This window comes from Hakea prostrata, chromosome 4 (genome assembly GCF_041222555.1).
Source record: "Hakea prostrata isolate BN-2017 chromosome 4, UWA_Hpros_2, whole genome shotgun sequence".
In the NCBI taxonomy this organism is placed as follows: Eukaryota; Viridiplantae; Streptophyta; class Magnoliopsida; order Proteales; family Proteaceae; genus Hakea; species Hakea prostrata.
Genome location: NC_142603.1, coordinates 23,575,502 through 23,719,680, shown reverse-complemented (window position 1 = coordinate 23,719,680; position 144,179 = coordinate 23,575,502). Strand labels below are relative to the sequence as shown.

The 144,179-nt window shown below is 37.9% G+C and overlaps 2 protein-coding genes across 5 annotated transcripts in view; both read right to left on the bottom strand.

Annotated features, from left to right (window-relative positions):
- Window positions 1-25,478, bottom strand: part of LOC149018558 (histidine kinase 5-like) — a 38,625-nt gene extending 13,147 nt beyond the window's left edge. Inside the window, exons 1-11 of one of the 4 annotated variants that reach the window (XM_089152759.1) lie at window positions 25,057-25,478; window positions 24,811-24,945; window positions 22,434-23,392; window positions 21,204-21,260; window positions 20,662-20,889; window positions 18,009-18,102; window positions 17,700-17,906; window positions 16,359-16,489; window positions 7,539-7,588; window positions 1,962-2,302; window positions 1,678-1,781 (exon numbers count right to left, since the gene is read on the bottom strand). In XM_089152759.1, the coding sequence (XP_089008885.1) occupies window positions 1,678-1,781; window positions 1,962-2,302; window positions 7,539-7,588; window positions 16,359-16,489; window positions 17,700-17,906; window positions 18,009-18,102; window positions 20,662-20,889; window positions 21,204-21,260; window positions 22,434-23,162 (1,941 nt within the window). In that variant the 5' untranslated portion in view covers window positions 23,163-23,392; window positions 24,811-24,945; window positions 25,057-25,478. The remainder of the gene's footprint in view (window positions 1-1,677; window positions 1,782-1,961; window positions 2,303-7,538; window positions 7,589-16,358; window positions 16,490-17,699; window positions 17,907-18,008; window positions 18,103-20,661; window positions 20,890-21,203; window positions 21,261-22,433; window positions 23,393-24,810; window positions 24,946-25,056) is intronic. The other 3 variants (XM_089152756.1, XM_089152757.1, XM_089152758.1) reach the window with 3 other exon arrangements.
- A 26,171-nt stretch (window positions 25,479-51,649) lies between these two features.
- Window positions 51,650-128,221, bottom strand: LOC149018557 (diacylglycerol kinase 7-like). Its single transcript, XM_089152755.1, has 12 exons — window positions 127,600-128,221; window positions 124,860-124,982; window positions 102,578-102,715; window positions 102,416-102,501; window positions 99,422-99,509; window positions 92,379-92,454; window positions 80,895-80,977; window positions 70,518-70,588; window positions 60,041-60,118; window positions 56,312-56,399; window positions 53,679-53,795; window positions 51,650-52,102 (listed from the first exon to the last, which is right to left on the bottom strand). Exons 1-12 carry the CDS (start codon window positions 127,927-127,929, stop codon window positions 51,944-51,946), a joined length of 1,437 nt encoding a protein of 478 aa, XP_089008881.1. The 5' UTR covers window positions 127,930-128,221; the 3' UTR covers window positions 51,650-51,943.
- Window positions 128,222-144,179: the final 15,958 nt, after the last annotated feature.

Genomic DNA, 144,179 nt, shown 5'->3' with positions numbered 1-144,179 from the left:
TTGCGAAGGGGTTTACCCAGACCTATGGGGTTGATTATCAAGAGACTTTTGCCCTTGTTGCAAAACTGAACACTGTCAGAGTTTTGTTATCTGTAACTATGAACAAAGACTGGAACTTGCACCAACTAGATGTAAAGAATGCCTTCTTACATGGGGAGTTAGACAAAGAAGTCTATATAGAAATCCCACATGGTTTCTCCAATGAGAATATTGTAGGCAAAGTTTGTTAGTTGAAGAGGTCAATTTACGGGTTAAAACAGTCTCCTAGATGCTGGTTTGGACACCTCCTAAAGGCAATGACTTCTATTGGGTACAAGCAAAGCATGATCATCATACACTACTTGTCAAGAAGTCATGTACTAATATCACACTTCTCATTGTTTATGTGGACATTATTGTCATCACAGGGAATGATGGTGAGGAAATTCTAAGGTTGAAGGACTTTCTTCGCAAAGAGTTTGAGTTAAAGATCTAGGGAAGTTACAGTACTTCTTAGGGATTGAGGTGGCTCGATTAAAAAAAGGTATATCCTATCCCAAAGAAAGTAGTCCTAGATTTATTATTAGAAGTGGGAATGTTGGGCTGTAAAGCAGTTGATACCCCTATTGAAGCTGGAGCTAAAATTAAGGAAAAAGAGGGAGAACCAGTGGACAAAGGAAGATACCAAAGGCTGGTTGGGAAGCTTATTTACTTGTCCCACACTAAGCCAGACATCACTTATGCTGTGGGGAAAGTGAGCTAGTTCATGCATGATCCATATTCAACTCATATGAAGGTTGTTAGCAGAATACTGCAGTATTTGAAGGGAACTCCTAGAAAAGGAATACTTTTGTCACCCATTGATAATCTAAGAGTAAAAGCATACATTGATGCAGATTGGGCTGGATCCCTGACAGGAAGTCAATTTCAGGGAAGTGTACCTTTGGTGGAGGTAGTCTAGTTACTTGGAGAAGTAAGAAACATAATGTGGTAGCTTTATCCAGTACCAAAGCTGAATATAGAGCTATGGTTTGTGGAGTTTGTGAGCTACTATAGTTGAAAGGCTTGCTAGAAGATATTGGAGTCCAAGTTCCAAACCTTATGACGCTATATTGTGACAACAAGGTTGCCATTAGTATTGCGAACAATCTTGTGCAACATGATCGAAATTAAGCACATCGAAATTGATAGGTTTTTTGTCAAAGGAAAGCTGGAACATATGGCTCATCTACATGCCTTTTGTGAGGTCTGGAGACCAAGTGGCAGATACTTTCACTAAGGGTTTGAAGGAAGGAGATTTCATTCCTATTGTAGGCAAGTTGGGCATGATTAATATCTATGCCTCAACTTGAGGGGGAGTGTCGGTTGAGTTCTACTAGGAGTTCAATTCCATTAGAGTTTTTGTTCTTGTAATTTTCTATTTCTTGTTACCCAAGCAAGGGTATTTATGTAATAATGTTTTTTCCACTTTATTATAAATAGAGGGCTTGAGATCACACTAATCTATTAAAGCCATTCCACCATAATCGATAGTCTCAACAATTTCTAAGCCTTTTTTGCATGGTTATTGAAACAAATGCACCAACATTGCATCATGTCTTCTCCCCTATCTTTTCTAGCCCTTCTTTACAGCAATAAAAAATTTCCGAGAAAACCGCAACAAAATTGTAATTCAATATAAAAACTATTTAATTGTACCAGTTGTTTGCAGATTGCAAGGCCAAGGCCTGTACCACCATACTTTCGAGCATGATCTGCACTGACTTGCATGTATTTTTTGAAAAGAGTAGGTAATGCTTTTTCTGTCATACAGAAAAAACATAAATCAAAATACTAATCAGAAGACATCTAATAAAAACAAAGTGCTAATTGAAATGACAATCTGCAGCATAAGATGAAAAAAATGGAGAGGAATTGATGGATTATGCATCCACTGAACCTTCTTATTATTTAAGCCACACATGAAACCTTAAAGGACATACCTGGTATCCCAATCCCTGTGTCATGAACATCGCATCTAATCCATACTGTTGTCTCGTGCAAGTGAGGTTGGTTTTGTACATTCCTATCTGTGGGAACAGATTTGTTAGACATGGTATTAGGTCCATCATTGAAGGTACCATCTTGCTCAAGACCTTCCCTATGAGCCTGACAGCATGAACTTTTCTCGTTACTGATGCTTTGAGGTGGTGAACGGTAAGGCGAAGAAGGCTCCTCTTCTTTAGGCTTTTGCAGGTTTCCATCTCCATGGCCAGAATATGGGTTTGATACAACATAAAGGTTTATTCCAACCTTCCCTTCATGAGTAAACTTGATCGCATTGCTGCACAAAGCAGAAACTAGTGAATTTGAAGCCAAAACAATAGGTACATCTCATAGGTATCAAATTAAGAATTTCTTATAGTTTCATTTAACAATTTTTTTCTTGCTATATCCCTATAACAGAGAGGCAACACTATTTTTATTCGTCCATCATTCCTGTAGGAATCATTACTGATGTTGTAAACCAGCAGCAGAATGAATCTGCAGGTTTTGAACTACACCATTTTATGTTGTCTGTAACTTGTATCAAACATTTTTATTTAGATACTATGGCAAATGTGTCCACAAATTAGAGGCTCAAGTTAGCGCTAGTGCTAACTTGAGAAAGGCAGTCTCCTTGTTTGTCTCCTATTGTAATTGGACTCTATTTGGATCTCTATAAATAAAGGGTCTTACCAGTGGAGGCTTACAAGTTAACAAATAGCTTCCAAGGAGTTTTCAGCACTTCTTCTCTTCTGCCTCCTTTCTTCTTCTTTCTTTCTTCCCAACTCTCTGGTTCTCTGCCACTTTACATGTTACCAAAGCTTTAGGTCCTCCATCCTTTTCATTTTAAAGCCCTATTGGTTCAGAGCTTGCAATACCTGGAGAGACTATCACTGCTGTTTGAAGGAAGTTCTAGGCTTCGAATAAGGGGGCGTGGGCAGCATGTTATGCTGTAACTTTTTCAGTTGAAGATCTGATGCAATAAGAACTTCCTAAACTTCTGGTTTTCTGAAGAATATTTGACGCAACTTCTGTTCTGGAGCTTTTGAGAAGCTGGTACCCTGCTGCTGTTTGTTACTGAAGTAGCTTTTCTGGGAGAATCGGATGATAATTCTGCCAGCTTTCTTGCTGTTAGAAGTATTTTTTACCAAGAAGTTGTGCTGACTTATCAGTGGTTTGGCTGGTTTGAGAACTGCCTAGTATTGCTGGAACTTATTCTGGTTCTGATTTCTAAAGTATTGATTCTGATTTTTGTCGGGTTCGGTCTTACTTTGGATGGTGTTCTGGTGTGACATCTGGCTCTTGATTCTGAAGGTATTTATGATTCTGCAACTATTCTCACTGATCCGTTTAGAGTCTGAACTTTTCAAGTTTGGTGATTGCTTGTGTCAAGAGTTTGCACGTTGCAACAGCAGACCTTATTTGAGTAGTTTTATTATTAGTGTCTAGACTATTTTCTTGCTGAAAATCTGTTGATAGCAGCGTATATTGATAAGCTAATAATGAAACCAAAAATATGACTAAGGTTTTGTCCTCTCCTTCCCCCCATGTTACCAAGCATAAACATGAAAGGGCCACTAGCTTCCATCAGTGGAAGAAAATTGTTTGAGTAGTAATAATTGGAAGATGGCAACAAGCCATTTGACCAAAAAGCCTGATTCTACAGACCCTAACTGGGAAACCGTAGATTCCCGTATCTTGGGAAAAATGCTGAATTCTACAGAAAAACAAATTGTGGACTTTGTTACCCATATTGATACTGTTGAGGAGCTATGAGTGCATTTGACTGTGATATATTTTGGTCAAAGCAATCTCTCCGCATATATGAGCTGTCCTAAGAGTTTACAGAGTTGATTGGAAGGGCGTCCTTTGGCCCAATATTTTGTGGATTTCAAAAGGATGTATAAAGAGCTTAATTCCATACTCCCCCATTACTTGTACTGAGATGAACAACTTGCTGTTATGAGTTTTTTAGGACTTGGGAAGGAGTTTGATACAGTAAGATTCCAAATCATCGGTGCTAACAAACTATGCTATTTATCTAACACTTTTTTGTGGGTTGTCCGGGTTTCTAAGGAGAACTCTCATGGTACTACACCTAGTGACACATCTGCTCTTGCCTCTTTTGCCAATAATCAAGGATTCAGTTCTGGAAATACTCGTGGTCGTGGTGCTACTACTGAAGAAAACCCCTACCACATCTCAGGAGTCTACACACACATCAGGACCGGTTAAGAGTTGCCATCACTTTGGTCAGCCAGGGCACATTTAAAAGATTTCGTTGGAGTAACATGGCAAACCTCTTCAAGTTGCCAATACTGCTACTGCAGTAGGGACCACTTCTACACCTCCAGTCTGAAGATAAAAGTAAGAAGATGTTTGGCAGAATTTCACTCACTTCAACCAAGTTCCAGGCAGCCCAATCCCAGCCATCTACAGCTACGTTGTACAGACAAGTAATGCAGCAACCTGCCTCTCATCCACTTTTCGGCCTAGGATCATTGATTCTGGTGCCTCCAATCACAGGATTGGCACCCTAGATATCCTTTCCTCTTTTGTTTATCCACTTCCATAGTCACCCTAGCGAATGGTTTACCTCATCTCTAACCTTATGCTAAGATCTTTATTTGCCAGACTTCCCGTTTAATTTATCGCTATTCATAAACTTACCACTGAAGTTAATTAACCTATTACCTCATTTCTTGGCCTTTACCCTTTTCAGGATCTGATGATGAAGAAGACACTGGGTAACGGTCGTGAGTCCGGGAAGCTGTATCTATTAGACAAGTCCGCTTCTATAACATGTTATAGCCTCTTCCTTACCACACCAAATCTATTGTCAGCTCGGACATCTTTCTATGTAGAGTTTGAAATTATAACATAATCATTTTTAGCATCTTTCTAAGTTACCTTATGAATCATGTCTGTTTAGGAAGCTTTACCATGTGAGCTATCCTCCTCGAATTGGTCTTCTGACCCTTTTGCTTTGGCTTCTTTCTGATGTTTGGGACCCTTGCCCTACTATTTCTACTTTGGGTTTCCAATATTTTATTATTTTTGCAGATGGCTATTCCAGAGTTACCCAAATTTATTTAATGAAAATCATTATGAGTTCTTTGATATGTTTTGTAATATTATTTTAGAAATTCATACTCTGATTGGTGGTAACCTTGTATCCTGGAAGAGTAAGAAATAGACTGTTGTGGCTAGGTCAAGCATAGAATCTGAGTATAGGGCTATGGCATAGGTCAGTAGTGAGTTGATATAGATTAAGCAAGCGTTGAAAGAGCCAGGCGTTGGTGATGATTCGTCTATGACAATATCATCTGATAATTAGGTGCATATCCGAATTGCAACAAATCCTGTGTTCATGAACATGCAAAACATATTGAAGTGGACTTCCACTTTGTTCTAACATTCTAACAAGGATTAATTTCTCCAAAGCATGTTTGTACAGGAAAACAGTTGGCTGATTTGCTCACAAAGTCATTAGGAGCTGCCAAGGTTGATCATTTTTGTAACTAGTCGGGCATGTTTTATCTATATCCTTCCAGCTCAACTAGAAGGGCAAAAGTATCCACAAAATTAATGCTAACTTGAGAAAGGCAGTCTCCTTGATATATTGGTTTCCATTTTCTGTTTCTTGTTTCCTGTTGTAATTGGACTCTTTTGTGGTTCTATAAATAAAAGGTCTTACATGTGGAGGCTTACAAGTTAACAAAAGACTCCAAGGAGTTTTCTGCACCACTTCTTCTCTTCTGCCTCCTTTCTTTCTTCTCTTCTCCTCTCTGGTTCTTCAGCCACTTTACAGATATTATTATTGAATATAGGTGCATAGTGCTAGTGTTGTCATTATTGTTGTCACACCCGGGAGCAGATCATGCAAAAGTTTGGCTGGAATACTGTGTTAGAACAGAGCAGTCAAGAGATTTTAGCTGGGGTGACATGGGAGAAGACATGGTTGAGCCTGGTTGATAAATGAGATAAATTGTAAATTGTAATCTAATTCATAGGAGGTGAGCATATGGTCAACTTCAGCTAGGTTAAGACCAGGCAAACTGTGTACAAGTGCAGTTGATTGAGAAGTATTTTGGGCAATGTCGACGGCATCAGTTATATTGTGAAATGAACAAAAGAGGAGAAGGGAAAGAAGAGGAAAAACATAAAGCTAGGTTTTTGCAGTGGAAGCATTGAAGGCTCGAGAGACGTGATGGCTTTCGTTCAAGATTCTTCTCCAGTGAATGTACAACCAACAGGATGACCAGAGCCATGCTGAAGAGAGATTTCCTGGAGCTTGCAGTAGCTGAGGTGGAATAGTTTGAGCTTGACGTCTAAGCAGACTGTCCACAATATGAATGAAAAAAGAAGAACAATAGTGGTGGGTTAAAATCCGAGAAAATCTTTCGAACAGTTGATGTTGTGCTATTGCAACTTACTGGCTGTGGGTTGGGATGTAAATGGATAACTGAAAACTGAATTTGTGTCCATTTAGGAGAACCTGAATCTTTCCGTAAAATAGTAGGATATGGATATGGAAATGCCCCTTATCCACCCAATCGATTATCCCATTATCTTGTTCATTTTTTTTTTTGGGGTGAGTTTATAAGATTATGAGATAAGATTATGTTTTCATTCAAAAAAGAAGAAGACAATGTGATTGTTTTTCTAGAGTCTCTATTAGAATAAATAAATAGGAAATGAATAGTAAAGTACATAAGAAAATCACTGACTAAGAAGCATGGTTGTCAAGGAGACAAGGGGAGGCTAGGCGATAGAGGGCAATGAAAACCAAGGCGACACCAAGCAAGGTGACAATGCATCGCCTAGGTGACACCAGATTGCCTTGACCCATAGATGCCTAGGTGGACGCTTTGACAACCATGCCAAGAAGAGTAGAAGAAAGGGAACTTGCATTACCCTCATGTCTCAACCATAATCCTCATGAATGAAACAGTAAAGATGTCAATGGGTTGTCTGAAGTTTCTTTGTCAACCTGCACTTATATCCAATGAGGATAGCTAGTATTTAAAAAATAATCATCCGAAACCTTACTTTTTTTCTGAAAACTAATAGGATATTATCTTAATCACTCCGAATATAATCAGTTGCGGGCATCCCAAGTTTTGGTTTCAAACCTTGGAAACAGCCTCCCCTGCAAAGCAGCAGTCAAAGCTGCATACACTTGCCCCTCCCAGACTTCACAGTAGCAGGGACATTGTGTAATAGAATGCTCTGTATTGTGGTTTAATCCATTCTCAACCCCAGGATTAAATCCACGACATATGCGCTTATTATGCCAAAGAACAATGTTGGTCAAGAAAAGATATGCAATTATGCCTAGATAAGAGTGCAACATATGTCAGTTTGTATACTAGAGGAAAAAGAAACTGGTTGCCTTCTTCACTCAAAAACCACATAGAAAGTTAATTTCCCACAACTCATTTAAACATCCAACAATTAAATTTCTTGTAAAAAAAGACAGACAATACAACAAATAATTTATCAAGAATCAAGAGCTCTGTTGAAGCTCATACCAGATCAAATTAGTGAGAATTTGCCGAATCCTTAAAACATCACCTATCACCTAAAATTTGGACAGAATATTTAATGTGTCAGAAAACAAAAACTTTTGACTATGAGTTAAGACACAAATTTATACAACTACAAAAACAAAAACAAAAAAATTTGCTCCAATTGAGGATCACATGCTTAGCTTAAACAACCTTTTACCAGGGGAAGGGTGTCTTTAAATGGAGGCACAGCAACCAGCACGATTAGAAGGTTTGTAAGTTAGGGAAAATAAAATAAAAAATAAAAAAATCCCTAATTATTTAAATATGCAATCAAAAAATGAAAATAAAATAGGACAATTTGGAGCACATCATCTATGTTCTTGAAGAAAGGGGTAATAATGACAAAAGTTCTGTCCCCCTCTCATAAAAAGGAATCAAAATGTCAAAAGAGGCACCTATTGGACACTTTGTAACTCATCCCCACCTTAATCAATCATGCATGAAAACATCCCACCTTTTATCCATAAGTCATGCTGTTTATATGTAAGCCAACTAGTGCGCATAATAATTGATGGAGTTGAAGAACGCTTTCTTCATCTTTTTCCCTTTCAACTAAAGCCATTTAGTTTATGCATATAAGGGTTCCAGAAAAGAATAAAGTGCATGCTGTTAAACTAGTAAATTCCTCTTCCCCCCACAATTTGTAGGACTTACGATCATTCTGTCTCAAATCTAGAAGTTCAATATTCGAATTGAACAGAAGTCAAGCCTCACCCAGGTTATTTGGAGTGGGATTAATGGTATTGTTGAAAGAAGTGAGTGAATCTTGACTTATGCCAGTGTGACATAGTAGGCCTTTATATATATAGAATAATGTAAAAGAAAGAATACAAGAGTACCTGATGTGGGAGTGGGACTAAAATAACACAAGCATACTAACTGATACAATTACCCTTCTCACTTAGACTCTTGATTCACAACACTCCCCCTCAAGTTGGTGCATAGATGTCTATCATGCCCAACTTGCTAATAATGCTACTGAACAACTTTACACTCAAACTCTTTTGGAACACGACAGCACGCTGATTATCAGATGTGACAAAGGAAATCTGAATCAACCAGACTCAACCTTCTCTTTGATAAAATATCTGTCAATCTTAACATGTTTAGTCCTGTCACGCTGAACTGGATTATGAGCTATATTGATTGATGATTTGCTGTCAAAGTACAGCCGTTAGAGTTCTTATAGATTTGTCTCAAGTTCCTGAAGAAGACCCTTCAACCATATTACTTCACAAATGCCTTAATCCAAAGCCCTAAACTTTGCTTCAGCACTAGACCGTGCAACTACAGCCTATTTCTTGCCCCTCCATGACACTAGATTACCCCTTACATATGCACAATAACTAGAGGCAGATCTCCTATCGTTTGGACTTCCTGCCCAATCTACATTTTTTATGCTTCAACTCTAGGATGCCCATGGGAAGAGACTAAGATGCCTTTTCCTAGGGATGCCTTCAAGTACCTCAAGATGTGATACACAGAATCAAAATGTAAAGAGTAAGGATCATGCATGAATTGACCGACCAGGCTAATTGCAAAAGTGATATCCGGCTAGTGTGTGTCAGATGGATCAACTTCCCAACTAGTTTCTGATAGCTAATCTTATCAATTGGTTCTCCTTCCTTTGCCTTCAAGTGATGATTGGGCTCCACTGAGGTCTCAGCAGGTCTACACCTTAACATCCCAGTCTCTTTTAGTAGGTCCAAAGTGTATTTTCTCTAAAGAGAGAGACCATTAGCTGAGTATGCCAGCTCTAACCAGAGAAAATATCTAAGTTTGTCTGTGCCTTTTATCTCAAATTCTGTCCCCAAAAAAGTCTTCCGGGCTGTAATTTTTTCCTCACTACTTCCTATGATAACAATATCATCCACATAAACCAGAAGTATTGTAGTATAAGAAACATCCTGCTTAACAAATAGAGTATGGTCTGCATTACTCTGCCTATAGCGATAGGAGGTCATAGCCTTATAAAACCTTCCATCCCATGCCTTAGGGGACTATTTTAGTTCATACAAGGCTCTTCTTAATTTGCACACTTTCCTATGAGTTTTAGGGCTAGAATAGCCTGGAGGCACATCCATATATACTTCCTCCTGAAGCTCTCCGTCTAAGAAAGCATTATTCACATCCAATTGCTGAAGATTCCACCCTTGTTTCACAGCACATGAGAGAACAGCCCGAACTATGTTCATTTTGGCAACAAGCGCAAATGTCTCCTGATACTCATTACCATAGGTTTGAGTGAAGCCTTTGGCAACCTGGCTTTCCTTACATCTTCCTATGGTTCCATCTACTCTATGTTTCATAACAACCACCCACTTGCATCCAACAATTTGTTTTCCTACATGCAAAGACACCAACTCCCACATTTTGTTTTTTTCCAAGGCTTGCATTTCTTCATCCATAGCTTTCTTCCAGTTTGAGTGAGATATTGCCTCATACCATGAGTTAGGAATAAAGGTGGAGAACAAAGAGGAAATAAAGCTCTGAAATTATGGGGATAGGGGACTAATATGAGACACGGTTACAAAATAGGATGTTTAGTGCAAGTACGTGGCTGCTTTCTCAAAGCAATAGGTAGATCAAGTTCGAAGACAGACTCACCAGGAGGAGCGGATTCTTCACGATTAAGAGTCGGTGCTTCCAACTGGCGTGGCTCAGAAGGGGATATTTTCTGTTTCATTTGGTAGGTCTTCAAAGGTTTAGTCTCCACCTGCACATCATCCACCAGTTGTTCCTATCCGATCACTTCATCTTCCAAAGGAAAATATAACAAAGGAGACTCAATGGTAGGAATCTCAAGAGGAATCTTAAGGAACACTGGAGGTTCTTCATTTACACTTTCCCCTGGAAGAAGAGGAGGAGAAAAGAAAGGAATTGTTCTTGAAAAACCATATCTATAGATTCAAAAAAATAACCACACTCAGGATGGTAACACTTATACCCTTTTTGAGTAGGAGGATAACCCAAAAATATACATTGTAATCCAAGATCTAACTTACCATGACTATGATGGTTGCGAACAAAAACAACACACCCAAAGACATTAGGGGGAACTATAAAGTTGGTTGTCCCTAAAAGAACCTCAAGTGGACAACGTTGATCTAAGACTCAGGAAGGCATCCTGTTAATAAGATTGGTGGCGTTTTGAACTACATCCTCACAAAAACGAGGAGGCACATGCATAGTGAACATAAAGGATAGTGTTACCTCAAGAAGATGTCCATTCTTGCTCTCAGCCACCCCATTTTGAGGAGGGGTATCAACACAACTAGTTTAATGTATAATCCCATGTCAGCAAAATAAGAGGGAAAAACCCCAACTATGTATTCAGTCCCGATATCAATCCTCAAGATTTTTACAATAGCCCCAAACTGAGTCCTAACCATATTATGGAAATTCCAAAAATAGGAAAACACGTCGCTTTTTTTGTGAAGAAGATACACTCATATAGTTCTAGCGTAATAGTCAATAAAGGAAACAAACCATCGATGACCAGATATACACAGTCTGAGACGGACCCCACACATCAGTATGTATAATAGAAAAAGGAATATTACTATGATTATCAGAAATAGGATTAACAAGTCTAGTTTGTTAGGCCAAAATGCAAGCATCACAATGAAAATCATTCAAATTACATGTTTAACCAAGTCAGGAAATAACCTTGACAAAACTAATAAAAGAATGTGGCCAAGCCGATTATGCCACTATAATAAAAACACTAATGCATGAAAGGACGATGTAGATGCCATAGAAAAAGCTGATGGAGATCCGTCCAATAAGTAAAGCCCCCCCCCCTTTTTGTTTACCACTACTGATCTTACGCCCCTTTTCTAGGTCCTTAAAAACACAATGAGAAGGAAAGAAAGTTATTTTGCAATTCATATCATGTGCAAGACTACTAATAGACAAAAGGTTAGCCAAAAATTTGTGAACGTGCAAAACGGAAGAAAGGGTAAGTATATGAGAACAGATAATGGAACCTGTTTCGGAGATGGGAGAAAGACCCATCAATTGTTTGAACATCTTGGGCAAAAGAATCAAGTGAATAAGAATGAAAAAAAGAGGATGAGCTTATCATGTGGTCAGTTGCCTTAGAATCAATTTTCCAGGAGGGATAGATAGAGTTAACACTATGACACCGAAAATATCTGTGGAATGCAGGGAATCAATAATGGATGTGACGGCAGAGGCAACACTAGCATTGGGAATATGTCCAGAAGAGGATACATCAATCCTGAACATCAACCAACAAAGTTATTGGAGCTCATCTGTGGAAAGAGGTGTTGGAGTACTTGGGGTGTATGAAATAGCCTCATTTGCAGATGCTAGCTTGTTGCCTCTGGTTCCATTCCTACCTCTCCTACAAGAATTTACTGGACGTCCATGCAACTTCCAACACTCCTCCTTTGTCTGGCGTTCTTTCCCATAATATTCACACTTTACCGAAGGCCGAGAATCACCAGAACCAAAATTGTTATTACCAAAACCAGCAGCTAATGCTGACCTATTAGGAGTCTATGTATACCATAGTTGTCCACCGACTGTCCTCTGTATCAACATGGCATAGGCTTGCTCCAGAGAAGGAAAGGCTCTGAGGAAAGAATATGTGCCTGAATCTCATACTCAATATTTAGGCCTGCCAGAAAGTCAAACTCAGAGCTTGTCTTCCCACTTCTGATAAGAAGCTACATCCGCAACAGTGTATGGAGTAAATCGACTAAAGAAATCCAATGTCTAATAATACCCTCTAAGTGTATTGTAATATTAAAACAAGGTTAGCTACTTCAGTTACAACTAATGAATCTTCCTTCAAATCTTAAACCACTGTGCATCATTGCCTACTTTAGAATATGTATCTTGGGCAACTCTCCAAATAGTAGCAGCATCTGGATAAAGAAGATGAAAACTCTCTACTATGCTTGGTTAAATGGAATTAAAAATAAATCCTATAACCAAATACTTGTCTATATACCACTTAGTATATTGTGGACCAGGAGTAGAAAGTTTGGTAGAAGTTCCATCGAGATGGCCAGTAAGACCAAGAGCACCAATTGCAAGAGAAATGGAATGAGACCAGCGAAGATAATTGGTCCCATTAAGCTTGACAGTGGTCATCTGAAGAGGGGGAAAATCACGATCCCGAGGAATAGAAAAATCCTTGGATGTACCTGAAGAGTTGGGTGTAGTTGGGTCAGCCGTCACAGGAACAAGGGATTAATTAAGGATGAAGGGAAAATATTTTCAGTAGGAGGAAAAAACACTCGCCACCTCAAATAGGTCATTTTCTTTATAACATAGAACACATGGGGCTGGTTTTTTTTTTTTTTTCTTTCTTTTTTTAGTTTTGATTTGGTTGGGTTCCGGTTTGGTTCAATAGGACCAAGTTTTGGGTTATGGTTAAGAACAACATTGTTCTAGTTCAATGGGTTTCTTCTTCCTTCAACGGAGAAAACATAAGGTAATTGCACAACAAAGGTTACAAGTGGCAGACAATGGAAGAAGATGGCAATGCAAAATTGTTTCATGCGATGGAGGGAGGAAAAAAAAAGAATGAAAAAAGTGTTCAATAGTTCTACGAAAGCAATTGAGGTTACAGGTGATGGTGTTTCAAGTACAGGTTGCAGGCGATCGGTCTGGGGTTGAGTCGTAGGTGGGTTGCAATGGGTCTGATGGTGTTATAGGTTGCAGGCAATGCAGAGGTGGATGGGTTTTGGTTGCGATGGAAAGAAAGAAGGTGAGGATGAAGGCGTCGTAGCTTATAGATGCTTCTGCAGGTTGTAACGATGGAGAAAGACGAAGAACAGACAGCTTCGATAGACTAGAAAGGCTTGGCGACACTAGTGGAATAGTGATGGTGGTGCTACGAAGGTTTTTTCTTTCCTCCTTCGATCAGAGTTGCAGGCTTTGCTTGATGTAGGAGAAACCCTAGAAACTAGGGGACCTACAAAGTGGGCTACTAGACTCTTAGAATTAGACACCTATTCTTGACAGATAGTAAAGAAAGGAATTTGCAGCACTTGAGTTCTGATTAATCATGCATGTAAGACTGTTAAAGTAGAGAAACAAACACAATAAGTCCTACTAGTAAGCACAACTAAACAAGAATCAATAAGGAAACAAGGGGATGGGGATCTTGGCACCATAACACTAAATTGAATGCAGGGGTATTAAGAAACTTAAAGAAAATAGAGCTGTCCTAATCAATATCAGATTTCTAACAAGGAATTCAACAATTAACCATGTAAAGGGAGTCTTAGTGTTGTAAACAAAACTACTGCCAAAAAATAAATAAGAAATATTTAGGGAGAGATAAAGTTACCTGTTGATCCTGGCTGCAAAACAGGGGTTAGAAAGTATTTAGGAATAGAAATAAGAAAAAGAAAAAAATATTTTGAGGTAGTGGTGAATCCTAGGAAAGGAAAAAAAGATATTTTGAAATAATGGTGTACCTAGGAAAGAGAGTAGGTGATAAGAGAAAGGGAGAGAAAGAAAAGAAACAAAGAGAATGGAAGGGAGACTAACAAAAGAAAACTAGACTACCGTATAAGGGAAAGAGGGAAGAAAAAAGGAAAAAAAAAACAAAAGATTTTTTTGCAAGAAAAAAAAAAACAGAACAACCGTGGGGTTTGGGGAAGAAGAAGAAGATTTCCAGGAAAGAAACTAGGTCTTTTTTGAGAAAAAAAAAAAAAAAGAGTAGATCTTTGTAGAGGAGAGCAAGGGGAATTTTTCTAGTGGGAAACAAGGGTGAAAGGAGGAAAGAGAGAGAAGTGTTGGTTCCGCCGGAGAGAGAGAGAGAGAGAGAGAGAGAGAAAGCAACGTGAGCTCTTTTCTTTAATTCTTTCATTCATTCATTGATTGCCAAAAACGAATTCCATACAAGGTTTAAATAAAAAAAAATTGAACCCTCACAACCCTATATGTTTAATTTCCAAAATAACCCCAATTAAGTTGTAAATATAACCCAAACCCAAAATAATTCAAAATTGGGCCAAAATAGACTCTAGGCCCAGCCCATAAAGACTCAAACATGAAATTAAAATATTTCAATAGTAAACTACTACCCAACCCACTAAGACTAAGGAAAATAACATGACAAACTGCCTATGAGCAGTGTTTTTCATTGAACCATAGGATCCTAGCAATCCGATAACCTCCGAACTCATCATCCATCCACATATATGTTGTCGTGGGATGATCTCTACGCCAGCGTCGCCAGTAAACTTGGAACTGCTCACTGATGTCCTCATCACTGCTCCTGCGATGGTTCCCCCCTCTTTTTTTTTTTGGTGGTTCACACAAAGGGATGGTGGTGCTCAAAGATGGATCAGACCAAGGTCTGATACCATGCTAAAAGAAGTGAGTGAATTCTGACTTATGCCAATGTGACATAGCAAGCCTTTTATTTATAATAATAATGTAAAAGAAAGAATACAAGAGTACCAGAAGTGGAACTAAAATAATAAAAGCATACTAACTGATAAAACTATCCTTCTCACTTAACCTCTTGACTTACAACAAGTATTAACACCATTAACTAAGAAAGATTATTCCATGGCACGAGAACTTGAGAAATCTTGGTGAGATCTCACAGGATATCTCACTTTTATGATTTGGCAAGACGAGATGCCAAGGAAGTTCGAATAACTTGGTTGATATCTCAGTAGAGTCAAGATTTCAATTTCAATGCTACTTGAACTGGCACCTTATATAAAAAGTCTCAAACTCAATTGAGTTAAGATATCTTGACTCAATCTTGCTAATATAGAGGAGTTTTTCCAGGTTCTTCAAAGCTTTGTGCAGCTCAAATCTTCCATTACATCAGATTCTTGGTCAAAGAACTGCTGGAGGTGGTTACTAGCACTTCTACCCCATATTTACAAGGATTCCATTCATTTTCAAGCTAACCTACAAGCAAGGCAATCATATGCTCCCAAATCTAAATTTTTTCAAGAACTTTTGTGCAAATGTTTTTGTATGCTACTGAAGCTAATCTAACTTGAATTATGGACATGTGTTATGTTTATGTGTATGGTATGCAAAGACTTCTTTGGACATTAATGTATGAGTTCACAACTTTGTATGAGTATATTATGTATACACTAGGCCATTTTAGAGTTTTACTTCAATTTTTTAAGTTGGTTCAGAAATGAAACTTTCATTTTCACTACTTCTTTTTTTCCATAAATCTGAGGTCACCACTGCAGGACAGCAAGCTTCAGCTTCAAGAGATACCTAATACTCAGATGGAGGTTTGAGGTCTCCCCCAACCCCCCCCCCCCCCCAATCCCAAACAAAAAAAAAGCCAATCCCATGTCTAACCAAGATCTTGGCTCAACACACTATTTTGACTGGGAAAGATTCCCCTTCAAGTTCAAGTTCTTGAACCATGGCTAAATCAAGATATCATCTACACATTAGATCATCACATTCATTCTTCATACAGGACCAAGACAGAGTAGAATCGCAGCAGTCCCCTCACCATTATTTTTGAAACAATACAGGGATACAGGGACTTGGAATCTCTAGTCATGTTGAAACACTAGACATGAATGGCTCATAGTTGCACTGTGATATAAGACTCTCTCTGTTACTGTAAATTCCACATATTTCTACCCTTCATTTGGGATTTCATGAGATATCCACACACTAAAATCACTATGTAGGGGACAAAGTTCAATTACCTACATGAGCAGACAATATAATTGGGACTTACCCATATCACTTGGAGTTGGAGAGAGAGAGAGAGAGAAAGAGAGAAGGAAGATATCTTACTTCGACAGGAACATCATCTGCTACATGTCCTTCCAGGGTCAGCATCTTTTGCAATGATGCTGCTGCAGTCTGAAGTACATGTTTAACCACCTCTCTGGGCCGGAACTTTGTAGCTTCTAACTTCATCGCACCTAAAGAAATCAAAGACGACAAAAAATGATATCCAAATCCAAGTTTAAGAATATAATCAGCATTACCCCAAACCAGTGAGAAGCTCGAGATACCTTGAAATAAATGACATCTAAATCTTGTTTAGATCTACACAGCTCACTAGCAGCTCCTACTTATGACACCATAATCAAATCCAAGAACTAAATCTCGAATGCGAGCACTATCGAGACTTCTTTGTTTTTTTTGGGAGGGGGTGGGGAGGGGGAGGTAGACAAGCTTAGGATCAGCAATATTTTGTATTCAAAAATAAAAATGTAAACAATGCTGGATCAACATCCAGGCATACCCAGATGGCATGAGTAGAATACAACAATGAGAAGAGACCTCCACCTTTGGCCATGCCACCAATGAAGAACTCAACTTATGGAAGTCAACTCAAGGATCCACCTTTAGCATTACCATTAGCAGACACCTTAAGCTAACTAAAAGTGAAATAACCCTGATTCAGTCACTTAGATATCAATCTAAATCTTGGCCGATCCTAAGCTTGCCATTTAAGATTCTCAAGAATCCAATCGGGAATTAAGTACATCAACTAGGCCAGTGGGAACATGTGGCACTGTTGAATAAATGCATCTTCAGTCAAGTTTGCCTCTCTAAAAGCAGAAGATATTCTCTTGATTGTGGATACATATGGCCGCAAGGAGAGCCATTGTTGGAGAAAAGACACGAAATATTTTCTGATTCTATACAAAAAACCACTGCCTGGGAGTCACTTTTGATCCAGTTTGGAAAGTACATTTGACCTTACCATTGAATGATCAATAATAAAGAAAGCTATAACCTTAGCAGTAAAATTAAAAGCAATGCCAATATATGATGTGAAGCACCCATTAGGAGACCATTAGAGTCCCAAAAAGTTTCCCCTAGTAGAGGAGGATTTGGAACTCTTCTCACCTTCTAGGTTTATGGATTATTGAACTAAGACTGGAATAGGACCCCATTTCACATACTCAAACTGGACCCATAGATGGGATTTCATATTTCCATGTCTATAAATACATTTGCAAGACTAAGCACTCAATCCATTTTACTCCTGGCTTAAGTACAGTGAACTAAAGCTAAAACTAGTCAGGACAACGAGAATCTATACTGATACAAGCCCATATGCAATCATACAAATGGGTGATCCATAAAATGAGGCTTCCAAAATAAGATTATATCTCAGACCTGATTCAACTTTGGAAAGGTCAAGTATGTCATTAATAAGTTGCAAGACCAAATCCCCAGATGATATCATGACATCCAGTAATGATCTTTGTTCGTGATCCAACTTTGTGGTGGTAAGAATTTCAGCCATGCTAACAACACCAGAAAGAGGAGATCTTATCTCATGAGACATCGTTGCTAGCATTTGCTTTGCCCTCATTGTTTCCTCTGCAAGAAAGAAAAATCATGATAAGTAAGTATTCCTTGTTTCACTCAGAGTGCACCAACATGAAATTCAAGAGTACTCACAGATTAGTAAATAGATAGGACCTGTTATATGGATCGTTTTGTTGAGTTCTGTTTCTTTTGCTTTTTGAACAGCTAACTCTTCTCGAATTTTTGTCATTTTTTCTCTTTTTATCACCTGTCATGCATCAGCAACATAGCATGTCCCAGTTATTGTGGTGAGATATGATTGAATGAACATAAGGTTGCTTTTCATTAGATTGAACGACCATCAAGTTAATTACAATGAGATCTAATAAAAATAATTTGTTTTCATTAAGACTGGACAACCATATGTTTGTTTTCTACAGGAAGCAGTTAAAAGTAGAAAATACATATGATGTATCCAGTTAACAAAGGAATGAACCAACATTGAAGACATTAAGAAAGGATTCACAGAAGAAAAACCATTCTAAGTGAGAGGTCACTAACGTGGAACATCTTACACGAGACTTGCATCATATGCCTTTTCAATTACATCTAACTTTTACAGTCGAAAGGAGCTCATCTCCAAGGGAACTTTATATTTATAGGGCACAATGGGTAAACTATGATGGTTACTGCCCCCAGGTGATCAACTATAGCTAAAATTTGGAGCTCATCACCGAGGTGAAATTTCGAGACTCAGAAGGTGGATGGGTTTCTGCCACATGGCAAGCTACCATCACCAGGTGATCAGCTATAGCTGAAAGTAAATTTTCCCAATTATATGAATCTCAAACTTTTCCAAACTTCACCTTCCTTAAGGCATCTGTTTGATTGGACTGGACAGGAAATTTTTCAAACCAAAAAAAGAAAAAGAAACTTCTGGATATAATTTGTATTTTAGCTAAAAAAAAGAAATGGATGCAAAGTAAAGTGAAGTTTTAACAACCAAAATGGTATGATTGGAATCAATGATGTGGTCACATGGGGAAGTGATTACAAAACTTTCCTCGGGAATCTATACCACAAGGCTACTACATGTCAAACAATATAAAGCAACTGTAATTGAAAACATCAAAAGTTTGAAAACAGTGAGAGCTATCAATTTCTTTATCAGTTATCTGAATGCCTTGTATGGATTTCATTGCATAAAGAAATAAGCTCTTCTTGGGTTTTTCTTCTCTTTCGTGATTTCTGCCCCTTCTTTTTGTAGGTATCTACTCTACTGGGGGAAGGGAAGATGAGAACCAACCCAAGCCCAACACCTCCTGGTGGGGATGGCTTTACCACACCACCCCCTACCAAAACCAACTACTCTAGGAAGTTGTTCTCATTTCTACCCAGTTTTCTTTACGGTATCAAGATTCCTGTCAGACTGGAAGCTACTTCAAGGATCAGAACACAAACAAGTAGGATTGCAAACCCAACAAGGCAAGAAACTTATATATTAGGCCCAATTGGCCAGGATGCCTCATCTGGTTGTAGACCTAATTGGATCTGCTGTGGTGGCTTTTTCTCAATCTTATTTAATAATATATTTCTGTGTATCACAGGTTAGCCTATTTCAAATAATGCAGAAACAAATCAACCTGGAACTAATCTCCAGATCAGTGTCAAAAACCAGCCCACATTCATGTGGTTGTTGCAGTTGTTGAAAATAAAACAGATTGCTTGTATCTGATACTGGACATCAACCAACTATCCAAGAGGCCCAAGCACTCAAGAATCTAACTACAATGAGAATCTATTTCTCAAAATCTTTACGCCGAATTTTCTGGAGTAACTGAAAACTTTAAGTTTTCTTTTGTTCTCAACAGATTTTCCTACAGATTACTCAACATACTACACCAACAAGCAAAGTAAATTACAGCTACACCACCAAAAAAAGTATATATATATATATATATTTGGATGAATAGCCACACCACTACTTAGGTTGATTCACTGTTGAAGTGCCACAAAGGAACAGGAAGCAAAATTGTACAGTATCCCTCTATGTTACCTTCAAACACCACACTCCAACTCCCCCCCCCCCCCAAAAAAAAAGAGTAGCCAAAGTATCAAACTATAATGGAAGTTATAATCAGTAGCTATCATAAGTCGTGCACGAAAAACTCATCAAACTTTACCCATTGAATCTGTGCCCCAAGTCATCTCAAAAACTGTTTGAGAATAAGATAATGCTAACTGTAGACTCAACTGGGCTTTTGCGAGAGTAAGACAGCAGAATATTTGAAGGATGAATTCTTCATCTAAACATGTCAAAACTAAATTCAGAGTTGCCATCTTCTAGACTTTCTTGAATTTAGAGACAACTGGAATAACATGAATAGATTTTACTTCAGAAATGCAATCAGCTGTCAACTGGCTATAGGTTTTCACTGCCTTGTTATCAATATTCATTAACTTTTTTGAATTTCTTTCTTTTTTGCGTCTCTATGTGTGTCTGTGTGAGCCTGTGAGGTAGGGTGCTAAGAGACCCATAAGTATATGTATTAATGTATATTGATATTTTATTTCATCTTGCTCCTTCCTCACTATTCTAAGCGTTGAATATCTAATTCTGAAAAGTATCCCAAAAGATACAAGTAAAGTTGTACACTTGTACCAAAAAAAAAAACTTTACCATTTCGAAACCAAATTATCATGTAAGAGTTGCAAATCTGTATGTTAGAATACCATTATTGAAACCCAATAATAAATTACATAGACAAATACTGCCAGCAAAATGTTAGAGATCGCCAGGAAATATAAACCGCTGCAGAAAGTTTACCTGATCAGTGAGATCCATTCCCATATAATTCACACCAATTTTTTCTCCTGACTTGCTGAATACAGGTTCCACATACATCAAAAATGTCTTTAGACCAAATAATTCTGTATCAAATGTAAATTCCCGCTTTGCAGGAACACCACGTTCCAAGACTTCTCTCTTGAAGTCCTGAGCTTCCTTAACACCAGCTCCTGAAAATATCTCCAAATCCGTTTTCCCGATGATGTCCTGAACAAGATGCACAGATTTGAGGAAAACATCACTTCAGTGTATGCAAACAGAATTTATGGCTAATTACTTAGTATACATGGGAGATGTTGCCTCCTTTTTTCTTTTTTTCTTTTTCTTTTTTCTCTTTTTTTTTTTGTTGGTGGGAGGGGGGTGAAAATTTATTCCATTAAGGAGAGAATATGTTCTTCAGGTTACATGTCACAGTTGCTCAACTAAAAGAAATAATTGAGAACAAATATAAATTTTAATCAAATAAATACAGCTAAGCTTAAGTAAATTAAATTCATGATACAAGTTGGTGACAAAGTTACCTGCTCTTCTAAACTTGGAAAATGATTATAGATGAATCGATACCGCATGTCTTTGTCCTGTACAGAAGGCACGAAAACTTATCTTGTAATGTCACTACAGTGTCTCCTCAACAAAGAAAATCCAAAGGCAGAAAAGAATCCCTTTCCTATCAGGTATTTCAGTAGAACTAGAAATGATGAAACTTCCATCACCATTTAACAAATGGAAGTTGGATACTAATAATGATATACAGCTCCGCCAACACTACAGGACCACTAAACTTCTGTTTGGAAGTACAGCATTCAACTATAGAAGGTTCTCATGAAAATTGTCTATGTCAGCTGCATCTTATCACAAAATATCATGACATTAACATTCTCCACTGAAACAAAGAAAAGTGCATCTTCAGAGGTCAAACTGCTCTTAGAACAGCCTACAGAGTATGTAAAAAAAATTATATACTCATGAACTTTTAAAGAAGAAAATCCTTAGAGACCTGGGACAGGAAGAAGAAGATCTGACAACAAGGAGAAACCAAAAATATGTTTCAGGTGATAGTTGACAATTAAATCAACCTTGAAAGTAGAGACCATAGAGGAGTATGTCATGGTTCAGAAATCCTTACACATCCCACAGTTAAATGGATAATGATAATATGACTTGCAAAACATTAGATCAGCTACAGCAGCAGTAATATTGAAATAGAGAAGTGTGGTGGCAAATGCATGTAATGGTCATACTCAATGACAAACGCACATACACTTGCATAGGGAGAAAGAGATGATGGGCCTACACATGAAATAACTACGAAAGAATCCACAATTATTTTCCTTTATTTTTCACGTAATTTCCTTTTCTTTATATTTCCTTCACTCTTTGCTGGCTCACAATCTGGAAAAGAATTGAACGACAGAGTAGAAAATGACATGATGCCTGCTTTATGATAAAATTTTCATCAAAATAAATAGAGGGTTTTCATTTTATTGATGCTGGTGTATCAAGTATGCATTATGTCCCAGATCTCCATTTATGTTGATAAATGTCATTCAAAATTCTGTACTGCAAATAGGACTCAGAATAGTTTTTTCAATGACAACCGCGAAGCCAGAACAAGCTAAGAAAGGGAAATGGAGAAGACTATAACTCTTCCCTATCTACAGTCCAAATAATATGAAGAAATTATAATCATGTAGCTGATCCACTGAAGATTTAAAAAAAAAAAAAAAAATTTAAATCTAGAGTGAAAATACCTGATGGCCAATGACAACTGGTGCAGTCTGGAGGATAAAATGTAAGAAGTTATCTGCTCTTTTCAAAATCTGAGACAATTCTTCGACAGGTGAGGATTTATTTTGAAGATTTTTAATGTTTTCCTGCAACTTCTGCACAAGTGTCTGCTCCCGCTGGATACTTGCTTCCAGCAGTTTCTCTAGTTGCAAAGCCCGCTGCTTCCAGTACTTACAAGTATCAAACTCAGCATCAATTTCTAGGCTTTTATTCTGAACAAAATAATCATTCTTTTTCTTAGGCATATCTTCCAGTAGATTATAACCTTCATCCATAATGGAAATTGGACGCTTATCACCAGAAAACTTATCTTCCCCACACCGGATATCCTCAAGAATTTCTAATTTCTTGAGCTCCACTTCCTGTCTTTTTTTGTTTAGGATGTCCATCTCTTCCTTGAGAAGGCGGATGGCGTTAGCCTGCTTGTACTCCCAGTGCTTTACAAGGTATGACAACTGAGAGGAACCTTTCTCACTATAGTTGGTTAACTCCATGAGACGCTTGAAATCAACTATTGAAGGCTCCTCTATTAAATTAACCTCCTCCAACAGATCCCCCCCAGGCTTTTCCATATTGAACTGCTTTCCAACTTTACTTCCAAGATCCTCAGGCCACATCGAAGAAAGGACTTCTTCTTCCATGTCAATCTCCATGTCCATGTTGTCAGGATCAGTTCCCATCTCAGAATCCATGCTAAGAACTAAATATCACATCCAATGTATAACTCTATAAGAAAACTTGAGCTCTGTAAAGCTACAGAACACAGTATTGCAGCACTGACATCTAAAATCAGTTCAGTTACATTCATTCTTATTATGTCAGTTCCAATAGAAGAGTCAGCTGAAAGACACTTGTAGCATTAAAAATTGACTGGTTTTGATGTCCTTTTCACTGTCTTAAGCCCATCACTAGGTTACAAAATCTGTGCAAACATAAAAATCAAGATATATAAGTTTTTTTTCTTCATTTGAAGGGGGTGAAGGGGAGGGAGAACCATATGAATACATAAATGACATGAAATACAATAAATGACAATGAATAACTAGAAATAGAAAAGGAAATGCTGGGAAGATGCTGTCAACAGCAGTAAACAAACTAACAAGCAAGCCTGAGGTCTTAATTCTCCTTTTCTGCTTGAAGGCCTTGTTCTCTTGTTTCCTTTCGTTTAATATATTTTTTATTCATCCAAAAAAAATAAAAGCCTGAGGTCATAGGGAGATTCTTTCAATAACAAAGATACCAATCTTCGCCACATAAGAAACTCTTACACAGAGAGAGAGAGAGGGGGGGTGGGGGGGAAGGTCAAATAGAAAGAACTTCTACATATAGCACCTGAATGCCAGGGCAACTTTTCATTTTAATTTTTCTTTTCTTACACCGTCAATTATGCAGTTATCAACAAGTCGATCATCTCCCAAATTCAAATCTCCACATAAAAGATAAAATAGATATGTAGGAAGCCATTCCCTTGGCAGAATGGGAATTCGATCCCAACTAATCCACTATTTTCAAAGAACTCAGAGGGAAAGGATGGAGTGGGGGCAACATGAACTGGTTTCTGACATTTGATATGCATAAATGCTAGAAACAGTTTAAAAAAAAAAAAGTCTTCCACTAGGATTGATATTATTCCATCGAATCAGAAAGGAAAAATCATCAGAATAATATTTCTCATTAAAGAAATAATAATGTCAAGAACTCCAAGCTTCTAACCAGGTTCAGTATGGAATCAATAGTAGTTTGAAACAGATTTTAACCAACACACAATAGAGACCCAAAGTCAAAACAGTTAGTGTTAGTGGCACTAGAAAAGTTGTGAGGTTTTCCAATATTCGAAGTCATAAATGACCCTGTTTAAACTCGCCAAACAAGCACAGATAGGTTACCATAAAAAGAAAAAGCACTCAAGTGATAAACAAGGGATGAACGGTTCTTCCAGTTGTAACCAAAAACAGCATCTGCCTAAAGCAGTCTACTTGTAAGTGAAATCCAAAAAAAACAGAGACCAATTGGGCAAAGAATGTGAAAAATGCATCCAAGAATCAAAATCTATTTCCATCAATGTAAACATGAAAACGAAAAGACAGCAAGATTCATTGACTCAAGGCGATACAACACCCACCCAAAAACAACAATTCTTCCTTCAACCAAAACATCAAAGGCGATACAACACCCACCGCCAAGATGAGACTAAAAACTAAATTTCGCTTTCCTTCCACAAAAACATGCTGCATGCATTGCTAAAACTGAATTCAATCCGTATCTAAGAAAATTCTTAACATAAAAGTGAGAAAAAATTTCCAGGAAACAATTACAGAAGCATAATGCAATTAAGCTGACCTCCAGATCTAAATCACTTAAAGGACCCAGGAAGCTGATTTCTCTGGTCTCAGTTAAGTACGTCCCTGACCCAGGTTCAGATATTCTGATTAATTTCTCTCTCTTCTTTTGATCTTAATGCAGCAACAGAAGTCACTTGGAGTATTCAATAAAAGCAACACAAAGAAGTCCTCAGTTGCAGAAAAACAAAGGGGGTCAAAAAGGCAAAAACATGAGAGAGGAACATGTGAAGCGAAAAGGAATTACCAACGTGGGAGGAGACCACACCTCAACAAGAGAAGAACCCATGTGCTATTGAGGTCCAAAAATAAAATATTGTACTTCAGGAATGTGCCTTGAAGAGTTGTTTAATGGCGGTTTCTGGGTTCTCTCTCTCTCTCTCACAAAGATTCATCAAGCTCATTTGCTTGTCTCTGCTGATCGTCCCCTGGGTATTTGCTTCTGCTTTGAGGAGCCAATCAATCTTAGCTCAGGAGATCCTATCATACCCTCACTGTCTCTCCCTCTGAAGAAGAGAGAGAGAGACGAAAGGGGAAGAAGGAGAGACAGAGGTGTTGGATTTTGAGTTTTTAAATTAAAATAAAACTGCTACCCGCCCTTTCTCTGGTGATGTGTACAGGGCCAGCGCCAAATAACGTGCGAGTTAGAACCTCTTTTTTCTTTCTCTGTTTTTTTTTGGGTAAACGCAAGTTAGAGCTTAGAACCGTTAAAACTCTTCTATTTAATACAACAAATACATCACAGATCACACAGCTCATCCATTTAAGTCTCCTATGGTCGGTCCCTTTTAATTTTTGCAACAAGACAACAAATGAGTTGAATGCCATTGATTCTCTTACTTATCCACCACCAACTTTACTTATCCACCACCAACTTGAGTGGAGCTTTTGGAGAGTTTTCTATGAGAGAGTGTGATTTCTATGTCAGCACAAGAATCAACTAAAATACACCAAAAATGAGGATGTATTTTTTACCCTAATCTAATCTGGAAATTTAAATTTAAACCTAAATTCAAGTATTTAATTAACATGTCAAAAACTCTTAAGCTAATAGAATGAGTTGACTCAAGCTCGTTAAAACTCCGAAGCCGTTGATATGAGTTGAATCAGGCTCTTTATGCTCTGAAGCTAATGGAATGAGCTGGCCTCTAAGCCAATATCTTATGCATACGCCAATGTATGCCCCATCACGTACATAAACAGATATAATTAGGGTATCTGTGATTTACTCTTAGTAAACTAAAAGTTTTTTTGTTATGTTAGAGGGAAAACATAATGATCGAATGTACTTTGTTGATTTATGTGGCACTGATCGACGGTAATGGTTCTTCAAGAATCCATATACCCAAGGATCAAAATCGAAGAACAACTATAGGAGGATTGTTCAATCAATAATGACCGTCATCTCTTAGTAAAGAGGTTATCTGTTCATTCAACTCTATGGTATATATGATAATCGGGCACCCCTTTCTATAAAGCTATTAGTTTCAAAGTCTATGAGCAAGTGAGCATCATTCAAGGAGAGAACCCCCCCCCCCCTTTTTTTCTTTTTCATTTTTTTCCTTTTTCGGTAAATAATCCCTTTCCTTGTGTGAGAAGAATAATTGGTTATTTTCTCAATTTAGACACATGATTGGGACTTGGGATTAATTATTATTGCCAATTCAGTCAAATGCCTACTTTGTAATGACAGGCATGTTATGTATGTCTATGCATGATGCATGTATCAATATATTTCAGACACTATTATTATGTATTCTCTACATTCTAATGGGAAACACTCATTTAAGTTTTAAAATAAAATAATAATTAAAAATAGATGATTTCATTTTCATATCAATTTAGTGATGTGAGGAGACGTCACAGGATAACTAACTATCTTAAACTATAACAAAGTAAAAGGTAAAGGGTGTATTGGGTTTTAAATAATCTTCCATATCAGCTCAGACACTAATTTAATGGGTTTTAATTTTCTGTGCACCTTGTCTTTGAACTGATTTTTTTTTCCTGTTTAATTTGGCCTGTAATTGTACATGAATGCATCTTAAGCATTCCGATAAAATTCACTAAGGATGGTTAATTCCATATAAATTCCATATTTCATACATGCTCAAATACGTAAAAGATTTACAAGTCTCTTATTCTGAAAGTTGATATCTAGGACTAATTAATTGTTAATCTCTATTTTTTTCTCATCCACCAAAAGAATATCATTTACGAAGAGCAAACAAGATAAGACCTCATCTTAGAAGTACTTAGTTAAGGCGTCCATACACGATTGTTGAGGTGAAAATGTACTCTTAACTCCTTGGTTCGCTTCTGATCTGAGTTTAATTCCTGGTACCAAAACAAAGGTGAGAGTGGGCCACCTCTGGGGACGGGAAACCACCTCTAATGATTAAGTCAATTCAGGTAAGAAAACCAGAGATTCTTCCTTGAGGAATAAATGTTCAAAGGGATAAAAAAGAGAATGTTCTAAAGGAGTAAATACAAGAGAGTAATGGCTGGAGAATTCAAGTCTGCTTGGCTTACCGTTACTTGTGTGTCTAGAGGTTATTTTTGCAACTGGTCCATAGCTAAAATTATGGCTGATTCACCGTGGCCCTACGATCAGGATGACTTAAGTGAATGGCGGAGATGGCCTCTTGACAAGGCTTGCACATCAAATCGATACGCATGGTTCCCAAGACAGCTAGTGATCCCACGAGCGAATCAAGAGATCAGCGTTAAGTTGATCTTGATGTGACTCCATCCCACAATTGGGGGGACAAAATGGTGGTACACAGTACTCGAGGTAGGCTTGGAGCAAATGAGAAGCTTCTGGTCTATCCATGTGCATTTAATAAAACTCAATGCATTCGATGATGAATTAAATGCTAGGGTTTGACATCTAGCCAAGGATGAATTAATTTCTACCAGCGTTGTTTTTGCTGAAAAGTCATACGATGACAGTTGTGTGCCCTCATGATGTGTGATTCCTAACTTCTCCACTGACATCTGCTCTGAGAAGCGTCATGACTGAGACCCATCAGTTGGTCCACCTTGGACCAAACTTGAACCCTTGATTCGACTCAAGTGGTCTGCTCAGGCTCAGGGGTTTGGACCGTAATGTCCATAACATTAGCCCCCTATTCTTCATGATAAGTCTTGTCATGAAGATTACATTTGTGAGACTTAAAGCTTGGAACGTAAGGATCAGCCGGGAAGAGAAAGCGCCTTGCTGAGAAGTTATGAGATCTTGATAAGTACACGCCCGCAATCATTAACTGCTTTGACGACCACGTTGCCTAGTCACGTCGTCCGCAATGATGCACATGACACTCAAGGCGACTACTTTATCGCCATGGTCTGGATTGACATAATGTTTTTTAAGCTGAAACATCTGGTGCACGACGACCCTTGATTGAAAAGGATCCGGATTTTTTATTTTAACTCCCGAGTGGCTATAGAGGGATTAGCTTACACCTTCTTATCTCTTCCTTCCCACTACCTTTCGTGATCTCTCCGACCTTCACAATGTTTTGTTTGAATTGCATGTTGCTTCTCAGTAGAGACGTTTCTTCTCATTTGAATCATTGGGATAGCCCTCTTGTTGATCCATAAGTGGTGCTCAGAAACGCTTTGATCGATTCTAGACATATCCTCTGCTGATCAGGTGAACACATTAGCGTATTGAACCAAAAAGGAGGTAATTTCCTTCTTGAAGTCCTCTGATTGCTCTGAACCAATGTTGGTTTCTCGCTCTAGATATGCAAGGCTCAGAGGGACTTTATGCAACTTTTCGACCGGTTACCCTCGTTGCATTTGACTCTCATCCCTGTCGTCACGTACTTCGATAGTGAGAGTCACTCCTGCGAGTGGGGTTACCGGCTGCTTTCGGATGAAGTTGAGGTAACACGTCCTAGACTGTTTTTGGTCAGTCTTGTAGACTCCCACGCCATTGACTGTGGGAACTTCGTCATCATATGGCTGGAGCGCTTCTTGGTCGATCTTGAGCATGCGGAAAGCATCTAGAGACAAAATGTCTGCTGATGATCCAGTATCGACCAAGACTCTGTAAATCATATGGTTGGCCAACCTAACCTTGATCACGATGGCATCTTCATGCGGGGTATAAACGTCCGCTAGCTCCTTTCCGGCAAAAGTGATTGGCTCACTTTGCAAAGCGTGTCATTGCAGAGGGCTCAATGGCGCCTACGACACGTGCTTCTTGTTTATTTGCCTTATAGATCTGGGAGTGGGCCTTCCAAATATTGTATTGATTCTGGGAAGGTCCTCGTCCCTTTGTGCCATAGGGGCTTTCCCCTTAACTCTTATCTGTCTGGAGGTGTGCTACGCCTTATTGGAGAAGGTGAGGTCTCACGACGGTGAGTTGCCTTCACATGCTGACTCAGATGTCCTCTGGCGATCAACTTTTCAATCTCTACCTTCAACATGCAGCAGTCATTCGTATGATGCCCTTTGTCTTTGTGGTATTGATAGTATTTCGCCATGTCTGCCTTATTTTGGGGGCGTGCATGTAGTCTTCCAGGGGTTTTCAATAACCCTAATTCTCTTGAGTCTCGAATCTGCATGAGGACCACAGATCGTGACTTATTGAGGGGAGTGAATGCTTCCTCGTCCTCCTCTATCACTTGCTTGCCACGCCACTCTTGCCTGGACCTTGAGTCTCTTCTTGAAGAGCGTGGTCTAATGCTAGATTCAGGAAGCCTTTCGATGGTTGGCCTGTCTTGCTCTTTGTAGTGGCTTTGGTTTGCTTCGAGAACCTCTTCTACCGTAGCCATCTCATATCCCAAGTCTAACAACTCCGCCAAAGTCTTGGGCTTCTTTTCTACAATAGAGGTGATCAGCTTTTCACTGGTCACAGCTCTCTTGAAGTCAGTAAAAGCTACTTTGTCATCAAGATCCTTGATCATAATGGAGATGTTATTGAAGCAAGAGATGAACTCTTTGATGGACTCTGAACGTCCCTGCTTAAGAGCTAGCAGGTTGTCCTCTGTCTTGTCCTTCTTGATTCCACTTTTGAACTGGCCACGAAGGCATACCCCAGTTCCGTAATGTTGTGAATGGAATGTCTGGGCAACCTAGAAAACCATGTGGTGGTCGGTCTAATTAACGATGCTGGAAAGCATTTGCACTTGATGGGGTCTCCTCCCCCACACATAGTTATGATAGATGTGAAATGATTGATGTGTGCCATGGGATCTGTTGTCCCACTATAAGGTGTAAAGGTGGGAGTACGGAAACCCACCGGCAGAGGTGCCGCCATGATTTCTGACATGAACGGGTCCTGACTCAATACCAGTTGGACTTCGTTAGGGACCTTTCTGCCTAGTTGAAAGAGGCGTTTGTTCATATCCTAAATTTATCAGTATAGGCTTTCATCATGAACAGATGCTGAAGTCTTAGAGACCCTATCATCCTATAGGGGTCCCTTTGACTCAGCCACGTGTTCCTTCAACATCTTTTTGGGTTTTGCAGCCTGAGGTCGGTTTACAACAACCCTAAGAAAGGAGTGTCTGTCTGGATGGACTCCCAACCTGTCGAAAACATATTTATTTGCACCTCCCTCCATTGCCTTGGCCTTGCCTTTTTCCTTACGCCTTGTTCGTCTGGCATGAAGTGTATTCACTTCACCTCTTGGGCCCTGTCATCGAGATCGACAGGGGAGGGATTCATTGTTCTGAGTATAGCGGTAGCAGGAAAAGAGGGAGGCTGGAACTGGCCCCCTTGGCTCATCATCGAATGGAGGGAACTAATCATCTCGAACATTTTTTGTTGTATATCGGCCTACGTGGTAGGGTTGGGAGTTGATGTATGAGTTGTTCCCTGAGGGGGAAGGTCATCCGGTAACTCAGAAACAATTTCTTGACGCTCATGCTCCACAATGGCTTGTGAATCTTTTGAGGTTCCAACCTTTCGGCCAGCCCCCTTCTTCTTGTGACGGGACTTTTCCTGAGATTTGGAAACTTCATCGCCTGAGTTATCTCCAGCCATCTTTTGATTATCTGAAATATTCAAACAAAGGGAAAGCTATTCAACTTTTTGTTAGAGTTTCCCACAGACGGCGCCAAATGTTGAGGTGAAAATGTGCTCTTAGCTCCTTGGTTCTCTCCTGATCATAGTCTGATTCCTGGTACCAAAACAAAGGTGAGAGTGAGTGGGCCACCTCTGGGGATGGGAAGCCACCTCCAATGATTAAGTCAGTTTAGGTAGGAAAACCAGAGACTCCTCCTTGATGAATAAATGCTCAAGGGGATCAAGAAGAGAATGCTCTACAGGAGTAAATGCAGGAGAGTAATGGCTAGAGTATTCAAGTCTGCTTGGCTTACCGTTACTTGTGTGTCTAGAGGTTATTTATGCAGCTGGTCCATACCTAAAGTGATGGCTGATTCACCGTGGCCCTACGATCAAGATGACTTAAGTGAATGGCCGAGATGGCCTCTTGACAAGGCTTGCACAGCAAATCGATACGCATGGTTCCCAACACAGCTGGTGATCCCACGAGAGAATCAAGAGATCAACTACGTTGATCTTGATGTGACTCCATCCCTCAGTTGGGGGGACAAAACGGTGGTACGCAGTACTCGAGGCAGGCTTGGAATGAATGAGAAGCTTCTGGTCTATCCATGTGCTTTTAATGAAACTCGATGCATTCAATGCTTAATTACATGCTAGGGTTTGACATCTGAGCAAGAAGGCGCCAAATCTTCTGCCAGCGCTGTTCCTGCCGAAAAGTCATACGATGACAGTTGTGTGCCATCGTGATGTGTGATTCTTGACTTCTTAGCTGACATCTGCTTCGACAAGCGTCATGATTGAGACCCATCAGTTGGTTTACCTTGGACAAAGCTTGAACCCTTGATTCGACTCAAGTGGTCTGCTCCGACTCAGGGGTTTGGACCGTAATGCCCATAACAACGATAAATGCAAAGATAAAGTATTGAATTTGATAAAATAAAAAAAATAAGAAAATTTTGGGGGAGGGGGAGTTGAAGATTGATATTTGATGTAATCCAATTGTATTTGAAAACTACTTACACTAACCTCCTATGATGCTGCACCAAAAAAAAACCTACGATGTTTATATCAATGACCACATTATATGCATGCTATGCACACGTTCTTTTCGTATTGAAATCTTTTTTACTTTCTCAATATCTTTCTTTGAATCTCTTCAATTAATAGAGAGCTTCTATCATATATTTACCTGTGCTAAATGTGACTCGAATTTTGGCTCCTAACTTTGAAAATTGACTCACACCACTGTATTTTGGTGGGCAACTTAAATGACCAGCTCTGTAAGATCTGTGATGGAAGCAAGAGCCGATAATTGATGGGCTGACCCATTTACTTCACTAGAACTCTATAAATTTGTACTTTATATTATCTTATAGAGTCATTCACATATTTGAAGATTTTAGGATTAGTGTTTTGAGTGATGTTGTTTTGACGATTGGTTGAGAGATATCCTTTGTAATCTTCTTCTTAGCTACATATTGAAAGTTTTTCTTCTTCACTCGAAACGTAGCACGTTAAGTCAGTGTTGAACCATGTTAGATCTCTGTGTTGCTTTGATTTGTTTTCATTTATGTTCCTTAATGTTCATTGTAACAACCTGATTTAAAACCAAATCAATTTACCGTAATATGAGTTTCCTTTCTTGGACAACTCCTAATGTCCACTTGAGATAAGAATACCACTTGTCAAATGGAGACTTGAAGTTTCATAGTGACTCATCAATAACTTTAAATATGTCACCATTTATCTATTTGAGCTCATTTCTTCTAAATATTTTACTTTATTTATTTCTACGTGAAAGTATAGCTCTAGAATGCTAAAGCATAGAAGTTGACAAATCAGGTCCACTTGCTAATTTCCCAAAAATTAATTATTTTTAGTAAAAAAAATGAGACGTAGGTAGGACTTGAAAAGGCTGACAAGTTTTAGTGACGTTTTTTATAGTATTTAAAGGTAATATATAATTAGTATTGGAAGGTTGAACTAGGGAAGAACATCTCATTTCACTGTCATAACAAATAACCCAATAAATTATATGTGGATTGTCAACATTATACATCACTCATTCAATTATTTATTGTTTTGAATCAAACAATTATGGGGAGGGGGGAACCAAATTGCATATGCATTCCATGGATCTATCAATTATTGTGCTTAAACTCCCTATAATTTATTTTATTACAAAATGTCATTATATACTTAACACAATTAGTTTTAAGTGAAAATATATATATATATATATATATATATATATATATATATATATATATATATATATATATATATATATATATTTGTCCTTGTTGAATCTTCATATAAGCAAGGTTCAAAATCTAGTCTATCTCAACCTTGGCGAAATAAAACATGTTCCGTTGATCAAATCTCAACAAAATTTCGGTATTTTGGAGGAATTTCAGAAATTTCAATGAAATTTTGAAAATTTCAAGGGGTTGTAAAGTATAAATCATAATTCGTTTTTTTTTTTTTTTTTGGCTAAAATGTCATTTGAATTAATATAGAAAAAGAAGAAATTACAAATTATAATGTTTACACCATATCACTGTCACTCATCCTGCAACAACAGTTGCACCCAGTATTTCTAAATTCATCGGAACCTTGTAGCAGACACGGTGCATATTCAAAAGAAGGAGCACTAGGGACAAAACCAAAATTTTGATTTACCTGTTGCCTCCCATCTAAGAGCAAGTTGGATCAGCAGTGGCCATGGAGCATTTACACCCTAACATCGCTACCTGGCTACTAATTTTTGCTACTGAGTTATTATATCTATAACATGAGTTACTTTCCAATACACGCATTGCAAATATGGTAGAACACCTCTCAATCTTTGCTGAATCCACAATGGGAATTTTTTTGTTTTGGAGTAGCACCACTAGTTCCCTTGAATCACTTTCAACCAAACATTTTGGAATTGTCGTCGTTTCACCCATTCCAAGCCAAAGATGAAGGCTTCTATTTCAGCTTCAAATTGGTAAGCACCTACAAATTAACATGGAATGACTCGAGTACAACGGAAGCTTCATCACGAAAAATACCTATAGCCCTACATGCCCTAGGTCCTCCATTGAGCACCCACCTATATTCAATTTACCCATCCTCTAAATGGAGCAACCAATGTATTTCTTGTGGAATGGAAGACTAAGACATTTTCAGTAAGATCCTCATTTGTTTTGCTTGAACAATCACCTAAAACCACATCTTCCTCCCCTCAATAATGAACTCATGCTGCCCAAGATCATGAAAGACTTTGCGCATTTACCCACTTTGACACACAAACAATCCTCTTATACCCTATTTGGCTAGAGATAATAACAAATAAGAAAGACCTCGAAACCCATATAGAACTCAAAACAAGGGGTCTTCTTTTGTTACTCCTACATTGAAAGATACTCTTATAATGATTGTTTTGCTCTCCATTGTACACTGAATTGACTAGTAAAGATATTCCAGCATATGATAGCAAAAGGACACGTAAAAATATGTGGAAAATATCATTCATTGCCTTCAAACATGTGGCACATTTAGAGGCCAAGGGTACCCCTCTTTGCTGAACCAATTCATCCACCTACAATTTTTCATGGAGTAACAACCCCCATATTCTAACCCGGGATCCGTATTGCATGTCCAAGTACCCGAAGGTCCAGCCAGAATAAGTTGTGGAGTATCTAGCTTGAAGTCCATGATCCATACCCTGAGTCAATGGATCTGGATTCTGCTGATAAAGAACATGCCTTACTGGGAATCCAAAGAAGAACCCGTAGAAATCCTGATGGACTGGGAAAGTGGATCACCAGTCGAAGTTAACGTGTGATTGAAGATGTTCGGAATCAAGGTAAGAACACTCCCACATATTGTATAGGGTTAGTTTTGAGTTGGGGATCAACCCCTTGAGAAAAGCACCCAAGTACTGAAAAATACTAGAAGGCGGTTGCTTAAGGCGGTTGCTTAAGGTGGTTGATTGGCCAATCAACCGCCCCAAGTGACCGCCAGGTCTGCTTGCGAGATTTTGAACTCTAATTTGCCCTAGTCTTTTATATATAGCCAATCTCAACCTTTTTACTCATTATTATATTTGGTATTACGGCTGAGGACGGTTAGGAGGCAGAGAACACATGCTGAAAGGTGAGAGAAGCGTGGTTTGCGAAGAAGATCCAATCTTTTGTTAGCTTTGCAAATCTTGTGGAGGTAAGTCGATCCCACAACCTCTACATTCTTTCCTCATCTCTCTGAATGGTGTGGATCCATCATCTTTAATGGATTGTGTAGGTAAAACTCCATATCTCAATTCGATTAATTGAAGAGGGAAAGATCCTTACCGGATTCGCTTTCCCAAATATAGAATATCTGCAGTGGAAGTAATTTGGATCCACGTCCTCCTTCCTCACAATCCTGTCGCCAATTTGTCCTCAATCTCTAGGAAAGGGAATAGATTCCACAACCCAGATGCCTTTGTGATGGAAGAAAGCAGAGATCAAGAGAAGGGAGAAAATTCACACAAAACCTTCTAGAGAGAGAGAGAGAGAGAGAGAGAGAGAGAGAGGGAGCCTCTTTTCTAGAAAAACTCACATATGAATAATCTCGTACCTCTTTAGTGATGCGGTGGTTACAAATATATAACCCTATATTTTGTAACCGCCCTAATAGTGAATTTTCAATTTTGCCCTTGGGCATATAATTAAATTAATAATTATTAAATCCGAACAGATTGGTAGTGAGTTAATTGTAGTGGTTATATTACCCATCAGTGATCTTGATTAGATCATGTCCGAAAAAGGATCCTTGCATCCGAATAAAGGATAGATCTGATTGAAGGAGATGATGTGAATATTGAATCATTAGAATTTTAGGGTTTTGTTTCGTGCTTGTGTTGTAAGCTCCTTAAGGACGAAATTCGGATTTAGATCATCCCAAAATCATATTAAAATTGGGAGATCAAATGTCAAAATTTCAGACTTAGAAGTAGTCTGAGTAGTCTGGAATAGGGGTGGTCGCTTGACCAACCAACCGCCCCAAGCGACCGGCTGGTCACAATAGCTCTGTGAAGTTGGTTACTGCTCTGATTTGACTCTTGTACTTAATGTAACTTTGTAATCTATATTTAGGTGATCTCTGAGGCATATTGGAACTGTTCTGGGTGAGATCTAATTGTAATTTCTTTAGTTTTTAAGTATCTAGAAGTAAGGACACACTCTTATATATATATATATATATATATATATATATATATATATAATATATATATATGTGTGTGTGTGTGTGTGTGTGTGTGTGTGTGTGTGTGTGTGTGTGTGATGAACTATTTAATCTTTACATGCATCATTGTGCTTATAACTTGTTGTAATAGTATGATTTAATGATTAGTAGTTGAATATATAATGTCGATCATGTTTAGATGTATTTCAATTACTTTATGATGTTGAATGACCCATTATGCAATGATGAGTTATGATTTGTTGTAAATATGGTGGAGGGTGTCCGTACTGGGTATCCATTGCTTGGGATATCAAGGGCTGTGGTATGAGACATTGCCTACTGATGCCCCCAGCACTATCATAGTTGCTGGATGACATACCTAGGGATTCTAGATTGCATGGCTAGGTACCCATACATGTTACTACTCTTTCAGTAGGTGTATTGAAGCTGAATGACCCGTGATGACGGTGACGTGACTCTGTCTCATCCTATAGTGGTAGCCAGTCTGTGCGGAGATTCGATGGTCCACTGTTGGTCATACATTGGTAGGGTTGTATATGTTAGGGTTTGAGCTCATGATCATCCACATATTGTTGGCCGGAAGTCGTGAGGGGTCATGAGAGCATCCGCCCAACAATATGTGGGTGACCATAGGGTTAGGGAATGGAGTCCAATAGCGGTAGCCAGTTTGTGAGGGTTCTCATTTCTAGGTAGAGAAGGATACTTAACCAAGTTGGTTGGTGCCATATGAGAAGTATCTAGACTACATGTAGTATGTCACTATATGACCTTGCATTGGATTAGAAACCTCGACATGCGCTAGTACTCATGCCAATGGTCGTGGTGAGAGAGTGTGGACCTAAACCCCAGCCATGGTTGATTGACGAGGACTAAACCGCTTGCCCGGGATCCCAACAGAGGTAACTAGTCTGTGAGGGATCAGAGTGACTAGATCCACCCAGAGGAGGGCTGGTGTTATATCTTAAAGCATGTTTGCCATGTAGAGACTTGCATAGTTAGACTCATAGCTGCATCCATGTATTTGCATATCATTCTTTGTATATGTGCTTACCTTGATAGATTGTCGATATGTATGTGGGATGTGTTTCCTTATTGAGTTCATCAAAACTCATTCATTTCTTTGTATGTTAAATTATATTGTACAGATGGGTATATTGGACTAGAAGAAGTTCCGTATGACTGGAGCAACTCCTATGAAGAGGCTATGGTGGCGTCAATGGGAAGACGGAGATGTATGTCATGAAGCCTATTGCGGATGCATGGAGTGCGCTTATAGCACCCATTGATGGCAGAAGGAGACAGATAGCTCGAGACTTCAAGAAGTTGGTGGAGAAGAGTTGGATGGCTCCCCTCGTTGCTAGATTAGAAGAGAAGACCCTCACTCAGGAGAGAACTAAAAGAATAAATTGAACTAGTTTAATTTTGCTTCCGCTGAACTCAATAAATTTTGGAACTTGATTACTTTATTTCCTTTATCTTTGATTCTTCTCCTTGGAGTATTTGCACTCCTATAATCCATTTTATTTAATTATTCGAATTTATTCTTGCTTATGACTATTATTGCTTTAATTTATTATTATTGATGATAAAATCGTGGATCCTATGACGGATCACACCCACTGGTTGTTGGGCGGAACCAATACCGGCGGGTGGGGTGTGACACATGGTTCAAACGCTAAGAAAAAATTTGCTGCCAAGAAAAGAGTTTAAATTTCCAAACCATGAATGCCCATCCCACTTTGTTTGCTCTTTTTTTGCTTAAGGACCAAACTAATTTTATGGAGAAATCACCTAAGGTAGTTTCACTCCAAAAAAGCACACATCATTTTGACTTTGATCAAAAAGAGATATAGAGTGTTATAGGTCAAATACTTTTTTCAAAGGAGTTGACACCACATCGGGAGATATCCAATCACCATTACATATACATTCAGCTACTATTATGAAAAACAACCTTGTTGCATCACCTAAGGCATCATGCTTTGCAATAGAAAACCTCCCTATTCAATGGTTAGACCAAAATCCAACTTTTTTGCCATCACTATCCACTCATTGCTCCTCCTTCATAAATTTCTACACCTTTTTAGAACCACCTAGAAGGGAAAAAGGATGCAACATATATCCTAAATTCTCACCGGAGTCTAAGAAACAACCTCTCAAGAAGGAAGACCCACGGCTCTCCTTGTGTTTTATCATCCATGCTAATTTACAAAGGCAACAAAAGTTAACATCACGGAGATGACGGATGCCCAAACCACTTTATTTTTTGGCAATCACTGTACTGTAGCCCATTTAACTATTCATTATTATTATTGCTATAATTGATGATTCTATACTTCTTACCTGGATAAAAATTTTCATCCAAGCTTCTACTTGTTTGATGATACTTCTAGGCACCAATAAACTTAGAAGGGGGGAATTGGCATGCTAGAAATCACCGAACAAACAAGTTCCACTCTACCAATTTGGCTGAGGAGCTTTCTTTTCCACTCTTGAAGATGAGATTATTAACTAGAATAGATAGCAGCTTCAGCTCTAGTCACACTTACTCTACACACATCCACTCTAACATATTGGGTTGAAAAATAGATATAAGCATGCCCAAAATTTCAGCCACTGTGTTTTCAGTGAGGGACCATCTTCCCTAAAAATAGCTTTTCTCCAAGCTTATATGCTGCCCAGAGTGAGCTTGATACATATTCATAAATTGTTTAATATTTTTAAGTGGTAGGAATATTTTCAGATTGATCTTACCTTTTTGAAACACTTGTTGCACTTCTAAACTATTTTTGGAAGTAGTCCAATTAGTTTTGATGCCATTACCTTGGAGATAATTTTGATGGAAATCACCCACATAAATAGGTTGAAACTTCTCCAAAGAATCTACATTTGACACCTTGGGGATTAGAGTAACAAAATTATTGTTGATACCTTTAGGCATTCTTCCTTTGCGAAGAAAGATCTCACTACAGCATAGAGCTTTGTTTGAATCTCCTTCCATCGTGTTCTAAAAAACTATCCAAGAAAGCCATCAGGCCCTGGAGCACTATCAGGATCTAACTCCCAAATCATCTTCTTTTTCATCCTCATCTGGAATGTCCTTTAGGGTCCTCCTCAGTTAGCAGTCCTAGAATTGCACCTAAAAATCGGGTGATTTTGGTAGGAAATAGACTTGTAAAAATTTTCATGAAAAACCACAACATGCTCCTTCAAATCTTCCAAAGCCTGAGACAATGTCATAGTTTTTCAACTTTCGACTCCACACCCCATCCTTTTTTTTTGGGGGTTTTTTTTTTTTTTTGTTTTTTTTTTTCCCCCCGCAGGGCCATAATAGTTTTGACAATTTAGAAGTGGTAGGAATATTTTCAAATTGATCTTCCTTTGCTGGTGGGCGGAGCCGGTTGGGCCGGTCCGCGGGGGGGCCAAGAGCGTTGTCCCTCCAGGCCTCCGCCCCCCGGCCCGCCCCCCTTTTCTCCCGGGCCCCCCGCGCGGCCGGGGGGGGCTGTACCCCCCCCCCCCCCGAGATATGATATGGTTTATATACTCTTCTAATTTTAATGGAAAGATGAAAGAATTTAATATTCTATCACCTTCGTGAAGCCGTTGCACTTTTGTTTTTGCTGCAATAGGAACTCCTACATTTGAATTGCCTTAAGGAGTTTAGTTTTGGTAGCAATAACCTCTTGGTGGAAGAGATCATCTATCATCCCCTATACATCAATCATATCTTGTACTCACCTAGTTCAATTTCAACATTCTTGGCATTTGAAAAGAGGTTAGGAAATTCCTGTTATGCCAAACCCTTCAAGACCCCCTTTAATCTCTTCAGTTTTGAGCAAAAATAAATATAGATTCTCCTTAAACAGGTTCTCTTCAGGCATTGGCAATCACATTGGAAAAAGCAAGGACTAGAAATTCAAGAATTAAAAGGGACATTGTGGGGAAGCTCACCAATTTGAGAAGTGATGGTAATGGCATGACCATCAGATGCTTGGGCAGTCACCACTTGTTGTTGCACCTTCCCAAGAAATCTAACCACCTCTCATTATAGAAGTCTCTAACAAGTACATCCCACACATTCCTTTGACATTGATGATTGGACCAAGTGAATTTTCTTCCTATAGAAGGAACTTCTACAAGGCAACATATGTCAACCATTACCTAAAACTCAGCAGCAGATCCTGAGTTGAACCTACCTAGACCCCTTTTTTCTGGATCTCTCAAGGTTGCATTAAAATAACTAATCATTGCCCATGGAAAAGGATGAAGGGGGAACATGCAGGATCCAACCAGGGCTCTCTTCTATCTTATTTGAGGCATTTTCATGAAGAACTGTGAGTCCACATCTAGTGTTCTACTATCTAAAGTCTAAACTCAATAGAAAGATGTTGTTCAAAGGAGGCCACCACTATTGGATAATCCAAATAACGCTTCCAAAACAACCACAAATTTGGTTTATTAGTACTTCAATTATTATGGAAAAAATACCTACAAAATCTAAGTCTATTCCACAGTAAAACTAAGCACTTTGATACATCAATTTTTGGTTTTGCAATGCAAAAAAATCTGGTTGATGCATCAACAATAGCATCTTCGCCCTCTTACTGGCCTCTTTCCCTATGCATTTAATATTCCAAAAAATATATAGAGAGAGAGCATGGTAAACAATTTTTTTTTACTGACTACTTAATATTTGTTCTTGCATTTTAATGAAAGTTTTAATGTTTCATTGTATATCCATGTTTAGATTTTTGAGAATACATGATCTAGTTTCTTTTGTATAAAGTCAAGCATGTGTGAATCAAGAAGATCAATTTCTATTAAGTTTTAATAACAAAAAAAAAAATAAAGTTGTCATCAAGGAATGAAATCGATTATAGCGAAACCTCGATATGTCAGCAATATTTCACCAACAATTGGGGGGGGGGCAATCTTAGTCACTTTGGTAGTTGGTGCTTATTTTATCCAGAGCGTGATTCAAATCCTGTAGTTCACGCTTTACATTCTAGTGAAGTAGATTTATATATTATAATGTCTTTATTTGTTCTACAATATTATTATCACCAAATGTCGTATGATTTCTTACAAGCTCTATAGGTGGTAAGCTTATCACTCAACTCACTTCTCTTCAGTAATTTCAACAGCATAATTTCTCTCATGCCATTACTTTCCTTCAATTTCTACCTCTCACCATACTTTCCATTGGTCTCGCCTACAAGAGGAATTTGAGATCTCTTTGGATTTGGTGTTTTGCATCCAAGTGTTCTTCCAGCAAATCTCCTCAGTTTCAATCTTGATTTGAGATTCATTCCTCTCCATCACTTTGGTCTCTACAAGTTTTTGAGCATGGTTTGAAGTTCAAAGCTTTCTTCTCTTTTTTTGGAAGTTCCAACAATTCCCACTCTTCAAGCCTCGTTGACTAGCGATTTGGATTTCATAGAAGAAGCAACAACAACAGTAGCAGCAGAGCAGTAGAGAGCAACTCATACCATCGAAAAATATAGAGAAACAATGATTCTAGCAAACATTTCACCGATTTGATAAAAAATAGCCGATTTCTCGACGACTTTTGGTATCTTTTGTTTTGGGGAATGGTTTCGTGTCGCCGTATGACGAAACGGCAAAATATCGCCAAGTTTCAGTGATATTTTGCTGATTTTTCCTTCCTTGGTTGTCATTGGGTTTATTGGTCTCAAATTAGACTATACATAAAAAAGAAATTAGACAAATAAAAATGCCTAAAACCCACTGAAACACAAATGAAACTTCATGTCTCGGTTGTCTTGACCTTGTTGGTACAATGAGACTAGACGAGATTTTGAAAATTGCTTATAAGTGAGGAGAAAATTTGAAAAGTATTTAAAATCAATAGTTGTTGCTTTTCACCCTCCCATTTTCGTTTTTTTTTTCACTCTATTTTTTTCCCTTAAAAATGAAATCATGTTTCAAGGTAAAAGAGAGCAGTATAAGAATTTCAAAATATTGTAGATAGTAAATCATCACTTAATCCTATTATTTTAACAATAAAAATGTGATTAATATAAAATTTGAAATAAATGGAGCGTAAACGTAATAAAATAAATTTTCAGGGATGTGTATAAAATTTGCCACAGAAGAAAAGAACTTTATTGGTTGTGTAGCTTCTATGCATATATATATATACCTTAATCTATGATTTGCCTTGACTCATGAAATAAAATATTTCATACATATGAATACCCTTATGTACAATTTTATTGGTTCATGTTGATTAAGGACTAGACGACTAAGTAGTAAGAATTGTTTAATGTCTTAAGGAGACTAGACTTCAAGCAAAAATAAGTTTAGCTTGTACTGGGATTAGGTTTTAATCAAACTATAAATTATTATTTTTATGGTTAACTAATCATTCAATCAATTCTTGTTTAATAATGAAATATAAAAAAATTAGGAAGTTTGTGGTGACCATGATAGTAGAACCACCATATTTTCTTCTTTTCTTATCTATATATAGTATTTCAAAATTGTATTGACTATTGACCTGGGTACAACACAGTACTATCAATAAATTTTGATCCTGTGCTACCTAAAACCCCATCAACATCTTCTTCTTTTTTATTATTATTATTTTTCATTTTATTTTATTTTAAATGGTACTTTATAATAATTTATTGGAAATAGGGGTGGGTGGGGACTACTACATACACCACTAGGAAGGATCAAACATTGACCTCACCACTAGGACATGTTGGTCATTGCCAATTGAGTTAACTTTGATGGTAAAATCCTACGAACATTTGCCACTAATCATCAAGATCGCAATATGTATGTGGCAGAATGCAAGTACTATATATATATATATATATTTTTCGATTTAGTAAACCAACAATAACAGCAACCAATAAGCCTTTGCCTTGTTGGAAAAGTGATATCATAAGTTGTAACATTAGACAAGAAATAAAAAAGAAAAAAAAAAACTTAGTATAAGAATTTATTTGTTTCAAAAGGCATAAACAGTCTCTTTGTCGAAGAACATAAGTATGCACATCCATTTGGTGATACACAAACAATAATTGACAAAGTTGAGACGTTCCATGAGCATTTTTTAAGGTATTTAAATGTTTTGAATTGTGAACATTGGTTAAGAGTTTGTTTTCACCCAGAAGATTAATCAAGCTCTTCTATCACAAGGATGCATTCTAAAATATGGTAACACTTAGGGACCCAAAAGTTACATTCACCAATCCATTTTCAACAACATGGTTTATTTCTAAAATTAACGCTCACACTAAAACAAATAACCCCTCTCACCTATATATAGAAGAGTAATAGACGGTTTCATGCAGGCGAGTTGCAGCCTGCAATCCGATTGAGGACGGTTTTTGGGGTGCCCGCCCCCCCCCGGGCGCGGCCCTTTGTCCCGTCCATTGTACCACTTAGGGTTGTCTCCAAGAAACACTTATGTTTCCTTGAGGCTTGTTGTTAGCCCTTCAAATTAGCTTTCCAAAAGACACCTATTGGCTATTTATGTAATTATTAGGAAAAGTCCCAACTCTAGCAAAATGAAAATTTGAAATTTTCAAATAGAATCATTAAAAAACAGGCTCCAATCAAATGGGGTTGGCTACATGAATTCTTGTCTTCTAATCAACTCTCTTTGAAGTCATACTAGATACAAGGCTTGTTATGCATATCTTTTCTAAATACTTCTCTTAGGGTAATCTTAAGCCTGTCATCAGTTCTTTTATTTCATTCAATCTGGACTAAATCACTTCTTCGTATAAGGGCATTTAAAGGCCTCTAACGAATGTGGTCGTCCTACCTCAATTAATGCTCTCATAATTTATACATTTTTCGGAACTACTCCGAGACCAACTTTAATATAATCATTCATTATCTTATCCTTTCTGTTTTGCCATTCATCCAGCTTAGCATCGTTTATTTTTGCTATACTGAATTTATTTATATGATGTTTCTTAACAATGAAGCATTGTATACTCATAGTTGGATCGTACAATGGTTAGATCTTCAGTAAACCATTAAACTTCATGTTTATCTATTAACATATTTTATTGTTTATGTAGTATGATCGATCTCAATAATCAGTAGTAAAGCTTAAAGCATCAAGAGTCAAACTCAAAGCATCAAGAGAACAAACTCAGCATTAATAGTATAGTTAGGTGTTGTATTTTTTTTTTTTTTTTTTTTTTTTTTTTTTTTTTTTTTTTTTTTTTTCCATACATAAAATCCTCTTATTTTTTTTTTTTTTTTTTTTTTTTTTTTTCAACAAAAACCCCCTTTTTTTGAACCCCAAAAAGTCAAAGGTTATTCCTTTCCTTCTCCCTTTTTTCCCCCCTCTCTAAACCCCCACCTCTTTTCCACCCCCAAAAATAATAAGAAACTAAGAAAATGTATAGAAACAAGAAAATTTATTTCTTGCCAACATGACGGCCTTTTGTGTGTGTTTCCGTTGTCCTGCCATTTTTCCGCGTGGGCCCCCCCCCGGGGCCGGGTCCACCTCCGAAGGCTAAACGTGATGAACTTAACCACAAACTTTTTTAAAACCCCCGACCTAAAGAAAAAAAAAACGGGAAAGGTGATCTAGATAGCGACGCGATAGTTTAGGTCTATCGAGAACACAACCTCTCGGAGTATTCTCCTTGATTCGATTGACCCCCTCACCTTGTATAGTAGTGAGGTTCATATAGAGTGTACCTTCGAATCTCCTTCGTTGGTGCACTCTCCTTCTTCGGGTATTCCTTTGATCTCATTAGTAAGACCGGAGCGATAGACTTCCTAGTTTGGGCTAGTAGAGGACTCTGAGATAACCGTTAGGTTATGCGATGTATCCCTTTGATGATGATTATCCCCAAAAAATAACCCTAACCCATAGAAGATTAAGAATAATCTTCTCTAGAAACAAGAAAAATTATTTGTTGCCTAAACACAGAAACGGAATAGAGACTTTGCGCATAAACTCTCCATATCACCGTACAACCCCTTGCTCATTCTAAGTATCTTATTATTATTATTATTTTTTGATTTCCTAAATGAGGATAATATTGTCTTTTAGGTTCTTAATCTAAAAGTCCAATTGGAACAGTCTCTTAATGCCGTTAGAATTGAGAGGGACAATAATAATTTCATAAAAAGTACGGTACCTTTAACAATTAAACTATAGTACTAGGGGATGGTAGTAATTATCCCTTTAGTTTTTTTATAATATTTTTTGGTACTTCTTTTGCCGTCCAATTTGGGTTTAGTGCAAGTTGCAATATTACTCTAAACTAAGATGATTAATTATCTTTTAAACCTCCACCCACTATGCTTTGTTACTAATCTTCTAATCTCTTTAGTTAGTTTACTCAAATTGTTAAACTCGATAATACATCCACCAATTGAAAGCATGTTCGAAGCAATATACAATTAAAAGTTGAAAACAGGAAAATATATTCACCAATAAAACACCAATTTATTAGTTGTTAATCTATGAAAACTAAGAGTAGATTCAGATGCATTTGGATAAAAAACTAACCTTACTCATTAGTTAATTAATACATTTAAGACACCTATGTTTATATTAACTCAATTTTTAATTCTAGAATGTAACTTAGAATTAAAATATATTTTTTTGTTACACAATTTGCGGTTCTTTCCTTCCACCATGTGCATTGACATACTTTTTTCATTTTGTTTTGTAAGAGAAACTATTTGATTAATATGGCACATTACATTCAATTTTATTAGTAAGTAATCAAACCCTAATCTTAGCAGGGACTTACTTTGATTTTATAATGATTTTTGTGGTTTCTTCTTTAACCTTCTAGTTGATGCAGGTTTCCATTCACCATTAGTAGAGGGCATTTTTTTCTTCCTATTTGTCTTTTTCATGCATAGATCGATTAAAAACACCTTAGTAAGATAATAACAAAAGATGATGAACATACCTTGTTTAGGATCCTTTGGAGATGAAGCGTAGTAGAATCTCTTTATCTTTAGTCTCCTCTTTAGAACGAACTTGAACTTGAACTTGATTTTATGATCAACTTGATGCTGGACCTTCTCCTTTAGATTCTTTCATATTCACTGGCTTGATGGTATAACTCTAACTAACGCAGAAAATAATGTGATAAAAATTAGGGTTTAGAGGAGGGACCTAGTATCATTTATATTGGCAAACCCGTTAGATCGTCCATCAAGATCTAACGGTCTCTATTAGCCCACACTAGCCAGTCCATAAAAGAGTTTTAGTAACTTTATAGACCAATAAGAAAATCAAATCAAAGTGTAACACAATGAATGAAGCCCTTTTTATGTAGATTATTTAATTAATATTCTAACATTATATTGATAGTTAAGGTATATCAGTGCCAAAAAAACCTAATTAGGGCAAACATCATCAATCAGGGACAATGCAACCTATTTCGGTTCCGTTCATGATCAATCAAGGTGAGTTTGAGTTAAGAATTTTCAACTTTGTCAAGACAAGCATGGTCTGAGCTGAGCTAAAGGGTGCCAAGGTTTGAAAACCCTAACACAATCAACATTGTTTTAAATCTTTCAAACTTAGATTTGTAACTCAAAATTAGATATACTAATAAATTTTTTTGAGTCATCCTCTACTCTCTTTGGTTTTTTTTTGCGTAAAAGAAAATTCATTGCAACAAAGAGCTCATACACACATTGGCAATTGCATTGCACAATTGCACAAGCCATGGATTAGTCAATGGCCATTTAGACATGAGTTTCAATGATAAGGCCAGCCTTGACATAGAATCTGCTACTGAATTAGCACATTTAAAAACAAATAAAAAAATTACATTGAAGTTCTAAAATATCTACTTACCCTCTACTTTTAAGACAGAGACGCACCACATAAGCATGATCCAAGGAACGGATTTGACTTCAGCACCGTCTGGTCTCCAATTAAATTTGCCACGTGTCAACTTTAATTTTTGACCGCCCTTAAGTAGCATATAATTATATTAAGGATAAATTGATAGTAAAACAGAAGCAAGAAAACAAAATTTTGCTTCTGGTTCCGCCACCTGGAAAGTTCTGAACTTCTGATTTTGTTTTGACGCTTTACGATTAATTAATAATAAAATATTATTATTCTGGGGGCCCACATAACGAGCTGAGTGGGGACCACGTATTCCCATTGTGGTAAATTCCATTGCTCAGTGCAGCTAATGGATGAGGACCATGAGGTAGTAATCCATTAAATTCTCAAAAGATTCAACCTTTTCATGTTGATTCTATGACGTGGTATGTGGGGACCACTCCTCCAGAAAAACTGGAAGTCAACGTTTACTCCATTTTTTTTTAATTTCGGTATATTCTGGAATATTCCATGTTTCATCTTGCCAAATTAAAAATTGAAAAAACAGTTAAAAATATATGGACAAAGGGGGGTTTTTTTTGTTTTTGGGTTCAAAGGGGTTTTATTAAGCGGGTGATAGAATATTGATAGGCCTCAACAAGAGTCGAACGATCTCCTCATTAAGAGGTGTTGGTTTTAACAACTAGAACAGCTTTGCAATGGTTCAAAGTATTCTTCTATTCTATGTAAGGGAATAGTAGGTTTCCTTCTTACTTCCATGGATAAATGCATGAGACCAAAACATAAGAACTCTTGATAAAGGACAACTACTTAGAAATGCTATTGTTGGACCATGAGAGAACCAGTTTTTGATGGTTCTAGTAATAAAGGTAGGAGTGTGTTATCATCACAGTCATTTCTGAACCAGGAGAATAGTCATGGGGCCGTCTCTTGGACGGCCAAGGGGTTTTAGGCCAGCTCATCCTTTGCAACAGAAAGTAATTGATCTATGTGGCATAGGGCCCACGTGCTTAAACCAGATATCTGTATAAGGAATTAACTATGCCTAGCGTATAGCGTGATCGGAGATCTCCTTGAGCATTGAGGCGACAGGACATCTGAAGACTCTTACACGCTGCAAAACAGGGACGGCTGAAAGGACCATTGTCTCACAGGGCGGCCAGTAAGTCATCGTAAAGGGTAAGAGCCCGATATATATAATCCATCATGGCAGAATAACGAGGTAAGCTCTACACACTCCAGTCATCTTATTTCGGCTTTCTAACCCCTAAAAGAGCTTGATCTTCATCATCTCTTTGGGTCTGCACTCCTCTATGGGGTTCCTTATTTGCCAGCCTGGGTTAACTTGTTCGTCGGAGGTGGCTTCCCATCCTTAAAGGTGGCTCACTTTCACCTTGCTTTGGTCTCAGGAACAAGGAGCTGGATACGGAGCGAACCAAGGAGCTAAGACTATATTTCTTGCACCAACAGAGTGTTAATGGGCCGAGTTAGGTCTGAGTTGGACCACCCTAAACCTAATAATCTTATCTATGGAACCTAAACTTTACACCCAAGCACTACGGAAATTGCTTTAGTTTGTCAAGCGAAATTTCGGATCATCGGATCTCAAATTTCGGTCGAGATTTTGATCTCGACAATTGAATATCAATGGTCGAGATCTAAATCTCGACCAAGATTTTGATCCAGCAGCCAAGAATGTTTCGCTTGAGAGTCCTGTGCATTTAATGCGTAGGACTGAAGCAAGGTCCAAGCACTACCCAACCCTATCGGGCTTGAAAACTTTGAACCTACACCCTACCCTATCAAGATACTTTTAAACGAAACCCACACTGATTTACCTGGTAACCTAATACAATGTTGATTTTTAACTATTCTTTACTGATTAAACATAACTACATGATGTGGTCTCTTGAAAACAAAACAAGCATATTGAAGACCCCGTTTATCAAAGAATTGACTATTGATATACAGAGAAGAACAAGAGATCCTCATTGAGAACAACTTTTAAACATGGCATCTTACACAACCCAATGATTTGGGTGTGAGACTTTACCCTCTAATCCATTATTTCTTTTTCTAAGTGTCCTGACATTGTATAAAGTCATTTGGGAGTCACTAAGAGAAATCTTGGCTTACATCTCATTTACTTCCTCGAATTATATTTTAATATTACTACCAAAGTGGAATGCTAGATTAAATAGTAATTCAAACTCAATTTATTTTATATATAATTTTAATTAAATTAAATTAATATTGGGTTAGGAAGGTCAGGTTGGTTCGAGGACTAAACCCAAACATTATCCAACCCTGCTAGGGCAAGTATTTTGTAATCTAAACCAGCCCTTCGGGTTAAAAAGTTAGATACGGATCTCACATCCTTGTGGATTAGAGAAGAGAAGAGGGAAAAAAAGCGCACGCCAGCCATCCACACAAGAAAATCTGAAGCCTGTGACAACTAAAGTAGATGGATTGATATCATTCCATTGAATAAAACTACAATTCCTATTAGGTTTGCAAGTCATCACAAAGAATAGAAAACAACGACAAGTTTTGTCCCAACTAAATGAAATCAGTTACATGAATTCTTGCCTTTTAGCTTGCCCTATCTGAAGCTATACTAGATATAAGATCTAAGCTAAGTATGCATTTTTTTTCTCACCACTTCCCTTAAGATTTATCATATATGTCCCCCAATTCTTCTAATTCCTTCCAATCAAACTCTATTTGAACACGACTGTGCCACCTCAAATGATTCTCTATCACAAAGAGAATACAGATAAGCATAACACAAATGGGATTTCAATCTTTCTATAGGTAGTAGGATGGTCAATTTGCTCCTATCTTCTTGAGGTCATAATTGAAAAATTGACAAGTCAAAGACTTATAGCTTAAACCATGCTTGAAAACCTCAATATGGATAACTTGAGTTTAGTTGAAACCCTAATAATATAATGCCCCATTTTAGAAAGATCAGGACCACCTTAGATGCAGCTGACCAGATAGATTGGTTCAAGTGCAAGAACATCTGCCTAAGTTGAAAATGTCAAATAAAGCTCTCATGATTATATCATAATCCATAAGAGGTTAATTTAATTCTTACCAAAAAAAAAAAAAAAAGGGTTAATTTAATCTATAAATCTATAAAGAGATAAGAAGGAAATGTAGTATTGTGGAGGACATGACCCGAACGGAGCCATAACCATACTCTAATGCTGCTCTACCGAGAGAGTCACAGCCCCCCAAACCACAATAGGATTTCATATCTTCAATAATCAGATTACAAGATGTTCAGCCACATCCCTAGTAAAAGACATAACTAAATAGAAGGATACACATGCTAGTATCCTATGTGTGTATTGGTTTATAACCCAATGTTTACAAAAAAAAAAAGAAGAAGTCTATTGTCCAATTGAGTGGCAATAGATGTTGTATTATTTTTAATATAATAAATTAATAAAGGTTTGGGCTTAGACTCTAGGGCACTCATGATAGCGAGATAGAGAGACGTGGCCTTATCAGTGTTCTCTTATTGGAGAGTCGGAGAAGAATTCAAGTGTGTGAGGTACGTCCAGCTTGTCATCATAGAATTATCAGTTCAAAGACTTGTTTACTGTGTACTTCTGATTAGCCTTGATGGATTTCACTAAGTGGAGGTTCAAGTTTAAGTACACCTACTATTTAAGCATTTGGTTCCCAATTGCTGTTGTGTATTTATTTTCATTATATTGAAAATAGTGGGGGGGGGGGGGGGAGAATGTTGTATTATTTTTTAATATAATCAAGTAATAAATGTTTATTTTTATTGGATTTATAAGTGCGAAAAACTTTATTTTACGAAAGTGCTTTTTATATAGTCCCACATTGGAAACCAAAATGTCTAATAAGTACTGCCTATTAACTTTGATTTATAATAAGACACGCCAATGCGTGTGCAGTGTACTAGTGAGGACGGTGTACCGTCTAAGTGCGTACATGTGACGTGGGCTGTTTAGGTACTTTTGGCGCACACACTTAGCACACTTGCATCGTTTCAAGTGAGATCAGATTTGAACCGTGTATTTTGATCAACAACAGATCTAGGGTGATAGAAGTAGACCCAAAAATATCTATTAGATGGTTTAATTTGGATCCTTAAATCGTGCGGCTGAACGATCCGACGGCTCAGATTTGAACGTAGGCATTTGTATCCCTATAGAGAAGTGCACCCGTACGAACAAAGTCATGAACTGTTCAGTAAAAACACCTCAATGCCTATAAATACCCTCTATCTTCTCTAGATAAGAAAATTCCAAAGTTTTCTCTATTCGTTGGGTTTTATCTGTGCTTTGCAAAACTTGGGGGAAAACAACTTTGAGTTAGGCTTCTTTGTGTCATGGGAGACAAATTGCAGGTACCTCATAGCAATTTTAGTAATGGCAAATTAAGTTTTAAGGACAGCGACTATAGTAACACGCCTAGAAGTTTCTGCTTTCACACTGTGATTTCATGCACCTAACAATACTTTTACAATAGACAACCAGTCCAAGAGGAATCATCTCTGTAATATAAAGTCCATCATAATGCCAACCCATCACGAAATTCGTGGCTTGTCTTGGAAGAACTATGAGTTTCGGTCCCCTTTCTTGACCCAACTGATGTGGGAGTTTCGCCGCTGTGGGAATTTCACTTTGACTGACTGACTCTGCAGAAAGCAAATACCATGATTCTGTTATGTACCATTGTTTGATGTCTAGATGCGTGGATGCCAATGAGACAATGTGTGTTCCATCAATCTACCAGAAATTTTTAATGTATTCATACACTAGTAGACCATCTGTTAGTAGTGTTGCATTCTTTGTTAGAATATAAATAGAAATATAAAGAACTCACAGAATAAATAAAAAAGATAAATCAGAAATTAATACACCAGTAATTATTTGGGAAAGTAGCCACAAAGCAGCATAACATTAATTACAAGCCAAGGGAGATTTTAAATTTTACATGGTGGCCAAAACTAACTTTAATTTTGGACTACTACTGCATAGGTGAATCCAAAATAAACAGAGAGCCAGAAAATTCACTCTCCACTAATCATAAGTGATTGGTTAGGCACCCTCTTTATCTCCACAAATGTTGAATATTCTCTGTGCATTGGCTGTTTCCATGGCTCCCCGTCCATCTGCATGTAAGCACTTTTCCATTCCCCACCTCTAATTTCTAGCCGAAGAGCGGCGGCCTGAAAGATGACGAAATTCCAAAGAAGCAACATGACATCAGTAATATAACAATCCCTAAATCCAATTGCTAATCGAAGTCACAAATACAGTTATTGATTTAATCATCAACACTTAATGTACTGCAACATCAAGCACAACTTCTTGAAAGTTGTCATCACAAATAGTTTCCTATATATTGCCATGATAATCTTGCATTAAAACCATAAAGTATGTCAGATGCATCTTGACAACCATCTTTCTGATATTTGCATTTAAGAAAATAAAATAACCTTCAAAAAATTACTTTGGAAAGAACATAAAACAGGAAGTGCAAAGCAGAACTTTTTTTGCAGAGTCACAGCAAAACAAAAAAAGATGCATCCTTTTATCGTGGGCATGGTTGTAATGTCTAGACACAACACTGTTGTCACCCATGGCAACTTGAGCTTTTGGGATAAGCAGTTGTAACATGGAATAAGTGCTAGGAGGTCGGGTTTTTTATCCCTGGGAAGTGTGAGAGTACAGATGCCTCAACACATTCATATATCCATAGTTGCCACAATGCATAGGCGAGCAAGGCATCTGAGGGTGAGAAAATCAAGGAGGCGCCAAACAAAGTGGCATTTGTCGCTCAGACGCCTGGTGCCACCAAAGGACCCAGATGCCCAGGCGGTGGCTTGACAACTATGATTATGCCCTCCTATGTGCACTCGATGTCACATGCAAAGCTCTGTGAGTGTAAATGGGTGTTTTTTTTTTTTTTTTTTTTTTTTTTTTGGGGGGGGGGGGGGGAAGGAGGAGGGGAAGGGAGGAGCAACGGTGTTGTAATGTATTGATGTACATCGTTGTGGCCCTTACCATGACAGCTTGCGTTTTTGGAATTAAGTGGATGTAACAGGCACAACCTTTCTCGGGGGGGGGGTGGGGTGGTTTGCATAGATGACAAGCTTTGGTGCAGAAAAATGCAAGGAGTGCTCTTAGGAATATTAGGGTGGAACCAGTTAAAGGAATAACCAGAAGGCCAGACTGAATGCAGGGTCTGCTCTAACTTATTTCTATGAATGAATACAATTATGAATTCTGCCCCTAAGGATTGAAAATCTAGTAACCAACATGTCTACAGTAAATGATACAAGAAAGTTCAATATAAAAAACTTCTGTTTGTCCTCTTTAAAATTTTCATTTATTTAGTCTGTTCTTCCATTAATGAGCAAAGGTTAATTTTTTTCTTAATAAAATAAGATAACCATACCCTAGTATAAAATGCAATCCATTTACTGATTAAGGAAATCTATTCTCCTCCAAATATTAATACATAAAGGCATGACAGCTCGATAATTTTTATTCACTTATTAGAATTCATACAGGTTTGAATGGGTAATCAAATGTTTTCACACGAAGTAATGTGATGATAACAGAGAATAAAACAACTAATTGGCCCACTTTAAATCCCAATAGTTTATAAATAGCTACACTAGTTAAAAAGAGCATACATTAATATCTGAGTTTAAAATGCAAATTTATGTGCATCATGAAAGTCAAGTTTTCCATGTATCAGACCTAGAATAATCCAATACTAAGAGGCGATGGTGGTACCTGTGCAATATGTTTGGCAGAGATGAGCTCCACCATGACGAATGAAGCATGCCATCCTTGCTTTAGGCCAAAGATTTCAAGAAGGCCATCATCTGCATGGGCCTCAACAAAACCTCTCTGAAGAGATAATGAGAATTTGTCAATGACTATTCCACACAAATCAACATTGAGTAATAATTCCATGCTAAATTTCAGGCAGGTATCATTTGGGTGGGAGGAGGAGAGTTATGTCAGACATCACATACAACTAAAACTCAGCACTTTTTAACTAGTTACTTCTAATCTAGATTTTCTAAAACCTATAAAAATAAAAAAGAACTTGGGAAATTTTCTGACAGAAAAATACTTGTTTCTCCTTCCCACTTTGTCCTACAGTCATGAGCTTGTTTTTAACCCAAGAAACCATATACCTGGCCATCTTCCGCTAAATACGAGCTTGACTATAATCCAAGATATCATATACCTGGCTATCCTCCACCAAAACCTCAGGTAGTAACACATTCAAGGCCTGGCTTTTACAATTTCTGACCATTTTCAGATTTTCTTTTTTATTCTAGTGAAATCCAATCTTTCTTTGCGTCCATATCCCTAACCAGTTATGATGCAACAACTAAGAAAAGATAAAAAAAGACATTAGTGCATCATCAGTGCTTCCCAGACACGGATCAGTCCCTCATACAAAAACCAAGATCAAGTGTGGCTTTAGTACAAATAGCATTGAAACTTGGGGTGGTAAGAGTTAATAATAGGGAGATTCTCGAAAGTAATAATTGTAGATATCTAAGACCATTAAAGCCGAAAAGAAAGAAAGGAGAAAGAGGATATTGTACACAGAAGCAGAAAGTAATAATTGTAGATATCTAAGACCATCAAAACTAAAAAGAAAGAAATGAGAAAGAGGACATTGCACGTAGAAGCAGAGCATAGTGTATGAAGTGGAAGGAGCACCCGGAGAATTGTGTCTTTGACTCATTGTACTAACACTGAAAGGAAAATTTTATATTCCAGCTTACAAAACGAATGATGGCGTGGAGCTGGGGCAAAAAAAAAAAAAAAAAAAAAAAAAAAGAAACAAAAAAGTTATCAACAAAATTAGCATAGCTGAGATGGATGCATGGTTGTCAAAGCGTCCGCCTAGGCGGTAAGGCGGTTTTTCAACCACCTTGTTTTGACGCCCAATTTGCAAAGGAACTCCAAGGCCCAAAGTGACATCCCGTTGGCCATAGAATGTGAAGCATGAGCCATACTCAACATCAAGAATCAATGAATCAGTAAATGCCTAGGCGGACGTTTTGACAATCATGGTTTGATGAGATGAATTTATGTTTGTGTTCTTTTTTTGAATAATTTTTCATAATTATGATTCTTGAATGCTTTTTTTTGGATGAATGTGACCATTGCATATTTGTTTAGCTTATTATAGAAAGCAGTTGTAGTGAAAAGTAGTTTTAAAATAGTTGTATTGAAAATTTTTGACCCAATCGCTTTGGTCGCCTTGCCGCCTTGACAACCATGGATGGATGAATAGAAAAACTAGATAAATGAACATAATCCACCCCCCACCCAGAAAGGGGGTGGGGAGGGATTGTCACATTAGAGAGATGGTATATGATTAGTTGAGAGAGTTGTTTCACATTACAATTAAAGCCTCTGAATCCACAGCCTAGGGGGATTGCCATGATTCAGATTTGAGGAGCTAAAACTAAAAGATAAAGTGACAATCGTAGACATCCATAAGCATTGTATTAAGCATTGACATGCATCAGCCATATCAGTCAATATGGATTGAGATTGACCACTTTGATAGAACACAGAATCAGTTCATAAGAATATGACATAGAAGTGATAAGAACTGGTATGATACCACTCTAGAACGATATACTAACACACGGGCTTCTGAGACCCAGACATCCTAGTTTTAAAAGAATAACTTCTTCCTACCATGCACCAAAACCTAAGTGAATTCCGTCTAGCCTCAAAAAGGAATCAGGAGAAGTGATAAACAAGCAAGGAATTGCAATTTAGCTCATGTGAGTATTGATCATCAAAGCCAATGGTTTAAGTTGGTTTAAAAATTGATTCCCCCCCCCCCTTTTTTTCACATGAATCTTTGGTTTTGTAGTATCAAATATACACTGGAAAATTTGACCCATATTTGCACCATTTAAATGATTTTTTTATCTATAATGTATGCTAAGTACTACAATTAATAATTACGTGCTTTCAAGTTTGTTTATTATATTACCTGTAGAGTAGTAATATGCTTGCTTGGTTTAGACCTTATCCCACTATGCAAATATAGTCTTTTTCCTTTTCAAATCTTACTGCTGAATTGTCTCTTAATTTATTGGTAGATTTGACACTGCAGTTGTTAATGAAGATCTGAATTACATAGATCAATAGATGAGATGATGACACAAATAGCCTGATAATTAGTTAAAAATCAGTATTTATTGGTTATTTAGGGTGCAAAGTGCTAGCAAACATGTTCTGCATCATAAGCATGTGCATATATATCCAGCATCTCTTTTATATGTCTCAAAGAAGTCTCTTAAAACCAGCTTTTAAATAGGTTGCACACCTGATACCTGACACATTTTCCATAAGTCAGTCTTTTGTCCAAAGATGCATACCTTTTCCAAGTATTGTGCCGTTGGATTACCCCATGGATTCCTTCCACTCCCATAATTATGAAGATTGAGGGCAACTATTGACCGAACACTGAAAAGAAAAGAACTCTTAAGAAGTCAAAAATAAAAAATTGAAAAGAAAAAAAAACAATTCTTTGGCCAAAGCTGGAAAAAAAAAAAAAAAAAAAAAAGAGAGAGAGTTATAACAGCAGAAGTAACCAACAAGGATGAAAAGAGTTTCAATAAAAAGAAAAATAACAGATAATGCCAGCATGAGAAATATCACTATGGCAAGCATTTGGAATGCCATCATAATCTTTTGATGTATCATGTCTCTATGATAAACAAAAGACCCAAGAAACAAAATATTAAAGCTTCAGAAATACGTAATATATATGTGCATGCATGCCTCTAGTGAACTTAAAAGAAAGAAAAGGAGAGAAGGGGGAGGGGATCAAATCCAACTTTAATGTTTCGAATGATTAATTTGAACTATCCTTGATATGAAGGATACAAATATTCTTTAACAGAATTAGGGGATTTTTAGAAAAAAAGGTCCATAAGGAAGGGCACAAGGAGGATTGTTAGTTAGAATTTGGTATCCAACAATCACTGTCACTTGTCTTAGAGTGATTGTTTTACACAATGATAAACAACAGTAAGAAAGGGTGAAATGGGATTGCACCTCAAACAACGAACACCTAATGGGTAACAGAAGAGGATCCCAAACATCATACTGTATTAGGTGTCAGTTTTCACTTTTAACTCTTTCACTTCTAACAATGGGTCTTTTAAAAGCTTAACTCCAATTCAGCTCAATCACAGGAGCTGGAAAGAGAGACTGCAAATTAAAAGATTAGAGGGAAAGGTTTAAGGCTCTGGAAATCAGAAAACAGTTCAATCTCCCTTATTTCCTTTTGCAAATGGCATATCATATCCTAGATTATTGGATTGTCCTCATTCAAATCTCCAAATGTGCTCTCACTGAATTATAGGGCCCTTAAAATTTTAGAAATATGAATTGTGTATCAATTCTAACTTCTAAGAGTGCACCTGAAGATCCTATGTCAAATGTTCTAAAACAAAGAAAAAGACCGGGAAATATGGGAAAACCATGGCCAATTTCAGAGTTAAGAGTAGGGAATGCTAAATTTGCATGCTTATGTACTTTGTGATTCAAATTTGATAATAACAGAGATTTTGGGGAGGGTTAACAGGAACATTTGCATGACCAAGAAAATATTGGAAACTTCGAAAAGAAATTGAAAATATAAGAAAAGTGATGAAACCCTTATAATATCTTGAAAAATTAATACAAAGTTGCAAGAAATTAACAAGATAGTACTGGTTTAATGGTGCCAGTCACCCCCACACCCAGAGGTGCCCCTCAGCCTACGGCTGCCCAAAATCACTCATAACACATTCGATACCTCTCCACTCAATTGTCCCTCTATTTATTACCTTCAACTAACCCTAATTCTCTCTCCACCCTCCACATGGCCTCATCCTAGGGCCCTAACACTACCGGCCCCTCGAAAATCACCTTGTCCTCAAGGTGATGGAAAATTTGAGGTTGACTCTCCACATGTGTGCCAGCCATCCCTCGCGAGTCGTGTAAGGGCCGAAACAAAATTACCCCAAAAACACCATCAAAATGAATCTGATGGCGATGGATTTGCCGATGCAGTTTCGGCAAGTTCCAGTCTCAAGAAGTAGTTGGAGAAGCGGTGATCGAGCTAGCTATCGACGAAATCGGTCATTAATCGAAGCTACTATGAGACGCTTCACCAATTAAGATTTGCAGTAGTGGTTGTGCACCATTGGCGGTGAATTAGAGGATTATCAACCACACCTCCAAAGTTTTCGAAATCAGGTCCTTGTGCTGCCGCCTCATGAGCAACTCCCTGGTACTACCAATTGGTCTGGAAATTTCTGTCGCCGGCAACGAAATCGACGCCTAGCTCAACCACAAAAGTCACTCTCTTCCTCCACCTCCGCCTCCATCGTCAACAGCAAGTAAGGTTGAAGACGACGGTTTTCCCCTTTGTTGGTTTGGTCGAGCCGCTGGTTTGGTGAGACTATGGGTCAAATTGGTCTCCTGGTTGGGTTTTGGTCCATCTGAAATTTTTGGGTTCAAGGTAATGTTGAGGCTTGGGTTTTGGGTAAATAAAATGGACCAGGCCCATGAGAGATGGTTAAAAGGGGTAAGGTCCAAATACTTAAACCCATGGGTGAAGAGAAATGGGCTGATCATTGGTTTGATTGAAGGGATTGGGCTTTGGGCTATGAAACTGTAATGGGCCCAAAATAATTATGTTGAATGGGCTAGGCATAAACACTTAAAATCGTGGGTCAAGAAATATGGGTTGGATATTGAGTTAATGAAATACGATGGGTTTGGGTTTAATGATATTGGGCTTGACCTAAGGGAGTTTCTTTGGGGATCTAGCGGCCCAATCTTTGTATTGGGTTTGTTTGGGCCCTATGTTTGAGTCAAAGCATAACTGAATGTGGCCCAAATAATATAATCTTTGACTCATTTGGTTTGGACCAAACCCACGGACCGGTTCAATTTGAACCAAACCAACCCTAAAAACCCTCCAACTCCACCATCGTCTTCTCCATATTCGACGATTTGCTGCAACCCTAGCTGCCGACTGAAGTTTTCCGCCGGCCGCAACTGAGCTCTCCTTCAATTCAGCGGCAAGATTCCTCGCTGCCCCAAAGTTAATCCGGTAGGCATCGATACCCGAAACTCTCATTTGCTTCTTCTTTCTCCTCCCAGTTTGGCTTGGAACCACCGTGGTAAACAAGCAATTGTTTCCGGCGATTTCACTTGGCGGTCTTTCAATTGTTTTTGCCTGGTCTCCCATTTCCACCACTCGATTAGCACCCATTGTTTCTTCCTGGTTGTTGTCCAAAATCACACTGACCTTTATCATGTGGCCATCGAACTTAGTTTGTAGAACTTCTCTGAAACTTGCCCAATCAAACACCGGCCAAGACCTTGAGTAAACCCAATCCAATGCGACTTCTTCCAGATGCCGGAGAGCTATGCCCAATCGTTGGTCATCATCGATGTGGTGTTCCTAGCAAAACAAGAAGATCTGCAATAGCCAACTCTGCACATCCTCTTTGCCTGAAAACATGGGCAATACCATCGCTTCTTTGCCTGGAATCGAACTGCTCTGATACCAATTGATGAAACCCTTATAATATCTTGAAAAATTAATACAAGGTTGCAAGAAATTAACAAGATAGTACTGGTTTAATGGTGCCAGTCACCCCCACACCCAGAGGTGCCCCTCAGCCTACGGCTGGCCCAAAATCACTCATAACACATTCGATACCTCTCCACTCAATTGTCCCTCTATTTATTACCTTCAACTAACCCTAATTCTCTCTCTCTCCTTCCACATGGCCTCATCCTAGGGCCCTAACAAAAAGTAATAGCATTTTACGACAGGGAATGTCAACTAAAGCAAAGTTAAATAGTTAAAACCCAAATACATAAATGGCAGTCTCCTAATTAATTTCACATATTGAAGCATATTCTAGCACAATGGACACGAGAATTTTCTCCAACTTTATAAATAATACATAACTACAAAAAAACAACAGAAAAGGGGATACAAAAACATGAGGAATTAGAAATCAGAAATAGTTACTTGAATAAATGATATTCCTAATTTAACACATTTAAGCTGAAATTCTAAAATAATTGAGATCTACCCTGTAGGAACTCGAATCTGCTCCCATTCCGAACAGTTGACCTTTTTAATATACATACGAAGAATATTCTTGAGTCCCCTGCAAGTATTGATATTGCAAAATCATTATGACACAGATAAGACACATTTCATGTTTAAAGACCCATAAAGGCCAATGGATATTATTATGGAGCAACTAATGATTTACAGCAAAAGTTATTATGAAGGAAAAGTGAGAGAAAATGCATTTCAATCTAGTAAATTCATGTGATTTACATGCACAAGGGAAAAAATTAACAATATAAGTCTCTCCTTAGAACTTGTGAAAACTAACAAGCAGGTGTAATCCTAAAGTGCCAACTCTGATATGCTTAAAAGTAAAACAAAGGGCTTGCATGTTTAGTGTAGTCTGGGGAGGGTCAACTACATGCAGCCATACCCGTCTCTAGAGAGGCTGTTCCAGGACTTGAATTTATGACAAAAAATTCAACATTAGAGCACTTAACCAATGCGCTAAGCATGACTTTCACCAATTTTTATATACTTGCAGCAAATAATTTAAAGGGTGCCTCCAGGACTTGAATTTATGAGAAAAAAATTCAGCATGAGAGCACTAGACCAATGTGGTAAGCACGACTTTTGCCAATTCTTATACACTTGCAGCGAATAATTTAGATGCTGCCTCTTAGTAGTACAGATCGCAGCCTTAAGTGCATAGACAGCATAGTCATAAATTATCATGATGCATCTTGGCTGAGCCGGAAACCAAGGTCCTTATTATTATTTATCCACAATTCCTTGGGAAGTTAATAACATGAATTTGGTGCAATGGTTGGTGAACCACAAGTGAAGCATGAGACCAAGGTATTGAAACAGCCTTTCAGCCAAAAATTGTTGGGTAAGGCTGTGCAGGGAAAATGCCCCCCCCCCCCAAAAAAAAAACACTTTGCTTGTGTAGAAGCCTTCACACCAGGTTCGCCCTTTTTTCCCTTGGGAAGTTAATAATATGAAGTTGTGATTGTTGGTGAATACATTTTAAATTGTACAAATTATGAAGCCTATGCTTAGATGCCAACCACCACCAAAGTTGGCACCGTGACTAGACGATCCATATTGTTGGAGGGGTAAAAACAGGTTGACTCCAACAAGACGATCAAGGCACCTGGATGCCTAAGCGTCTTCTTGACAAGTCATCCACATAAGCGAGTTTCCATATGTATTGATGTGTGAAGGTGGATAGTCAAAACTTGTGATCGAATGTGCCATATGGAAGGATGATTTAGACAATTCAACTATTGAATAGGAAACGTTGGTATAGGTTGGTTGGTTCGGTTATAGTAGTAGTTTGGTTTTATTTATTCAGTTTGTCATTACTTATTTCCAATGTGAGGGTAATTATGTAATATTGTATTTTTCACATCATTATTGTTGAAGTATATGCAAGTTTTTGGTTGAATTATTGTTCATGTTACTGTTCACATGAATAGTATTTTGTTAGTGATGCTACTCTACTTTCTATTTCTAATATAGGAATCTTGCTACACAAGTTTTGGGAGTTTCTAGAAAGAATAGTTCTAATTTGGTGATAGTTTCTATTTTGTTGGTAGATTCTATTTTCGAAACTTTTTATTTAGGAGCTAGAAAGTTACTAAAGCTGTAATTTTTTGTTTCTTTTTTCTAGAAGAGAATTACTTGTCTCTCAAGTTGTATTAGATTCATTAGAAACTATAAATAAAAGGGCTCTGGGATTCTAGACTCTTTTAGCTAGAATCGCAAGCCTCTTCTTCTAGTTCTTCATCTATGCTCTCTTCTTCTTCTCTCTTTCCTCTGCTCAAGTTCAGTTGCTGTTTTGATTATTTAAAGCTTGTTTTCTAACATGGCATCAAAGCTGTTTTCTAATCAAAACCATGTTGTTCTCAATATTCTCTTTTGTTTTTCTGTTTTCCTTGGTGTGCAGCCACCTAATTCTATATATTATATACTATTAGATCAAGTATTCATGTGAACTGATCTCTTCTTTACCCATTACCTCACTCTTACAAGTTCCAAAACTTGGATTAAATACTATTTTCTACCTACCTTCATAACCTCTTTTTGCTGCACTTTCCAAACCTTTTTTTTTTCCTCCTTCTCCTATTCGGTCCCAAGTTGCAGATTTTTTTTTAATGCTCATTCTACTTCAAATTCTAGAAAATTGATTTGAGTGATATCTACCTCAGTTTAATGTCTTCACTTACAAGTGACTCAACCATGAGTATGGTTGAATCTAAAGGATCTCAAGGAGATCATGTAATCATTCAAATTACATCCATCAAGCTCAAAGGTAGTTCTAATTACTTGTTGTAGTCACAAGCGGTTTGAGTTTACATACTTGCAAAAGGTAAGCTTAAGTTTATTGAGGGTGAACCTCCTGTTGAGATTGACAAATCCTATTTTAGTTGGATCCAAGATGATGCAATCATCAAAATTTGGATGTGGAATAGTATGGAACCTGATATTGCAACGAATGTTATGTTCCATAAGCTTGGAAAGGGAATATGGGATGACTTGCAGGAGACCTATTCCCATGCTAAAAATATGACTTGGATTTTTCGTATTATAAAAAATTATTTCAATTTCAGCAAGCTGACAAGTCTCTGCAGGATTATTACAACTCCTTTAAAGGCATGATGAAAGAGTTAAATGTCTTTCAACCTCTCACCACAGATATAGAGAAGTTTAAGGCCCAATGGAATGAATTTTTTGTATCCAAGTTTCTTGCAGGATTGAACCCTGAACTGAAATCAGTCAAAGGACATCTTGTTGGTGAGCATGTCCCCAACCTTAGTGAAACATATTCTAGTCTTTAATTTATTGCCTTTCCTGAAGGGAGTTCCCCAGAAAAAAGTTCTAAAGGAGAAAATAGAGCCTTCGCTATCTCTCGTGGAAGGGGACGTGGTTGTGGTTTAGGGGGAGTTAGAAAATCTTCTGGAGGTACTCATTGCGGTAAAATAGGGCACTTAGTGGAAGCTTGTTGGGCCAAACATTGAAAGCCAGAGTGGGCCAAGCAACTTGTCAATCATGTCGTTTCTGATGGTGGTACTCATACTGTAGCAAACAACGATAGTGGTTTTGGATCTTTTTCAAGGGACTTGTCTAAGACTCTAAGAGATGATGTAAACCAAATCCTTCGCCGATTTTGCAAAATATTGAGACCAACGCTTCCACATCCACTGGTACTTCAGCTGCCACACTCTCATGCAAGCAACACAACAGTTCTCACTTCTACTTCCACCCCTTAGATCATCAATTCAGGGGCCTCTTCCCACATGACTGGTAAGTCATCACTTTTCAGCTCTTTTTCTAAATGTACCACTAAAAATTCAGTTGTCATAGCTAATGGTACTTCCACACCTATTCTAGGCTCTGGAAGTGTTTCTCCTACACCTTCTCTTACTTTGTCATCCATACTTCATGTTGCTAACTTTTCTTTTAACTTATTATATGTTAGTCAGTTAACTAAAGCATTAAACTGTTCTATGACTTTTACTCCCACTTCTTGTGTTTTCCAGAACCCTCACACAAGGAAGACGATTGGTGGAGGATGTGAAAGGAATGGACACTACTATTTGGACTATGCTGCCCCTATTGCGGCTCTCTCTGATGATGGTGTAGATGCTCTCCAGTGGCAGTGTCGTTTAGGCCATTTGTCATTTGCTAGATTGAAATTTTTATTTCCTTCTTTTAAGTCAATGTCTAGATTAAATTGTGAAGCATGTGAGTTAGGGAAGCATCATCGTGCCACCCATCCTCCATGTTGTATCCCTCATAGCAAGTCCTTATTTTCTCTTGTTCATTCTGATATTTGGGGTCCTTGCAAAATTAATAATAGGAATGGTTTTTTATATTTTGTCACTTTTGTGGACGATTTCTCCTTCTTACATGGTTGTATCTTCGGATAGAGTTCATAACTACATATAAAAGTTTTATTCATGAAATTCGGACTCAATTTTCTCTTCTTGTTAAAATTTTTCGTTTTACTTTAGAACATGTGTAACATGATATATCTAACGTTTGTGATTCTCTTAGAATGATTCATTAAGCCAATTGTTCATTCACTCCTCAACAAAATGGAGTGGCTAAACGCAAAAATTGTCACCTCTTGGAGGTTGCATGCGCTATTTGATTCAGATGAATGTTCCCAAGAGTTGTTGGTGTGATGCGGTTTTGACTGCTGGTCATTTAATTAATTGAATGCCTATGACTTTGCTTTCTAAAATATCCCCCTTTTTAGTTGTTTTTCCCAATATAGAACCATTTTTAGTTCCACCCAAAATTTTTGATTATATGTGTTTTGTTCACATACCACATCCTTTAGATAAACTTTCCCTTCATTCTGTTAAGTGTATTTTTCTTAGGTACTCATGAACTCAAAAAGGTTTTCGTTGTTATGATACGGTTCTTCGCAAACAATTTATAAGTGCGTATGTGATCTTTTTTGTAGACACTCCTTATTATTCTAGCCAATTTTTGTCTGTTGAAAACTGTGTATTAGATGATACTCCTATTCCCTCTTTAGTTCCTTCCACTAGCAGTGTTCCTCTACAGGTTTATCAGTGGAGACGTAAGTTGGCAGAACATACTGTGGATAATACAGTTCCTCCTAAAGATACCATCGGCTCTCCTTTAGTGGAGCCTAAAGTTGGCCCTACAGATGTTCCTTCTTCATCCTCTCCATTGGCGGATTCTTTTAGTGGAGATCCTACTCCGCCTTCAGATGACTTATGAATTGCTTTGAGGAAACATACTCGTACTTTATGCTCTAACATTGTTTATCCTATTTCCAATTTTGTCTCTGTCTCTCATCTCCCTCCTAGATTTTGTTGCTTTGCTTTGTCTCTGTCTGCCATTCATATTCCAACCCATCACACCGAGGCTTTTACAATTCTTGGCTGGAAAGCCACCATGGATGTGGCCAAAGACTTAGGTGATCTACAATATTTCTTGAGGATTGAAGTGATCTGCAGTGGGAGTAAGTTTGTCACAAAGGAAGTATGTGTTAGATCCTTGACTCAGACTGGCATGCTTGCTTCTAAACCTAGCAGCATTCCCATAGATCCTCAGTTGAAGATAGGACATGATGATGGTGACTTGTTAAAAGATGTCTATTGTTATAGAAGTCTTATTAGGAAACTTATTTATCTTACTGTTACTCGTCCTGATATTTCTTATTCTGTTGGTGTGTTGAGTCAGTTTATGCAGTCTCCTAGGAAGGCGCATTGGGATGTAGTAATGAGAGTACTTTGGTACCTTAAGAGTGTGCCAGGAAAAGGGCTCGTCTATCGACCAAATCAGACTGTGGACTTGCTTGCCTTTTCTGATGCAAATTGGACTGGATCCATCGTTGATCGCCAGTCAACTACAAGTTATTGTACTTTTCTTGGTGAAAATCTTGTGACTTGGAAGAGTAAGAAGTAGTCCACCATTGCCTGATCTAGAGCTTAAGTTGAGTACAGGGCTATGGCCCACACTGTTGCCGAATTGATGTGGCTTCGTTCATTGTTAGAGGCCCGCACCAATACAGGAGCTATCCTCACTACCACCTAATACCTTATGAATAAAATTCCTATTAAGATACTTGGCTTTAAGTGTCGTAATGAGATTCTCCAGAGAAACTCTTCATTTACTATTCCCCTAAAGTTTTTGAGATGTGTGTGTTATGCCAAAATTATAGCCCATCAGAGTAAACTGACATCCCGTGACCTACGCTGCATTTATTTAGGGTACTCTGCTAATCAAAAGGGGTACAAATGTTATCATCCTCCTTTTAGGAGAACAATAGTGTCCATGGATGTCATTTTTCATGAGTCTTGCCCTAACTATACACCTCTTTAAGGGGAGAGTCCAAGAGGAGAGGTGTTCTTTCCAACTATGGACTATCCTACCACACGTATAAACTCACACACATCCCCATAACACCACTTAGAAGTCCAAGAAGAGATCTCTAACTAAGGGGAGACTTTAGCCACCATACCTAAGGACTCTGATTCTCCCCCTCTTTTTTCTGAACCTTGTGAGGATCCTAGTTAGGGGGAGACCACTCTTATAAGGCACACTATTAAGGTCTTCCAAAACAAAATTGACCAGAATAAGGAGGTGTAGACTAATCAAAGGAAGAATCACAATCGGAAAAAGAAAGTGGAGAAAGTTGACATGTTACAACGTCAACCTCTTGCTCTAGATTTATATTATATTGTTTCTGCTGAGGTATCTGCTTCTGAACTTCTTATTGCTATTAGAAAAGGAGTTAGATATTGTACTTAGCATTGCATAGCTAAGTACGTTTCTTATGATTCTTTGATAGAGTCCTATGGTGCTTTTATATCCTCATTATCATCTGTAACTCTTCCAAAGAGTTGGCAGGAAGCCTATGCTAATAAAAAATGAACGACAGTAATGGTAGAGGAAATGCAGGCAATGAAGAAAAACGATACTTGGGAGTTGGTTACACTTCCTCCAGGAAAAAAGCCAGTGGGTTGTAAGTGGGTGTTTTTGGTCAAACAAAATATAGATTGTTCGATTAATAAGTTGAAGGCTAGACTAGTTGCAAAGGGGCTTACCCACACCTATGGGATTGATTATCAAGAAAGCTGTTGTTTGTGTTGCAAAACTAAACACTATTAGAGTTCTTTTGTTTGTAGTTGTAAACAGACTAGAACTTGCATCAGTTAGAGGTAAAGAATGCCTTCTTACATGGAGAGTTGAAGGAAGAAGTCTACATGGAGATTCCACATGGCTTCTTTGACACCTATACAACAGGGAAAATTTGTCGGTTGAAGAGGTCAATTTATTGGCTGAAGCAATCTCTTAGATGCTGGTTTGGATGTCTTCAGAAGGCAGTAACATCTTTTGGCTATAAACCAAGAAATGATGATCATACATTGTTTCTTAAGAAGTCAAGTACCAAAATCACTCTTCTCATTGTCTATGTAGATGAGATTGTCATCACAGGGGATGATGGTGAAGAAATACAGAGGCTAAAGGACTTTCTTGGAAAGGAGTTTGAGATTAAAGATCTAGGAAAGCTATAGCACTTCCTAGGAATTGACGTTGCTAGATCAAAGGAAGGTATCTACCTATCTCAAAGGAAGTATGTTCTTGACCTACTATCTAAAGTGGGAATGTTGGGGTGTAAGGCAATTGATACCCTTATTGAAGCAGGAACTAAAATCAAGGAAAAAGAGGTAGAACTAGTGGATAAAGGTAGATATCAAAGGCTGGTGGAGAAGCTTATCTACCTATCCCACACTAAGCTTGACATTTTATATGTTGTAAGCTTGGTAAGCCCGTTCATGCATGACCCATATTCAGCTCATATGAAGGTTGTTACTAGGATACTACTGTATTTGAAGGCAACTCCTGAAAAGAGATACTTTCGTCACCCACAAATAGCCTGAAGGTGGAAGCGTATATAGATGCTAATTAGGCTAGGTCTCCTAACAGGAAATCAATTTCAAGTTATTGTACCTTTGGTGGTGGTAATTTAGTGACTTGGAGGAGTAAGAAACAAAATATGGTAGCCTTATCTAGTACAAAGGCTAAATATAGAGTTATAGTTCGTGGAATGTGTGAGTGCTATGGTTAAAAGATCTGTTAGAAGACATTGGAGTTCAAGTCCCAAGCCCTATGATGTTGTATTGTGACAACAACGCAACTATCAATATAGCCAATAATTGTGTGCAATATGATCGGACTAAGCACATTAAGATTGATAGGTTTTTTGTCAAAGGAGAGTTGGAATAAGGGATGATCTGTATGCCTTTTGTGATGTCTGAATACCAAGTGGCTGACATTTTCACCAACGGTTTTTAAGGAAGGAGATTTTGTCCCTATTTTTTGCAAGTTGAACATGACTAACATTTATGCCTTAACTAGAGGGGGAGTGTTGGTTGGTTTAGCTATAGTAGTAGTTTGGTTTATTTATTCAGTTTTTTATTTCTTGTTTCCCAAGTAAGGGTAATTATGTAATATTGTCACATTAAATAAAGGGCTTGAGATCACATTGATCATTCAAGCCATTCTACCTAGATCGACTCTTTCAATAGTCTATATTGGATACATGTCATTTTCACAGGAAAACCCCGTCTAGAGGCTCTTAAGAGATATAAAGTGCCCTATCACAAAAGAATCAATTCAGTTCAGTTGTCGATAAAGTCTCAGAGATAAAATTAAGTTTTGAATTTTGTTTCCCTTGTGAAGAATCAATGTGGTGCTTCAAGACCAGATCAGAGGTTACTTGGTGCTTCAAGTCCAAGCAGCTCTAATCCTAGATGCCTCAAGTCTAGGAGGATCAAGGTCTATTGGTGTTTCACATCCAAGTAAACCAGGTTTTGGAATCAGCCTATCATCTCCATCAGCACCCGATACTTGGTTTACAGCACAGATAAGATCACCTCACACCATTCTTTTCCTTATCTTAATTTGCTACCATTCAAGGAAATACCCGACTAATTGTTTCATGCTTCCCATCCTTAACAGCCACAAACCCCCCCCCCTCGGTTAACCTTCCAAAACAGAGGAACCTGCAACTGCAGATCTTCATGGGCCATCAAGACTCAGATTTGGATCTCTCCCTTAAGATACCTCCCCCCTTCAATCCAAGTTACACCACCAGAGTCCCCCTCTAGACCCTTTGAAACTCAGTTCCTGGATTCTCTCAATTGAACCCTATTTGTTAGGAAACCTCATATCAGTCCATTAGGACCTGCAGACAAAAACCCCAAAGCCACACCTCAATTTGAGTTATAGAAAGCCCAGCAGAAACCTTCACAGTCCTTACCCAAAAATTCGCATATTTGGTTCAGTTTATTGGATTTTAACAGATAGCTGCATTTCTTGTTTCCTACAAGTAAGGCTGCAACAGACAACAAAAAGGTGAAGATGGTGATAAGAGGTCTATCCATCCGCCAGTGTACATTATTGCAGGCAATTTTGTCAAATGGAGGAGAGAGAAGCAATTGACTGTTGCTAGATCAAATCTTGAGGCTGAATTGCAGGCTTGCAGCTGAGTTGATGTGGTGGGAGTCACTCCTTCAGGAGTTGGGTTTTCTGGTAACCAAACCCAAGAAGATGTTCTGTGATAACTATGCTGCCATAGAGTATCTATATCATCAGTACTCTGATGTTTAGTGAAATAACCAATCACAGTGGAGTTTTGAAAAAGTTGATTATTTCACTGTTTGTTTCTTCAACAGACCAATCGGTTAACATTTTTACTAAGCCTTTACTTCCCAGCTTTCAAAAGGGCTGTTCCACAAGGTATGGGTGAGTTTTATGCTCCAGCTTGAGGGCAAGTGTTGAGAATTGAGATATTGGTCAGATGCTGGTTATGTGTTAAACATGATTAGAAGTGTGTCACTATTTTGGTTTGGCTTTGGAAATTAGAATTAGAGTATGTCTACATGTGTTGTTTGCTATTTAATTCAATTTATCTCTTTCCATATAATTAGTTCTATACTAAGGATTTTAATCTATTGTTTTTATTGGATGAATATTAACTATATTAAACAACCTGCAAAGAAAGCGGAGAAGGGGGGGTTTGGAGGAAGGAGCACAGCAGCTAAGAGCCGCGACTGACACAATAGAAGGATCTAATCCCCGGGTAACAACAAGACGCCTGTTCCTTGGGGACTCTGCAAGGAATAGGAACTTCTCTGCCACTCCCCCCTTCTCTTCTTCTCTTGTTCTAGGTCCTCATTATTGATCCCTGCTGCTGCAACAGTCGCAAATAAAAATGTATTGTATGCAACAATAGAGGTCATTAAGCTTGGACTGGGTGCATCATTCAGTTCTCCAACAATATAACTTTGAGAGGACAAATACACCAAATACCAAGTTTAGAATGCATAACTTGAACTGAAGTTCAGGTTGCATTGGGCCATTCAGAACTTTGGCTAAAAATGACCTACGCAGGAACTTCACCAGACTACAGGACGAATCAATATCAAGAGAGTGAGGAACAATCTTAAAGATTCGTCCACATAATTAGCAATTTCATCTATAAGAGTACGTAACAGAAATTTGTGAATCAGTTAAAATGTCTCTCTTTTCCTCTCTTCTTTTTTTTTTTTTTTCGATGAATAGAAAAACTGACTATTACACTGCAGAAAAGGAAAAAATAATACAGGGCCCAAGAAGATGACTGAGACAATACTTATACAATGAAGTGAAAAATCAAACAAGGCACATATCTTAGAACAGCAAACAAATTTGACAACCAATAACGGGAAAATATATTCTTTCAGCACCATGTCAATTCCAGATGAACAATGAGTTTATGCACATAACACGAATCAAAACAAGTGCCAAATGATCATCTACAAATGATTGAATGCGAAATCAAAATAGATGCATAGAATAAAAAGTTAACAGAAAACAATCTATTTCCCATCATACATCAAAAGCAGAGACATATTAGTACATGAAAAACAAAACCTAATTTAATGGAATAGTTTGCTAACCTTAAACTTGGATCACTGATGCAAGGTGTGCAGAACCAACCCTGGGTGCAACTATAGCTGGAATAGATCACCTGTCATAAGAGGGAGCTTATATGAAGTCTTTTCATGTACATAAGTACATTTAGCATAGTAAATATACACCATTTATAGACTTTTCCAAGATCACACAATGGTGGGAGCCTCGTGCACTGGGTGTACCCTTTTTTAAATTGATTGTAGATACAAATATAGAAACAAACACTACATATTATGCACTTAGCTGGCACACAATAAATAAACGGTAGAATTGTAATGGGATGAAAATCAAATCTGCAAAACTTTAGCACACTAGGCATGGTTTCTATTTAGTTTAACAGACAACAATATCAAACAGTACAAGAAAAGGATCATTTTTTTATGTTTTAAGGTACGATATATTGTAAGAGATGTACTACTACATTTTTCCTATGCGGATTTTGATGGCACTTTTGTCATTTGGGGTTATTTTAGTATAATATGGGGGTTGACTACATCAGGTGTAAGTTCCCTTTCTTCCAATAAGTTATTAGTTCTCCCTACCTTCTTTTGGGATGTGTAATAAATATTATCAAGCAACCCAGAAAGGGAGAAAGGAAAAAGGGGGAGTGAAGCAACAAGGGAGAGGAGAGGGCGCGGGGGGGGGGGGGGGTTGGAAGGCCACAGCTAAGAGCAACACGGCTGAGTCAAAAAAGAAGTCTAATCCTCAAGAATCTAATCCTCAAGTAACAACAATATGCCCGTCTCTTGGTGAATCTACAAGGGATTTGGGGAAAATAGAAGCTAGATTATGGCTGACATCCTTACATATTCCCTTCCAAATTGCATCAATGGAGTGAGATTCGGAGCCCCATCTGAAGGTTATGATCTAACTAACAGTGGTAGGTACAGCCACCGAATACTAGCTTGTTGATGGTATCAGCAACCATAGACTTGCCAAAACTGGAAATGACCCAAGCGCACTCAAGGTTGAACAATACCAGATGGAGGATGTGGCAAGGAACCAGATGGGTCTGGTAATGGGATAGGATCACAGGAGAAAAAAAGATGGGGGACAAGTTTCCGTATCAAAATTGCAGAGGGTGCAGAGGAGGGGGCTGGAAATGATCCAAGCGCACTCAAGGTCGAAGGGGTGAGGCCATCTACGACAGTATCAAATGGAGGATAGGGCAAGGAGCCAGATGGGTATGGTAATGGGATAGGATCATAGGAGAAAAAAAGGTGGGGGATGAGTTTCAGTATTGGAATTGCAGAGGGTGCAGAGGGGGCTTGAATGTGGTGATGGATGAGAAAGGATTGGGTGGGGAGGAAGGAGGTCAAGGCTCTTCAAATAGTGAAGAAATGTCTGGGGATATGGTCCTTAAAGCAGACAAGCTTGGACCAAGGAATGATGAGGGAGGGGGATCTAATGAAGTGCCAAACAGAGGAGGTGTATAAGATTCTGTTCCAGGAGGGGACCCAAGGGGGGCATCAAAGTGGGGAAGGTTAGGGAGGGTGGGGAGGGAGGAAAGGATGGGGAGAAACAAAGGAGGAAATTAATAGGGAAGTCCTAGGAAATGGAAGAATTAAAGGTTTGAGGGTGGCGCATCTTTTCAGATCCCGGAGGAGTAGGCAGGCGCGGGGGATGAACAAAAGAATGAGAACCCTCAAGAGATGCCAAGGGTTGAGCCAGAAGGAAGTGGAGGACCCAGCACCAACCTTGGTGGGGAAGGCAAAGAGAGCAAGGGATCATAGGGAAAGAAGCTTCTCCAAACCCAGGAGGAGTTGGAGGGCGGGAAATAGTACAAAGAGAGTCCTTGAGAAGATAATATGGACTCAATTGACCCAAATGGAATTATCAAGAACAAAATTTTCCATGGGAGTTAGAGAAGGCCAGCAAAGTTGTGGTCCTAGATATGGTGTAAAACAAGGCCACCCTCAGATTTGGATTTGTAGACATCAACGCATCTGGAGGAATTTGTGGGTTTCTTAGCCTTTCCAAAGGAAGCTACAGAGGAGGGATTTTATAGCATAAATGGTGGGTTTGGGGAGGGTAAAAATTCCACACCAGTAGATGTAGGAAGATTGGATGATAGGTTAAAATCAGTGAATCAGGAGAAACCTACTAACATAGTATAGAAGTCTTCCTTTCCAAAGCTGCAGCTTTTTCCTTATATGGTCCAACAAAGTGGCACAATGGTGTGTTGTGAGGCAAGCAAGGATGAGGAGAAGCAAAAGTTTTTAACTAGGATAGAACCACCATGGAACAAATTTCCACCGAAATGGTCGAAATTTCAACCTAAGTATGTGCATTTTTCAAAATCGAAACAAAACTAGCGAGATTTTGTTTCATTATAATGCTTTGCACGAAACAGTCTATATTTCAACCGAAACTAGTTGAAACAAGGTTTGGACCAGTTTCGGTTAATTATTCCTTATAAAATCCTCTATCTCATTTGAAACTTGAGAAGAATCGCAGATTTCGACCTTTCTGCATTGGTTTTACAACATAGGTATTGATCCATATTTGCTGGTTTTTCTTTTTTCCTTTTCCTCTATTATTTTTTTTTTTTTTTTGGGGGGGGGGGGGGATGATTTCTAACCCCTTTTCACCCTATTTCCACAACTCTTTTTCCTTCAAACAACTCTTTTGCTCTTCCTTTGCCTTCAAACACTCTTGAGCCACAACAATTATTCATGGGCCCAAGCCAAATTACAAAGGAAACTCCGACACCCAAAGTGATATAAGGCTTCAACAGGAACAAAGTGTGAAGTATGAGCCACACCCAACAGTTCCAACCTTCCCATGGCATAGCGGCGCCCTCGCCTGGCACCATTCCCGGACCTAGCAGCAGACGGCGGGCCAGGCCTTACTTCAAATGAGTCATCCATTGATCTAGTTGGTCATTGTAATTTGTTGATTTGTTGCATATGTAGCTATTCTATCAGACAAATCATGTATGCTGATGATTTTATGCATGTATGCAATATAGTTTGCAATTTTCGGAACTAGTCATTCGTTAGTGTAGTTGAATGATAACTTTCCAGTGGATTTTTTGATGAACTACCAGTTCTATTGTGTTTATTATGCTTTAAATAGGAATGAGGCAAGAAATCAGATGAAATGGAGGTCATATAAGCCCCGAAACCTAGGCTTGAAACCTTGCTCAAAAAGTAATAGGTTTTGACAAAAAGTTTTGTCGAAACCTCAAGGTTTGATTTTTTGGCCAGGTTGAAATTGGCCCTCAGAATTGAACCTTGATCCTTGGATAGAACCTGGGGAAAACACAATGACATAGAGAAAGGAGGCAATGACTTCATTGGAAGAGTTCAGATTTGATAAGATTAACTCTAAGGTCAATAAGGGAGTCTAAGAGGTGGAGAGAGAGGATATGATGGTGAAGATGGAATGGTTATCTGCTTTGCAGATCATCAGATTATCAGCAAAAGCGATGTGGGAGAGGTTGATAGATTTGCATTTTGTAATAGGGGAGATCAGATGCTGGTTAGTTTTAAACTGCAGGCTCCTGGAGAGGACCTCCAGATCAAAAGAGAAGAGGCAGGGGAGTGAAGGGTTCACCTCCCACCCCCCCCCCCAAAAAAAAAAAAAAACTGGGCCCAAAAATCATCCAAGAGGCCCAATCCAAAGTTGACTGAATGCCCCCAGGGGTATTTGGTCATTTCCCCCACTCTTTTAGGGCTCAAGAAGGTTCTAGTTGGAACCCCCTTGATCCAAGGGTCATGGATCTATCTTTAGTTTTTGGATTGAGTCCTCTAGGTTAGTTATTGAGCTATTGACAGTCAAAATTCTTAGACAAATTTAGAGAGTAACAATTGAAATCTATTTTAAATTAAGATTCCTTTTGGATAATTAGGTGTTATTTTCCAAGATGGTTTCTTTTATTAGTGGTTGAGTCTTAGGGGGGAATCTATTTTAAGGAGATTCCTTTAGATCTTTATTTATTCATTAGGATGCTTGAGATTATTTGAAAGAGGATCCTAATGTATAAAGGAAACCCACTTAGATTAGTGTCAAATAGCCTATTATTTCTTTGTAATTCTTAAGTCTAGACTAATAAATTTATAAAAGAATTGCAGCCAAGAAAGGTGCGGCAGGGTTCTATTTGGTAGGACCTCACCGTTATCTAGTTCTTTTGTTTCACCTGAGCCTCCCCTGCAATCCAGCAAGAAATTCCAGCAAGCATCCATCACAGAAATTCTGCAAACCAGCGAGTAATTCCCTTCCCCAACCCCAGCCCCCTTCTTCTTCTTCTTCTTCTCTTCTTCTCCTATCCTGCGCAACCCTCGTATTCCCCCTCCCCTGCTGTTGCATCAATGGCAGCATCTCCCCAGGCCTCTACAACACTGCCCAAGCCCTCCCCCACCTCTCCCCTACTTCTACGGTACCCTCACTCTTTTTCTCCCACTGACTCGCGGCAAGTCTGAAAACAGAAAAGAAGAAAAAGAAAAGAAAGTAAGAAAAGAGGGAAAAGAAAGAAAGAAAGAAAAGGAAGAAAAAGAAAGATCCAAAACATTGCCCAAGATCCATTCTCAAATCCAATTTTGTTTCGAACCCTAAATTTTCCCAAACAATCTTTCCATTTTGTTACCCAATTCCTACAACCCAAACCCCTCCAAACATCATCCCGAAACCTCCCCATTCCTAACCGCAGGTTTCCTAGGAACTCTTTGATACACCCCATTTCTCTTTGTTACATCCCATAATGATATTAGGTATTCTATTATCAACTAAAGTATCCCATCTTGGGTTTTGTTAAAACCCTAACCCATCCCATATTTATGTGTTAACCAAATTCTTCAACCTATTTACATTTTTGTTAACCCTTATTCTTACCCAAACCTTCCCATAATAATTTTAGGGACATCCTTGATACCTTAAATCATCCTAGTGACCTTTGGAGATTAGTTGTTGCAAGATTTTGGGCAAACCCTTTGGGGGAATTCTTCCAAGAAACCCTAAACCAAAAATTGGTTTCCATTAGAGAGAGGGGGCAACCCTAGCAGATCACTAGAGGAAAAGAAGTTGGAAGAGGAGCCATTGACCAGGACAGGGAAGAGGTGGAGATGCAGATGTGGATCTAGTATACAAACACCGAGAGAAATTGCATGGCAATCAACACATCGCATGTGAAGTCCTAGTGGTGGAAGTCAAAAGGCTTTGTGGAAGTCAATCTTGAGAAGGGACTTAGTGGAGAAGGAAGCGGCTCTTTTGTCAAATCCACGAACGATCTCAGCAAAGAGGAGGAGGATGTCTACTATGCTTCGACCGGCAATGAAGGCATATAAGTTTGGACTGACATGGTGGGGACCACAAGCTTGAGGGGTTGGCAATGATTTTGGTGATGAATTTGTAGCGGAGATTGCAAATGGAGATAGGTCGGAATAGATTTGTCTGCTATCCCACCGTATATCTATTACTGGCCATCGTTTTTTTGTTACTTTTATTGATTGTCATTCTCTCTCCACATGGATTTATCTTTTAAAACAAAAAAAAAAAGTTTTCCAATGTTTTCAAGATTTTCATAATATGGTTAAAACTCAATTCAATGCCACTGTGAAGGTCCTTCGCAGTGATAATGGAACCAAGTATAGTGAAAAAGAATTTTAGAGATACCTCTCTGATTCTGGCATAATACATCAGACTAGTTGTGTTGTTACTGTGGCCCAAAACGGAGTGGCCAAACGAAAGAATAGGCATCTTATAGAGATTGCTCGTTCTCTTCTAATTGCCATGCATGTCCCCGACCAATATCGGAGTGACGCAGTTCTCACTGCATCATACCTCATGAATAGGATGCCTAGTAGAATCCTTGACTTCAAATGCCCTAGTGAGGTCCTTCAAGGGACATCTTCCTCTATAGTTCCTCCAAGGATATTTGGTTGTGTGTTATGCCAGAACTTCAACCCACAAGAGTAAGTTGGAACCTCGTGGCCTCCACTGTATTTTTTGGGGCTATTCTGCTACTCAAAAGGGTTACAAATGTTATCATCCTCCTTTGAGAAAGACAATAGTGTCCATGGATGTCATCTTTAATGAGTTTACTCCTTAACATACACCTCTCCAAGGGAGACTCCAAGAGAAAAGGTGTTTTTTCCCACTTTGGATGTTCTTGTCACATATAGAGACCTACCAACCCTAATTCAGCCTCAGTTAGAGGTTCAGGAAGAGATTCCTGAACAGGGGGAGCATTCAGCCAGCATACATGTAGACACCCAGTTTTCTCTTTCCCCATTTGAACCTTGTGAGGATCCTATCCAGGGGGAGACCACTCCTGTAAGGCACACTATTGAGGTCTTTCAAAGGCAAATTGACCAAAGCAAGGATATGCAAACCTATCAGAGGAAAAAAAACCAACCGGCAACAACAGGTAGAGAAGATTGACATGTTACCACTTCAATCTCCTAATCCAGATTCAAGTCTTGGAAGTATCCCTAAGGTATCTTCTTCTGACCTCCCTATTGCTATTAGAAAAGGAATCAGATCATGTACTCAGCATCCTATAGCTAAATACGTTTTTTATGATTCTTTGTCTAACTCCTACCAAGCTTTCATATCTTCTTTCTCTACTACATATGTTCCAAAAACTTGGCAGGAAGCTTATGCTAATCAAAATTGGAAGGCAGCAATGGTGAAGGAAATGCAGGCTATGAAGAAGAATGGTACTTGGGAGTTGGTTGCTCTTCCTCTAGGGGAACAATCGGTAGGTTGTAAGTGAGTGTTTGTGGTAAAATAGAACATGGATGGTTCAGTTAACCAATTGAAGGCTAGGTTGGTTGCAAAAGGGTTCACTCAGACTTATGAAATTGATTATCAAGAGACCTTTGCTCCTATTGCAAAATTGAATACAATCAAGGTCTTGTTATCAGTAGTTGTGAATCAAGATTGGGATTTACATCAATTAGATGTAAATAATGCATTTTTGCAAAGAGAATTGAAAGAAGAGGTCTACATGGAAATCCCACATGGATTCTCTGACAGCAAAACAAAAGGGAAGGTTTGTCGGTTGAAGCGATCAATTTATGGGTTGAAGCAATATCCCCGATGTTGGTTTGGATGCCTCCAAAAAGCTATGACATCGATAGGTTACAAGCAAAGTAATGATGATCATACTCTCTTTGTGAAAAGGTCAAGAACTCACATCACGTTTCTTATAGTCTATGTAGATGACATTGTCGTCACTGGGAATGATGGGGCAGAAATACAAAAGCTGAAGAGCTTCCTCGCAAGGAATTTAAGGTTAAAGATCTAGGGAAACTCAAGTATTTCCTAGGAATTGAGGTCACTAGATCAGAAAAAGGCATCTATTTGTCCCAACGCAAGTATATCCTAGACTTACCTTTGGAAGTGGGAATGTTGGGATGTAAAGCCATGGATTCCACAATTGAAGCAGGCATTAAGCTTAAAGAGAAGAGGGAGTACCAGTAGATAAAGGGAGATATCAGAGGTTGGTTGGAAAACTAATTTATTAGTCTCACACCAGACTTGACATTGCTTTCTCAGTAAGAGTCTAGTGAGCCAGTATATGCATGACCCATACTCGACTCATATGAATGTTGCTATTAGAATACTTTAGTATTTGAAATCTACACCAGGAAAGAGAATACTTTTGTCAACCTCAGATAATTTGAAAGTGGAAGCTTATACAGATGTTGATTGGGCTCGTTCACTTGATAGAAAATCAATATCAAAATACTGTACATTTGTTGGGTGCAATCTAGTATCCTGGAGAAGCAAGAAGCAAAATGTGGTGTCATTGTCTAGTACAGAGGCCAAGTATAGATCCATGGTTTGAGGAGTATGTGAAATTTTATGGCTAAAGGGTCTATTAGAAGATATTGGGTTTCTTGTTACAAGTCCCATGATGGTATATTGTGACAATAAGGCTGCCATCAATATAGCCAATAATCCAGTGCAACATGATCGTACAAAACATATTGAGATAGAAAGATTTTTTGTCAAAGGAAAGTTGGAACAGAGTTAATATGCGCCTTTTGTCAGATCTGGAGATCAAGTAGATGACATCTTTACTAAAGGACTGAAGGAAGGAGATTTCTACCCTATTTTGAGCAAGTTGGGCATGATTAACATCTATGCCTCAACTTGAGAGGGAGTGTTGGTTGCTTCGGTTTATTTGTGGGTTGGTTTAATTATAAGTTGTGGTTCAAGTTATTATTATTCAGTTGGTTAGTAAGGGTAATTATGTAACTTTGTATATTTCACATTATTATAAATAGAAAGCTTAGGGGTCACATTGGTTACCTAAGGATTCAATTATTTCCACAAAAAACTGAGGTCTAAACAAAAAGGGATGAAGAGAAAGGGAAAGGGTGATGGGAAATGAGATGAGAAATGCAAAACGGAAAATAAGCAACAAAAAGAAAGATAAAAGCAAGAGGAAAGCGGCACAGCCCAGCGAGTTAGGAGAACCTCAGCTAAATGGAGTATGTAACATGGATTCTTACTCCCCAATAAGCACTTGGTAAGACATGGTACAAGTCCTAGACCCTAGTTATCAAGGCATTGTTAAAATAACACCATGACTTCTAGCTTTTTTATGGGGCAATGTAACACTATTTTGACATGGAAAAAATGAAGTGTTTTTTTTTGTGTTATGGGGATGCATGGATGCCTAAGACCCCATATCCACTTGGAAATCACTTTATGTTCATTTCCAGTCTTAGGTTAGTTTTTTAGGTTTTTAAATGATTGATAAAATATTCTAAAGCACAACATGTCAGTTGCTAGTTTACCATGTTTCCATGAAATGAGATGCATGGAATCAGTTTTACAAAAACATTAAAAATAAATAAATAAAAGACAAAATACTATTTCATCACACACTTTAGAGTTCGAAGACCTAAGTCTTAGGTCTTCCTTTTCTCATAAACAAAATTGAGCCATAGGCTATTGCTATGGACTTGGACTAAGAACTGTAGGAGATTTCTTCTTCCTTTTTCACTATATTCCCAAGGTACGACTGGTTGACTCAGTGTTTCATTGCTGATTTGGAAATCTAGCTGATGTAGATTAAAAGTCCACATATATATGTGATTGCTGTGAGAGGCAGCCTGGTCTGATGATGTGGCAATTTTCTTTTTCTTTTTTTTTTTTGGGAGGGGGGTTCAATAAAGCAAGAATGAAGAAGGTAAAAAGTTACAAACGCTCTCCGCATGAACCATTTCACAGACCATTATTTGGCCTAGTGGGAACATTCATAGTGAATTTGTGGGGCCCAAGATCAGATTACATTAAGATTTTATTCTTTGGAAGATTTAGAAGCTTAGTTTGGTTCTAATGAAGTTTCTGTTTTAGTCATTCCTGCATGTGGCTGAATTACAAAGCCTGCTACTTCCTAATTCTAGTTTATATGAATTTTCCATAAGATTCTATTATCACTGGTTACTAGGTTAATAGTTTCTTTTCAGTTTAGAGAGTCTATTTCATGTTAAGCTTTAGGAAAGCTATAAATAGACACTCTCATTCCAATGAAGAGAATACTTTTGGAGAAATGGATTTGTGGCCTAGTAGCATCAGTAAAATCCATGTTCAACAGATGAGACAGTTGTAAGTGATGCACCCCGAGTTGAGATAGTTCAACCCCTTACCACTACCTTCACCTTCTTATCCTTTTATGTTCTTCTTTCTTATGCGAAATACACACAAAAAAGGTTTTAATTTGTTATACTTTGTCTTCATTATTGTATTGATCCTGGTTGCAGTTGATCTCCCACTGGTTCTTGACTCTTGCATTACTAGCTCTCTTTCTTTTCTGATATTTCATCAACATAATTACTGCTGTTTCCCTATTTCTCTACATTACTTACATCATCTTTAGGTTTCTGTTTTGAAGTTTTGTTCCTCAAACTTCCTTGAGCCATTATCCATAAGAACAAGGGATTATATCTCCCCCACTAGCATCGAACTGTGAGAGGGCTTATCCCACTACCTGTTCAGCCAATTCATTATTACACAGGAACAACAGAGTCAAATAGTATAGAACACATCATAACTGCCTCCTCTGGAAAATCAAGATATATTTTCTCCAAACAGTGATCAGTTTTGCTTGAATTTAGAATGATGCCGCACAATGGAGTTCAATGGCCACTCCAATTTCAAGTTCCTCCTGCAATTCCTCTTCTTTACATATTCATTTTTCTTTTTCTTTTTGGAGGGGGAGTTTGGGGTGCTGGTGATGGGCAAGGGGAGAGAGGAATTTATATGCATAAGAAATATGGCCAATTCTAATCACATAATCTGAAACTGTCAAGTGAATTCCCATCCTGATTGGAATATGGAACATATAAGCCTTCAGATATCTGAAGCAAGGCAATATGAGGAAGCTAACAAACAAATATAGATACCTTATTTGCTACAGGACCATGTGCAAGATTTGGTTTTTCATTACGTAAATGGTGGAATCCATAAGCAACTTGGGCATCCATTCCTGTATTGCAGCAAGTTTTAAAACATGAATCTTCTAAAAAGGACCATAAGAAGGTAACAGTGAAATGAGGCAGTAAAATATAATATACAAAATGTTTATTGTCTCCAAGGGAAAATACTTGAAACTATTCAAACCACCACTGTAATCACAAAGTCAAGGAACTCCCGTTCACCCATGATCACAACGCCCTTAAATCAGTTTTACAAATAATGGCCACTATCAGCTAATCAAGCACGCAATATGTAGGATGCACCATCCCAATACTAAGACTCCAGGTAAGGGCAAACCTAGTCACATTGTTCAATCTTGCTACCAGAATGAAGATATCCATGCTCAGTGGTGTCTACAACAACTCAGCCATGTTCCAACTAAATAACATTGGCTACATGGAGCCTTGCCCTCCAATCAACTTTGGTCAAGGTCATACTTGACACCACGGTATGAAACCTTGATGAAATTTCGCTGAAATCTAGTATTTCAACCTAGCTGAAACAGAACAGCTGGTTGAATAAAAAAATGGACCAGAACTTGACCGAAGCAGCGTGTGAAATCAAACACCAAGAAATAATGAACAAAAACATAAATAAATCTAGACAACACAGAGATTACGTTCACATACCAACATGGTGCACTACATCCACAAGCAAAGACAAGGAACTTTCACTAAGTACGGAAGAAGACTGCAATGGAGATCTCTCAAAATACCAAAAAGAGAAGGCATTACAAACTCTGAACCAAAACCTTAAGTCAAAAATTGATCTCACAATGACTTTACAAGAGAATATGAAGTACATAAATAGCATTCCAGTCAATAAGAGCCCTATGCTTCCATGCTAGATTTCAGAAAACAAATCATTCAGGAGAATCAGGACACAACCAGAATATGTGGAAGAAGGTCAATCTTCAAACTGGATAAAAGAATTTGAGGCACACATAATACTGTAATTTTTTTCCATGGGTTTTGGTTGGCCATTATGAGGGGTCAAATGGCCAAAATAAGCTAAATACAGAAACAAAATGACTAAAACTTTGATGAAAGGTGCTTTTCTTTAGACTGAAATGAGCAAAATATTGAGCTGACCATAACTTTGATTAAATGAGAGAAAAGTTTAGGCAACATGGTTAATATTTATTCCCCTTCTGTATGGTCTTGGACATGTTGAAAGTAGAACTTCATTAAATTTTGGCAAAAGTTTGCATGTTGGATATAACTCTGCTTCTAACCCAAAGATGAGGTTTTTCTCAAAACTAGGTGTGGCCTTTTCTGATTCTGACTGATAATATCAGTTTTGGAGGAATCATGAGGAGGGTCACTGGAAGGGAGATCATTAATATTCTGATGGCTTGATATTTTTTATATGCTGGCATGCTAGGAAAGAAAAGAAAGCCCACACTTTCGAAGTCAAGGAAGACCAGAAATTTTTTTTTTTTTTTTTTTTTTTTGGTCAGAAGACCAGAAGATATGGTGCATGAGGATAATCTCTATGTGGTTTTTGGTTATTCCAGATTTAGGGGATCAACAGTCTTAGCATTTAGGATGACTGGGTGCTGTAAATGGGTATGTGGATTTTGATTGTCATAACTTTATGCTCATGAGCCAGGTTGGGCTCTTGAAGTGTAAAGATGGAGGGGATTGAAACTTGTGGATGGTCCTAATCTGGACCTTTGATAAGTGAACAGCACCTCATTGTACAGGCTGCCTGTTTTGATGGTTTTCACCTCTTTCAAGAAAGGGACCAATAGACTCACTCCCCTTCCCTGCACTTTTTCATTCGTCCCCCTTTTCTTGTCTTCCTTTCCTTCACCTAGAATAGTTTCTACCTCCACTTCTTTGCCTTTTTCTCTCATAATATACTTTCACATCAATTCAAACTATTTTCTGGTTGGCAACTGCATTATGTAGGCACAAGTGACCATTAAGACTTGAGGACTTAGGCATCCCACTAAGGTCCAGAGTCAACCAGCTGGACATTGTGCAACTGAGCAGTCACTTCAGGAGTACTCCACAAGCTCCCATGGTTCAAGATCTTGATCTTGAGGCCCATCTCCCTAGCTCAAAAAAGAGAGTTGTCTTGGGACAAGTTGGTGGAAGTTTTCCCCCAGCTCGAGGGGTATTAGTGACCTCGGGGCTGAATCTTGTTGTCCAGCCTATTTTACCCATTCAAAACACATTGGTGACCTTATATTTATTTAAACTTCATAGGGCCTGTTTGGATACTTGAGTCTGGAGATTTCAAAATTTTAGACATTTCAAATCTATAGATTTCAGATTTATGGAGTCATGGTTCTTAAAATTAACTGTTGGTTAGCCTAAATATTTGGAATGAAATCTGTAGATTTATCATGAAAAAACATCTATGGAGTCATGGTTCAAATGTTTAATGCTTTTATAGTAGGGCTGAAATCCAGAGATTTCACCTCATACCCATAAATCTACAGATTCACATTTAGTGTAAAAAGGTGAATCCCTAGATTACATGAATCCAGGGATTCACACAACCAAACAGGTATAAATCTCCCATTTGTGAATCTAGAAATTTGAAATTTCTGGATTCATGTAACAAAACAGGCCCTAAAGTTACCTATTGTACAGTGTACACATCATATACTGATATACTCATACATTAAAGCTTAATGTTCAAAATTCAAACAACTCTAATACATTCCACACGTTCATGGTCCAAATTACAAACTTCAGATCATAATCCAATCATCAAAAATTACAACTCAACAATCGAGACTTGAGATCCTATGTGCTAAGCACATTGCCTCATCTCACTAAATGGAAAAAGACAGATATCTTGTGAGATCTCAGTGAAATTTCAGGAGTTCTCTAACCATGCAAGCTTTAGAAGCCTCCCAACAAAATTTTGAACATAGCCCTGCTATCTTCAAACTACTCCAAAGGTTTAGATTGTCAACCTGTATGATATGATTAGTACTTAACCCCCTTTTCTTTCCCCCCCCCCCAAAAAAAAAGGGTCTTTGATAAGCCCCTGATATCAAGAGTCTATATTCGACAAGGAAAGCACTCCCAAGGAAACAATTGACAGTTTGAAGAGTGAAGAGAGTCATGTCATTTTCAGCAGAGTCCTATTGCATTCAGTGAATGGCAGATTTGAAGCATGAAGAGTCCTTCTGCGTTAAGGTTATTAGAATTAGATTTGGAGAGTCGAGAGTCATAATACATTCAGGTTAGAGTGAGTCATAATACATCCAGGTTAGAGTTACATTACAGTTAGGTTACTTTTGAAGAGTCCTACTCGAAGTAGGCTGATTTTGCTAATTAATTTGGTAGGAATGTAATTGCTATAAATAGGGGGGAGGAAGAGTAGAGACGGAGGAGATTGAGAAGTTTATGTGAGAGCCATTGCTCTTGGGTAGCCGTAGGAATCACCTACTACTTGTAGTATGTATTGTTTCTTATTCAACTTTTATTCAAAATCCCTTTTTTCTTCTTGAGTTATTCCACCTTGTTAAGTAGCCTCATTCAGGTACCTAACAAATTGGCATCAGAGCCATCGATTCCAGGGGAATGATCAAGAGTTGAATGGAGCAGAGGGTAGAGGAATTGGAAAGTATCATGAAAGAAATTCAAAGTCAAGTGGGACTCCTAGCACAAAACATAGAGAAAGGAGAAAAGGCAAATGACGAGTTCAAAGATGAGTTAAGGTTCATGCTATCGCAAGGAAAATCAGCAGAGATGCATACCTTAATGCCGGAGGTGACTAGAACCGATGGAGTTCCAGATTACAGCAAGCGTACGATCGAACCAGAGAAATCGAGAGACTTCCTTCCTAGACATCTTGAGATGCCAATTTTCACGGGGGAAGATCCGATGGGATGGATCGCACGGGCTGAAAGGTACTTTGATCTGTACAAACTCAGCAATGAAGAGAAACTCAGAACTGCAACTCTTTGTTTTGAAGATGCAGCACTAGGATGGATACGCTTCCGAGAACTGCAGCAGCCATTGTCATCATGGAGAAACTTGAAAGAATCGATGATCTATCGATTTAACTACGCACAACTGAAGACTCCCCAAGAAGCATTGATTAATCACAAGCAAAGTGGAACGTTTGCAGCATATAGAGAAGGGTTTGAGAAATTAGCAGCGGCAGCCGGAGCGGTAGATGGAGAATGGTTGAAGGGGGTGTTTTTCGCTGGTTTAAATGAAGAAGTAAGGGCTGAAGTTCGATTATTTGGCCTCACCAATTTGGGCCAAATAATGGACCTGGCCCAAGCCGTGGAGGACAAAAATGGAGTGGGGAAAAATAAGAAACCTTTTTTGGCCCAGCCCACTCAATCGGCCCAAAATTTAACCTCACGTTTTATTAACCTCAGCCCACCCAACACCAATATTAAAGGAACCAGTACGGTTCAGGGAACCGGAATGAACCAAAGCTTTAACGGTTCGGTTCGGCCAAACCAAAGAAGTGAACCCCCGTCTTCCTCTTCACAATCTCAACCTGCAACTACAGCTGCGACGGGGAGCTCGGACGCTCACGTTGGTTATCCCAAGAAGAAATCAAAGATAAAATGGACAAAGGGGTATGTTTCAGGTTTGATGGCCCATACTCCAAAGGCCATCAATGCCCTCTGAAGCAACTAAGGTTGCTGTTACTCCACGACGATGATAGTCCAGAAGTTGCAGCAGCGGAAGGAGCGATCAATGACGACGATATGGAGCCGGTGCTTGAGACGGAACTCTCGCATACCTCTTTGGTGGGGATCGATTCACCACACACACTGAAACTGACGGGACAAATAAATGGCTGTGAAGTCATCATTCTGATCGATTGTGGAGCAACGCACAATTTCGTAGCTCAAGAGTTGGTGGAGCCATTAGGATTGGAAATCCAGAAAACAAAATTTCAAGTTGCTTTGGGCGATGGGACGATTAGCAAAGGTACGGGGATTTGTCGACAGATTCCGATTCAGTTGGGCGGCGAGGTCTTTGTGCAAAATTTTTACCCTTTCAATTTGGGTAGCATTGATATAATCTTGGGCGTAGAATGGCTACAAACACTAGGGGAAGTACGCAGTAATTGGCGCTTGAGAACCATGAGCTTTGAGTGGCAGGGACGACCCGTGAAACTAAATGGGGATCCGACCTTGTTGCGATTAGAAACAACATTGAAGAGTGTGCTACAGTCGGTTCAAGCAGGCGGTGATGGATACTGGCTACAACCTCAGCATCCCGTCGGAGACGATATAGAGGTACAAGAGAGTACAGCAGTGTCACATTTATTAACTGATTTTGCTCAATTATTTGCTGAACCAACGGAACTGCCGCCAAGAAGGAAGGAAGACCACCGGATACGGTTAGTCGAGAGAAGTAACCCACCTAATATTCGACCCTATCGTTACCCACATTCTCAAAAGAACGAGGTCGAAGATTGGTACATGAAATGTTAACAGCAGGATTGGTACGACCTAGTGTGAGTCCTTACTCCAGTCCAGTATTGTTGGTTCAAAAGAAGGATGGCGGATGGCGTTTTGCGTGGACTATCGTGCCCTGAATAAACTCACAGTTCCTGACAAGTTTCCCATTCTTGCAATTGACGAACTGTTGGATGAGCTAGGCGGAGCCACAGTGTTTACCAAGCTTGATTTGAAAGCAGGATACCACCAGATTAGAATGACGGAAGGTGATGAAGAAAAGACGGCTTTTCGTACACATAATGGGCATTACGAGTTCATGGTGATGCCGTTTGGGCTCTTGAATGCTCCAGCCGCATTTCAATCACTTATGCATGAGGTATTTCGAGAACACTTGCGAAAATTTATTTTGGTGTATAGCAAGACCATGGAGGAACATGTGGGCCATTTGCGAACCACCTTTATACTCCTCACACAGCACCACCTCGTCGTCAACCGAAAAAAATGCATGTTTGGGGTTGCTACACTGGAGTATTTAGGGCATATCATATCTAAAGACGGAGTCATGGTGGACCCACGGAAGATTAAGTGCATGGTGGAGTGGCCCCAACCCGCCAATCTTAAAGCCTTGCGAGGGTTTTTAGGGTTAACCGGGTATTACCGCAGATTCGTCCGAAATTATGGTAAAATTGCCGCTCCGCTCACTAACTTATTAAAGAAAGATGCATTTCAGTGGGGCAACGACGGCGTTTAACGCCCTCAAGACAGCCATGACAACCATTCCAGTATTGGTGACGCCAGATTTCACGAAGGAGTTTTTGGTAAAGACTGATGCTTCAGATTTTGGGCTGGGTGCGGTTTTGATGCAAGAGGGCCATCCCATTGCCTACTAGAGCCAAGTGTTGTCCCCTCGCACACAAACCAAGTCTGCCTATGAGAAAGAACTAATGGCAATAGTACTTGCCATCCAGAAATGGCGTCATTACTTGATGGAGAGACATTTCAAAGTACGAACGGATCAGAAAAGTCTGAAATATTTGTTGGAACGGCGCATTGTGGCTACTGATCAACAAAAGTGGGTCTTGAAACTTTTGGGATTTGATTTTGAGATATTGTATCGTCCGGGCAGCAAAAACAAAGCCGCCGATGCTCTCTCGCGACGGTCGCAGGATGATAAGCAGCTTTACTCGATGACAACAGCTACTTAGCAGTAAAGTGAGGGACTAGATACAACGGTACACGCCTCGGACTGTTACCAGAAGATCGTTCAAGCCTTGCTGAAGGGATCCCAGGATACCCCGGCTACCAACTTCAAAAGGGCACCTTACTCTATAAGAATCGGTTAGTCATCCTTGATGGGTCACCATTACTTCCCAAATTACTTTCAGAGTATCATTCTACCCCATTCGGTGGTCATTTAGGGTTTTTGAGGACTTACAAGTGATTAGCAGCTATGGTATACTGGGTAGGAATGAAGGCTACTGTTCCGCGAATTTGTGGCTAGTTGTGATGCTTGTTAGTGCAGTAAATAGCAAGCCATGAAACCCGATGGACTCCTTCAACCATTGCCAATTCCAGATCGCATTTGGGAAGACATTAGCATGGATTTTATTCGTGGGTTACCCAGGACTAAGAGTGGAGATACCGTGCTTGTTGTAGTTGACCGGCTATCCAAGTACGCGCATTTCATTGCTCTTTCACACCCTTATTCCGCCAAGGATGTGGCTATCTTGTTCAGCAAGGAGGTTATCCACTTGCATGGGTTCCCTCGAACCATTGTCTCCGATCGAGATCGCGTCTTCCTTAGTAATTTTTGGATGGAGCTTTTCAAATTAGCGGGCACCAACCTCAAGTTCAGCAGTGCTTACCATCCTCAAACGGATGGTCAAACGGAGGTGGTAAATCGCAGCCTTGAAATTTACCTACGATGCTTTTGCGCTCGCCAACCGAAGGACTAGATTAATTGGTTGCCATGGCCGAATATATGTTCAATATGACGTTTCATTCAGCCACAAAAATGACTCCCTTTCAGGTTATGTATGGGCGAGACCCCCCCCCTCTCTTCTGTGTTGGGAGGATGGTCGATCTAAAGTGGATGAGGTTGATGTGTTCCTTCGAGAGCGCAATCGGGTGTTGGAGGATCTCAAAACAAATCTGCGGGTGGCCCAAGATAGGATGTGCATTTCCGCGGATTCAAAGCATAGGGAAGTGCATTATCAAGTGGGGGATGAAGTTTTTCTTAAGCTACAACCTTATCGCTTCCAGAAACTCACCAAACGGCCCAATGAGAAACTCAGCCATCGCTACTATGGGCCGTACCAGATCATTGAGCCAATGGGACCAGTTGCCTATCGTCTACGTTTACCTGATGATTCACAGATCCACCCGATGTTTCACGTTTCACAGTTGAAGCAGGCACTGGGGCAGCACATTACCCCACAGCCGCTTCCAACTTGTTTACAAGGAAACGGCGAGTTGCAGCTCACACCCGAAGCCTTGCTCAACATTCGTTTCTCAACTCAAGGGTTGCTGGAGGTTTTGATTCAATGGAAAAGACTGCCGCCTTGTGAAAATACTTGGGAATCTTATGCTGAAATGCAGTCCCACTTTCCAAATTTTCACCTTAAGGACAAGGTGAAACTTTTGGAGGGGAGTATTGATAAGCCCCTGATATCAAGAGTCTATATTCGACAAGGAAAGCACTCCCAAGGAAATGATTGACAGTTTGAAGAGTGAAGAGAGTCCTGTCGTTTTCAGCAGAGTCCTATTGCATTCAGCGACTGACAGATTTGAAGCATGAAGAGTCCTTCTGCGTTAAGGTTATTAGAATTAGATTTGGAGAGTCGAGAGTCATAATACATTCAGGTTAGAGTGAGTCATAATACATCCAGGTTAGAGTTACATTACAGTTAGGTTACTTTTGAAGAGTCCTACTCAAAGTAGGCTGATTTTGTTAATTAATTCGGTAGGAATGTAATTGCTATATATAGGGGGGGAGGAAGAGTAGAGACGGAGGAGATAGAGAAGTTTATGTGAGAGCCATTGCTCTTGGGTAGCCGTAGGAATCACCTACTGCTGGTAGTATGTATTGTTTCTTATTCAACTTTTTATTCAAAGTCCATTTTTTCTTCTTGAGTTATTCCACCTTGTTAAGTAGCCTCATTCAGGTACCTAACAGTCTTCATCAAGGGTCAAAAGCTCTTCTTGACTTGCCATCTCAAGATTCTCAAATTTTTTAGTTTTGAGATCTCAAAGAGATGGTGCTATCATTCTATGGGTCTTGGATTTGATCTTCTGGGGGTCAAATAGGCATGATTAGTTCTGAAACTTCAAGGAAAATTTTTTCTAATATCAGTAAACATATTTGAGCTTTCAAATTGGAAGAAAAAACACACACAAACACATATACAATTTAGTGATTTGAATTTGCACCTTGGTTGGCAATAAAGGCCGAACTCTTCTTATAGATTACCAAACGATTAGACACATATCAATGATACATTATGAAGCAACGTGATAAATCTCTTAAATCAACCAACCAATACGATACTGAAAATTCAATACTTAAAATCTATTACTCTTGACAAACTTTAATCAAGGGTTAAAGCACAGCTTATAGGTTTCCACCGCACGTCAATACATACTAGTCAAAAGATCCATTCTATACACATTATCTTTTTGAAGGATCAAACCTATGAAGTCATGCTCAAAACCTCTGCTCTAGATTATGGTGCAAGGTTCAGAGAAGGAACCCTCCAAACCATGTAGCCACTAATGCATTCTGCAAGAAAAACACTCTTGTTCCCATTCAAACATCTATAATTCAGCCTGAAACATGACATTTGAGAACACAATAATATTTATTTAAATACTTCAAGGGAAGAGGAGTCCAGGAGTGCAGCCTACACAAGGATTTCCTGGGAATAAATGGTGGTGTAGGCTACGTTCCCAGATGCTTCATGTTGAAGTATACGTAAATTTGGGAGCTTTACTGTTCACGTTACTGTTCACGTGAACAGTATTATGCTATTGTTTTGATTATATTTTCTATTTCTAATGTGGGAGTCTTGCTACATAAGTTTTGGGAGTTTTTAGAAAGCATAGTTTCTATTTTTTTGGTAGTTTCTATTTTCAGAACTTTCTATTTTAGGAGTCAGGAAGTTATTAAAGCTGTAATATTTTGTTTCCTTCTTCTAGAGGACAATTACTTGTCTCTCAAGTTGTATTAGATTCATTAGAAGCTATAAATAAAAGTGCTCTGTGATTCTAGACTTTTTAGCTAAGAATCACAGGTCTTTTCTACTGGTTCTTCATCTCTCTTCTCTTCTTCTTCTTCTCTCTTTTCTCTGTTCAAGTTCAATTGCTATTTTGATTGTTTAAAGCTTGTTTTCTAACACTTCATTTTCTCGTAAAACACAACACCGTTTATTTTCTAGCGTCCCACTCTGATCCATGATTGAGGCATCAAGGACATAACACATAGGAGCCTATTATAATTGCTGGATTTATGTGTCCAGTTAACCTAATTTATTTGTAATTGTCAGAGTTTTGGTTTAAAATATTCACGTGTGATATAAACATTTGAGCATCGTTATTTCATGAGTTTACACTTACAATATTAGTCATGACTAGGGGCGGCTGGAGGCCAGCTGGACAAACTCATCATATTTCATTGCATAGAGTATACCTAGACACGATGATGTCAGGGTACAAACATGAAATGAATCTACTTAAATTAGTACCAGATATAGGTTAAGTAATTTACATGTCTCCAAGGCCTAGTGCCTAACAGAATCTTGTCACCACATTATGAGCACATTCTTTGACACACTGACAACTGAGGTTCAAGAGAACCAAAGTCATTGTGAACATTTTGTGAGTGAAATAGTCACCTGAAATGTCTTCACTATCCTACTGGGAAGAACAAGTATGCATGCTTGGATCAAAATCTGGACACAGTGCCTTTTAAAAATTATTAGTAAAACTTATTCTCAGATAAAATAACGTTATATATATTTATACGTTAATTGCATTTTTGTAGATTCTAAAGATGCATACAGAGACTCATAAGCACAAGTACTATGGGTATAGGGAATTTAGAGTTAGGCAGTATTGGTTATACATTCCCTAGATTCCAAAATGATGATGTTTATTAGTGGAATGATGTTACACAACAATGAGTAATTATGCAACATATTTTGGGAATTTGCAAATCAGTATTAAAAAAAAATTGTTAGTCAAATAAAGGTACAATTTATTTAATCATCCATAAGATTTAATTACTTCCCCTTTAGGATACTGCTTCTTCACCAATTAGAAATGCAAGTAAACAAACTAATTTGAAGACGGTGTGTCAGACTCTCACTAGGCCTGGAGTTAAGTCATCAAGGCTCACCAATATATATAATGAAAATTGTGGATGGGGGCATTTTGAGGTTTTTTGGAACTCCACTCTACTTGGTGTTCTCTCTCCCCTCTATTGTGTGCTCAAAGTGTGTCAGCACTTAAACTTCCGGAAATCTGGTCTTGAGATTGAGAAAGATCTAAGGCTGGCTAAAGAACCAGGAATGCCCCAAAGAAGTTCCTGTCCATTCCACCTATTGTGTTCATTTGAGGAAGAACTGCCATCTTAGGAGTTATTCTTGAAGCTTTCTAGGCATACAAGTTATTGAATTCCTGTTCCTATTATTGAATTGAATTGGTAATTAGGGATGCAAAAGATGATGATTATATTCCGCAATTTTAATTCCAGAATGGATGTTACCCTCTTCCCAAGAGATCTCAAGAGAAGTTCTTGTTTTCACAAAATGGGTTTGTGATTGATGCAGGATTGATCCTATGCAACAGCCGGAGACATCAAATCAGGGTGACTGATCCAGGATCTCCTAAAATAACCCACACATCATGGTGATTCTTCCAACAAGGCACATGTAGAAAACTTCAAAACACTAAGTAAACATATGTAAAACCCTTCATATCAAAATAATTACAGCAGTCAAAGAAATAAAGAAAGACATACCTATGCTAAAATAATTATAAAATACGCCTTCAAAGCAAGTAGATTTTTCAGGCAACTCGCCGTCAACAACTAAATCCTGCCACAAACTCAATGCAGTCACAAATAATAACACAAGTAGAAAATTGGAAGTTGAGATGATAAACTTCAAGTAAAACTAAATATACAAGTACAGAATGAAAAACTGAAACCAAATATGGTAACTAGTGCCCCACACACATACAGAAAGAATGGGGGGGGGGACCAGTCAATGAAACCAACTTCCACTCACAAACCACATGTAAAGTCAGAAAACTGTTAATACATTTGTCACATGAAAAAATGACTTTTGATTGCATATTGTGTGTTCATGCTTCATTTAAGGAAAAAAATGGATTTTTTTTAGCCATTACCAAAAATAGAAAGAAAAAATTATCTATTACTTCTAAGCACCCACACGTCTAAGTAAAAAAACTTATAACTGTTTCAACACTGCTCACCCACGTCTGGCTAAGCTTGCTTCTTTTTTCTTTTCTTTTTATTTATTTATTTATTTATTTTTTTTTTTGGGGGGGGGGGTGCCATTAACACCCCAGGTTTCCCTCCTCTGCTCCCTTTCCTGACCTGGCTATTTGTCGTGGTCTTCCCTCTTCTCTTCATGAAGGTTTCAATCTTTGTTGTCACTCCCACTTTCACCGGTGGTTCAAAAACTGCCCCCAACAAACCTGTCCTAGTCCATGAAGCTAAGAAATGGGATAACTAACTTGTGACTCTGTGCATTTCATGTGTAATTGTTCCCCCTTTCTACTTGTAAAAATCCATTATGACAAAGCAATGAAAAGCATGTAGCAGATTTGAAACATACCTCCTAGTGACGTAACCCAACTCTAGGGTTAGGGTTTCTTGAAATAAATCCCTAGAGTTTAGGGTTAGCCCAGTTGCTTCTAGCAACTAATCACCAAAATCTATAGGTTGATCTAAGGTAACAAGGAATAGTTATGGAAAGAGATATGGGTTGCAAGGAGAAGTTAGGGTTTTACTAAATTCCGATGGGATGATTTTGGATCAACATGGTAGGGTAAGAATTATTTCAAACTAATGAGGGATAAAAAGGATCATTCCAAATTAGCTTGGGATGGGAAGATTGTGGGAATGATTCATGGGATGGATCAAAGATAAAGAAGAATTTAAGGTTTTGGGAATGGATCTTGGGTAGGTTTTTGAAGATCTTGGAGGATGAATCTTGGATCTTGGGCAATCTTTCTAATCTTTTTTTTCTTTCTTTTATTTTTTCTTTCTTTCTTCTTTCTTTTCTGTTTTTCAGATTGCTGCAGATTATTAAAGAGAGAGACAGAGAGAAAGAGAGCTGAGAGAGAAAAGGGGGAGGAAGGGGGTGCCACAAGGTAAAGGGGAGGTGGGGGAGGAGTCTGGGAGAGTTGCAGGGGGTAGTGGAGGGGATCTATGGGGCTGGCAAGGGTGGGGGAGGGTAATTAGGGGGCTGCAATGGGAGTGGGTGGCATTTCCTAGGCTGTGCAAAAGGCAGAAGGGGAGGGGAAGGGCTGCAATGGGGGCTGGAGCGTGCTGGACTTACTTGGTGGAGCTGCTGGTTCTTGAAGTTGAATGCTGCCATTGAAGGCAAGAAACTTCAAGAATCTGTGTGGCCCTCCCATGAAGGCCATAACCTACCATCCACAAGATATCTTCCGTCTTTATTCAATGCAAACTAAATTTACAATGAAGAGAATTGCTTATTTTTAGCCTTACATCAAGAGAGGAAGAATTTGACTCTAATTGGGAACTTTAAAAGTTAGCAAACCCCTTACAATTGAATAACAACCACATTAATAAAAAAACTCAACATAAAATAAAAAACCTAATTATCCATAAAGAGTCCTACTTAAAATAAAGACTCCGTATGACACTAGAACTCAATAACTAACTCAAACAAGGACTTCAAATAGAATTGGACTCAGAATAATAATTCTGAAAATAAAATCAGCAACCAATTAGGGGTGGAAAGAGGCCAATTTGCCCCCTTCAGGGTTCGGCCAGCCCTAGGTGTGCCAATTGGGTGGGTCCTTATTTACCACACCAGGTTTTCAGCCAGGGGGCCTTGTTCACATCACCACAATAGCTTCTTCATCTTTAAGTTCTCAGATGATGATTAATGAGCACATTTATGTGTGAAATCTTAGGGCATAAAGCATGCATTTTACACACTTAGAGTGGGGCTACCTTGGGTTTTATGTTGTTTTTGTAGATTTTAGGACTTTTCAAGATTTAAGCAAATATTTGGAGTTTTGGGTATGAAACATGCAATTTTACACATCAAGAAGTCCGTTCAACTTCTCAAGTGCGAAAATGGGCCTGATCTGGAGCATGATGGGCTAAAGATGTGATTATGGGCCAACTACAAAATATTTTAGAAATAAAGAAGTAAATTTTGATCTATGGCTGACATTAGAAATTATCAATCAAATCTACAGAGGTATTATTGAGAGAGTCCTAATGGAGAAAAGAGTCCTTGCATACTTCAATATCTTATTTCCTATTTGGGACTTGATCAAAAAAAGAATTATATTCAGAGAAGGAGAGGGAAAAATCCCGTTTTTGAATGTTTCTGTCCAATTTCGATGAAGACCTTCATCGAATGGTCATCTGATGTCCGATCAAGCTGATTTTTTGAAGAGAGCTTCACGACTTCTTGATCCTTAAATCCAACGGTGGAATTGTGCATTTGATCTCTCTAAGTCAGTCCGATTAGTACACCAAAACCCTAATTGGTTGAGTCAGATAGGAACTTTGAGTTTGATTCGAACGGCAGTGAAAGCCTTCTTTCGAAACCAAGTCGTAGTGACGAAAGGAAGGCGGATGCGAAAGTCAGATCAGCCCGCCGCTTATTTATCTCTTCCACTTTCAGATCGTGGAGCAACACCAAAAGGAGTTTTCCAGATCAGTTAGATGGGCCCCATTAAAAGGCACTGGGGCCTGGGGTTGACCGGCATTTTCTTCTTCTGAGTTTGATTCGAACTCTGCCAAGATTCATATCCCATGTAAACTCTATAAAAGGAGAGCATACTCCATCAAGGGAGAATGTGTTTTAGAGCTTAGGAGGAGCACACTTTCTTTTCTTTTTAGTTTATTTAGGCTTTCTTTAGTTTTCTTTGATTGCTTTTGTGAGATTCTAATTTCTAAATTGAATGTTTAGGTTTAATTTTTCTATGTAATGCAATTTCAAGTTCAAGTTTCAAGTTTTAGGATTCGTTTTTCTCTAAGTCTAGCAATTGCAGATCTATATCATTCTAGATCTGGTTGTTAAGGTTGGTTGAGATTTGAATCGTTCGTTCAATTCTTTTTTTTATTATTTGAAGTTCAAAGATGCAAGTAACCTTCTTCAATAATCTTCTCTCCCCCCCCCCCTCCATTCCCACTTCTATCTACCCTCCATATTCTTAATTTATGATTTACTTTCAGCATTTATTTACTCCCTTCCCCTACGTCCTTGATCAAAGATGCCTACAATAGTGCCTCCTTTTGGTTAAGGTTTTCTTTTTCCTTTTATATTGCTTTGTTATTTACTTTCTGCAATTTACTTTCAGCATTTATTTATTGTTCTCCCTTCCCCTGGGTCCTTGATCAAAGATGCCTATAGTCGTGCCTCTCTTTGGTTAAGGTTTCCTTTTTCCTTTTATATTGTTTGTTATTTTCAGCATTTATTTATTATTCTCACTTCCCCTGGGTTCTTGATTAGAGAGATGCCTCCAGTCGTGTCTCTCTTTGGTTAAGGTTTCCTTTTTCCTTTTATTGCTTTGTTATTTCTTTTCTCCATTTTTTTCTGCCTTTTATTTATCCGTTGGTTATATTTGTATTATCTTTTGTATCAATTGGATCGCATTAGATGTATGAACTAGAGGACTGCTCGTTTAGTTTAATTAATTAGTTAACAAATTTGAATCATTGCACTCTTGCATTATCATTAAGAGGTTAAATTCTAAAATCGCATATCTCCTTGAGATCGACCCAATAGCTACACGATACCGTGCGCTTGCGGTTATTTTTATTGTGCAAACAATGATAACAAGTGTTAAATCCTAGAAGGAAAGATTGGTAGCCATAGGAATTTGATATTTGTTTGGCAATATAATTGGTATCATCATGATCTCAAATCTCTTCCATTCTGAGACATAGAACAAAATTCGGTCAAAACTTGCGAAATTTCGACCAAAAATTCCCATTTTGGCAACCTTCAAACGAAAAACTAAGGAATGGAAAAAAAATCCCAAGTTTCGATCAAAACTGTCGAAATTTTGTCAAAACCTCCAAACCTGTCAAAACCTGATTCATAAGAAGAAAAAAATTCCCAAATTTCGTGGGAAACATGGGAAATTTCGTGGAAACCTGGGACTTTTTCCCGCAAGTTTCGTAGCTTTCAAAAATTTTCAATTTTTTGTTTCTTTCATGTTTCCCCAAATACCCCCTCCATCAAGACTTCCCTCTCCAAATCATGTATTCCCTTAAACTAGTTATCTTAGGCATATTGATGACCACACTTGTAAAGTTGCAGTTGTCGATTACCTTGACAACCATAGACATAAAATGTCATGGGATGTCTATGTTTGTTGGTTGAAGGAGAAGATGTTTACAGGCATAGTACTACTCAGCTCACAGGATGGATCCACCGAGGCACTCCTCTCAGCACTGAGTTGTACTTTCCTTATATTGTCAGTTACTTAGTATTTGATGTTTTGAAGTTAGAAATTATATATTGAATGTTATGTACTTAAGTTGTTAAGTTTATAGTTTACTTCTCGGACAACTCTACATTGATGTTATGTACATTGAATGACTTATCTACATTGACTTTTTTAGCAAAATGCATGTGTCAATGTGTTCTTTATACTCTAATTAGCTTAAATGCAGAGTCCCACCCTAAAATACTCCTTAAAACCTGTCAAAACTTGCACGAAAAAAATCCTAAGTTTCCTCGAAATTTCCCAGTTTCCCACCTAGGTTTCCCATTTTCACCTAGTCAAAACTTGAGTTTCCCTCCAATTTTTTTCTATGTTCTGGGCTAACTATTATAGGCTCAATTCTTCGCAAACCAATTTATTCTGATGGAAGGATGAAGTTGCAAGATCACTTGCACTGAGTTGATCCATGAAACTTCCAATGGATTATCTCCTTCCTACCTCCATCCTAGTTGTTGATGACGAAGGCTTCTGTTTCAACATGAGTTTTCATTTCAACTTGAACCCCCCCCCCTCCTTCAATGACTTTGTTGGTGTTTTTGAACATTTGACTGGACAATGCTCTTCCCATCACCATCCTCCACCTCACAATCATCCCTCCTCCACTTCAGAACCATCCCTAGATATTTTAGCTGAAGACATCATAGACTCTCACCCCCAAGCCACTTGAACAAGGTAATCTTCCTTTGGTCTCAACTCGAACATCCTTTCCCTATTACCTCTACCAGTTCCCACCACCACTGACTCAAGCCATCATTTTTCTCTCGAGATGCCAATCATGCCATCATTGTAACCTACTGAGAAAAAGCAACCGCTGCCATGCTTCCACCTCTACCTACCTTTGCCACCCATGAAACAGCTACTTTTTCTTGCCATTTAGTTCCCAGCTCCGGGACCAACAGTAACAATATGTTTATTGCTTTGGGAAATGACCCTATAGGCTGAGAACAGTCAACAATTACATACATATATATAGGCAAAGGTGTGGTTAGACCTTGCTGAGTTATTTAGTCAATATTCTGAATAATGATAAAAGCATTCTAGAATTCAGATTAGAAACTATGCTTTACAAATCAGCCACATGCATGAACGCTAAAATAGAAACTATTTTTTAGAAACTTAGGAGACAACTAAAATAGAAACTAAAAAGGTCTACAGTCTACTAAAGCCATGGACCTCACAAATCTAGAAGATGCATTTTCATAATAAAAGATTGGTTATGACATTATTCGTGTGAACTTAACGTGAACACTGTTTTGGCCCTGCTAAAAGTCCAACTAAGAAGCTAGTGGGTCCTAAGGCCCAAGGGGTTGGTTCAAAAGTGAACCAACCCTGTTCTTCTTAGCTCCTCTGCTGTATTTCTTGCCAAACAGCTTGGCATCTACATCAAAAGGAGGGCCAGATTCGAATTGCAAACTTGATTATTGTTCTATATCTACTTTCTTATTTTGGTTAAGATTGCAATCAAAGTCCTAATAAGAGGATTACTCCTTCCTACTCCTAATAGGTTTAGATTTCTATTCCTAGCCTAATAAGGAAACTATCTTCTACTCTACCCCTCTAACTACAGTTCTGGACAACTAGTCCAATATAATTATTCTTGTTTCTCTTATTTTATTTATACTTTCTTTCATCTCCTGATTCTCTAGAGTAATCTTACTGTTATTTGGTGCTTCGCAACATGGAGGGACTGATTTCTTCAACAGCAAGGTTTACATTGACTACCATTGGCACTGATTTACTCTCCAAATCGATGTTTCCAACTTCCAACATCAATAGCACTTCCTCGGACCATACAAAGAAATGCATCTGATATAAAACAGTACTAGTAGCATCCTTCAGTCTATCAAACTTCACACAAGAAAACCTGCAGTATTTAATCGACAAACCCATAAACATATATATCCCATAAAAAATGCCATACTACAAGCAGCCTATTCTTCTACACTGCTACCCTTGAATAACATCCTGAAGCCTCTTTCTATATTTTCTACGAAGAGTAAAATTAAATGAAAAGGGAATCCATATTCTGTCAGACATATATCAAATGAGACACAGCTAGTGCGTTGCAAAATCAGCCACTAATGATATAAAAAATCTCCTTCAAACAATAACCCCATTCAAATATGAAATATCTCGTTGAAATATTGATGCAAAAGTGACAAATGATGAAAGATGTTAGCACCAAAAGTAAAAGCTGCCCAATAAAAGTACAAAGTACATGTTAACAAAAGGATTACGGATGACAAACAGAAACAATGCACCCCACAGTAGCAGCCAACCAACTAGAAGATAAAAACTCAAAATTATGTTCTCAACCTGATCAAGGGAACATTCCTCTGTATACTTCAGAGAATATGGCAGCTCTATATGTTCTCCATCTGGCGTTGAGACCACAATTTGCCAACTGCATCAAGGTAGCAATAAATGTTCACAAGCAATGACAAGTTTCTCTCATACAGGGGGAAGCATAATAAATAAATTCCTATTGGACTTTATAAAAGTACAAAGTTGGTACAGATATCAGAATGTACATGATGAGTAAGACTATAAATTTCGGCACAGATGAAAATTTTGAAGAACCCTAGTTCCTAATTTAGACATATTAGATATTCAATTAAAATTTAAAATGGCTATATAAATCCTTGTGGCAACCTTATCAGATCTATAGGGACATTTGCATCCCATATACCACATCAGCAACAACTCAGCCTTATTCTAACCTTGTTATGAACCAAAATTTCGCGAGATTTCAGGTACCTTGAGGTAACTAGAACCAGATATAACTGCAAAATGAAGTTGAGTTAGTTGACTGAAATTTCAGTGAATATTTCGGTGAAATTTCAAGAATTTTGGAGGGCTCTTTGTAATTTCGACATAGAATATGCATAAACTCGTCGAAATTTCACGCGAGACACAAAAGCTCCCATTTTGGTTCCATTTTGAGACTTCAGTCCTTTTGACATTGTTCATGCTCAAACCAAGGGGGAAACTCAAGATCCTTGCCAGCAATGTGCTTAACATACGCGGGTTACCTTCAGTTTGCTGATGATGCCACATACATGGAGGTGGTTTTCATGTTCGGTTATTCTCAGAGCCGTGTCATGGGATGCTTATGAGGTACAATCTAAACAAAATGCCCATCGTGTCTGACAGACATACGGTGAGAGTGAGCAAGGCTGACTTCGCAGCTTCTATTAGCCTAGGACTTGAAAATTTTGTTCGGTTTTGTATTTCTTATGAGTTATGGCTTCTGAGTTGGTGTTTTGTAATTTGTAAATTGTAATTTAGATTTGACTACTTCATCATCATTGTTGACAGTCTACCAAAGCCATGGACCTCTACTTATGGTTGGCAGGTTCAAGACCGTTGTCATCATCACAACAGATCTCAAAAACCACTGACCAAGACACTGCAAATATTAGTTACTTGGTGAACGACTTCCATGAATCTGATGAAAAAACTGATTTGATGTTGGATTCATCAAAATTTTATGTTATCCATTCAAGATTAGGCTCCCAAATTTTAGTACATCATGCTGGCAGTAAATGAAGGTGATAATGGTTCTGATGTGGCTGAGAAACTCATAAGCATGTTAATAATTGAGATCTTCAAGGAAGAAGCTGTGCCAACATTCAAGAACCAGAGGATGAGTTCCTTCCAATCATGGTTCAAGTTTCGGTCAAAACTGACCGAGATCTCAGTAGATTCTTGGTTCCTGCGAAACTGAGACGATACATAGGGGGAAACGAAACTGGTTTTTAAGTAACTTACAGTCACTTGTCTTGACCAGAAATCAAGATATCTCGCTGGTTCTGAGAGTTAAGATTCTGGTTTCAACATACGCTCACCTATTTTGATGATTTTGTTGGATTTTTGCCAAAAAACAAGGATTTCTTCTACTTTAAGTTTATCTTTAACTCAAACAAGTGAGTTTGGAGGATGATTTAGCTATTAAATAAGAAAAGTAACTGTGTCCATCTCTTGACACTGTCGTATTAATATACATTAGAACTCCTCAAATTTGTCATTGATGTTCCTAAATTGGTACCCTAGTATTCTAAATTCTAGCAAACAATGGTAGATTAAGAATCATATCAATCATTTTTGATGATTTTTTAAGAAGTAGCTAATCCATTGTGTTTAGAAGCCTTCAAATGGCATGTATACCAAAATCATATGAAAGAACCATGAATTAGGCATCGCCACATGTCAAGATGGATGTGGAAAATTCCCTGGTTTCAACCAAGTTTCACGAGATCTCGTCCATATCTCAATTTCTGGCTGGTCGAAACCAGCCTCAAAACTGAGATTTTAAACCATGCTTCCAATTAGAGGGCACTGATGTAGGACAGAGATCAATTGCAAAAGTCAACCACTTCAACTTCAAGTACAAGAAGAGGAGTCCATAATAGTACAGATTTATTGCAAACCCAATTGGTTTACAGGATTAAAAGCAGCAATTGTTTCTTTCACTACAAGGGAAAATTCAGGCATACAAAGTGTGACCAGTTGAGTTTTTTAGTTGTGTAGAAAGATTCTTAAGCAACCTGTCTAACAAAACAAAACTTTTGCAATCCATGTTGAGAAATCTATAAAAAGACTGTTAGTTTGTAAGATGATCTATATTTTTAGGTGTTTAATAGTTCAGAATTTCAGTAAGCATTGTGTAAAGGTGTGCCTTGATATCCACGGGCACAAGTTCACTCAGGTTCCAAGGTGCCCAAGCCCATATGATGAAGAAAATACACCTTTAATATGGAGATGTTCAAGTAGTACTGAAGAATTTGTGGAACAGACGATATTATTTTGGTCTTCCAACTTAGTAGTAGCTTTAATCAGGGTTGATGGGTCTATAAATGTCATATTAGACTAAATTAACATTGTTGAAATTAATTGGCATTCCACCTCATTCACATTCTCTCCCCTTTACAGGGTTATATATTTACTGCTTGGTTCAGTTTAAAATCTAGAACCTTTACTTCAGATCTTCCTAGATTTCAGCCCTAGAAGTCAAAGGGATTGCAACAGCATTCAAATCCTTCACGCATCTGCTACATCATGACTATTTCTGACTCTTCAACTGTTCAACAAGCCTTCAGATTCCATCTTTAATCCTAGACTTGCATGAATCCCCTCAAGAAATTTAAGGAAGTCACATATTCTTGTATAAAATGGAGTAGTAGTAAGCACTTGCAAGATGCAATGCACTCCTCTTCAGGAATAGATGAGTAGAAAATCAATACAGAACTTCTACTCGCATGAAATTATGGTTATAATAAACTCAGTGAAAGAATACCACTCAGAACATACCTATCAAGACGGCAAACTGGACCTCTGACAGCTTTATACAGAGATTTCTTGACAGCAGCTTTCCATGCGAAAGGAAATGAACCACCCTGACATAAGCTAACAGGTTAAAAAATAGTAATGTAAATAAGCTAACGGGAAAATTCTTGCAACATAGATTCTTACCCAACCAAAACTTCTAGACAGGTCATTGCCTGTACCAAGTGGAATGATTCCAACTGGAGGAATTGGCAATCGATTCTCCTTATAAAGTTGAAAAAGACTTCCTAGAACCCAGCCCACTGTACCATCACCTCCTGCAACCTGCCCAGAACAGGCTCATGACTCTTTAGAAACCATTGTGGCATTAGTATACATAATTGTGAATACCAAAGGTATTAAACAAAGTAGACAATTTACATAATTGTGAATACCAAAAGGTATTAAACAAAGTACACATGAACCAAAAATAAACATGTCAATTGTCATAATAACCAATTCTAGATAGGCTCTCAAGTTAGTTTCCACTTCACCCTAAATCTAAAAGGAGGTTTCTCTAGCTGTTAGAGTAGGTTTCAAGGATTAAGGGAAACACATCACAAAACAGGCACCATGGGAAAAGTCCAATTTCAAAACTGGATAAATTGTTCTATGATGCTTTCATCCAGGAGCAGCATTTGTGGAAGGGAACCCAAAAAAACAGAGGCATCCAACTGCACAAGGCTCCTGCTACTGTAGGGTCTGGGGGCAGAAAATTTACACAGTGATACCCCCTGCTTCATTGTAGAGGCTGTATCCAGGTTTTGAGCACACAACTAACAGGTTGCACGGAGCACTTAAAAGAGAAAATGAAACTGAAACTGGTTCCCAGAGGGAAATAAAAATAAAGGTAAAAAAAATCACTAATCTGTCTTAAGTTATTAGCTCAAGAAAATCAGATAAAAAAACTTCAATGAGATCCCTAGAAACGTTAGTCAGACTAAAAGGCATGGTAAGACCAAGTGCACAAGCAAGCATAGTTGTTACAATATCTAAGCAACCTGATGAGCACATTTATGTGTGAAATCTTAGGGCATAAAGCATGCATTTTACACATTTAGAGTGGAGCTACCTTGGGTTTATGTTGTTTTTGCAGATTTTAGGACTTTTCAAGATTTAAGCAAATATTTGGAGTTTTGGGTATAACTCATACAATTTTACACGTCAAGAGCCCCGTTCAAATTCTCAAATGCGAAAATGGGCCTGATCTAGAGCATGATGGGTTAGAGATGTGATTATGAGCCAACTCCGAAATATTTAAGAGATAAAGAAGGCAAATTTGATCTACGGCTGAGATTACAAATTATCAATCAACTCTACAGAGATATTATTGAGAGAGTCCAAATGGAGAAAAAAGTCATTGCATACCTCAATATCTTATTTCCTAGTTGTGATTTGATTAAAGAAAGAAAAAGAAGAAAAAGAATTATATTCAGATAAGGAGAGGGAAAAATCCCGTTTTTGAAGGTCTCTGTTCAATTTCGATCAAGCCCTTCATCGAACAGTCATCCGATGTCCGATCGAGCTGATTTTTAGAGAAGAGCTTCACGACTTCTTGATCCTCAAATCCAACGGTGGAATTGTGCATTTGATCTCTCTAAGTCAGTCCAATTAGTACATCAAAACCCTAATTGGTTAAGTCAAATAGAAACCCTGAGTTTGATTCAAATTCTTTCAAGATTCATATCCCATTTAAACTCTATAAAATGAGAGCATACTCCATCAAGGGAGAAGGTGTTTTAGAGCTTAGTAGAAGCACTCTTTCTTCTCTCTTCAGTTTATTTAGGCTTTCTCTAGTTTTCTTTGCTTGCATTTGTGAAATTTAAATTTCTAGATTGAATGTTTAGGTTTAATTTTTCTATGTAATGCAATTCAAGTTCAAGTTTCAAGTTTTAAGATTCATTTTTCTCTGGGTCTAGCAATTGCAAATCAATATCATTCTAGATCTAAATCTGGTTGTTAGGGTTGGTTGAGATTCGAATCGTTTGTTCAATTCGCAAGTAACCTTCTTCAATAATCTTCTCTCCTCCCTCCATTCCCGCTTCTATCTACCCCTCCATATTCTTAATTTAGGATTTACTTTCAGCATTTATTTATTGTTCTCCCTTCCCCTGGGTCCTTGATCAGAGATGCCTACAGTCGTGCCTCTCTTTGGTTAATGTTTCTCTTTCCTTTTATTACTCTGTTATTTACTTTCTACAATTTACTTTCAGCATTTATTTATTGTTCTCCCTTCCCCTGAGTCCTTGATCAGAGATGCCTACAGTCATGCCTCTCTTTGGTTAAGGTTTCCCCTTCCTTTTCTTGCTTTAATTATTTCTTTTCTGCAATTTCTTTTTCTCTAATATCCGTTCCCCCGATCGGTGGACTGTAAGCTACGGGAAAGGGTCCACGGTCAAAGTCATTATAATTATATTCCCCTTCCCTAGATCCAGAGCTAACACTCAGATCACTTCCCTTTTATTTTATTTTTTTGTTTATTATTTGCATTTTTTTCTGCATTTATTAATTATGCGTTGATTATTTTTGCTTTAATTTTCATTTCAATTCAATCGCATTAGATGTATGGATTAGGACCGTTCGTTTAGTTTAATTAAGTAATTAACAAATTTTAAATCATTGCACTCTCGCATTATCATTAAGAAGTTATTTCTAAAGTGGCATATCTCCTTGAGATCGACCCGTTAGCTACACGATACCGTGCGCTTGCGGTTACTTTTAATTTCACAAACACAACCTATGGTGTTCGAGCGGGGCCTAGGTGCAACAACATCAACAACACAACCAACGTCCTACCTAGCGGACCAAGGCAACTACAAACCTAGGTGACTCGCTGACAACTTGATGCAAGAGCAGTTCATTGGACTAGGTGAAGTTATTTGAGAGCTCCAACCGAAAAGAAGGCCAAATTTTGGATTGGGGTTCTGTAGCATAAGTAATTTTTTTTTTTTAGAGAAAATTGCACCGACACCCCAAAATGGAGGCCTTAAAACACTGACACCCTATTTTATGTTTGAAAAACAAAGACACCCCAAAGTTGAATTTTCATTGGATACATTAGTCCATTTTGTTACTAAAATCCATTATACCACTGTTTACATTTTTTTAATTCCAAAAAATCCATTTTAATTATACGCTATTACCTAAATACCCTTATCAAAATCTGAGGGGGGAAAAACCAACAAACACAATCATCTTCATCGACAAATACCCGTCATCGGTGGGACAAAAACCCTATTCACATCTCACGCATACCAGGTCAAGGTTTTTACTCCCTTTGCGATTAGGGTGTAACGTTTTCTCCTTGAAATCAAGGCCCTCCTCTCACCACCATGAGTGATCAGATCTAGCACAATGTCGTGTTCACCAAAATCCTAACAATGCCATAATGTTGTTTGAGGCTTCATTGCCCACGGTGGGCACTTGGAAATTTCATCTTCCTACCCGACATTCTTCTCTGTTAGTGCTTTTCTACTAATCAACTCATCTTTCTTTATTTTAATTACCTATCAACTTGGTGTCTTCTTTGTAACAGTGGTGAATATTCTACTATTATCAACGCATGTGTGATCTCCCATTTAGGGAATTTCAGCATCTGGCATTCGATTCAGAAACCCCACCTGATATTGAGCTTCCTGAACTGGACTTAGACTCTTTCCAGTTTCCATCTTGTGAAGAAGGTGAATTTGATTGGAGCCAAGTCCTAGTGGGGAAAATGGTAACAAATAAATCTATAACCTCAACCACAATGGCTAGATCCCTCAAAGCTGCTTGGAATTTGCAAGAGGAACCTGTGCAGCAGATTGGTCAAAAATTATTTCTGATTCGGACCTGCAATGAAGCTATTGTTACCCATTCCCTGCAACAAGGACCTTGGTTACTAAACAACCATTTATTAGCCCTTTAGAGATGGAATCCAAATACTGTACCTCATCAACTGCAATTTAATTCTTTCGAGATTTGGGCAGATCTAATCTATCAACAAATTCATATTCTACTGAGATGGCTAAGCAACTTGCAAACAAAATCAGATTATTCAAGAGAGCAAAAATTCCATCAAAACTCAGTGACTTCAGCAGATCACTAGCAGTGAGAGTTCTTATGAGATTGGATGCTCCTATTCATCCAGGAATCAAAATCATCAGGCATTTTAGGGACAGTTCTGCATTTCTTCATTGTAAGCTGAGGAAACAAGTTAAGTATCTGCATGAGATATGGATGTTTTGATATGGGCGTGGTCAATAAGATCCAACAGGAGGAGGAAGCGAACTGGTGGCCGGAAGTTGCAAATAAAGACGATAGAGAAGGGTTTGGGGAGAGGAGAACTGGTGAAGAGTTTTTGGAAAAGGGTAGATGAAGTCTTTTCGCCCAGTTACATACAAGGGAATAGTGGTCTTTACGATTGTACCACTAACCATTCTAACAGAATAGGACTTGTGTGTTTTTCAAACATAAGATGGGTGTCAATGTTTTAAGGCCCCCATTTTGCGGTGCTGGCTCTTTTTCTTTTTTTTTAATCAGGGCAATATGTTTAAAAAATAAATAAATAAATAAACTTTTGGATGCCTGAGCACAATGACATATTTGATTCAGTTTACAGAAACTAAAAGATCTGGGGACAGCCCTTAAATGACCTTCGGAAAAGCGGTCAATAAAGACATGCATAGATTAGGCCATGTATCAAGTATTACCTCCAACGATGCTGACCGTGTTAGAGTGTAATTTCTGTCTTTTAATCTTTTACAACCCTAGTAAGGTATACGTAATTTCATTCCTAATCATTAGTGAAGTAATATATGTGGAATGGAAAATCACTCCAACAGACAACATTCTACCATTCTTCCCTTCTCTTCTCTTCACCCCCTCCATCTTCTTCTTCTTCTTCAACTCTTCCTCTTCATCTTTCTGATAGCTCTTCGCACTTGTTAACGCCCCAACTTGGTATTAGAGCAAGACTTGTTGGTTAGAGAGTAGAGCTCTTTTCTTGTTCCCTCATGTCTCTATCATTGGAACCCTAGGTTACAATAGGGTTCCAAGGGATTCTTATGCTTAGTGTTTGAAGAACATCAACAGGAGCATAAAGGTAGACCATGGGGACACCAAATAACCATTTCACGTGAAGGAATAGAGCTTCCAAAGTTTTTCCAAGTCTTCCCTGCTTCTGAGGCTTCCACTAGCCTAGGTAAATACTTTGTTGTTTCTCCTTCATTTTGTTAAGCTATGCAACTGAAGTTTGGCATGTTTTGGTTGCCCTAGTGTGCTCTAATTTCCCCCAGGGTGTTGCTGATGTGAACCAAATTCTAGGGTTTAGTTGTTGGAGTACTGCACTAGAATCAAGCTCATTCCAGGATCCTCTTCCCTTGGAATCAGCAGTCTTATGGGGCTGAAAATACCTTCGGTTGATGGTCTTTGGATGGATATAGGGATTGCAGGGGTTAGGCTAAGGTTAGGATTTATTCGGCCAGGCTTAGGGGTCAAGGGTTTTATGTTAACGATTTGACCTTGCTGCAATTGTAATTTCAGAATGGAATTTTATCACTTATGGTTTTGAAATTTTAGGGTTTCAGAGGAATTAGGGTTTATAGGGTTTTGTGAACTTGGGGATATGGGATTTCTTTGTAATATAGGTTGCGAAGGGATGATTTACCTAGGGGAAAGGTTAGGTAAACGTTTTCTAGATAGATATGTTTTATGGATTTCAAAGATACAAACCCATCCCATGAGAGATATGGGATAAATTCCTCGAGAGAAAACTTGGGTCTGAAGATGTCAAAATGGGTTGAAATTTGGAGGGTATATAGGTAATGATATAGGGGTATGATTCCCCAAGTTTGGTGGGGGGTTTGGATGGCTTAGCCCAAATAACCCACAAACAGAGAAATAGAACTTGGGGAAAAAATTAATATCTCAAGATCACTCACAATTATGACAATGGACTAGTTTGAATGGTAGGCTTCAGCAGGTAGATAATTCTCAAACAGCAACAGTTAATGCTGGTCTCCATATCAGGTTGAGTTCAAAGAAGAGAAGAATAGAAGAAATAGGAAAAATAAAAAGTAAAGGGACAAAGGTGGTTCAACTCTCTCAGCTAGGTTCCTCAACCCTATATATATATATATCCTTCTTGCTCTGCAAGTTACATAGAATATAGAAACTACCAGATTTGCTGAGCTAGCTAATATTCTCAGCACTAGAAAACTTAATAGGATTAAAATCACAATACAGTCTCTATAACTCAGCCACATGCATGAATACTAAAATAGAAACTAACCTTCAAAACTTAGGAACACTAAAATAGAAACTAAATAAAATCACATTAAATTATTCATGAATGATCTTCACATGATTTACTCTTGGGCCTCACAAAATCTTTAAATAATATTCCTTCAAGGCCAAAAAGGAGTTTAACACTGTTCAGGTTTGATGTAGGACCTATGGCCACCCCCATGAGACCCTACAGCCCAGCCCAGCAGTGTGGGTTAATTTTTCAACAGCAGGCCATTTTGGTTATTTGGGTACCCCTAGTCTAGTCCAAGTTGGTCTTGTTAGATGCAAAATCTTATTAAGAGTCTAGTCCTATTTTGTGTTGTTATTTAAATCTGTCCTTGTTAAGTAAGAGTCCTAGTCTAGTTAGGAGTCCAATTTAAAGTTGGATTCCTTTAGTCACCCAAATTTCGCTAGGAGTCTATTACTACTCATAGTGTGTAAATAATTTAAATCATTAGTCTTAATTGGAGTACGAGTCCTAAATATTTAGAATTTCTTATTTATGTTGCTTTCAAAGTTGAGTACAAGTATGATTCCTTCAATGTAGGCTATAATACAGCCCACTACATGTAAATAGAACAGTATATGATTGAATGAAAATTGATCAAGGGGTTGTATGGTAACGCTCCCAGCACATTTATTTTGTGCCATTTGCCCATTTTGGCACAAAAGTTGCCAAGATCTTGTATGGTAAACCAGTTTATAAAATATGTGTTGGTTCAACAAAAGGATTGGAGCTTCTTGGGCACAGGCACACATCCATGTGAAAATGCGGGGCACAAGGGAGCAGCTGACAGTGAAATGGGGAAATCAACGTACTTTTACATTCTATTAGCAAAAGGCCTAATCTTGCTTCCAAAATCACTCTCATCTCGCCCAACTCTCACTCTTTCCTTTGCAACTGAAAGTGTAAGCCCTAAAGCAAACAACTCTCTCGTCTCTCAACTTCACTCTCGCTATCTATCTCTCTACAACTGAAGCCGTAAGCTCCCTCTTTTGTTGAGTATGAATTTTACAAAGAAGTCTTTACCGATTTCAGGTTCGTTATCCACTCATTCGAGTTCTATTTTAATTTTCTTTGGGTGCTTGTTGAGATATTATATCATGGACTCGAATCATGTGATTGTTTTCATGTTTTGGACTTGAATCAATTGTTTTCATTTTAACTCTAGTTTCCACTTCTTCATCTTCATCAGCGACTCTCTAGTTTCCACTTCCTCTTTGTTCACCAGCGACTTGAGAAATTTATCTCATTATCCCATCTCTTAACTTGATCAATTGGCAGTTAATCTTGTGAAAATGATTCTTTCTTTCTTTTTTTTCTTTTTTTTCTCAAGTGGGATTGTTCATTGGTACTCTATTGGGACTGGGGTTTTTCAAATGATCGGTGGTTGATGGTGCTGTTAAATTAATCGGTTTGATGATGCTTTGCTTGTTTAGATTTTCTTTCTGGTATGGATTATACTTTTGAAACAAGAAAATAGAGACTGGTTTTGTATCCTCATGTCATGAAAAACCGTTAGTTTGTTGTTTCCCTTTTTCCTAAAATCTCTCTTTCTGTACTCTTTACCAAGCATTGGTTGCAAGTTTTGGGATTTGTTTACTGGTATGAATTTATTATAGTGACATTAAGCGAAACACTTCTCTACTGACTTTGTCAAAAGCCATATGACAAATAAGTAGATAAACTGACACTTCAAAATTCAGATGGGAGAAATTGTCTACTAAATTGCTTTTGTTAAGGATATCGTGCAGGTAAATTTGGTCGTGAATTGTAGATGGGGTGTTATTTGTAAAGAAAAATAACATAGAAGAGGGAGATTTGTGCTTTTGAGCTTATTGATAAGAAGAACAATGTTTTGAAGGTCACCATCTTCAAAATTAATCACTGAATGTGTGGTGAAACCGCAACATTAGGAAATTGAAATGAAAATTTTCTCTGTATTTTCCTATCTGGAGAAGAATTTGGTGTAGGGGGGAAGCTATTGAGACTTTTCATTCCTTTTTTTTTTTTTTTTTGCTTTCTTAAGAATCAAGTAAGTTTAATCTCATCAATGGCAACAGAACACTAATCCATCCCCTTGGTTTGCCTTGCTTGTACTACCTAGTTTGCAATTATCTTTGATTTGGTGGATTCCCTTGGATGGATTGTTTGGTCAGCATATCATAGATTTGTCTATATTGGTTGGATGATTTTCTTTGCTGCATCAAGTAGTTCCCCTCCATTTTCTCATAGAAGCTATATTCCTGGTTTGAAAAGCTTTTGGAATTCTATTGCAAGTCTACTTCTCAGTTTCTGAATTTCTAGAATTTCATTTCTTATCATGTTCATTTCTTTGACCAGATCATCATGGTCATTATTTTGAAATAGTGTCTTAGGTATAGGATCCTAGTAGTCTCCATTGTTCAGAATAATATTTCTTTGGGGGAGTTCCTGCATTTGCAGGAGTCTGCTTTAACAGTACCAAGAAGCAACTAAAAGCCACTATTAAAGTGGTTCCATCTATTCTCTTTCATTGTTTTATATAATATTTTGTGTCCTTTATGGTAGTTACTTCGGTTGATGAAAAGGTAAGCAAATAAGTGGAGTGACATTTTTGACAAAATTATTATTATTAGTTCAACACACTATGATACATGCAGCTCGTGGAATCTTTAAATGATTACTTTTTTGTATTCCTACAACTATGTGTTTTTGTAAGTTATGTTTTTGTAAACCTGGTGCAAAAGCTCGAAGTTATGTTTTTGTAAATCTTATTTCATTTTGTTCTATCTTTGTAGGTATTTTTGCTTCCCCAAATTTGTTTTCTTTTCTTACTGTTATGTATCTCTGGGAAAACTCTAGATTTATTTCCATAACTTGTAATGGTTGTAGTAGTTCATTTGAAATAGAACTGATTCATGAAGGGAAGGACCATTTCATTTGAACGGCATTTCATTTTCCTATCTTGTGCATTTATAATTTCAGTTTTTTGGAAGGATTGATTTCCTGCCTTTTATTTAACCAAACCATTTGCCGCTCTTGTAATGCTAGACCATAGTCTACAAGACTAACTTTGCAAACCCATTTTATAATTTAAATATCCACGTTGCCCCCAAGGAACAAATTTCGGTCAAAACCTGAATTTCGACCCAAGAAAAGGCCGAAATTTTTAGGTTTCAACCATGGTGCAAATTTCGGTCGGAACTTAGGTTTCAACCAAGGCAAAAACCGAAAATCTCCAGGTTTGACAGAAATTTTGGTCGAAACCTAGTATTTTTTTTTTTTAAATTTCGACCCTATGTTTCAGCCTTATATAACCTCCATTTCATCTAATTTCTTGCATCCTCCCCATTTAAAGCCCAATAAATACAATTGAACTAGTATATTGCAAAAAAAAAAACCACTAGAAATTTATCATTCAAGTATACTAACAAATGACTGGTTAAGACAAGTACAAAATGTATTGCATACAGGCATAGAATCATCAGCATACATGAATTGTTTGATAGAATGGTTACATACACAACAAGGCAACAAAATACAATAACCAACTAAATCAAGCGATGGTGTCCCACATATATTAAGTTTAAGCCCATATATCATGTATACATATGTATTTTTCAAAAAATACATAATTTAAAAAATAGCTTTTTAAATCAAAAAAATTATAAAAAAATAGTAACAAATAATAAAAAATAAGTTTAACAACATGCAATCATAGATCATAGTCCTAGACTAAATATATATTATTTTCAAGGCAATACAAGATTATTTAAGGCATGAACAAAACAAAAATAAAAAATGGGAAGTTTGGAACTGTTGGGTATGGCTCATGCTTCACATTTTATTGCCCGCCGGAGTTTCCTTTGTAGCTGTTGTGGCTTAAAGAGGTGTTTGGAGGCAAAAAAAGAGCAAAAGAGGTGTTTGAAGGTAAAGGATTTGAGGAAATAGGTGAAAATGGGATAGAAATCAATAAAAACCAAGGACAAACAAGTCGGAGTGTCGAAACTTGTGAAGTTTTGGTCAAAACCTGCAAATTTTCAATTGAAACCTATGATTTCAAAGAAATCTTAAAGGTTTCGTTTCAATTTCCAAAAATGCAATGATTTCAATCGAAATTTTGACCATTTCAATAAAAATTTATTCCATGGTTTCAATCAAAACATGACTTTCTCTTGAAGTTTTAAACTTCAGTTTCAAGCCTTATATGGCCTCAAAATGATCTAGATTCATTCCTCCAACCAATTTTAAGCATAATAAATGCAATGGAACTACTAGTTTAGCAACAAAATCGTTGAAAATTTAACATTCAAGTATATACTACCATATGAGAATAACAGAGAATATTACAAAGTACAAGTCTGCCTAATACGTGCCTAATAGATCAAGTGATGCTGTCTCACATTCATCAATTTGAAGCTCATACATGAGTGTATATATGGGTATTTTAGGAATATACATATTTTAAAAAATAATATTTAAATATAGAAAAATAAAAAAAATAGTAGCAATATCCAAAAAATAATATTAATTTCACATAATCATAGATCAACACTCTAGACTAAACATACTTAAATTTGAAAGCAATCTAAGTTGATTTGAGGCATAAACAAAACAAGAATTAAAAAATGGAGAACTTTGTTAATTCACCTTGTTTGATTCTCAAAAACCCAATAATGAAGGAGCAAGAGTGGAGTTGGAATGCATAGGAGTTGTTAAAATCAAGCTCAAATGAGGATAGAAACAAAAATAAATCAAAGAAGAAGTGTTAAGGGGTTGAAACATTGAGTAGCAGAACCTGGCGGAAGTAGCAAAATTTCGCAGGTTTCACTCGAAATGAGTAGGTTTTATAGTTGAGGACGTAATGTTTCAGTCGGTACCAAAATATCGTATCGTTCGACCGAAATTTCATTCTATTTCGGTCGTAACATATGACTTCAACGAAATATTTGAGATTTCATCTCGTTTTTCAAAATGACTTTGACCGAATTTTTAACTGTTTCGGTCAAAATTTATACCGTGTCTGCCCCAGCGATATCGAATGTCAACATCCAATGTGAATAATGTGAGAAGTTCTTACTTAAAGTATTGCAACTCAAATTGCAACTATGGGAACCTACTAGCAGTCAGGATTTCAGCGTCACCCGATATCCTAATAGATAATATCAAGGATGTACATCATTTCCGAGAGGATGTAGTTTCTTTCAATGGTGTGAACCAATAGGAGAAGTGACCCTCCCACTCCTTCACGTGGGATGGAACCAAGACAAGAGGACCCACTAATTAAGGAAGTGTTGAAATTCCAAAAGAAGGAAGTGAAATGTATGAAGAACTTACCGAAGGATGTAGTGTTAATTAAACATGTAGTGATAGGAGTATTTGTTTTATGTGGTGTAATTCTATTCATATTGGGTAGGTTTGCTTAGTTGTATTTTATTATATTGTTTTGGAGTGCTAACTGATATTATAGGTGCTTTCATTAATTATTTGAATGTCTTTATTATTTGTCAACACCTTAGTAGTTGTATTTTGATTATTATATTGTGAGTAACTGATACGATACATCATAATTATTTGTATAAATTAGTAGTTTCCCAAAAATGTCTTCATCACACACTCAAACTGCCACTTGGAGGCTTGGAGCAAAGAGCATACCAAACTCTTTGTGGAAATCATGGTTGAAGAGGTTAAGGCTGCGAATAGAACCACGTCCACATTCAATAAGGTAGGGTGGAAGAACATTTTGGAGAAATTTAGAAGCAAATCAAAGATAAAAATGAAGCAATTGACAAACAAGTTCAACAAGTTAAGGTAGTAGTATCCAGTTTCAAAAAATTACCATAAAATTTTTGGGATTTGGGTGGAACAGTATCACCAAAACTGCCATTGTTGATGATGAGTCATTATGGGAAATTTATATCAAGGTAATTTCGACTTCTTCTTTTAGGGGGACATTAGTGCTTTATTTGAAACAATATAATATGGATCATAGACTTATGTAATCGTTTGTGCAATGTTTATGACAGGCTAATCTAGGCTAGGTGAAGTTTAAGATGCAAGGCCTTCCGGCATGGGAAGACTCGTGTAAAATTTTTGGAGGTACATATCCTACCAGTGAAGAAGCGATAACTAATGATACTACGCTGCAGCCTACAATGGACTTGAGCAAGGATAATGACAAGTCTGTGAATGATTCTAGCTCAGATGAAGGTGACATTAACATCATTTCTGGATGTGGATCCTAAGGTGACCCGTACCACTCACATTGATACACCCAATGGACCCACCCCCCCCACTTAAAGGCATGAAAAGGCTCTAAATGCGAAGAGAAAGAAGAGAAAGAGCATAGGCCCAAAGTTCAGCAATGCAAGTTCAATTCAAACCTTCTCAAAATGTGCTTGATAAAGCATGACAAATATTCAAAGGAGACTACTCATTCAAGTGACAACAATGACTTCAGCATTGCTAAGGGTATAAATGTTCATGCAATAATGTCATTAGATAACCCAAAGCTAAGCAAGGCCATCTTATGTGTCAGGTTGGACCTAGGATGGAGAGAGGTGTTGATATCTGCCCTCCCCCATATCAATGCGGTTGCTCTTAATACAATGCTTGTAGCTATCCAGCCACCCAGTTGAATTCTCAGATTTGAATAGTTCGTTTGCTGATGATTTTTTTTGTTTTCAGATGAATTTTATTTGCTTTGTGGATGATATTAACAATTGGTGGAGTCATAGATGGATTTTTTTTTATATAAATAAAATAATAATAATAATAATAATAATAATAATAATAACAATAATAATAATATAATAAAAACTTATGTTCTGGATAATATGGATGATACTCATGTTATGATGTTTTCTACCTTGTTTGTTAAGGTGAATGTTATCTCTTTTTTCGATTTTGGATATGTATACTTTTTAGGGATTAGAGTCATGATATGGATACATTTAATGATTCAAACAAAGAGATTTTCGTGGAGTATCTAGGTTTGAAGATGCCGATGGGTCAAGCACAAGTGACCCATGTCCCTAAGCCAATACGAGATACCAAATTTACGGGACCGGAACATGTTAAAGAAATCTTAGATGGACATGTAGATCGCGTCTACGAGAGATTTAAGATGAAGCGACACATGTTTTATTACCTGGAGTCCAAAATGCGATATCGAGGGTGGTTAGAGGATACTAGGCACATTCGAGTAGACAAACAACTTGGGATCTTCTTGTGTTTACTTGGCAGTAACTTTAAGTATAGGAATATCGTAGAAGATTTTCAACGTTCACTAGAGACAATCACAAGAGTATTTAACAGGGTATTGGATGCTTACTTGATGTCAGCAGAGAGAACATAAGGCCTCCTAACCTTGTTGCACTTCCAATAGAGATCCTAACAAATCCAAAACACTTCCTTACTTCAAGGTATGATAGATGCTTTCATTATTGGGGTAGAATAGTAAGCATTTAAACTTTATGCTCATTATTAAGGTTTATTAACGGTTTTGAATATATTCATTGTATTAGGTTTGTATTGGTGCATACAATGGCACCCATGTGCATACAATGGTATCGGTTGAGGGACAAATACCATATCATGGAAGAAAAGGAATTACCACACAGAATGTCATGTGTGCTTGTTCCTTCAACATGAAATTCATGTTTGTCTATGCTGGCTAGGAGGGTTCTACAAATGATTGCAGAGTTTTTAAACAAGCAACGACAAACCCAGGTTTAAATTTTCCTCATCCTCCTGGTTAATTTAATACAATGATCTCATCAATTCTTTTTAACCCTTCATCAAATCTAAACAATAGGACTGACTTGTATTATTTTATATTGTCAAAGGTAAGTATTATACAATTGATTCTGGATACTCGACTATGACTAGATTCATGACACCATTCAAGGGTACTAGGTATCATTTACAAGATTTCAGGGGGATAGGTCGAGGGTCAAGGACCGCAGTTGAACTTTTCAACCACACATAGTTGTCACGGCGACGAGGCAATGCGAGGCGGTTTAGGCTAGTTAAGGCGATGAGTTGACAAGGCGCCCTTTAAGGCGCTTTTGAGGCGGTTGAGGCATTTTAAGTGAAATTTTTAGTGTACATCCCATACACTCTAATTCATTATAAATATATCATATCTTATATAATAAAAAAAAACTAATATTAGCCTACCTCAAGTCATCCAACAAACTACACCACACATAGTAGGTCCTAAATAAAAAGTCGTGAGAAGAAAGGAAGAGAAGAAGTCTCCTATCGCTGGCCGCTGCTTGCTGGAGTGTTGTCACAGGAATGGAAGAGATGAAGAGAGGGAGAGAGAAAGAGATTAGGGATTAGAGTGAGAGTGAGAGTGTGAGACTCGAGTCAAGAACTTATTCTCTTTCGATTTTGTTTTTTTTTTTTTATTTTAACATTTGATCACATGTAGCGTCATTATAAATATGCATATAGGTGCTGTTGAAGTATACGTAAATTTGTGATTTTACTGTTCACGTGAATAGTAAAAACAGCTCTTACTTTTTACGTTACTGTTCACGTGAACAGTATTATGCTATTGTTTTGATTATATTTTCTATTTCTAATGTGGGCATCTTGCTACATAAGTTTTGGGAGTTTTTAGAAAGCATAGTTTCTATTTTCAGAACTTTCTATTTTAGGAGTCAGGAAGTTACTAAAGCTATAATATTTTGTTTCCTTCTTCTAGAGGACAATTACTTGTCTCTCAAGTTGTAGTAGATTCATTAGAAGCTATAAATAAAAGTGCTCTGTGATTCTATAGACTCTTTAGCTAAGAATCACAGGTCTTTTCTACTGGTTCTTCATCTCTCTTCTCTTCTTCTTCTTCTCTCTTTTCTCTTTGTTTAAGTTCAACTGCTATTTTGATTGTTTAAAGCTTGTTTTCTAACATGGCATCAGAGCTTTTTTTAATCAAAATAGTGTTGTTCTCAATATTCTCTTCTGAAATTCTTTTTTTTTTTTTTCTTCTGTTTCCTTGGTGTGCAGCCACCTAATGCTGTATATTATGGACTATTAGATCAAATATTCATGTGAACTGATCTTCTCTACCTATTACCTTACTCTTACACGTTCCAGAACTTGAATACCTTTGTTACCTCTCTTTTTTTTCTCCTATTCTGTCCTAAGGTTGCAGAATTTTTTTTTTTTTTTTTGTGTTCTTTCTACTTCAAGTTTTGGAAAACTGATTTGAGTGATATTTACCTCAGTTTAATGTCTTCATTTACACGTGACTCAATCATGAGTACCGCTGAATCAAAAGGATCTCAAGGAGATCATGTAAACGTTCAAATTACATTTATCAAGCTCAAAGGTAGTTCTAATTACTTGTTGTGGTCACAAGCGGTTCGGGTGTACATACTTGCAAAAGGTAAGCTTAAGTTCATTGAGGATGAACCTCCTGCTAAGAGACTGAAAAATCTTATTTTAGTTGGATCCAAGATGATGCAATCATCAAAATTTGGATGTGGAATAGTATGGAACCTGATATTGCAGTGAATGTTATGTTCCATAAGATTGCAAAGGGAATATGGGATGATTTGCAAGAGACTCATTCCCAAGCTAAAAATATGACTCGGATTTTTAGTATTTATGAAAAGCTATTTCAATTTCAGCAAGCTGACAAGTCTCTGCAGGATTATTACAACTCCTTTAAAGGCATGATGGAGGAGTTGAAGTCTTTCAACCTCTCACCACTGATATAAAGAAGCTTTAGGCCCAATGGAATGAATTTTTTGTGTCTAAGTTTCTTGCAGGATTGAACCCTGAACTGAAATATGTCAAAGGACATCTTCTTGCTGGTGAGCATGTCCCTAATCTTAGTGAAGCATATTCTAGACTTCAACGTATTGCCTTGCCTGAAGGGAGTTCTCCAAAAAAAAAGTTCTATAGGAGAAAATTCAGCCTTCACTACCTCTTATGGAAGGGGACGTGGTCGTGGTTCAGGGGGAGTTAGTAGGTCTTCTAGAGGTCGTGGTGTTCAACTGTCTGATAAGACATCTCGACTTTGTACTCATTGCGGTAAAACAAGGCACTTAGTGGAAGCTTGTTGGGCCAAACATGTGTTGTGTTACTTGCATGAGAAAGTGTGGCAGCAGAAGTACTAGTGGATGTGGAAGCGCCAGTTTCAATATTTTGCAATCGGCGAAGGATTTGGCTTACATCATCTCTTAGTCTTAGACAAGTCCCTTGAAGAAGATCCAGAACCACTATCGTTGTTTGCTACAGTTATCGTACCACCATCAAAAACGGCATGATTGGCAAGGTGCTTGGCCCACTCTAGTTTTCAGATGACTTACCAATTGCTTTAAGGAAAGGTACTCGTACTTGCACTTTACACTCTAACATTGTTTATCCTGTTTCCAATTTTGTTTCTACCTCTCATCTCCCTCCTAACTTTCGTTGCCTTGCTTTGTCTATGTCTGCCGTTCATATTCCAACCCATCATATCGAAGCTCTTAAAATTCCTGGCTGGAAAGCTGCTATGGATGTGGAAATGGATGCTTTACATTCTCGTCATACATGGTCTTTAGTCAACTTACCTCCAGGGAAAGATGTGGTCCGCTGTCGGTGGGTGTATACTATTAAGTACCATTCTTATGGTACGGTTGAAAGGCTTAAGGCCCGCTTGGTGGCTAAGGGCTATACACAAACATATGGTGTAGATTATTTCGAGACTTTTTCTCCTGTGGCAAGACTTAATTCTGTCCGTGTCTTGATATCTTTGGCTATGAATTATGATTGGACTCTTTTTCAGCTTGACATAAAAAATGCATTCTTATATGGTGATCTTCATGAAGAAGTTTACATAGAGCAACCTCCAGGGTATGTTGCTTAGGGGGAGGACAGTGTTCGTGTTTGCAGGCTTCATAAAGCGATTTATGGACTAAAACAGTCTCCACAGGCTTGGTTTGAGAAATTTAGCAAGACTGTGGAGTCTTTTGGTTTTGTACAATGTTATTCTGATCACTCTATGTTTGTTAGACGGCAGGGTGATTGTGTTGTCATTATGGCGGTTTATGTTGATGATATTGTCCTTTCAGGCAATGATGTTGATGCAATCCATACAGTTAAGGCACACTTACAAAAATCTTTCCAAACCAAAGATTTAGGTGATCTACAATATTTCTTGGGGATTGAAGTGATCCGCAGTAAAAAAGGAGTAAGTTTGTCACAAAGAAAGTATGTGTTAGATCTTTTGACTGAGACTGGCATGCTTGCTTCTAAACCTAGCGACATTCCCATGGATCCTCAATTGAAGTTAGGACGTGATGATGGTGACTTGTTAGATGATGTCCATCGTTATAGGAGTCTTATTGGGAAACTTATTTATCTTACTGTTACTCGTCCTGATATTTCTTATTCTGTTGGTGTGTTGAGTCGGTTTATGCGGTCTCTAGGAAGGCTCATCGGGATGCAGCGATGAGGGTGCTTCGGTACCTCAAGAGTGCGCCCGGAAAAGGGCTCATCTATCGACCAAATCGGAGTATGGACTTGGTTACCTTTTCTGATGCAAATTGGGCTTGGATCCGTCATTGATCGCCGGTCAACCACAGGTTATTGTACTTTTCTTGGTGGAAATCTTGTGACTTGGAAGAGTAAGAAACAGTCCACCATTGCTCGATCTAGTGCTGAAGCTAAGTATAGGGCTATGGCCCACACCGCTGCTGAATTGATGTGGCTTCATTCATTATTAGAGGAAATAGGATTTCCAGTTTCTGCCCCTATGAAAATGTTTTGTGATAATCAGGCAGCCACTTACATTGCTAGTAATCCAGTGTTCCATGAGAGAACGAAGCATATAAAGGTAGATTGTCACTGTGCGTGATGCAGTGAAGAAGAAGCTTATAACAACTCCTTTTGTGAGCTCTACTGACCAACTAGCTGATTTGTTCACCAAAGCTCTGTTCAGACCAAGTTTTCAATCTATCTATTGCAAGCTAGGCATGGGAGATTTGTATGCTCCAGCTTGAGGGGGAGTGTTGAAGTATACGTAAATTTGTGATTTTACTGTTCACGTGAACAGTATTATGCTATTGTTTTGATTATATTTTCTATTTCTAATGTGGGAATCTTGCTACATATTTTTTGGGAGTTTTTAGAAAGCATAGTTTCTATTTTGGTGGTAGTTTCTATTTTCATACTTTCTATTTTAGGAGTCAAGAAGTTACTAAAGCTGTAATATTTTGTTTCCTTCTTCTAGAGGACAATTACTTGTCTCTCAAGTTGTATTAGATTCATTAAAAGCTATAAATAAAAGTGCTCTGTGATTCTAGACTCTTTAGCTAAGAATCACAGGTCTTTTCTACTGGTTCTTCATCTCTCTTCTCTTCTTCTTCTTCTCTCTTTTCTCTATTCAAGTTCACTTGATTGTTTAAAGCTTGTTTTCTAACAGGTGCAAACAATAGATACTTTACAATCGAAATCTAATAAGTAATTCAATATATGCCTTCGATTTGGCATCTTTCATGTGATTTAAAAAAGGGAAAAAAGAAGAAAAAAAAAGCGAACGCCTTGGGGTATAAGGCATCAGAGGCACCTGAGGTGATGCCTCATACCCCAAAGCGGTCGCCTTTTTGCCTGAAAATAAGGCGACAACGATTTGAGGCGCTCCGAAAGCGCTCGAACGCCTAGGTGACGCCTTAACAACTATGAAACCACAGGCACTCTTTGGTAAGGAACGTTATAGAATGGTGTTTAGGGTGCCTAAAGAGCAGGTTTCCAATTTTATCTAAAATGCGTCACGGGTTTACATTATATATCAAGCCAAAATTGTTATCGCTTGTTGTGTTATTCATAACTACATCCACGACAAGCTATTTGCTGACAAAATGTTTTAAGTGTACAGAGACCAAAATTGGATACCTGAAGAAGTCATCGGATCCTAATGTTCCCCCTGAAAACATTAACACTCAAAATGAAGCAAGACAAATGGAGGAGCAAAAGAAAACGATTGCAAATCAGTTGGCAACAACAACAAGATTGCCACTAATCACTAGAAGCATTATATCCCTGACTTTATTGTAAGCAACTGTGTATTAACTACTTGCATTTACCTTTATTTATTTATTTTTTAAAAAAAAAAAAGTGGCCACTTTGTACATACCATACAAGCTTTTGTGCCAATTTTTCCAGAGAAACGTGTCCATCCATGCCAAACCATACAAGATTTCAGTACCTATTATGTGCCCAAATTGGCATAGAAGCATAAAAAGCTCATTATGTGCCAATTTGGGCAAATTGGCACAAAATCATTGCCATACAACCCCTAAGTGAAGTTTGAAGGTTTCCAAGGGAGGAAACCCTGCAGCAGCCTGGTTTGTGGCTCTTCTTCATGTGAATTGTCTTCTTCAAGCTCTACATCAAGTAAGCAAAGCATCCCCACCCTCCCCTTTTCCCCCACCACAGCCCTTCTCTTTACCCCCCCCCCCTTCTTGCCTATGGCATCCTCCCTTCTCCCCCTAAAGCTAGTTCACATATCTCCTAATCTCCGCCATCAAATCCCATCCCCTTTTAGAAGATTCAGTTCCCTCCCCTCCCTGCATTTGATTCCCATCCCTTATCCTAATTACTCATCAAAACCCTAAGGTCCAAACCCCTTTCCCTTTCCCAACCCCTACCCCATCGCACCTCTCCTTTCCCCTCCCTTTTTCCCTTGTGGCACATCACCTTCCTCCTCAAAACCTAGCCCCTTTAGTTCCCATTCCTTCCACCAACTCCTTTATCTTTTTAGGATCAAAATTCCATTCCCTTGCTCAACTATCAACTTTAACCCCAACCCTAGTCACCCCTAAAAACCCTAGAACTAGAAACTCTAGATTTTCCCTAAATCCTAGACTTGGAGTTGAATCTGAACGTGGAATTAACCAGATTCAGAATTGTTTTTCTTCAACCCTAAATGACGCCTACATCCCCAACCACAGGGTTGTGAAAAAAATCGGGAAAATTACGTGATTAACTGCTTTTAGATTTCCTCTTACAAAAATAGTCACTCAATGTTTCACTTTACAAAATTAGCCAAAATTGAATTTACATTTACAAAACTAGCCAAAATATTAATTTTTCACATTTTTTGAACATTTTTACCCCTAAAACTGATCACATCGAGCGGATAAATCATTATTTTGTCCAAAAGGTGAAGTCATTATTTTTTCATACTCTTTGGACATTTTCACCCTTTTACTAGTATGGTTAATTTTAGGGGTAAACATGTCCAAAGAGGTGAAAAAGCACTATTTTGACTAGTTTTGTAAATGCAAACTCAGTTTTAGCTAATTTTGTAAAGTGAAACATTGAGTGACTATTTTTGTAAGGAGAAACCTAAAAATAGCTAATCATGTAACTTCCCAAAAAAACCTGATTTCACTGCTGAATTCATATAATTGATCCTGGTTATTGGCCCTCAATTTGGTGATTACATCAATGTCACTGTCCACATGAACAGTGTTTTGGCATCTTTCTGGTCCTTCTAGAAACCAAATGGACTGATTTGACTTGGCCCAATTGTCCCCTCCGCCTATATGGCATCAGCTAGATTAGCAGCTATTTATTATTGATGAACAGGGAGAGGCACAAGCACATCATGCCCAGATGAAAACCAGTTGGATTCTGCCCAGGTTACATCACGTGGCTTTAACCATCTTAACCATATCTTGATTTCTAGATGGTCAAAATCAACCTCAAAATCAAGAACTTGAGCCTCAGTTGAGACGTATTTTGGGTTTCGACAGCAAAGAACCTATGAAGCTCTACTGTTATAACAAAGCTACTACAAGTGTTGCTCACTATCTAGTTCAACATGACAACAAAGCACAGCAAAGTTGACCAGCGTTTCATCAAGGAGAATATTGATTTTAGCTGCATCTGTGACTCCACAACCAACAGAAACCTTCAAAAAAGGGCTTTCTTCCCTCCAGTTTGGTACCCTATTATGCAAGCTGGGAATGTTTAACATTTATTTACCAGCTTGAGGGGTAGTCTAGGAACAAGTATGTTGAATAGTTGCCTTACTTTGTATTTCTGTCTTTTACCTTTACCTCCATAGGGAAGTATAGGTTTCTTTCCTTATCATTAGTGAAGTAACATAGGTGTACTGGAGAATCACTCCAACACACAACATTCTGCCATTCTTCTCTTCTCTTCTCCTCTTCCTCTCCTCTATCTTCAAGTCTTCATCTTCATATTTCACATTGTTCTTTTTAGTTAACTTCCAACTAACTAGAAGAAAAGGATCCATGCAACCAACCTCATTTAGTTGGGATAAGTCTGAGCTGTTTATTTGTGTGTGTTTTTCTTGGATGAATTTTATTTGTGTTTATTTTAGGGTGATATGTATTCTTTTGAATATTTTTATTTAATCTTTTGTTTGATATGAGATACTAGTTTCATTACTGAAGTTCAATTGGATTCTTTTTGTTGAGTTAATTTCTAATTCTTTGTGGTGTTTTATTCAATAAATAGCTTGTAAAAATTGAATTTGTGTGATCTGAGCCTGTGTGGTTGCGTGCATCCAAATATTATTCACCCTTCTTCCATCATATCTAATCTTCCAGTAAGTTTCACTGTCTCAAATCTGAGGTTGACCACCTTAATCCTCTTTCTTTTATTGATGAAAGTGGAACTGGAAGTACCTCTGAGACAGGTGATACAAATACCCAAGTTTCAGCTCTCACCATAGGCGATACAAGTCTCCAAGTTTCAGCTCCTAAACGGACTTCTCTCTTGAGATTGCATCCAAATTTCAGATCTGAAGCTGCAGATAGCACCACTGACGTATTCAGAGTTAGAACTCTGTTAGTTGTGGATCCATGGAGCTATCAAGGCATGTATCTGAAGCTGCAGATGGCACCAGTGACATATTCAGAGATTTAGATCTCTGTTAGTTCTGGATCCATGGAGCTATCAGGGCATGTATTCTACGGAGCATCTAAGTACGTTCCAGGAGGCTTAGGGTTGAAGAACTTTCAATTGCAAGGTAGAAGATCAAACTGATTATTTGAGTCACAGATGCCTGGAGGTTAAAGACAACCCACATAGTGGTTGCTTTTCAAAATCTTATATTGTGCTCCCCCGATATTCATTCTCCTTCTATATTTACTCTCTTTTGTCCTTAAGCACTACATGGACATTAAGTATAGAGTAATCAAGCAAACATACCATAACCCTCAGCTTTTCACGAGTCTCTTTTGCACAACTGTCACCAAGAGCAGCCAGATTCTCTAAGCAAGCCAATCCATACTGCACAAAGTCATTTGGCTTTACAATTGAAAGATCAAAAACCTGCAGTACACATGATAATTAGCAACTCAGAGATCCATACTAGTAAGGCTAGGCTCCTAAATGAATATAAAGCCATGCATATTATGAAATATACAAACAGAACGGATCCATGAAAGACCAGCTTCTCTATGAACTAGTAAACGAATCATACCTTAACATCAACAATCTATCAAAACAGTGACAACCGAATGGTAGAATTGAGAACAGGTAAACTCTGCTAGGCATACTATGAAGAGGAAGAAGTCCTCGCTCCATAGATAACCAAATCGAAACAAACTTAAGAATATCCAACAGTAACAGAATTACCAATAAAAAAAATTATAGCCAATGACACTCCAATTCTTTACAAGGATTTTGGAAACATTTATTTGTCCATTAACAAAGTCAATGCATAACTAGAACTTACTAATACATTCTCTTAGGCCAAAGGTATTGTGTTCAGTCATGAACAAACCCATCAGATGGGAATATGAGACCCTCAAAATACCCAACTCCTGAAACAACACCCCCCCCCCCCCCCACAAAAATAAATAAAAACAACCAAAACCCCATAAAATTAATCTGATGAAGCTTCAATCCCTATTCTTTATTGCTAAGTTCAGACCATCAAAAAGTTCTAGAAGATAAATTCCAAAACAAAATCAATGCATAACTGAAGTTTAAATAAATCCTATGAGGCCAAATATTTGTGTACAGTTATGCACAGACCCATTGGATTACCTGCACCAAAACCACACTCCCCCCCCCCCCCACCAACAAAATATATATATATATATATTGATGATAATAAAAATTTGATAAAGCCTCAATTACCTTTGTGTGAACTTCAAAATTCAACGAGAAAATTCCAGATTGCATGAGCTTCAGGTTGAGAACCAATAAGAACTGAATTCATGTTGTAAAAAGTCTATGCAAGAGATAATCAGGACCAGAAGAAAACAGCAACACAACATGAAGAGAAACCCTATTTTTCATGTTTTCCTCGACCACGGTTCATAGGGTGCTGCACCACAAGGAGAAAACTCCCAAGGGAGCTTTCAATCCAGAGAAGTAAAGGTAGTTTCTGATTTAGATTGCTCTGATATCGTGTAATAATATCCCAAAGAGAAAACCAGCCAAAAAACAGAGAAGGAAGGAGAAAAACACAACCTCATGGAAGAAAAAGGTCTTTAATTGAAAGTCCTCTTCCAACACTTTAATTGTAGATATAATAGATTAATAGACAAGCAATTACAGAACTGCAAGACCTAGAAAATTCCCCGGTCCTTGCAGTAGTAGATGACTAATTGGACTAAGATGTAAAAGCATGGAACAACTAAAGCTGACATTCCGACATTACTTCTCCTGCAAACCACATACATATCTTTACAAAGTTGATATAGGAGATCAATTGGAGGCCATGACTTGGGAAAGCTGTAAACTGTTAGGCAACACCTAGGCACCTTGTTGGTATCACCTTGATAACCAAGTCGGCAAGTCCCTTCTACTGCCATGACAAGCATGACTAGTATGGTAGTAATCAGTGCCACCATAGTAACATGTACGGTCTCTGGTCCTTAATAGGATTCTCTTATCTTCATAAGAAAAGAGACAGAAAACAGATCAACACCCCCCCCCCCTTTTTTAAGAGATTCAAGAGGGAGAAGTCCCAACATCAGACCCGTGTATCATAGGAAGAGAATGGGAGAGGTCCCAACATCATACAGCACCTTACAAGCAGCAAGGAGCATGAAACATTGATTACCAACCACAAACGAACCGTAACTACTCAAAAGGTTAGTGATAAAATTCCAGCTAAATGCTGTTCTAGACCCACTACCACTAGACTTTGAGAAAGAGAGAGAGGGGGGGAAATCCCAACCCCCTCAAGAAAAAGGGAAAAGGAACTTTCTTGACATTGCATACTCAAACAAGTTCCGAGAAATGTGACGGTTAATTACCAAAAGCATGTAGATGGTGCCCACCAGACTACAAATTCAGGTAATACCAAACTGTAATGTTGAAACATTTTAAAATCGACCTACAATGTTTGTTTGGGGAAGGAGTACTCAAAAATTATTAATAGAAAATTCTCTTCCTGAGATTGAAACATCCACCATAATCCCTCTACGAGCTTTTAAGAGAAAATAGTAGCCCTTACAACAGTTCTCTAGATATCAAAACACCCAGTATGTCCAATATAGGAAAGTAAAACCGGGGTTGGATTCAAATGTGTATGTACCGGTAGAATACCATAACAAAGATATAGACCTCCTTTAACCAGCTCCACCACACAAAATATTATCCTCAAAACCACAGTAACATCAAAGTAGCTTCAGTACATAAGTTCCCTCACTTGAATATAACAATAAAGGACATCTCAAACTACAAAATCCCCAGAGCAAAGATCATATCAAACTAGTTCTTAACTGGCATTTAAACTTTACTAATACCTGGATACATAATAAACACCTCCTGATTACATTGACACTTCTTCGTGTTTCTCAGTGTAAACTAGTGAACTCCTTACAGCAACCGGACTTCTAAATTTATCAAACAATAGCTCAAGATGTACACCCACAAATCGATTCAAACTTCGAAAGAAAGACAGAAACTTGAAAGAATTTAAAGCCCTAACCTGTTCTTCGCCCATCAACTCCTGGAGCCTCCCCTTAAGAACCGGACCATGCCGACCACCACTCTTAGAATTAACAAACACAACCATTGGCGCCTCTGGAGCTGCTTCCACTTTCTCATCCGGTGCATGCTGTTCACCTGCATTAGGATTCTTGAATCGAATCGAATCACGAATAGCAAGACGAAGATACTCGGTGATTAAAATCTTTTTTTTAAGATCTTCCTTGTCGATACGCGTGCCTTTCAAGCCACATCCCTTCAATGAATCAACGAGTGATGATCGGGCTGCAATCCTAGTCGATTCACCATCTTTTGTTGATGGTGAATCCATCCTTCTCTTGTTACCAACCTCCAATCCCTTCACTACCGCTTCTTGAGCTGTTCAACAACCTTACAATGTTTCAATCCTTCTACTCTTATACAACCTTGATAAGTAATCAAAACCACCAAAATAACTAGCGTTGCAGAAATCGCTTATCAAGATTATAAACAACAAATGAGATTCCGAAACCGAAACAGAATCATTTAAAGGGATGCGTTTTTGTCTTTTTCTTTTGACTCAGGTAGTGGTGGTGGTGGTGGTGGTGGTGGAGCGTAGGGACAGAATGGCCTGGGTGGTCTCAGGCAAGGAAGCTTCCGGCGAATCTGACAGGTTTTATCCGGTTTCGCTATGGCCCAATTTACTAATATGCCCTTATTGGCGTGCTTGATTTACTAAAGTACCCTAACAGGATGAAGATCCTTACGACAGCAAGGTATCATAATTCCTAACTTACGCATGTGGGTACCTGTAACCTTTAATGCCAGGTAATGTACTCCTTGTAGCTTTTTGTATTAAAGGCTGCTTTTGGCTTTTGAGCCAAAAATGTGGTCCTTTCGTCGGCGGTCGATGCCGTTTGGTTACATCTTATTGGACGGCAGTTATTATTGTGCAAGTACGGTGTACAGGAAAACATTTTGACGGTAGAATTTTAAGAATGTAGATCATCATCCATCAAATCACCACAAATCCTGTGGGACCCATAGGTAAAAAATTAAAAATTCCATCACCCAACCCCTGGGTCTATGCATTTATGATGGTAAAGCTGTCGGTGCTTCCCTATGGGTAGCTGATCCGGACTCAACCCCACCAACTCTCTTTTGACCTAGAATTGAAAACCAAACTTCCCATGAAATTATTATTGTCCCTCACTTGTAATGGTGGTTTCACTATAACCCCAATTCTCTTTTGGACAAGAATTAAAAACCCAAATATTCATGAAATTGTTATTGTCTTTCATTGTAATGGACCAATGGTGATTCTTCTCCTTCTTCTTTTCTTTATATTTAAAAAAAAAAAAAAAAAAACAAATTACACGGCATCCACTATATTTGAGGCAAAACTCTTGATCACTCACTATTGTCTCATAAATTAAAGGGATAATTACTATTAGCTCCCTGTACTTTAATTATTTATTACTACTGTATCCCCTGTACTTTTCAAAATTACTAATCCAACCTTCAACTTTATCTATAATTACTATTGCCCCCCTACCGTTAAATTCCGTTAGTATACTGATGATATGACATCTTTATATGTTGCGTTTAGAACTTCTTCGAGAGTCGGATATTGAGATGACCACCTTAAGAGCTCTCCGACCAAGTTGGAATAACTGGGATGCCTGCACACACAAAGAAAGCAAGAACGGTCCGGCCTAGTTTTGGCCGGGGAACCACCTCCGACGCTCAAATCAGCCTAGGTAACAATAATGGTTCTTGAGAGAGTTCTCAAGAACGTAATGAGTAAGTACTCAGATGAAAGTTCTCGTTACCTTTCTCCATGTTGGAGGTAGGTTTATATAGAAGTTACCTGGAGGCGGCGATTCCTTAAATTCAGGATCGATAGTTGAGGAGTGAGTGGAGTAGTGGAATAACGGCTCCTTTTTTGTCACACCTGATAACGCCGTTATGCTGACTCACCTCCCCAATTCTCGGAATAGATATGTTGAGTGTTTATGCGTAACTAACTCTTCTTGACTTAGTCAAGAGAGTCTTCTGAGAAATGCTAGAGTTAGATATTTTTCCCAAGTGTGGCACTTCTCCAACGAATAAATGAACCTGCCCAAGGGGGAGGTGTCTCTCCCGAATGAGGCCCTCGGGACCTTCTTTAGGGATGAGGTGAGCCATCCCACATGGGAGGTGTCTCTCCCGAATGAAGCCCTCGGGACCTTCTTCAAGGAAGAAACCAGATAACAAAGAGGGGTGCATCCGTCCCGAGTGAGGCACTCGGGACCCTTTATGAGGGAAGAGATGCACCAGCCCGAGGGAGGTGCATCTCTCCCGAGGGGTGCATCTCTCCCGAGGGGGGGGGCCATCGGGACCTTAGTTCCCCACAACATTATATTTTCTCAAAAATCCCAAATTATCCTTATACTTATCTCTTTACTTATTTACCCTTTTGTCAAGTTACAGTAGTACCCTTAATTAACTATAGAAAAAAAAAACTATAATCCATTTTATTTTCAAAAAAAAAACTCAAATAGAAACCGAAGATGAAAGAAAATCGAATTCAACTCAAATTAGAAATTGAATATCACCTAAAATATTTTCAAAATAAATGAAGTTTAGTGAAGGTGGGAAACCAAATTGGATTTGGATTTTGTCCATTTCATTAATTCAAAATAAATGAAGTTTAATGAAGGTGGGAAACCAAATCCGATTTAGATTTTGCCCATTTCATTAATTCAAAATAAATGAAGTTTAATGAAGGTGGGAAACCAAATTCAATTTAGATTTTGCCCATTTCATTAATTCAAAATAAATGAAGCTTAGGGTAAAATTGACATTTAATCTGGTTTTTATAAATGGGGTAGCATCGTCTTTTGATTTTTTAATTTTAATGAAGGGCAAATTAGATATTACATATTCAAACTTAACGGCTACTTAACACCGTTATAAAGAAGGGGGCAACAGTAATTTCGTAAAGAACAGAGGTTTTATTATTAATAAAATCAAACTACAAGGGGGCAACAGTAATTATCCCTAAATTAAATCACCCACATATAAATTACAAATTGCCCAAATTTTCATTGTTGTTAAAATAGATTGTGAAATTATTCAAATGCCCTTACTTTTATTTAGAGCATTTAAAATTTATCATTATGTTTACCAAAAAAAATTTTTTATCATTATGGTATAATGATCAATCTACCCCCATTTTAATTCTCTCACAACTATCCAATCTGTTTACACCCAAGGACGGACCCAGGATTCAATATTGGGGGTCAAAGAATAAAAGCCAGATAACATTCCCGTTGGAGAAACACTAATGTTGTTTTGCCATACATAATGTGTGGGTCCTTATAAGATCCATTGAAGGTCTCACCTCTAAATTATTTTATTATATTAAGTAATAAGTCTACATATATTTTGTGAGACCCACACATTTAAAAAAATGTAAATTATTGATAATTATTTTTTTTTTTGACAAAATATAGGTAAATTAGAGCAACAATACAATATATATATGTTATAAAATAAAGAGAAAATAATTAGATACAAAGAAAAAACAAATGAGTTCAATCAACTAATTCATTCATTAGTGCATTAATATTTATAGTAAATGACACTACTCGTTATACAATATATGATTCTTACAATAATAATATTCTTGATATGATAATTCCGTGTTGAATATTTATATTGTGATGATTTGTCTATATTGTCGTGTTGGTTTATTGGTAACTCTTTGGGGTATGGCTCTTAATATTTTTTAACCTCCCCTTGTGTCTATGTTGTTTTACCTTCTGAACCGGTCTTGTGGTTTATCTTTTTTGTTTTCTTGCCTGGTTTTGGTTTTTTTGTGTTCTTTTTTTTCTTTTTTCTTTTTTTTTGGTGGTTTCTTGTTTTTGTTTTTTTTTTCTTTTTTTTTTCTTCTTTCTTGTGTTGATTCTACATTTTTTCTGTCTTTTCGTTCTTTTGTTTTTCATTTTTTTGTTTGTTTCTTTTAATACTTTGATGCTACTTCGTTGTTATTTCGATATCTTTGCCCTTGACTGTTGTTTGCGTTCTCTTTTTCTTGGGGTCATTCTTTCTTTATTTGGATCTACCATTGGTCTCTTGTGTATTTTATCTAGATTCTCTTATATTCTCTATATAAGTTGATTGATGTTATTTAATTCGTCATGCTCGGTTTCATCAGCCATTTCTTTTCAGTTTTAATTTCAACTTTCTTTAATTTTGCTTTTGACTCTTTAGGTTTCATGATATTTAAATCATCATCATATATACTTACTTTAGTCCATATCCTTTTGGCACTTATTTATCATTTTTATGCTTTTCATTTAGTAAATTCCACTAGGAATTACCATATTGCCTTGATAATCTTTGGCCTTATTGGCACTTCCTAGATCTTTATATCTTATCATTTTGAATCCTTCGGTTTTCATATATATTTTTACACTCGGTGGCATATATAGGCTTTAATTTCCATTGCGCATGTCATTTTCATATCTTGCCATTAATAGAATATGTGATTGCATCACACGACATGTTTCCATGTAATCTATGCCGGCATCTCTTCTTGTGCCATAACTCATGTTTATATTCCGATTTCATTCTTTTTCTCATTTCATTTTTTGAACTCATTGTACCCCTGCTTTATCCTTGGATGTTGGACTACATGTCCAACTTTATTTTGCGCATTCTTCGCTTGTTGCGTCTTTACATTTTGGCAATCATTTCTTGATTTATATTCATCACAAATTTATGTTAGATCTCGTCTTGATATATTATTTCAACATTGTTGTCCACTTTATCTTTTGGTTCATCTTTTCGCATGACATAACTATCAAATCTCTTCATTATTTTGGCTAACCTCTTGGGGTTTTTGGTTATGTCTTCGGGATCTTCATAATCAATTGTCTCCATATTATGACCATCTTGATCATTTGTCCTTTTCTTTTCTGGTTTTATCCTTGGACGATTGTCTTCCCGTTTTCGTGGTTTAATTTCATTTGCTATAGATTGTCCTGCTTTGGCATCTTCTTTGACATTTCTTTTATATGAGTTTAGTAACTCTTAGGTCCTCTGCGTTGATTTATATATTTTTGCATTATCCTTTGACTTCAAGTTCACGGTTTCGTCAGGATCTAATGAGATATGTTGCATACAATCAATCTCTTTTTCCTGTTTATTCTCTCCCCCTCATGTTGCTATTCATTAATAATCTCTATCATTGGCATATATTGCATTATATGGAGTTTATATCAACATATTTCCAACTTTTTTGGAACTATCTTTGTCTTTGTGTGGCAATTAGACATGCCCACATCCAAAATTTTAAGTGAGAATATTTGCTTGACCATGCCAATTGTATAGGATATTTATGCACCTTTTGGCCGATCGTACTGATGCTTTGTTCTCATAACCAATGGTTTAGCTATTATTGAGCATTTAATATGATTTTGCTAACCATTTTGGTATAACATCAACGCTATTCCTTGATCTCAATTGTTATATTAATCATAGCCCGAGATGTAATTCCCCTTATCGCACTGTCTTTATCTTATAATTCATATTTGCTCTTAATCTCATTATTTGAGCAACAATCTCAACCCATTCGTTCATTACATACTGTGACCCTTTATAGTGCATCTATTGTCATATATTATCTTGGTCCCATGATGGGTGTGGCCCTCTTTCACCCTCTATCGTTTCCGTGTGTTCAATCTCAACTTTAGCTGGTGATATTTAATTATTTCTTGAGAACCATCAATTCACTTTTGGAATCTTCGTTCTTCAATGGATGACTTATTTTCAATATTTTTCGCATCATACTTGATCCGTATGGTCCACCGTCATGCCATATTTATTGATCAATGTTCATTTGTTTACAGCATGTGTTTCAACCATGCGTATTCGTGTAGTCTTGGGATATCTATCTTTGTATAGTATTACTTATACCATTATTTGTGTCTCTCGATAATATTTTGGCAATGCTTTGCTTATGTTTCTTTGAGACTTACTACAATTGTTATTTATAACCAATTTTATCTCCGATTTGTTAGCTCTTTGACTTCCAATTTTGTACTACCGTTTTATATAAACATTAGCTTCCGTATCATCATGAATATGTATATTTTTCTCTGTATAATATCGTCATATAAGAGTATTCACTTCTTCATCATGCAATATTTGAGTTTTTTCTTTTGCCTGGTTGCGTTTGCTTTGTCGTTCGTCTGGTTGCAAGTTTGGCTTTGCTTTCGTTTTGTGTTTTGTTATTCTCTTTTGTTATGAGTATTATTCATGAAAATATCCCACAAATTTTCAAGTTTCGATTTGTTGTTACAATAGTAATATTGTAAAAGGAGTTTTAAGAAATACTCGAATGATATCATGCCTATTTGTGGTGGTAAATAATGGACTATTAATGAAAAGTCATGAGCTCGTCTTATTGGTTCGTTCCATTCCTAAGTGAATGCAACAATTCATGATATGCCTGAAAGAAGGCAAAATTAAAATTATGGTCATGACTGTGGAAGAGGATGAGGCAAAAGCGGAATAATTACCGTCATTATTATGGAGTAAATAAGAGAATAATAAGGATTCTCAATATAACAATTCAAGAGTGAAGATAATATTTTTACCAATTTGGTATGAAAGCTATTAGACATGTATCTATCATACTCCACAATATTTAATTAAGCTTTGTCAAGCCTAATTAAAGAAATAAAAATAATGTGGAGATAAATTAGATTTTCCAAAATCATGATACTTGAGCAATTTTTGCCTACAAAAGGAATGATTTTGATGGCCTCACATGTACTACATATCTAGATGCTGCAAACTTCTTTGAAGACAATAGTTGAAGATTTGATTATGTAATTCTTTTCTCTTCAAATCTCATCTCATATGTTAGTTTATCTTAAATTTAATCTTTTTCTTCTACAATTTTTTTATTGACTTTCTATATATCTTTTAATATATTTTCTCTTTATTTTATAACATATATATATATATATATATATATATATATATATATATATATATATATATATATATATATATACGCACACATGACTTCAACTCTAAAAGTTAGATGCAAGTCAAAATTTTCTTTCGTAGGAGATGTAAACCAAATTTTTTTTTTTTGTAAGAGATGCAAACCAATGGTAGTTAATTACCTTACTAACTATAGACATTTAATTCACAAATCACAATATAAAATCAAATAACAAAAATTGCAAAATAAATAAAGAAATATAAAATATAAAGTCAAATAAAAAGAATAACAAAAAAAAATTAGAAAAAGATAAACGATAAATAAATTGAGAAAAAGAAAGAGTACCTAATTGTGGAGTATATTTTTTTCCAAATTTTCTTATCAACACTTATGGAAAGGGAAGAGAATAAATAGAGAAAAGAGGAGAGAATAAATAGGAATTGAGGAGTTAGTTTTTAATTAAGAATGAAATTTTGAATATCTAATAAGACTTTTTTTTTATTATTTCCTTAACCCGCGTTTATAAAAGAGAAGAGAATCAATAGGAAAAAAATTGAGAGAAAAGAACAGAAAAATAAATAGGGATTTAGGAGTTAGTTTCTAATTACGAATGAAATTTTGAATACCTAATAAGATTTTTTTCCAAAAAAAAAAAAAAAATGAGAGAGAAGAGAGGAGATAATAAATAGGGATTTAAGAGTTCATTTCTAATTAGGAATGAAATTTTGAATGCTTAATAAGATTTTTTTTCAAAAATTTCCTTAGGGCTTGTTTCATTACATGAATCTTGAGATTTTTATACGCACACATGACTTCAACTCTAAAAAGTTAGATGCAAGTCAAAATTTTCTTTCGTAGGAGATGTAAACCAAACTTTTTTTTTTTTTATGTAAGAGATGCAAACCAATGGTAGTTAATTACCTTACTAACTATAGACATTTTATTCACAAATCACAATACAAAATCAAATAACAAAAATTGCAAAATAAATAAAGAAATATAAAATATAAAGTCAAATAAAAAGGATAACAAAAAAAAATTAGAAAAAGATAAACGATAAATAAATTGACAAAAAGAAAGAATACCTAATTGTGGAGTATATTTTTTTCCAAATTTTCTTATCCACCTTATGGAAAGGGATGATAATAAATAGAGAAAAGAGGAGAGAGGAAAGAGGAGAGAATAAATAGGAATTGAGGAGTTAGTTTCTAATTAGGAATGAAATTTTGAATATCTAATAAGACTTTTTTTTTTATTATTTCCTTAACCCGAGTTTATAAAAGAGAAGAGAATCAATAGGAAAAAAATTGAGAGAAAAGAACAGAAAAATAAATAGGGATTGAGGAGTTAGTTTCTAATTACGAATGAAATTTTGAATACCTAATAAGATTTTTTTTCCAAAATTTAAAAAAAAAAATGAGAAAGAAGAGAGGAGAGAATAAATAGGGATTTAAGAGTTCATTTCTAATTAGGAATGAAATTTTGAATACATAATAAGATTTTTTTTCAAAAATTTCCTTAGGGCTTGTTTCATTACATGAATCTTGAGATTTCAAATATTTAGAGATTTCACATCTATAGATTTCAAATTTATAGATTTTAAATCTATGGAAACATAATTTATAAAAATTAATTCTTTGGTTAATTGAATATGCAGAATGAAATAGGTGGATTCATTTGTGATTTTTGTAAATGCGCAAATGTTTAGCATTTTTATAATAGGGATGAAATCTCTGGATTTCACGCCATAACCATAAATCTACAAATTCACATTTTTAGTGTAAAAAGATGAATCTCTAGATTTCATGAATCTAGAGATTTTCCCAACAAAACGGGTATAAATCTCGCATTCATGAATCCAAATATTTCAAATATCTGAATTCATGGAACCAAACAGGCCCTTAACCCCGTTTATAGAAAGAGAAAAGAATAAATAGGAAGAAAAGATGAGAGAGAATAAATGAGAGAATAAATATAGATTGAAGAGTTAGTTTTTAATTAGGAATGACATTTATATCTATTATTTTATCTTTAAAACCTATTCTCAATATTAGGGGGGGGGGGCATGGCCCCTGGCCCCTCTATAGGTCCACCCCTGTTTACACACTTGATGCATGATACTTTTTGCCTTTTTTTTAAAGAAAAACAAATACTTCATTGAAGTAACTTAGCTTACAAAGGCACATGGCAAATTACTAATAATTACAAAAGTATATTTATCCTTCGTTGCTAGATATAAAGCTTTAGATAGACATCAAAACGGGTACATTGTCATGGTTCTACCACTGGAAAAAAAAAAAAAACAAAGTCTAATAGTCATGGCTTGATTGAGATTGGCAAAAATTTCTGCCAACCTTAAAACTCTAATGAACCTGAATTTGAAGGTTCAAAACTATTGGGTAATTGAATTACAAATTCTACAAAACACAATAATGAAATCGGAATACAATTGAAAGATGAAGATCCTTAGCCAATCCGGAGAGCTTGATGTTGCAATCGAACGAACCACCAATGAATGAGGTTGAGTTACACCTTAAGTGGTTGTCTATAAAGTAATTAATGCACCATACTACTAAGGGTTCTTCGCACCACCACCTCCAAGATAAAGCAATCTCCAACTAGAAGATGAGGTAGTTATTCTAGCCCCTTCAAAGAGCCAAAAGCTAGAGCATACCACTTAAAAAACTCAAAGGAATAAACTTTTAAAATAAGTAACAAATAATGCAAGTGTGAGGAGTGTCTATATTACACACCACATGTAAGGAAGGGATGGGTTTATATAGGCCAAACACACCTTACACCCCTTGAGATTCTCAAGACAATGAATTTGGTCATTGAATCACAATGACTCAACTCCTCACAATGGAGATAATCAATTCCCTACTAATGGAGAATCAATAGGCTTGTCCCTTCTCCACTAATGAGAATAAACCACCTTGACCTAACTTCCCCACTACTTGGAAAATTAACTCTCATATTCACCTCTTTTGTATGAATTGGATTTTAATCCATTCAATAACCTTAACCTCACTCATAGTAATGACCATGTGTTGGAATTTTGTTTTAAAATAAAATAATAATATAATATAATATACTATTTAGATAAGTTTCAAAACATTAAAACTCTATCTCCTTAGTTTTGTTTTAGGACTCTTGTTTATTCTGACTCTTGTTTATTCTTAATCTACAAGACTCTTCTAGATGTATAGATTCCAATCAAAGGGTTTTGGCAATTCGGCATATATATTAGGTGATACGGAGGAAATATGATCGAACCTGATTCATACTCGATTTGACCCTCGACCCCGGTCGAGACGGAGGGAATCGACTCACTTCCGAGCGAGCCGGGTCAAGAAGATAGCTTGCTGAGGAAGAAATCTAAATAGGCAAGAGGCACGCCCTAATCCGACTTATGGATTAGGTTAATTACCCTAATGATGGCAGACACAACTTGGCGGCTGTCACTTATCATTATCGAAGGGATAATCATTGAATAACCGTGAGGTTATCTCAGGAGTCCTCTACCAGTTTAAACTAGTAGAAGTCTATCGCTCAACGGATCTAACAGTTAGAATCCAACGACTACCCGAAGAAAGCTCGAGTGCATCCAACGAAGGAGATTCGAAGGTACACTCTATATAAACCTTACTTACCTGCAAGGTAAGGAAGACTCAGATCCATATACACACTGGTAGACGTAAACTATCAGAGGCTTACGATCTAGATCACTTTCCCAGTTTTTCATTCCTTAGCTCTGTGCGTCTAACAGAGTCGTTTGTGATTAAGTTCATCAACTGACTTAGCCTTTGGAGGTGGACTCCCGACCCCGGCCCGGCGCCACGTCCGACGCGCGCGGGTCATCACAAGGAGATCTAAGGGCTGAGCTAATTTTGGACGCATCATTTGGCACCGTCTGTGGGAAAAGACTTATAAAGCTATGGTGACTAGATCGGCGGCAGCCGTAGCAGCCGCTGCACAACGTGATACTGGTGTTGAAATTCCTACAGAGAATAATCTAGATATTCCCCAGGGAAGTCTACCACCTCTTGAGGTAGATGGTGGTCAAGGAGGACATGATCCTCCGGGGACATTCCAAGATCAATTGAATCAGGTAAAGATTCAACTTTTGGAGGTGAGTCAAGCACTTCGCATGCTAACCAGACGAGTGGTATTACCACAAGAACCTGATCATCGCGATTCAGGAGGCGTGCATTACCCCGGGGTCAAAGATTGACTGAAGATCGGAATATCGGTAAGAACTTTCGCGAAGGTGACCGAGGGCCTAGGAGAATCGACGATCAACCTAGGCGGGATGATCGGTTTGACAGACCACAGGAAAGTACGACCGATTTAAATACAAGGTTGGATACAGGAGTGAGGACTCACTCACCAACTGTTAGACTAACCATTCGTGATGATTGAGCAGTTCGCGATGACCGGAATGTTCGTGACGGATGGGCCATTCATGATGATCGAATAGCTCGTGATGATCGTGTTGTTCGAGGTCGTGATCATAATGCAGAAGATCACTTGACTCATATTGGTCAGGAATTGGCCAATATTAATAAAAAAAACTAGGACAATTGGCTAGAGGAAGGATAACTGAGGATATTTATTCAGTTATTCGGAAAACCCCTTTTGCCGAGCCAATTGCGGGATATCAATTTTCCCACGACTTCCGTTTGCCTACCTTTTCTACATTCGATGGCTCCGGAGATCCTACGACCCACATTGGTTATTATCAGCAGACTATGGTAGTTGCAGGTAATTCTGATGAAATTATCTGCAGGGTTTTTTGTTCATCTTTAACCGGAGCAGCACAAAAGTGGTTTTCGAACCTCCCATCTGGAAGGATCGTAAATTTTGATGAGTTGGCATGCAAATTCATAGGGCGATTCCAGAGTGGAATCCAAGTCAAGAAGACAGAAGAAACCTTGTTTACCATCAGACAAGGAAATAGCGAATCGATCAGAGAGTACCTGAAAATATTCAATAGAGTAACAATGGAGATAGAGAATTTGGATGAGCAAGTAGCTAAAACTGTTCTATTCAATGGACTCACTAACCGAAGACTCTTGGAGCTATTACTACAGGATATGCCTACAACTAATGCTGAGTTGGTACAGAGATGCCAAAAGCGGATGAAGTCATGGAGATCTTAGATGCGCGCCAAGGAGACAATAAAGCCTCCACTAAAGAACAAAAGGCTCCTGAGCAAAAGCGAAGCCAAAGCCAGAATGTTCGAGATCGGGTTGGAAAGCCTCAGGCTTGGCGGCAGAGATCTCCCGGTAAAAGTGAGTATACTCCAAGAACTCCTGAAGATAAAATTCCCGACTGACATGGGAATTGGTCAAGTTTCCTCTGATCAAAGGATCTCTCGGCAATGTTACGTTGCCTATTTAAAAGACAAGGAAGGCTCGAGGAAGGTGACTGCCCTACTAATAGAAGTTCGAGATGATCGGGAAGAAGCAGAAATGCAAAGGCCCGAGCTAGTAGAAAAGCTGGAACAAATCCAGCTGTGTACCGAGGATGAGAAAAAGATTACTTATATCGGGTTTGAACAGCTGGAGGAGTTCAAGGAAGAGTTGAAGTCTTTTCTTCAACAAAACAGTGATGTATTCGCATGGTTTGCCGAAGACATGCCAGGAATTGATCGGGCTGTCATAGAGCACAAACTCTGGATAGATTCAAAGGTGAAACCAATTATCCAGAAAAGGAGAAATTTCTCCATTGAAAAATACGAGGCCGTTCGGGGTGAAGTCGAAAAACTGAAGAGTTCTGGTTTTATAGAACCAATCGAATGTCCAATCTGGTTAGCTAACGTGGTAATGGTCAAGAAGGCGAATGGGAAGTGGAGGATGTGTACAGACTACACAGACCTCAACAAGGCTTGCCCTAAAGATTGCTATCCGTTGCCACGGATTGATCTCTTGATAGATTCGACTGCAGGATATGAACTCTGAGTTTCATGGATGCCTACTCAGGGTATAATCAGATCCTTATGAATAAGGAAGATGAGAAGTTCACAGCTTTCATGACTGATCGTGAAAGCTACTATTACAAAGTCATGCCATTTGGCCTGAAAAATGCAGGAGCTACATATTAGAGGGCTGTCAACAAGATTTTCAAGGACTTAATTGGTAAGAATGTTGAAACTTATGTTGATGATATGCTTGTGAAAAGCATTACAAGAACAGGTCATATCGCAGATTTAACAGAAGTATTTTCAGTACTGCGAAAATATCAAATGAAGCTGAATCTAGAAAAGTGCGCCTTTGGAGTTTCTTCAGGCAAATTTTTGGGCTTCATGGTATCACAGAGGGGTATTGAGGCTAATCCAGCCAAAATACAAGCTCTAATTGACATGGAAGCTCCCAAAACTGTTCGTGATGTGCAGTGTTTAACAGGGAGAATTGCCGCTTTGAATCGTTTCATCTCCAAGTCTGGGGAGAAATGTTTACCATTCTTCAAAGCACTCAAAGATTTGAGGGGAAGCAAGGAAGCAAAGTGGACTAAAGAGTGCCAGAAGGCTTTCGAAGAATTGAAGGAAACACTGGGACAGCCACCACTTTTGTCCCAATCAGATAAGGGGGAAATCTTACAGCTATATCTAGCGATGTCCTTTTCGACGGTCAGTGCAGTACTTGTTCGTGAGAAAGATAAGAAACAGTGGCCAATTTACTATGTGAGTCACGTGTTACTTGATGCGGAGACACGATATTCGCAGATCGAGAAGCAAGCTTTAGCCCTCGTGACAACAGCCAGGAAGCTACGACCATATTTTCAGGCTCATCCAATAGAGTTGATTTTGTAGTAGAAACTACTGCACCAATGGAGACCACTATTGAAGATCCCATTATACCAACCATTTGGGAAGTATATGTGGATGGCTCGAGTAATAAGGATGGAGCAGGAGCTGGAATTCTATTGAAAAGTCCAGCAAAGCAAAGTGGACTAAAGAGTGCCAGAAGGCTTTCGAAGAATTGAAGGAAACACTGGGACAGCCACCACTTTTGTCCCAATCAGATAAGGGGGAAATCTTACAGCTATATCTAGCGATGTCCTTTTCGACGGTCAGTGCAGTACTTGTTTGTGAGAAAGATAAGAACCAGTGGCCAATTTACTATGTGAGTCATGTGTTACTTGATGCGGAGACAAGATATTCGCAGATCGAGAAGCAAGCTTTAGCCCTCATGACAACAGCCAGGAAGCTACGACCATATTTTCAGGCTCATCCAATAGAGTTGATTTTGTAGTAGAAACTACTGCACCAGTGGAGACCACTATTGAAGATCCCATTATACCAACCATTTGGGAAGTATATGTGGATGGCTCGAGTAATAAGGATGGAGCAGAGCTGGAATTCTATTGAAAAGTCCAAATAGATTTATCATTCGATATGCATTAAGATTTGCATTCGAAGCTAGTAATAACAAGGCAGAATATGAAGCCCTGATAGCTGGACTTAGGTTGTCAAAAGCATTGGCCATAACAGATGTTGCTATTTATAGTGACTCTCAACTTATAGTCAACCAAGTCCAGGGGGAGTATGGTATTAAAGAGCCTTGCTTGTAGAAGTATCAAGAGATTGTGCAGGCATTTTAAAAAGAATTCAAGAGTTTGAAAGTATGTCAAATTCCGAGGATAGAAAACACAGTGGCAGATGAGCTATCCCGATTAGCCAATGCCAAAGAAAAAAATCTAGACCCTTCGGTCTACATTGAAGAGATAACATTTTCAAGTTATCATGAGAAAGAAATTTTTTATATTGAAGCAGAGCGTTGCTGGATGGATCCGATAGTTGAATATCTGAGAGATGACAAACTACCTGAGGATTTGAAAGAGGCAAGATTGATCAAGATACGATCAACAAGATTTGTCATGCAGAATGGGAAATTATACAAAAGATCTTATTCTGGACCCCTTCTGAGATGTTTAGGTCCCGAAGGAGCGGACTCGACTCTGGCTGAAGTTCATGAAGGGATTTGTGGAGCTCACATGGGTGGGCGAGCCCTGGCACACAAGATTCTAAGACTTGGGTTATATTGGCCTAAGATCCAAGAAGCTGCTATGGAGTATGTTCGTCGATGTAGCAATTGTCAAATTCATGCTACAGTATCAAAGCGCCCAGCGGAAACCATGACCTCCATTCTAGATCCCATCCCCTTCCCCTTCGCAATGTGGGGAATTGATATCATGGGCAAATTCACCAAGGCATCAGGCGGACGGGAATATCTGATAGTAGCAATTGATTACTTCACGAAATGGGTTGAAGCCAGTGCCCTGGCAACAATCACTGAGAAAAAAGTGGAGAAATTTGTGCTTGAGTCAATCATATATCGCTTTGGGATTCCAAAGATTATCATCACTGACCATGGCACCCAGTTCGACTGTCCACAATTTGAGCAATTTTGTGGAACATACATGATCGAGCATCGTATGTCCTCAGTGGCATACCCCCAGAGCAATGGACAGGTAGAAGTTACTAACCGAACGCTGCTTGAGGGGATAAAGAGAAGACTTGAGGCTGACAACGCCTTATGGGTCGAAGAACTACATAATGTATTGTGTGCTTATCGAACTATGGTTCGAACACCCACAGGAGAAACTCCATTAAGGTTAGCATATGGGTCCGAAGCGTTGGAACCTATGGAGATAATGGCGGCAACATTACGGGACAGAGAGTTCGAAGAAAAAGCGAACGTGCAAGGACTGCTTGATAGTCTTGATTTGTTGGACGAAGTTCGGGCAAAGGCAATAGCACGAACTCAGCATTATCAAAGAAGGATAGCGTCAAATTATAATACCCGAGTAAAGAATCGTCGGTACTTGGCAGGAGATTTGGTGTTGAGAAATACCTTAGCTTCAGATCCACGCCACCAAAGAAAACTAGACCCTTCTTAGGAAGCACCTTATATGGTTGTCAAACCAGTCGGTTCAGGAGCTTACAAACTGAAGAACATCAACACCCAGAAAGAGTTGGATCGTTCGTGGAATGCCAGGCATCTCAAATTTTTTTATCCTTGATGATGATTTCAATTTTGTTCGTGATGTAACCAATTTCAAATCAATCAATGCAATTATTGGTTTTCAACAAATTATCTTTTGATTGGGGGGCATCATACACCACATTCAAGAACAAGATCCGACTACAAGGCATCGGATGAAAATCCGTGTGGGTCCTTCAACACTTATTGAATTTTTTTCGGAATTTCTTAAGTCAAGGCATCGGATGAAAATCCGAGTGAGTTCCTTCCGCAAGGCATCGTTTGAAACCCGAGTAAGTTCCTTCAAGACTTATTGAATTTTCGAAATATCCTTAAGTAAAGGCATCGATTTAAAACCCGAGTGAGTTCCTTCTCAGACTTATTGTATTTCTCCAGAAATCCTTAAGTAAAGGCATCGGTTTAAAACCCGAGTGAGTTCCTTCTTAGACTTATTGTATATCTCCGGAAATCTTTAAGTAAGGCATTGTGACTGGCAAAGTTCAAGATGAAGTTAATTTCTTATTTCTCCAAAAGACCGAAAGAGGCCAACCTTTATATCAAACATACACATGAGATTACAAGAGTTGGGATACAATCTTCGGTCAAAAAAGA

What these genes read in the sequence shown, in the direction of transcription:
- LOC149018557 (XM_089152755.1), bottom strand. Translation starts at nt 127,929, where the DNA reads ATGGATTCACCATCAACAAAAGATGGTGAATCGACTAGGATTGCAGCC. An exon ending in CCAGTTTGCCGTCTTGATAG is followed by an intron (nt 99,510 to 102,415) that starts GTATGTTCTGAG and finishes ACCTTGATGCAG; the next exon opens with TTGGCAAATTGTGGTCTCAA. An exon ending in ATGGTCCTGTAGCAAATAAG is followed by an intron (nt 70,589 to 80,894) that starts GTATCTATATTT and finishes CTCTTATGACAG; the next exon opens with GTGATCTATTCCAGCTATAG.